Raw genomic sequence first — 132,039 nt, 5'->3', positions numbered from 1 at the left:
GCAACTTACTGAGGCCCTAACCTCTCTCAAAATAAAAAACAGAAATGGCTGGTGATGTAGTTCAGTGGTAAAGCGCCCCTGGGTTCAATTACCACTACGAAAAATCAAAACAGTAGTGCTTCACCAACACTGTTTTTAACCGAGACTTGGGTGGTTCATGGCCAATCTTCACCACTGGGGGCAGCAGCGAGTTCTGGCGGAGCTCTGGTAAATGCGCCGGGTCAAATGGGGTGAGGCAGTTACCAGACGCCACATGCCTCCCTGGCAGTCACAGCCACCGCCTCCCGCGGCTCCAGCCCACGCCACGGCCACGTGAGCGCCAAGTTCTGGTGCACAAGGAGTACTCCGAGTTCTTTGCTATTTGCTCCTCCCTTCCAGAAACACCTTCCCTCTCCCTCTTCCACGTGCTAAAGCAGTGCCTGCCTGCACATCTAAATGCCTCCTGGCTTTACTCCACAATGTTGTCAGGAAGTTAGGAAGGGGAAGGTACCATGTGGGGGTAGGGAGCTGGGAGGAAAGCCAGAGATTCAGAGATTCTTTCCCAAGGTCTATGGAGACCTTTCCCTAATTTCTCAGGCAGGCCAATCATGGTGAGGAGTCCCAACTCCCAAGTTTAAAGACAGCTTCCCAAGAGGTCCCCTACTTCCTTTCACACATTATTTTAATTAATTTACTTATTTTTTTGTAGTTCTGGGAATTGAACTCAGGCTTGTGCATGCTAGGCAAGCACTCTACCATAAGGTATATCTGCAGCTCTTTTTATTTTGAGATGGAGTCCTACCTCAGCCTCTGGAGTAGTTGGGATTACAGGCATGCACCACTACCCCTGGTGTAGCACTCTCTTGTTAAAAATTTAAAAATATTTAGAAAATATATAGCCATAGTTAAAAAAAAATAATAATCAGTATACACACATACACTCACACCCCTCTCCCAGCACTTCTTGCCTGAGATAAATAATTATCTTCTCCCCGGTTTCTCTGCCTTTGGTCTCACCAACCCCCCACATTCACATTCATTGTCTAAGGAGCAGAGACTCAGAGTCCACAGTTAAAATCCTTCAGTGTTCCTCAGGACAGCTGCAGACTTCTTATCCTTCCTGAGCTTCTGGTCAGCCCACTCAACCTTCTCATGTTCTACTGTGGTTCCAGTCATATCCTCAGGTCATCCAGGCTGTTCCTCTATCCGGCTACATCTTTTCTGCTTTCGCTCCCTTCCCTAGCCAAATCCTACTCAAGCTGAACCTATACCAATGTCACAGTTCTTACCTGGTGCTCTCATCCCCCCATGCCCCCCCCCCACTGCCCCAGGCTATCCTGACAGCAGACTACACCAGAATTGTCTTCCTCTTCAGGGTAGAGGAAGGTCTTTTTATTTGATTCATTACCCAGTCTTTCCTGACATAGAAAATCACCCAGTCAGGATGACTTGCACTCACTATAGGCAGGAATATTATTAATACACAACACTTGTACAGTGCTAATTCCATACCTGGCATTATTCTAGGCACTTTACGTTTATAAATTGAAGTAATCCACACAACAACCCCAGGATTAATAATCCTTTATTTATGTATTGGGGATTGAACCAAGGGGCACTTTACCACGAAACTACACCACTAGTCTTTTTTATTTTTAAATTTTGAGAAGGGGTCTCACTAAGTTACTTAGGGCTGCTCTAAATTGCTGAGGCTGGCCTCGAATTTGCGATCCTCCTACTTTAGCTTCCACAGTCACCCCGCTTGAATAATACATCCTCATTTTACCAATACCAAAATTAAAGCACCCAGCAGTTAACTAACCTGTTTCAAGTATTAGAGGGCAGAGCTGGGGTTCGAATCACGGTTTACTTTCCCATGAATGAGTCGAAAGCTGAAAAGTGAAGGATAAGACCTCAGGGAAGCCGGTAGGGTTTAATCTGTATGCTTTACATCTAAGAATCTTTCCTTATTAGCGTTTTGCTCCCAAGTATCCCCCCCACATCTTTTTTTTTTTTTTGTACCAGGGTTGAACTCAGGGGGCACTTGGCCACTGAGTCACATCCCTAACCGTATTTTGTATTTTATTTAGAGACAGGGTCTCACTGAGTTGCTTAGCGCCTCACCATTGCTGAGGCTGGCTTTGAACTCGCGATCCTCCTGTCTCAGCCCCCTGAGCCGCTGGGATTACAGGCGTGCGCCACCGCGCCGGGCCCAGGGAGCCCATTTTATTTTATTTTATTTTTTAATATATATATTTTTGTTGCAGATGGACACAATACTTTTATTTTTTTTATGTGGTGCTGAGGATCGAACCCAGGGCCTCGCCCGCGCTAGGCGAGCGCTTTACCGCTGAGCCACAACTCCAGCCCCGAGGGAGCCCATTTTATAAAGCAGAAAATAGAGTCCACAGGCCACAGGTAATTTCGGGAGGGAGCTCCATTTATCAAGTGGTCCGGAAACCGGGATGTAGCCAGAATGGACTGGAGCCCCCGCTGTGAGTCCTCAGCAGCAAACTACAACTCCCAGGAGGCATCGGGCGCCCACAGCCCACGCGACGTCGCAGCGGCAGAGGGCGCAGGCGGCTTGGGTAGCCGCGTAGGTCTACAGGGCGGTTCCGTTCGGACCCGGGCCCTGGCTCTTGCCCCGCGGTAAGTGGAATATTTGCATAGACCCTGCGGGCAAAGGCTGCGCAGCACGCGTCCACAGCCGCCACCATTTGCGCTGGAGTGCGCATGGGCGAGGGGCTGCCATCTACCATATGGGGGGAACCCGGGCGGAACCAAGAAACCTCGCTGAGGGGTAAACTCAGATGGGGACTCCGGGTCCGTAGCCTCTACGCAGCTGGCTCTCTGGCTCACAGTGCTGTGTCGCACGTACTCAGGCCTGGCTCCTGGAGCTCGGGTCTGACCGCGCTGAGTAGGGGTCAGCCCCGCCCCCTGTACCTAAGGAAGCCAGGGAGAGGTTTTGGGCTGGATGGGTTTGAGTTCTTCGCCTGACTCCCCAGACCATCAGGTAGAGCCTCAGATTGAATAGGACCTCCGGAAAGCAAGATTGACTAGGCTTAACTTGTGTTTGGGGAGGTGACTGAAGGGCTGGCTAGAGATTGCTTAGGTTTGAGGATACCGGTGCTCATGTGGAGAAGTGGTGCAGGTCTTCTGAATTCGGATCCTTACAAGTCCACTTTACCCTGCTCTGGTAGATGGGAGCTACTCTCCCGGGGCTGAGCTGGTCAGCATCCTCGACAGATCCTCACCCTTGAAGTCAAAGAAAGACCTCTGTCCACCCACACTATTTGCCCCGTTTTGGGGTCGCCTCCATCTATTGGGTGCTCAGGCCTAGTTACAGACTAGTCCGACAAAAGAGCAAGACGATGATACTGGCGTCGGTGCTTGGGAGCAGCCCTCGGGCTGGGCCTTCACTTCGGCCTCTCTTGGGGCTGTCACTCTCCATACGGGCCCATTCTACATCCGCCACGGATACACACCATGTGGAGATGGCACGGGAGCGCTCCAAGACGGTCACTTCCTTCTACAATCAATCAGCCATCGATGTGGCAGCGGAGAAGGTGCGCAGTGCTGATGGTTAGCAGGGGTCAAGTGCTGGAGTAGGTGTTCAGGGAACGAGGAGCTATGTGGTGGGGAAGGGATATTGGAGGTCCAGTGCTCAAGGTCCATCTATCTTCAGCCCTCAGTCCGCCTCACTCCGACCATGATGCTCTATTCTGGCCGCTCCCAGGATGGCAGTCACCTTCTGGTAAGATTCCTGATCCCAGTTTCCCCTTTGACTCCTGGAGCTCAGGGCAGCCACTCAGGTCTTGGCCTTGTCTGCCCTCTTTTTCTTATAGAAAAGTGGCCGGTACCTGCAGCAGGAGCTACCTGTGAGGATTGCTCACCGCATCAAGGGCTTCCGCAGCCTTCCTTTTATCATTGGCTGCAACCCCACCATACTGCATGTGGTAAGGTAGAAAGGATCTTTGATCAGTGTGCATACCACCCAAGGGTTCAGTAGGGAGCCTGGGGCCCAGAATGGCAGACTTGCCTGCTGTGTCTGGGCCACACAGGCCCTGGACTCCAAGCCTTTGAAGGTAGAGCTACATATTGATATAGTTTGGAAAGGTCACAGTGGGGGTTGGAACTATTTGAAGTGGGTTGGGTGGTGATCCAGATGGGCACACATGGATGGCTGTTCTCTACCCAGTGCCGGTAGCAGCCCTGTGAATTCCCATACTTCTTCCTTGCAGCATGAGCTGTATATCCGTGCTTTCCAGAAGCTGACAGACTTCCCTCCGGTGAGGCTGGGCAGAGCAGGGCGGTAAGGGACTAAGACACCAGGGTTGGACCACCTGTGCTTATGAATCTGTGACCTGCAGATCAAAGACCAGGCAGATGAGGCCCAATACTGCCAGCTTGTGCGACAGCTGCTAGATGACCACAAAGATGTAGTGACCCTGTTAGCTGAAGGCCTGCGTGAGAGCCGAAAGCACATAGAGGTCAGTGGCAGCAAAGTGTGGGCCTAGCAAAATAAAGGCGCTGGGAAAGAGCATGAGGTTTCAGAAGCCATGCTTTTTACAGGATGAAAAGCTCGTCCGCTACTTCTTGGACAAGACACTGACTTCAAGGCTTGGGATCCGCATGTTGGCTACTCATCATCTGGCGCTACATGAGGATAAGGTGGGGCTTTGGAACCTAAGACCTGCCTGGGAAGGTCAAGTGAGGAGAGGAAAATGAGCCAGGTTCCCCCTTGGGCTGGGAATCTAAGCCAAAGTCATGGGGGAGAGGCTTTGGGGCAGCTTTGGCATCCCAGAGTTGCAGGCATTTGGCCACCAAGGTGGGGTTGGAGGTGTTGCTAGTCCTGACCTTCTTTCTCCTGCCAGCCCGACTTTGTTGGCATCATCTGTACTCGTCTCTCACCAAAGAAGATTATTGAAAAGTGGGTGGACTTTGCCAGGTGAGGCTAGAATGGCTGAAGGGATGGGTGTCTTGGGGCAGGGAACTCTTGGTTCTGAGCCCTTGCCTGGGGCATCATCTAGGTTAGGGTTCTCAACCTTGGCACTGTTGACATTTTAAACTAGATAATTCTTTGTAGTGGGAGCTGTCCTATGCATGTTAAGATGTTTAGGAGGAACCCTTGCTTCTACTGACTTGATACCCCTGATTTTGTGAGGAGCAAAATTCTCTCCCCAGACTTGCATAGGTCCCTTGGGAGCAGACTAGTTTCCAGTTGAGAACCACTACTTTATGGGCTCCTATCTGAACCCTTTTCCTATCCACAGACGCCTGTGTGAGCATAAGTATGGCAATGCACCCCGAGTTCGCATCAATGGACATGTGGCTGCCCGTTTCCCCTTCATTCCTATGCCGTTAGACTATATTCTGCCCGAGCTGCTCAAGAATGCCATGAGGTGGGCAGGCTGGATTGACTGGGTGGGGCCAGATAGGAACTGTGGTGCCACTTCCTACTAATCTTTCCTTCCTGCATAGAGCCACAATGGAAAGCCACCTAGACACTCCCTACAATGTTCCAGATGTGGTCATCACCATTGCCAACAATGATATTGATCTCATCATCAGGTTTGTCCTGAGTGGGGTTGGGCTGGGTGGATGGGGGTTCCAGGCAGTTTACAGTTTTGCTGTAGAACCTTGAGCCAGTACCTGCCCCTCTTTGGGATTTGGACCCTGGTCATAAAAGATATTATTTGGTTCTCAGATTGCCATGAACTGGATATTAATGGATCTACAGCCAGCTATGGTTCCCAGGACCTTGCCTCTATCAGTAACTGAGGGCCCTAGAATGGGGAAACCAGTCTTTGAGGCTGGGCTAAGAATAAATACCAAATCCCTTGAGAAGGTATAAGCAGGCAGTGGCCCAGGCAAAGGTGAGGATGGAGAAAAGTTGGTTAAACAAACAAGGCCCAAGGGTCAAGGTGGACCACATTCCATATTGGGGTGGAAGGAACAGGAAATCAAATTTAGCACTCTTTCCTTGGGTGGTAGAGTAAGACCCTATCAAACCTGGGCTGAGCCAATGTTGTTGAAACCCTGCCAGAATTTCAGACCGGGGTGGAGGCATTGCTCACAAAGACTTGGATAGGGTCATGGACTACCACTTCACTACAGCTGAGGCCAGCACCCAGGACCCCCGAATCAGCCCACTCTTCGGCCACCTGGACATGCACAGTGGTGGCCAGTCAGGACCCATGCATGGGTGAGGCTCCCCCACCCGCCTGCACAACTGGGGATGGGGAACAACCCAAGGGAACTCAGGCCTCTGAAGCTCCCTATTCTATTTCCCTGCCTACCCCCAGCTTTGGCTTCGGGTTGCCCACATCACGGGCCTACGCCGAGTACCTCGGTGGTTCCCTGCAGCTGCAGTCCCTGCAGGGCATTGGCACAGATGTCTACCTGCGGCTCCGCCACATCGACGGCCGGGAGGAAAGCTTCCGAATCTGACTGTACAACCTTTGGCCTGCTTGCCCGCCCAAGCTGGGCCACACTCCTTGCCAGGACCTTGGGTCAGGCAGGGTGACACTCTGCTCCACATACTGCTGCACCTTGGGTCTTAGGGCCCCAGACAAGACAGATGGACTTACATGAACTGGGTGCCACTCCTTCTCAAGAGAGCTCACTACTTCCTTGCCCCCAGCCTTGAAGGGGAGGAAACAGGGACCTCTGAGGCCTCTAACAACAGCTCTGTCATTCTTGTTCCTGGGGAACCCCTACTTTGACATGTTATTTGTTATTAAAGTTCACATTTTGAATGCCTTCTTGGGCCCTGTATATGGGGAGGGTGGGCAAACTTTCATTTCTGTCCCCTTTCAGATTCCCTGAGTTCTTGGGTTTAACTAGTTCATGTCCCAGTTTCTAACTGTTCTGAAACCTGGTAGACAGGAGTACAATTGGCCCCAAGTCTCCTGGTTTGATTTAGCAGGAGTGAGGGCAGCTTAACCAAAGATCTTTCATTCATCTCATTTAACAAGTGTTTCTGGGTCCCAGCCAATTTTGAAGGCCTAGGTAAACGCAGAGTTCTGACTCTTCCCTTCATGGAAGTCACAGATTTTAGAAGTGAAGGTCACTAGACTGGGCAATCCCCAGAGCCACCTGATTCCTGTGCCTGAGTAAGGTTAAAAATACCACCTGCCAGCTGCATCTGTGGCTGCCAAGAAAGGAACACAAGGTTGTGTCCTGGCAGGCCTCAGCAGAGACTTGGTGCCCCACTACAGAGGAAGGTGGGGCCCTAGTAGCAAGAGTTAGGGACTTGGGAAAAAGGAAAGGACTCCAGATAATAAGAGGGCTCAGTGTTAGACTTGAGGCAGAACTTCCTGTGAGAAGAGTAACTCTAGTGAAGACTCAGTTGGGAGCATCCTACCTCCTTTGTCAGGGAAGAAAGGCCGGAGAGGCTGCCTGGTGGGACTGGGGAAAAGAGTTGGACCTCTTTCTCTTGCCTTCACATTTGAGCCCTGACAGCTAACTTCCTGAGGCTGTAGGCCTATATCATCTCCTACCCCACAGGGTGATGGAGGTGGGAGACTGAGGGGAGACAGCAAGTGGCAGATGGTGGGAAACCACAATGCCTTGGTATGCTGAAATTCCTGCTGGCTGCAGAGCAAAAGGTGGAACTGGAGAGAGAGGCAGCAACCAAAAGGTGTAGGGCCTTGAAGCATAGGCTTTAACCTGGAGGCAGTAGGGATCCATTGGTGGGTTTTATGCTAGGAAGGGATGTTTTACTTTGGATTCCCTAAAAGCAGACCCTGAGAGGAGGATTTATGTCCAAGTGATTTGTAAAGAAAGTGTCTTCCAAAAGGGAGTAGGAGAGGCAGGAAAGAAGGGGAGAAACCAAGCAAGGATGTGATCTTGGGCTAAAGTCCAGGGCCAGTAAATTATGCCTTACGGTAAAAGTAAGAGAGTTAAGCTCCACTCATTAATTCCTACACTTGATAGTTAATGGTTAAAGTCTGTGTTGGGAAGTCGGGGTAGGAAAGAATTTAAACTTGGGTTGAAAATTGTTTTCAGCTTTTTCAGGCAAGACCTCAGACAGTTGTCAAAGAGCCTCAGGTGTTAGCCTTTGGAAGGACAGTGCAAGTAATCTGGACATACAGAAATTAAAAAAATCTCAGGATCTGGGCTGGGTGCAGTGGCACATGCCTATAATCCCAGTGACTTGAGGAGGCTGAGGCAAGAGGATCACAAGTTTAAGGCCTTTTTAAAAAACAAAACAAACAACAAAAAAAAAACAACAGGAATTGAACTTAGGGGCACTCAACCCCTGAGCCACATCCCCAGCCCTTTTTGTTTTTTATTTTGAGATAGGGTCTTCTAAGTTGCTTAGGGCCTTGCTAAATTGCTGAGGCTGGCTTTGAACTCACAATCCTCCTGCCTCGGTCTCTTGAGCCGCTGGGATTACAGGCATGCGATGGTGTAAGGCCAGTCCTAACAATATTATGAGACCTGTCTCAAAAAATTAAAAGGGCTGGAGATGTAGCACAGTGGCAAAGAGGCCCTGGATTCAATCCCCAGTAACAAAACACATAAACAAATTGCAGCCCTACAAAGCTCCAGAAGGAACAGTCAGATTTGCATCATTAATTGCCATTGGATTGGAGGAAGCATGGTGAAAAGGCTGATACAGTGACCTTGATCAGAGATTTATAAAGCTTAGGCTAATCATTAACTAGAAAGAACATCATCTATACCTGAAGATGTCAGGTGAAGTATTAAGTGAGGCATCAGTGAGGTAACAATTCTAAAGATAGGTTGGAATGGGAGAGAGCATTACAACTTGGTTCTTCCCCAACCTGACCCTTATTTTTTATTTTGAGGCAGGGTCTCACTAAGTGGCTGAGGCTGGCTTTGAACTTGTGATCCTCCTGTCTCAGCCATCCAGGATTACATTGGGATTACAGGTGTGCATCACTGCACCTAGCAACTCCTTCCTGACTCATTTTTCTGTTTATGCTGCCAGACACTGAACTCTTACTACACCCTCAACTCCTTCATTTATTTCACAAAGGCTAAGTTAAAGCCATTCCCACTTCTGACCCTACAGACACCTCTTAGATTTTGCTTGTGCTGTAATCTCTGAGCCCCATCCTCAGGCCCCAAGAATTCTACTCTTCTAAGAATTGTTTTGAAGTCCAGTAACTAAATTTTGTATCCAGGAACTTTCAAAGGATGGCTAAAGAGAATGTTCACTGAGTACCTACTCTGCCTAGCACTATACATTGTTATATGAGCTACCTCACACAGGTTTAGTCTGCTTGCCTCATGACAGAAGCCAATTAGTTGAGAGAAAATACCATTGTAAAGAACTTTTTTTCTAATAAGTTAGCTGACTAGAAGATGATAGAGATTCTTATCCCTAAAGAGACATCTTGCCAGGAAGCCAATTTAGAGGCAGTTCATATAGGAGATGGGTGATCACATATTGGTAGGCACCTTTTCACAGGTGTAGGTTTATGGCCAAATCACCTAGTGTTTCTTAGTTCTGCAAATCTCAACAAACATCAGTAGCCGGTTGCAGTGGCACATGCCTGTAATCCCAGCAGCTTGGGAGGCAGAGACAGGAGGAATGTGAGTTCAAAGCCAGCCTCAGCAACTTAGTGGGGACCTCAAGCAAATCAGCAAGACTCTTGTCTCTAAATAAAATACAAAACAGGGCTAGGGATGTGGCTCAGTGGTCGAATGCCCCCTGATACTAAACAAAACAAGACAAAAGATCATTTTTTTCCCTAAGGCTATTGTTATTTATTCATTTGCCCACATGTAGTTCCTGCCTATTATACAACGATCAGGCTAGAGAGAGTAGCCCTTCTGCGGATCACCACTGGGATAACAGTAGAAAAAATACTTAAATTAATTACTGTGGAAGATCAGGGTCATGTGATGCTAAATAAGCAGTCTGGCGCCAGATTAATGTTCGGCTTCATATACAGACAAGATGTTATGGTTTATACAGTTCTGTATAGCTTAACCATACAGAGATATACAAGCATGTATGTGTATATATCTATGTACACACATACACACATCGGTTTAAGTTTGCCGATTCTCAGTGCATCTACATACTTGTCATATTACCCGAGGAGGTGCCAAACTCAAAAGATTCCTTAACTCATAGCCAAGACGTTCTTCATTGTATCCGCTGCCTTTATTTTGAAGCTACTTACTAACCCCGGAAACCCGTTCTTTCTCCACCTCAACTGTATCTTTTTCCCACCTTGAACAGAGAAGCAGTCTCTTCAATCTTCAAATATGAGGTGGCCGGTACTAAGCCTGCGCAATTGAGCCGCGCAGTGGGGGACTGCTAATTCCAGACTTAATCCCGAAGCTCCGCAACCGAGGAGACCGTTCTGGCTTCGTCCCATTAGTGAGGACAGCACCCCTGAAAACTGACACATTTTGGCAGCATTAGAGCCTTTTAAAAAATAACTGAGTCATCACATTAGGAAAAACTGTCACCTCACAGAAAATCAGGAACTCAGGCCCACCCTCACCACGGGCCTACGGACAGCAGCAGCGCAGCAGAGCAGGCCGCAGGAACCAATTAGTTTCTGCCACATCACAGACCCCACCTCCAGACGCGAGGCTCCGCCCCCACGCACGGCTGACCCGGAGCTAAAAATCCTACGCGGCGCTACACTCTGGGGTCACTTCCGCCACCGCCATGGCGGCACAGGGAGCTGCTGCAGCGGTTGCAGCAGCGACTTCGGGGGTCGTAGGGGAGAGCGAGCCCGGGCCCGGGGAGAATGCAGCGGTCGAGGGGACTGCCCCATCCCCGGGCCGCGTCTCTCCGCCGACGCCTGCGCGCGGCGAACCAGAAGTCACAGTGGAGATCGGAGAAACGTACCTGTGCCGGCGTCCAGATAGCACCTGGCGTGAGGGCGGGGCCCAGGGGCGGGCTGTGTGGTGGGCGTGACTTGAGAGCTTACCCTCCTTAAAGCCTAGAGCCTGGGGGTTTTAGCTGTGGGGGGCGGGGCGGGGGCGGGGCTTTGAACTTCTAGGTAAGAACTCGGAGTTGCCTGGGTTGAGAAACCAGCCCAGTAATGGAGGCTGTCATTCTCTCATTAAGCGTGTGCCTCCTACAAAGCCACCCGTAAGGGTATATCGAAGATCTTAGTATATACAGAACTCCTGTTCCACTTACTTGCTAAATATTAACCTTCATTTTCTTTTCTTGCGAACTCTGCTTCCACTGGTCTCTTTTGCCTCTGACTTTCCCTTCTGTCTTCCCCTGTAGTAAAGAGGACCTTCCAGAACACCTTTTCCTTTGTGGTCTATAATCTTCTGTCATCTTCAAAATAAACTTCAACTTATTATTAGAGTGGCATTTATTTCTGTGTCCTCTCTGGTCTCTAGCCACCCCCAAAAAGGCCATTGCTAGACCAGAACATGCTATTGGCTCCGAAAAACCATGTGCCTTTTAACACCCTGCTCTCTGTTTGGAATGTCTTCCCTTTCTCCTGTCATTCTTTTAGCTTGTATCTTTTGTGATGCCATTCTTAACTGCCTTCAGGCAAAGTGAGTTGTTCCCATCTGTATGTTCCTTCTACATTCTTTTCATACTTCAGTCATGGAATAGGTAACATAATGTTGTAATCCTCTGTTTGTGGAATCCTCCCGCATCAAACTGGGAACTTCTGGAGGGCAAGATCTCTTGTGATTCAGTGTTGTGTCCAGCAAAAATACAGTGTAGGACCAAACACACAGTGGTTTCTTTATTAATTGAATGTATACTATTTGTGGGGCACTGTGCTAAAAATTTTGGAGGCATTAACTCTGAGGTGGGCACTATTATTCCTATTTCCATGTGAAGAAACTGAGGCTCAGGAAGTCAAGACAACTTGCTCAGTTATACTTAGCTAGGAAATGGGGAGCAAGAATTATAAAACTCAGGTTGTGTTAATGCTGTGCCAGCCCTCATGTCCCCCAAACAAATGAATTACTGAGTGTACACAGTAAAATGAACATTGAAATTTGGAGTCAGAGCTAAACTCAGTTAAGTATCAGTTCTTATCACTTTTCAAATCTATGACCCTGAGTAAGCCTCATTGTTTTTCCTCATCTGTAAAATAGGAATAACAGCTCCAACCTGGCTCACCTCAGGATTGTGAAGGGTATAAATGCAATGTTGGATGTGGACAGATGAATCTGGAAACTGCTAAAAACCTGAAAACTGCTCCACAATGTATCGGATCCCTCTTGTTTTAACATTTCCTGATGATCCTAGCCTTTTTTCTTTATAGATTCTGCAGAAGTGATCCAGTCTCGAGTGAATGACCAGGAGGGCCGAGAGGAATTCTATGTACACTATGTGGGCTGTGAGTGCTTTGGGGCCTCTCGGCTTGGGTGGGAGGAGGAAGTGGCAGGACAATACCTTCATGGCCTATCCTAACAGTTAACAGGCGACTGGACGAATGGGTAGATAAGAACCGGCTGGCATTGACCAAGACAGTGAAGGATGCTGTACAGAAGAACTCGGAGAAGTACCTGAGTGAACTGGCTGAGCAGCCTGAGCGCAAGATAACTCGAAACCAAAAACGCAAGCATGATGAGATCAACCACGTACAGAAGGTCCGGGCCCTTCCCCTTCCCCAGGACTCCAGTGGCCCAGCTGCTTCTGCCAGCTCCCTTGGGCCTCTTGAGTTCCAGTGCCAAAACCACAGCTACTCTCATTTCTTAAGTTCTTATAGTGAGTGTATCAGGAACTTCATCTGTCTAATTTACTCTTTATGTAGAAAACTGAGGCTCAGAAAGTGAAAGGGCTTGATTCCCACCTGACAGCAAGGAACTGGCAGAGTTGGGCCTGGAAGTCAGACTTCCTGCTCCCTCTTTCGAGGCCTCCTGTGGCTGTGTCATATTAGACAGAACAACTTGATGTCTAAAGGGAAGTAGGAGAATGAATCATATTGGACACCTGCCTATGGCCAAGCACCATTCTAAATACATGTTCAAGCTCATCAAATTCTTCCTGACAATTTACCACCACAGGAATAATTAATTCTTTCTGTAGATGAGGAAGCAGGCTCAGAGAGGTTAAGTAACATGCTCAAGGTCACACAGCTAGTAAAAAAGGGGCTGGAATTAGAATAATTATGCCATACATTGTTCTTTGAGCCAGAGTATTAGGTTTAAATATTTTAGTACATGATCTCACTGTTGTTTCACATTAACCCTTTGAGGTAAGCATTATTATTATACCCAGTGTACAGAAGAGGCACAGTTTAGAAACCCAGTTAGAAATTAAATCTGCTAACTAGATTATCCTGCTTCAGAGCTCAAGTCCTTAACCATGGTTTGATACATACTAGAAACCCAGGTCATTTTCCTCCCAAACTTGGGTTTTTCTGGGACTTTTTATTTTTCCCCACCAAGCTAGACTTGTCCCTGGGGGTTACTTTCCTTCCAGTTCGAGGCTCAGTTTGTGTGTGTCTTTCTCCGTGTGTGTGTGTGTGTGTGTGTATGTGTTGTTGTAGTGGTGGTGGTAGTAGTAGTAGTAGTAGTAGTAGTAGTACTGGGGATTTAACATGGGGCACTTTACCTCTGAGCTACATTCTTAGTCCTTTTTATTTTTTTATTTTGAGCCACGGTCTCCCTAAGTTGCCCAGGCTGACCTCAAACTTGTGATCCTCCTGCCTCAGCCTCCCATGTTGCTAGCATTACAGGCGTGTGCCACCGTGCCTGGCTGAGCCTCAGTTTCTTGACTTAAAAAATGACTACAAACAAGAGCAGGATTCATCAAGGTCTGATCAAGCAGTCGTTAGTTTCAACCTTCAGTTTCATCTTTCTGAGCACTTATGTGCTTTGCAGTGATGTTTTTCAAACTGGAGGTCAATCTAGTAGTAGATTGTAAACTCAATTCAGTAGGTGTGGCTAGCATTAAATTTTTTTAAATGGAAGAAAGAAGTAGGCTAAGAGGAAAATATCAGAGTTCATTGCGTGCTATTAAGGATGAGTATTGTTTCGAGAAGCTTTTGTTTCACATGTATATGTTCATATACAAAAACATGTTGACAGGTTTATAGTGCCAACTACACCTCCTAGTATGGATTTGATGAAATTTAAAGTGCAGCCAGACCTGGTGGTACATGCATTTGAGTAGACTGAGGCAGGAAGATCGTAAGTTCAAAGCCAGTTTCAGCAATTTAACGAAGCCCTAAGCAGCTTAGTGAGATCCTGTCTCAGAAAATAAAAAGGACTGGGTATGTAGCTCAGTGGTTAAGTGCCCCTGAGTTAAATCCCTGATGCTTCCCCCACCCCACCCCCCAAAAAAAATTGAAGTTCCCTAACCTAGAAAACTCCTCCAGTTTAGGGTAGCACTATCCAATTGATTTCCTTTTATAATAGAAATATTCTACAGCTGTGCTCTTCAGTACAGGAGCTACCTTAGCTACATGTGGCTGTTGAATACTTAAAATATATTAGTATGACTAGGAGTTTTTTTTGTGTGGTACTGGGGAATCAAACCCAAGGCCTTGTACATGGTAGGCCATGTGCTCAAACCTACCTCCCCAGCCCTTTTTAATTTATATATTTGTACTGGGGATATTATACCAAGGGCCTCTACCACTGAGCAATATATCTAGCCCTTTTTATTTTTTGGTACCAGGGATTGAACCCAGGGTTGCTTAACCACTGAGCCATATCCCTAGCCCTTTTTAAAATTTTTTAAAATTTTGAGTCTCACTAAGTTGCTGAGGCTGGCTTTGAACTTGGGATCCTCCCTAGGATTATAGCCTGAATTTAAATATAAATAGTATATGTAGTGACTAGTGGCTACTCTATTGGACAGCACAGGTCTAAGATCCTATTATTTCCCCAACTAATTTGCACTGGACAGAGATATATCTCTAAGCTGGCAATCATTAGGGTGATAGTGGGCCAAGCTCTAGTGATAGTGGTTAATAAACCTCAGCACCCTAGCAAGGCACTAAGCAGGTTAGCAAGACCCTGTCTCAAAAATAAAAGGGCTGGGGATGTGGCTCAGTGGTTAAGTGACCCTGGGTTCAATTGCCAGTAATCCCCACCCTCCACCCTCCACCCCCACAAAAAAGGATGGGGTAATAAAATAATCAGCAAGTTAACAATTAGCAAGGTTCTTCAGAGCCTAATTAATGTTTAATTCTAAATAAATTGTAGCATTTAAGAAAAATAGTGTTTTTGTAGTCCTTTAATGCTATTGTAGAGATTATGCTTTGTGAAAGTCGGGGAAATACATTTTAAAGAAACATGAGAAGGAATATCTTCCTTCAGTTTTGCAGTTGTCAGGCTTGAAATTGAACCAGAAACTTGGGCCCAACTCTGCTGAGTACTAATTTTGTGACCTTGGGCAAGTGACCTTGCCTCTTTGTGCCTCAGTTTCTTCTTTTGTATAATGAGGCTAGTAAACATTCTTGTTTCAAAGCCTCATTGGGAAGATTAAATGAAATAATGTTCATGGAGTATTTGACACTTAGAATGAATAGCAGCTAGTTAGTCTCCAAGGGTAAGTGACCTCACCTCTCCCTGCCTGTTTACGACTCTGTGAAATTGGAAAAAGAATACTCCATCAAAAGGCTGATTGAGTCCATATTGGCAAAATGCTTTGTAGAGGAGCATTCTAGGTAAAACAATGGCTACTTTCTCAACTATGGAGCAGATTTACTCTGTTATAGGCCATAGGCCTTCAAGGGTCTCCCTTGTCAAGCTGTGCTTGGTTTGTCCTTCAGAGTCAGGCCTAGGAACAGGATATGCTGTGTGACATAACTTTTAGTCTCTGCTTTCTTTTTATTGGGGGGATCAAAAACATATTGATCATATCTCTGTTCATCTGGTGAGACTGGGCTGCAGTGGGGGGAGATTTGTGGCAGGGCGCTTGGGATTGAACTCTGGAGTGCTTTACCACAAGCTACATCCCCAGCCATTTTTTTATTTTGAGACAGCATCTCACTAAATTGCTGAGGCCGGTCTCAAAGATCTCAAAACTTGAGATCCTCCTGCTGCAACCCCTATAGTCGCTGGATTACAGAGGTGCACCACCACACCTGGCTAGTTTTTGCTTTCTGGGGACTTAGAAAATAGGGAAAAACAAGGCAGGGAGAAGTTGGGGGACTTGTGTTGACCACGTCTGACCTGGGAAGGAGGGGGTGTTACAATATAGAAAAATCTAGTCAAAATAAATAAATAAATCAAAGCCACATAAAAAAGAAAAAGAAAAATCTAGTCAAGCTTCCTGGAGGGGATGGGAAGGATGTTGGGCCTTGAAGGAGAAGGAAAAAAGAAAACACTGTAAAAACAATTACACATGATAGCCCACAAAGCCGTGCTCTGTCATGCACTCACCTGACTCAGGCCCTGCCAGATTGAGGAAGTGCTTTCTGGCAGCTTGAAGACGAGGAAGGGCATCCTCAAGGAAGTAATCTTGTGCAAAAGCATGAAGGCCAGAAAAAGGGCTGTTGATATCTGTAGGTTTGAGGGGCTGAAATAGGCAAGGAATCTAAGGAGAGCTAGTTAATTGTTCAGACCTGAAATGGTGGCAGTGACTGTTTGGAGTGAGACAGGGAGGAGAATTCCAGAGAAGACCAATTCCAGAGATGTCAAGGAGGTAGAGTTAGCATCCACCCTATTAGGAATTGATCACCAATTGAATGCTAGACTTAAAAGGAGGGAGGAGTCCTAAGATCAGGCCCAGTTATTGTCTTGAACAGTTGGGCCAAGGGTGATGTTCCCAGTGGAAGGGAGATCTAGAAGGAGGAACACATTTGCTGAGAGGAATACTGAGGTTCTTTCTAGGCATCTGTGGGGAGGACCTTTGGGAACAGTCCCATGGACAGGAAGCTACTTGGGTCTGATGTTTAGGAAAGATGTCCAAGTATATTGAGGAATCTGTGACAGTTCTTTTTTTCTACTTGGAAGATGAGATCCATTATTTCATCTGAATCATAACTTTGGGATAGTTGGGTTGTCTCATTATACAACTTTCAGTCCTTTCAACTCAAGGACTGAAACCAGGCCTCCTGATCCTATCCCTGTTCATCTGCAAAAGTTCCAAACTCAGGTATCAGTGTCATCTGAGATGTGTGGGTAGGTGGGTAGCTAGGAGAGGAGGAGCTTAGACCACCCAGCTACAGAACCAAGTAAAAAAGCTGGTATCATGGTTATTATTGTCATTTAGGAGATGAGTCTTGAAGACGATAGGGAAGCATTGTGGGTTCTGGGACAGGGCAGGGACAGCCTGACCATCACCTCTATCCACCGTTGTCCACTTTTCTTTCCTTGCCCAGACTTATGCAGAGATGGACCCCACAACAGCAGCCTTGGAGAAGGAGCATGAGGCGGTAAGCAGGGTCAGGACTCCTAACTGGGCACTCCCTGTCTTTGCTTCCTTGTCCTTGCTGAGCCACCTAGTGCCCCTATTCCCACCTTCTTTGCAGATCACCAAGGTGAAGTATGTGGACAAGATCCACATTGGGAACTATGAAATTGATGCCTGGTACTTCTCACCATTCCCTGAGGACTATGGGAAACAGCCCAAGCTCTGGCTCTGCGAGTATTGCCTCAAGTACATGAAATATGAGAAGAGTTACCGCTTCCATCTGGTGAGGCTGGGCTGCAGTGGGCAAAGAGGCAGGTGGGCATCAAGGCTAGGGGCAGTGAACTGAGCCTGCAGCATCAGGGAAGACAGGTCCAGAGGAGTCAAGTACAAGGAGGGGTTGCCTGAAGGGACCTGGATTCCAGGCCTGGCTTTGATGTTGCTGACATAGTGTGACCTTGGCCAGTTTTCTTTCTGTTGAATGTGAATAATAGTCTCTCAGATTCTTTGCCCTTTATTATGTTTACCAAGGCCAGCTCAGTACCAGGCTGCTCAGTGTAAAGGAGGAAACAGTCTGAGCAATTAAACGTTGGGGTGTGGACAGGTGGGAAGAAGGGGCCATACTAAAAGTGGGACACTGTCATTACCAGCGTGGTGGAGTGTTTCCCAGAGCATGAAGCCTGAGGCAAATATATGTGGCTTAGGAAAACTTTGATAAATGGATGAATGACCTCTAGAACCAGGCCAAGAGAAGCTTAAAAGCAGATATTTGAGTGAAACTTGAGCAAGCTGTTAGTCTCTCTTTGCCTCAGTTTCTTCATCTGTGAAATAGGGTCTATCTCTAAGGTTGCTGGGGAGGATACAGCTAGAGTATTAAGCAGAGGGTTTACAAATGGGGAAACAAAGTTTAGAGCCACACAGGTGGTGGGGTGGGAAGCACCTAGCAGAGAATTTATGGGTCTCAAGTCTGTGTTCCTTCATCTCTGTCCCCAGGGCCAATGTCAGTGGCGGCAGCCGCCAGGGAAGGAGATTTATCGAAAGAACAACATTTCTGTGTATGAAGTAGATGGCAAAGATCATAAGGTGAGCTGGTGGCTCAGAGCCAGTGGGGAGGTAGGGAAAGCTCGGGACACAGCCTAGATGATTCTCACTGCCACTGCCAGGTCCGTGGCTAGCCTCAAGGTGCGTGTCCATTGGGAATAGGACTGTGAAGTCTTACTTGGCCTGGCACCTGGCCTGTGGTTGGTGTGCAGTAAAACACATGTTTCCATGATGCCAGCCTTGGGCCCATCTCCTTTCTGTCCCTGAGGATCTCTTTGATGGGGGTAGTTCAGGTTTGGGTAGTTCTGGAGCCCAGATTGGAGATTGTCTTGCCTGAGGCTGCTCTTAGACAGCTTTCTCTTTTGGTCTAAAGGAAAGGTGTTTGTTTTTGCCTGGGAGGGGACAGCTTTGTTTTGAGATTTCCTCCCTGAGAGCTCTGTGGCTAATGTTGGCTGTGTTCCTTGTTCTTAGCAGAATGACTTCAGTGAGGCAGGGAGTGGCCTTTAGGGCCTGCTCTCCATTGTTAAGAACATGGCCTTGGGGCTGGGGTTGAAGCTCAGTGGTAGAGCTTTTGCCTAGCATGTGTGAGGCCTTGAGTTCTATTGTCAGCACCTCATATAAATAAACAAACCAACAAATAAATAACAACTTTAAAAAAAAAAAAAAAAGAACCCAGGGGATGGGATTGCCTTGCACGTGTGAGGCACTGGGTTCAATCCTCAGTACCACATAAAAATAAATAAAGGTATTGTGTCCATCTACAACTAAAAAATTATTAAAAAAAAAAAAAAACCCTGGTCTTTGGCAGGGCATAGTGACACACAGCTGCTCAGAGGAGGTTGAGGTAGGAGGATCACAAGTTCAAGGCCAGCCTGAGCATCTTAGAAATCTGTACTTCAAAATAAAACACATAAAGAGCTGGGGATATTGCTCAGTGGTCAACCAGGAAAAGTTTCTTCAAATGTCCCGGTTTCCCTTGGAAGGACACTATATATGAGATGAAGAAGGCATGCTTCAAATTGCCCTGTCACTTCCTGGTTGACCTTAGACAAGTTACTTAACTTTGTTTTGTTCCCGTTTCCTCATCCATAAGACAAGAGTCATAATTATTTGCCTAATCAGCTTGTTAGTGGAATGAATGAGACCACAAATGTCAAGTATGTAGCGCAGTGCCTGGCATGTAGTTAGTAGATGCTTAGTAAACATGGGCCTTTGTTATTGTTGAGTAGTTGGGGAATACCTACACTGAGCCTGGCCCTGGCCTGCCTTGCTGAGCATTCATGGGTACAATGACAGAAAGAGCTCCCACTGGAGGTGTGGTATACTTTCCAGCTCTACCCTCTGCCAACTTTGAGGCCTCACACAAATGCTTCCCTTCCCAGAGCTTCCCTTTTCTCCTAAGACAAGTGGGACTAGCAAGGCTGGCTCACACAATCATTAGGTCAAATGAAAGAGCGGATTTGAAGAGGTGTCATAAACCAGAGAGTCCACTTAGGCCATGGCATGAAGCCAAACCTCAAGGTCCCATTGTCCCTCCTGATGCTGGCCTGCGTGGGTCTTTGGGTCTGTGCCAAGGAGTCTAGTCAGGTGAGGAGAGTGAGTGTGGACAGGCTGAGCTCGGCTTTATGGTCAAGTGCAGGGGCCCTCCACTTGGCAGATAGTTACCAGCATCATGTTTAGATAGGTGCTGGGGGCCCAGCTATGAACAAGACAGAACTCGCATACCAGGCAAATTCCTGTCCTGGCACTCACCAGCCATGGAACCATAGGCTAGCCTCAGTTTCCTATTCTGAAACAAGTTAATATCTATAAAGATTGAGCCAGATTATACATGTAAAACACCTGGCCTATATTTAGCACTCAAAAGTGGTGAGTTAATGATTAATCCAGCTCTGCCATTAACTTGTTGAGTGCTAATGACTGACTTCTCAGTTTCCTTATTTATTAGAAATTGACTCTAAGACTCCTTCCAGTTGTTTTTTTATTTGTTTGTTTTTGGGTTTTTTTTTGTACTGGGGATTTAACCCAGGGCCCTTTACCACTGAGCTACATCTCCAGGCTGTTTCTATTTGAGACAAGTCTCATATGTTTAGGGCCTCGATAAATTGCTGAAGCTGTCCTCGAACTTGGGATCCTTCTGCCTCAGCCTCTGGAGTTCCTTGGATTACAGGACTGCACCACCATGCCTGGGCTCTTTCCAGGTTTTTTTTTTTTTTTGTATCAGAGATTGAACCCAGGGGCACTTAACCACTAAGCCACATCCCTAGCCCTTATTTATTTATTTTTAATTTTTTTAGTCATAGTTGGACACAACACCTTTATTTATTTATTTATTTTTATGTGGTGCTGAGGCTTGAACCCAGAAGCTTGCACGTGCTAGGCGAGTGCTCTGTTGCTGAACCACAACCCTCGTCCCTCTAGCCCTTTTTATTTATTATCTTGAGATAGGGTCTCGCTAAGTTTCCGAGGCTGGTTTTGAACTTGGTATCCTCTTGCCTCAGCCTTCTGAGCTGCTAGGATTACACTATGCCTAGCTCTCCTTCCAGTTCTAAATACTACTCTTCTGGCCAGGTGCACACTTGTTGGGGAGGAGGCTGAATCAGGAGGATTGCAAGTTCAAGTCAGCCTCAGCCTACCAAATATGAGATTACAAGCATGCACCACTGCACCTGGCTACTGACTTGCCCTTTGGAACCTGGCATGTACAGAACAACAAAGTGGCTGCTCATGCCCTTGCTGGTTGGGGGAATTGTACTTGCTCTCTGAACCTGTTTCCCCTCCCCAACCCCTCAGATTTATTGTCAGAACCTGTGTCTACTGGCCAAGCTTTTCCTGGACCATAAGACATTGTACTTCGATGTGGAGCCTTTCGTCTTTTACATCTTGACTGAGGTGGACAGGCAAGGGGCCCACATTGTCGGCTACTTCTCTAAGGTGCTGAATGACTAAACTCAGGTTGGGGGAGGGTGGGAAGTATAAACTGGAGCAGGGGCTGAGTTTCTCCAAAGATCCTGAGCACCCATCCTCTGCAGGAGAAGGAGTCTCCAGATGGAAACAATGTGGCCTGCATCCTGACCCTGCCCCCCTACCAGCGCCGTGGCTATGGGAAGTTTCTCATTGCTTTCAGTGAGTGGCTCCTGTGGTGGTGGGGACAGAGAGGGGTTGCTAGGGTGGGCTGGATCCTCAGGATTCTTCTTCTCTTGTTATCAGGTTATGAGCTCTCCAAGCTAGAAAGCACAGTAGGATCCCCAGAGAAGCCACTCTCCGATTTGGGCAAACTGAGCTATCGCAGCTATTGGTCATGGGTCCTGCTAGAAATTCTGCGAGATTTCCGGGGCACACTGTCCATCAAGGACCTTAGGTGAGAGCCCTGGTCCCCAACCATGTTCAAGGCATGCTGCTGTCCACTGAGGACCTTGTAAGCAAGGCATCCTGGCATCCTCAAGGGAAAAGATTAGCCATAGATCCTGTCTCCTTGTCCCTTTTGCTATCCTAGGCAGACCCCATAAGACTTATCTCCATCATCTTCTCTAATGCTTTTCTGCAGTCAGATGACCAGTATCACCCAGAATGACATCATCAGTACTCTACAGTCCCTCAACATGGTCAAGTACTGGAAGGGCCAGCACGTGATCTGTGTCACACCCAAGCTGGTAGAGGAACACCTCAAAAGTGCCCAGTATAAGAAACCACCCATCACAGGTGTGTGGGTGGGGGCTTGCATGTGTGTGTGTGTGTGTGTGTTTGTGTGTGTGTGTGTGTGTGTGTGTGGTGGGGGTAGGTATAAGGACTGCTAGAAACCAATTCCTCCTTTCTGTTGTCACAAGATCCCAAACCAGTCAAACCAGCTTCCAGGACAGAAGCCTGGGGCGGGCTACTCATTCCTGGGTTTCCCTGCCCCCTCCCCAAAACTCAGGATGCCCTTTTGTTCTCTCCTGGAGGAGGTGAAACCTGGCTTGGGCCCAGAGCGGGAGCAGCCGGGTGTGAGCAGGCCTGGCCCAGAGGCCCTGCTTCTCATGCCTCTTCTCCCCACAGTGGACTCTGTCTGCCTCAAATGGGCCCCCCCAAAGCACAAGCAAGTCAAACTCTCCAAGAAGTGAGCAGCCAGTGCCCTTGCTGCTGGATCTGTGCCTCCTTGCCCCTAGCCTGTAAATATGTACAGACCTGTTTCGTCCATTTTTAATAAAGTAAATTCTGCTGGTGGCTTTGGACTTTGGAAGTAGAAGAGAGAGACCAAGAGTTGACATTCCTTATTTCACTTCATTCACAGCTATTTGTGCTCAAAACATTTTACTCCTTCTTGCTCCTTTTAATCCCCATCCCTGATCCCAAAGCCCCAGCCAGTTCCGGTGGGGGCTCAGTCCTCCGGAGTCCAGGATTCAGAGCTCAAGGGCAGCTTGGCAGCCAATGGGGAAAGATTGGGGCCTTTCCTGTCTCAAAGGCAAGCATGCCAGAAGACAGGAAGATGGCAAAGCAATGGGCTCATCAGGCAGGGAAGGTGGAGCACTAAAGCCTGAAATTCAGTGGCGGTCAGCTGGGTAGCTGCCCAGTCTTCCCAAAACAGGTGGGAGTCAGGGCTCATTTTCATAGCTAAAGGTTCTTGGGAACTCCACAGGAGCCCAATCAATAAGCTGTGGATAGCCAGTGGAGGCAGCCAAAGGTTTTGACCACTACTACAGACTGTAAAACCTTTGATCATGGGTTTTAGTCCCAAAGAGCAAATCCAGAAGAATGGGTTCAAAGATCAGGATGGTACCCTGGTCTCACACAGTCTTGGGAGGAATGTGTGACCAAGCCAGACTCCAGGCCCAAAGGTCACAAGGGGCCAGGTTCTCTCCTGGGAACAGGCATATGTTCTTGGTGTATTGTGTCAGTCCTGCAAGCAGGGTCAGCTTCCAGAGTGGGTAGCTTAGAGCTCATGCCAAGAGCAGAAGAGGCCCAGGATCAAGCCCAATGGCAGCAGGCGAATAAGACCTAGCAAATTCTGTGCTGGGGCAGAATTGAAGGCTAGACTTTGGTTGCAGAGGTTGCCATCCGGCTGGGACTCTTGGATTTGGGGTACCACATGAGGCTGGAGTTCTGGCACTTTGGAGTGGATCCAGGAGGCATAGCTAGAAGTCAGAGTATACACACCAGGCCTGTTGGGGGCTCCACAGGCATCACCCCAGCTCACAATGCCGGCTAGGTACCAGAGGCCCTCCACAGGGCAGGAGAGTGGGCCTCCAGAATCACCCTGAGGAGAAAAACATACAACAGTTGTCAGGACCAGACTCTAGGCCTCCAGTCATCCATGCCAGCCCATCCAAACTTCACCTCCCAAGAGGCATTTGTCTCATCGCTTCTTCTGGGATCCCTTCACTTACTTGGCAGGCATCCTTGCCCCCATTCACATAGCCAGCACACAGCATGTCCTGCTGGATAAAGTGAGGCTCTTCAGGCTTGGCATCAATGTTGTATAGGCAATTACATGTCTCACGACTGATCAGCGGCACTTCAAGTTGCTGCAGTGGCCTGGGGACCTGGAGACTCACTGTGAGGCAAAAGATGTTTACCTATGGGCTCCTACCCTGAGTCAGGCTCCCCTCCATACCTCTAGGCATATAGTGCCCCCACCTTACCTGAGGGAGCCACATGGCCCCATCCAGTGACTGTACAATGGAGGCCATTAGGGAAGGAAGCATTGGCTGCAGGGAGGCAGATGGGCCGGATATTGCGGGAGAATGTGATGGGTTCTTTGAGGCGGAGCAGTGCAATGTCGCCCTCTGAGCCCTCCTGTTGGTAGGTGGGGTAGGTGATGATCTCTTCCACTCTGCGGACCACCGTATCAGGGCTGTAGGAGTCAAGCTGGTGGGCCCCCAGCTTTATCTCATAATCAGTGAGATAGTGTTCCCTGCATGCAGAGGAACAAAGTCTTGGGACCCTGATCACTGTTGTCTTAATGGGATCCTAACCCAGAATCTGGTCCCAGACAGCATTTTTAAAGCCCAATTTGTCCTGTGACCTCCAAACCTCCCTTTACCTCTCACTGGTCTTTCAGACTTTGTTGATACCCAAGTACCCTAACCTCTGACCTGGACTGACCCGCTTACTTTGACATCCAGACCATTTTCTATTCCCCACCCTGCCCCATCCAAGTAGTACCTAGGGAAGCAGTGAGCAGCTGACAGCACCCACTGCTCAGACACAAGAGACCCGCCACACACATGGACGCCATCATAGTTGATGCTGACCTGCCAGGGCCACTGACCAGGAGTTGCGCTGCTACCACCTGTAATGCGTGCTTGAACAACTACACCACAGGGGACTGCCAGGGAGAAAGGGAAAGGGAGGTCAGGACCTTCTAGGGCCCCCATGCCAGGTCCTTAGCCCTGCCATCCCAGGAGATCTGGTTTAGAGTTTGGGAAGTGGTTAAGTCCATGGTCAGCCACCACTTTGTCCCCGTGGTGGCTCTCCAGGTACTATTCCTTGCTATCGACTACCTGTTACCCAATTCAGGTCTCGTGGCGATCTCCTTCCTCAAGCCTGCCTTCCTGCTTTCCATCTGTTCAACCCCTTAAAAATCTGAAGATCTGGGGCTGGGGATGTGGCTCAAGCGGTAGCGCGCTCGCCTGGCATGCGTGCGGCCCGGGTTCGATCCTCAGCACCACATACCAACAAAGATGTTGTGTCCGCCAAGAACTAAAAAATAAATATTAAAAATTCTCTCTCTCTCTCTCTCTCTCCTCTCTCACTCTCTCTTTAAAAAAAAAAAAAAATCTGAAGATCTTTATAAAGCACAAATCTGGCCAAGTCACTCGGGTTTCCAAAACCTTTTCATGGCTTAAGATACATTCCAGACCCTCCATGGCACTACCCTCCTCTCCAGCCATCCTGCACATTTCAGTCACTTGTTTTCTGGATCTCTGCTGAAACCCCGGGAGCTGTCTATCATCTACCTACCCAGGCTGGGAAGACATTCACAGTTGATAGCCTTTCCCCTCCTTGCTCTGCTTGGCTGTGGAGATCATTCAAAGGGCAGCCTCTCTGTCACCTGTGCTGACCCTGCCAGCTGAGTCAGGCATTGCCTCTATGCTTTTAGCTCTTAGGCCCCTGCCCAGGCTCAGTTGTTCTGGTGTCTATGATTCTTTCAATCACAGCAACCTGGGCATTCCTTAGGGACATTTCTATGTCCCTAATACTCAGCACAGTCCTAAGCACACAGTGAATATGGTCGAACAAATGAACAGAACTGGGGTCCCATGACGTGAACAGCTAGTGTCTGGGAACAGACCAGCCCTTCCCAAACTAAGGCCCCAGTATGGAGTTGGGCCCAGCTGCCCTTCACAGTCACTAGGAGCAGAGAAAACTGCCAGCCAGACTCCTCTGCTCCTTCATAATCATGACAATAGCTAGTACTTAGGGAGTGTTCCAGAAGGCCCAGATGGGGCTTGCATTTCCTTTATCACCTAGAAAGCTCACTACAGCCCCTGGATATGGAGATAGCTCCATTTTAGAGGTAAAGGAATGTGGCCAGTAGATATGAAGCTGGGGCTGAAAACCTGTCTGACTCAAAGCCAGTGTGTGTGCCTTCAAAAGACCCTGGATTTGTGTCCCTCAAAATGACCTTAAGTGCCCCACTTTTGGAGTCTGACATGGGTTTCAATAGAGTTCTACAACTTGCTGGCTGTATACCCTTAAACAAGTCACTGCTTCTCTGTATCTCAGATTTTTTAATCCATAAAGTGAAGGCTATATGCGCCACTCACAGAGCTATTGGGAGATTTAAGATAACGTGGTGAGACAGTCCAGCAGAGGGTCAGGCCCTCCTCAGACCCACTGGGGAATATGAAGCCATGTCCCTTTCCTTCCCCCTCTTCTATTTCCCAGAAAGCCTTACCTTCAGTCCGGTCAGCTCCTGGAGAAAAAAAGAAAGAGGGAGGGGTAAGAAGGAAAATCAGAGATCCAAGACCCATTAGCACCTGCCACTTCTATGGAGGACTGGCCCCTTTCCTAGGAGAGCCAATACCAAAAGGAGAGGGAAGCCAGCTCCAGAGAGGCCTGGGATTCTCAAGCCCAGGATAAGGACTATTCACCTGAGAAGGATTACGTTTGCTCCCTCTTAGGCATGATCCCTTCCCATGCCCCACTCACATGTACTTACCCATCCCCCTTTGGAATAATCCAAGAAAAAGCAAAAAGGCCATAGCTTCCAGTTGCCCAGGTCCTGGGCCTGCCCTCTGGCCCATGGCCCAGGATGACAGCCCCTGGGGGAAACACCAGGCACGAAAAGAAAGGAACGTAGGGCTGGTTTTGGCAGGATCTAAAACCAGGCTCAGAAGTAAGGAATCCCAGAATCCAGGTTGGGGAGGTGGATCAGGTGTCCAAGTCTGGCTTTTGAAACAGGGAACAGCCAAAGTTGTGAGACGCCTGGGATTTCCGCAGCTACCAACGTGGTGGATGTGTCTCCGTCACAGCCTGGTCATGCAGAGACCGCTTCAGGGAGGTGCCTCCTTAGGGCAAGGCACCTGCCTGCTGGCCCCTCCCTTAGCCCCGCCTTCTTGATTTAGCTCTGCTGGCTGTATTTGCCTCGGAGATCTGGAGTCTTTTCAGATATCTAGGCTGTGTGAGGGTTAGGGTAAGGCTCCCTAGCTCAAGGGCAGCCCCAGGCAAGGCCTGCAATCCCAATGGCTGGCCAGCTATCCCCAGGATTCTCAGTCCTTCAGACCAGATATGCTCCCCAGGCCTAAGGAGGGAGGAGCCTCCCTCCTTCCTTAGGCCTGGTATTTTAACCTAGGACACTGGGGTCTGCCCTGGGCCAGGGCCATTCCAGGCCTTTTCTCTAAACCCTCAGACTTCCTGCCCGTGGTGACTATGACTGGCCTTGCAATCATCCCACAAGTATTTACTAACTACCTACTGTGTAATGGACAAAAATGGGGACTGGCGTGAGTGCCCAGTAGCTGGAAAGGTCCTTCTTGGAAATGCCTTGAGAACTGAGACCTATGGGGGTTAAGCAAAGTGGGTTTTTTTTGTTTTTTTTTTAAATATTTATGTTTTAGTTTTAGGTGGACACCATATCTTTATTTTTACATTTATGTGGTGCTGAGGATCGAACCCAGTGCCTCCTGCATGCTAGGCAAGCAGTCTACCACAACCCCAGCCCCTAAGCAAATTTGTTAACAAGGCAAGTATGGAAAAATTTCTCAAGTGGGGCATGCAGGTGGCTGAGGTTCAGGGAAAGAAGACTGGTGTGACTGGAGTGGGGGTCAGGCACATCCTCTGTGAGTGTGAATCTATAGCACTTGGAATATAGGTTGGACTCATGACCGAGGAAAAGCAGACCCTCATGGGGTGTGGTAATGCATGCCTATAATCCTGTCGACTCTAGAGGCTGAGACAGGAGGATTGTGAATTCGAGGCCAGCCTCAGAAACTTAGAGAGGTCCTAAGCAATTTAGCAAGGCCCTATCTCAAAAAATAAAAAGCAAGGTGTGGTGGTGCACACCTTTAAATCCCAGTGGCTGAGGCAGGAGGATTGCAAGTTCAAAACCAGTCTCAGCAAATTTAGCGAGACCCTGTCTCAAAATAAAATAGTCCTTTTTAGACTAGTAGTGTGGTTCAATGGTGAAGCACTCCTGGGTTCAATCCCTAGTACCTGAATAAATAAATAAATAGGGCTAGGGATGTAGCTCAGTGGTAAAGTATACATCCCTTGGTTCGATCCATAGTACCAAAAGAAAAATAGACCCTACTTCTTCCCAACCCTCTTTCCAGAAGACTGAATGCCCAGGCTGGTGGTCAGAGAATTCCTGGAGTGGGTGAGCGTGTGTGGGGGGGGGCGGGGGGGAGGCACTGGATTGGGAAGAGGTCAAAACTGGGGAGGAGAGGGTAAGACACTGGGAGTTGTGGGAGGCTTTAAGTAGAGGATGGGCATGTTCAGTGTTTCTGGGGGTGGCATGTGGGTAGCTGACTGAGTTTGAAGAACAGATGGGAATGTACTTCCCTGTAGAGGACCTGGGGAATATTTTATGTTATATCTAGCAGCTAAGAATAAGCCCAGTCCTTTAAGAACCTTTGCCCTTCTCAAGCTCCCAGAGAGAATCTCCACCTTTCCTCTGAGTCCTGCCAACCCCCCTTTTTCTTGTGGTGTGTGTGTGGGGGACTGGGGATTAAATTTAGGTACACTCAACTGAGCCACATTCCCAGCCCTTTTTTTTTTTTTTAATTTAGAGACAGGGTCTGCACTGAGTTGCTTAGCACTTCATTTTCATTTCTTTGGTACCGAGGATTGAACTCAGGGGTACTTGACCATTGAGCCACACTCCCAGCCCTATTTTGCATTGTGTTTAGAGACAGGGTCTCCCTGAGTTGCTTAGCACCTCACTGCTGCTGAGGCTGGCTTTGAACTCACAATTCTCTTGTCTCAGCCTCCCAAGCTGCTGGGAGTACAGGTGTGCACCACTGTGCCCACTCTGCCAACCCCTCTTGCATTATCTGCCTATTCAACTAGAGTTTTTGTGGCCCTAGTTCCAGGAGTGACCCCTCTGCCACCCACATCAGCTGACTTCTCCTCAGGTCCCTATTTTCCCATTTTCTATGCTCATAGCTCTCTTTCTTTATAACCCTCTCCTGATCCTCAGCCAGGGGTGTTTCCCACTCGACTGTGAACATACATGGACACCAATTGCACCATGACTTGGTAGTTAGCAGGGAATATGGTTGAATTAATTCAGGGATGTACATTAGTCAGGGATGAGGTGGTAGAATTTACATAAAAGGGGCCCAAATCCTAGGGGCACTGAGCATGGATATACAAGTGGTGGACCCTGTATAAGGGTTGTCTGTGTGCTGGAGTCGTCTGTGTGCTGGGGTCGTCTGTATGCTGGGGACTGGAGATGAATGCTTTGAGGCATCATTCATCAGTGTATGTATTAGGGGCTGGCTCTCCTACCCTAAGTCTGTCCAACTCAAGCAGGAGGGGCCTCAGGGCACTGTCTAGGGCCAAAATATGCTGCAGGTGCTAGGGACACTAATTCCACTGGGGAGGTGACACACAATCAGCTGGCCATCTAAACTCCCCCGCCCTGGGAAAGGAATGAGGGAACAGCTGCCACGTTATCAGGGACACATTTCCTGGGCGCCCGAGACCTGACTCAACTGATGCCCGTAGAGGGAGGAGCCCTATTCCTGTGTTTCCCTCTTAGCCCAGTTGCTCTCAGCCCCTCAGCCTGCCCCTAGTGATGTCACAGGCCACATGTCTGTGTTTACACCTTTATTGTCTGCTCCTTTGCCACCCCCAAGGATTCCTGGGCCCAAAATAGCACTGAGGCCCAATTATCCAAAGCTGCTGCAGTCTAGATAGATAGGCCCTCTCCAGGCCTGGGAGAGCTTTAGCAGGTTAGACTACATTCCAGGCATGCTGAGTGGTGGGAAGAGAAGGGGAAGTGGCTCATGAAGCAAGGTCCTCTCAATCCTGGATCAGGGGAATCAGTAACAGCAGGATCAAAGCAGCAGCCTTAGGGGAGCTTGAGGCCCCTGCCAAGTCTGGGGGACAGAGGTCACTGCCTGTAGCGGGCCAATATGGGGAGCCACTAGAGGGTAGGAAGTGGGCCTCCGCCACTGTTTGGGAGATCCAGGTTTCTTCAGGGCCAATGGCTGCAAACAGCTCCTGACTCCCTCGGACAGCCATGCCCATGAGAACCCAAGAGCCTCCCTCAGTCTGGCATAGGAGGGGAGGTGCTGAGGTCACCTGCAGAGTTGAAGCCAAGAACAAATGGATCTGTTATCCTTCCTCCTGGTCCACTGCACCTTCCCTTGGGTCCAGCCACAAAGCACTATTGATCTCTATCCTTAGGAATCCTGGCCTCTGGTCTCTCCAAGGTCCAGCTAGGAAGTACTGCTTCTTCCCATTTGGGGTCCAACACCCAATAATTCTAATCCTGGTCTCTCCAGGTTCCAGCATCCCAATACTCCTTCCCCTGACCAGGATGCCCAGGTCCCTGTACCTCACACCTGTCTTCTTGCCCTTCTGCATATAGGACACAGAAAGTCCCAGGGGGCAGAATGCCCTGATAGAGGCAGTGACAGAGCCGTGGTGTCAAGATGGAGACAGCAGTAGCTATAGGGACTAGAGAGAAGAAAGAGGGTTGTCCCAGGGTTCTGGCCTCCAGTCACACCTCATTCCCATGATCCAGGGCTCTCACCTCGGTCCTGGGGATCCTTCCAGCCCAGCACCCAGCAGCTGGCCCCTGGGGGGACACCCCCTTGGTGAAGGCAGATGGGCAGGGCTGAAGGGGAAGGCTCTACCCGGGAGCTCAGCTCCAGGAGGGCCAGAGGGGGCCCAAGTCCCAAGTGCCGGGGCAGGTGAATGCTGATGACCATTCGGGATACCTGGCGGCCGTGTGGAAGGGGACTGGCCCCTGCCCTGCCCAGATACACTTCAATGTGGGGCACTATTGTAGAGCCTAGCCTGTTGGAAGAAGGACTAGTGTCACCTTCTGGTTCCTCTCATTGCTGGTAAAGTCCTTTCCAGCCCAGGGGTAAGGGAAGAATGGTTATGTCACTAACTCCTTCATTATTCCTCTTTCCAAATCTCTCTTCTATCTTAAAACATCTCACACAAAAAATCCAAACCCAACCAAACTGACAATAAAAATCTCTCAAAGTAGCTTCCCTGTGCTGTAAGAGCCCAAAAAGGAAAACATCCCGCTATTGTAAAAATCCTTTGGATCATCTCCCATTTTTTCCCTCCAGCCTCTTACCTAGAGATGAGGGAGACCCACCTAAGGACACAGTGAGTGGCTGCCAGGACCCAGCCTGGGGCCACAAGGATCCCAGTGCAGACTCGATCCCCAGCCACATGCACCTCTGCCAGCCAGGGCCATAGCATTCCCTTCTGAGCTGCCTCAGGTCGCAAGCCACAGGCTAGGGAGAAGAAGTGGCCACCTACGTATGAGTTCCACAGGTGGTCTCTGAAGCCTCTCTCATAGATATAAGCACCTCCCGGAACTCCAAAGCCCCAAGGGTCCCCTGCTCACCACCATGCTCTGTGTGTGGGGGACAGGTCTGGGTCTCAGTCTCCTCCCCATCAGGGCCCCAGTCCCAGGCTAGCTGTTCCTCCAGGTAGGCTCCCCGAGTTACATGGCTGATCCATGGGCTATGGGTCTGCAGTGGGGAGAAGGCTCGGGGACGGAGACAGGTACTGGAGAAGTCTCCAATTCCAGCCAGGAACCAGGTCCCCTCCTCCCGACACATAAGGCTCCAATGAGAGTCATTCTGCAGTAAGAGTAAGGTGTGTTAATAGCATACATGTTTTGATCCTGTAGAGAACATCAGCATTCTGGGGGCTTTCCGGAACCCCAGATTCTCCATACGGAAACATAACAAGTCCCACCTCTTCCAAACTAGATTCTAGTACTAATTTGTGTAAGAATTCAGCCCTCACTTTAGGATTCTCCTTAAACTTTGGGGTAGACAGAAACCCCAACACCTGCTCAGAGTCCGCCCCAACCCCGTCCCTACTCCAGGATCCGGCTCTGCCCCCACTTGGATCCCATTCCCCTCTTAGCCAGGCTTCCTGTGCCTGTGCCAGATCCCTCGGCCCCTCCCTGGGTCCACAGACCCCGCCCTTGTCGCTCACCCAGCAGCGGCCCGGCTCCTCCTCCTCCTGGTAGGAGGGGCAGAGTTGGTGAGGTGACTGTCCCGGCAGCGGCACGGACGCCCCCTTGTGGCCATACAGACAGTGACACCACCAGCCACCTAACAACTCGGCCTCAAACTGTGCGCTGGGGCCAAGCGCCGGTTCTGGGAGGGGAAAAAGCAGGGATCTCGTGCTGTGGCCGAGTCTGTCCCCGCTCTGCCCCGCCCCAACCAGCGCCAGACTCCTGCGCACCCCCGCGGCCCCAGCGAGCCAGGCGGCAGCGGCTCCCAGGCAGGAAGTAGTGTTCCGGGTAGGGTAAGCACACGGCGCGCGGGCCTGAGCTCAGGTTCACGGGCGCGTCCAGCTGCAGCAGCGCCAGGTCTGAGGCGTTGTCCCACGTAGCGTTCTCGTGCGGTACGAAGCGCGACACCCGCTCCGAGCGCGGACGTGAGGGCAGCAGTACCCGCCAGGAGTCGAGGTCGCGGGGTGGGTTATCAGAGGTGATCGAGCTGCGGGATGGAGACGCTGGGGACGTGCGCATATCCCTCACATACGGCTGGAAACCGCGCACCCCAGAGTTTGATTTTATCTCCAGGCTAGAATCCCTCTTCCAAACAGGAACCATAGCACCACCCCAGTTCGAAACGTGTTCTCAGACTCCCTCATGCTGGATCGGACGTACACTACCCTCTACCCCTCCCAGCTAGATTAGGACCCCTCTTTATGAGCTGAATCCTACACCGTGGAATCTGATCCCGCGCTCCAGTTTGCAGCCCCACCACCCTCCACCCTCCACACCCGGCACAAAGGGCTGAACCAACTAGATGGAGTCTCATGCGGATGGATGGAGAGGCAAGAATCTCCCTGTGCTGTGGATTCTCACTCACTCCAGAAAGCAGCTGGCAGGTGCCAAGACCCAGCTTTCTGACACTAGCGTTCCATGGCAGGGTCTGGATCCTGGCACTATAACTTGGGCCTCCCAGGGCCAGACCCCTGGTCGCCGAGCCTTGCCGCACTCTGAGGAGTGAGAGACCAGGGTTAGGGAGGCTTCAGAGCCTTACTTAACTCCAGCAGTCTTCACCCCAACTCAAATCTCCCCGGTCTCCAACTCCCATCCAGGGCTCCTGCCCCCTCACCTGGCAGAGCAATGGTGCAGTTCTCCTCCCTGGATTCCCAGGGGCCTGTCTGGGATTCCTGGGGCTGGTTGGGAAAAGCAGGCCCAGGCTCCAAACCCATCACCTGTTCCCGGATCCATGTTTCATAGGGAGCCACAGCAGTGAAGACTCCAGGGCGGTTCCTCCTTCCACAGCCAAAGCCAAAGCTAGTGATTCCTGCCTGGAACCAGCGGCCGCCTTCCTCACAGACCAAGGGTCCCCCAGAGTCACCCTAATAATAGGTGATTTGTGTCGGGGGACCAGCTCAAGGATGCACTGGCTTTTTCTGGCTGGTGGCAAAGGTTCTCCACCTTTTATTGGCCTTACTCAGCCCCTTCTAGAAATTCTCCAGTGGCTGTCCCTTGTTCTCTGTATTCCCTACACCTCTAAAGAAAAGAAAGCCTTGTAAAACAAAGACTGAGCAGCGACAGCCCAGAGCACTAAATTAACCCATTAAAGACCACACAAGAACAGGGGCAGTGGTGCAAGCCTGTAATCCCAGTGGTGGCAGCAGGCTGGCAGAAGGATCTTGAGTTCAAAGCCAGCTTCAGCAAAAGTGAGACATTAAACAACTCAGCCAGACCCTGTCTCTACATAAAATACAAAATAGGACTGGGGATGTGGCTCAGTGGTCAAGTGCTCCTGAGTTCAATCCGCGGTACCCCCACCCACACCCCAAAAAAACCCACACAAGAGAACCCTGAAGATCTCATTCAGAGTCGAATGATTCTTGTCTAACAAATAATCCAAATAAACCCTTGTCTTTGATTTCTAAGTTCACTCAATTTTTGTCTTTGCTCTTTGTTTCTTTGTGGTGCTGGGGCTAGAACTCAGGGCCTAAAAAATGCTAAGCATTCACTCTGCCACTGAGCCCCCACCCAATTGTTAAAAAAGTAAATAAAAAATACCAGCATTAAGGAGGAAGATGCTGTTAGAAACAGGCAATCTGTCTATTCAGTAAAATGGGACAGATGGAAAGCAAAAAGGATGAAGAATTACAATGAGCAGACACTGGGGTCATTGGATGCTGGAGCATTGCCCCTAATGTATCTCTGTAACCCAGGTCAGAGTCAGCATCTCTGTGGCCTAAGGATATTTGTTTGTTTTTGGTGCTGGGATTTTTGTTTTTGGTGTTCTACCACTGAGGTACAACCCCATCCTATTCTATTTTTCATTATTAGAGTCTTGCTAAATTGCTGGGCCTAAAACTTGTGTTCCTCCTGCCTCAGCCTCCCAAGTGCTGGGAATCTTTTTATTTATTTATTTTTTTAGGGACTAACCCTAACCCTAACCCTGAGCTACTGGGATTACTGGCTGTACCACTGTGCCTGGCAAAAAAAAATTTTTTTTTTTTTTTTGGAAGTACTGGGGATTGAATGCAGGGCGTTGTACCTGCTAGGCATGTGCTCTATCACTGAACTATACCTCCACCCCAATTCCATAAGCAATCTTGCCCGCTTTTTGCAGAAGAGACTCAGAGAAATATTTGTCTATTGCTTAGCTGCTTCCTACAGGTTAGGGATCTGGTTCTGCCAGGTAGGTGCAGGGTCCTTTCCTCACCTGGCAGGTGTCCCTCCGTCCCTCTGGGTAGCCAGCACACAGCATCCCTGGCAATAGCTGGAAAGTGAGGTTGAAGGGGCCAGGCTGGCTGTAGAGACACTGACAGGCGGCCTCTCCCAGAAGCCTTAGCTCCACTTCCTGTAGCACCCAGGGGAGAGGCAGAGGGTCTGGGGGCAGAAGCAGAGAGCAGATACTGTGAGGTAGGTATAGAGCACCCAGTTTCCCAGGGCTGTTTTGTCTCCTCCAGTTACCTCCTGGTCATCAAGATCCCCATGGCACCCTGGCCTACCACATTCACCACATCTTATCATGCTTCTCTTCCCATGTTCTCAGGCATAGCCTCAGCAAGCATCCAGTGAAAATTGTCATGTGCAGGTTGTACACTGAACAAAGGTCCCATCCAACAAAGTATACATGTAGGGGCTAAAATCATTAAGCTCTGATCCCTGACATGGAGTTTTGTTGGTCCAGAAAGTGTATCCTTTGAACAAAGATGTCCTATAGACTACATGTGGTTCTATATTGAGTTGCAAAGCATGGAATCTGGCTGTCATCTCTAATCCCTTTCTCAAGTTGTCTTTTCTCAGTCAATTCCCAAGTCATTTGTGACTTCTCAGCATTCTTACAGCAACTGCCCTAGTCCAGGCAGCATAATCTTGGACCTGGATGATTGACCTAGCCTCCTGACTGATCTGTTCCCTAATCCACTCAGCACTTGTTACAACCAGAGGAATGTTTCTCAGGTTAGCCCTGATCTTACCAAGAATAATAGATGGATCCTGTGGTCTAGACATGGACCCTCAGCTATCCTGCTTTTGATGAAAACAAGGTTTTGGGATACCGAAAGGGACAAGGAAAGGCATGGACAGAACTCATTCCCTACCCAGCCGGAGTTCTGAGAAGTCAGGGGATGTCTGAGGTTTGGGGGTTGTCCTAGGGATCCCTGGAGCTGGAGGGCTACTCTGTCCCTCAGTCTGACCTGAAGGCCTTTATTGCCTCAGCACCCTTCACTGTAGCATGATGTCCTGGCCTTTCCAGGGTCCCAAGGGAAGATGGCCATCATCTTCCCCTATCTTCCTGAAATACATGCTCTCTGCATAAAACTTTCCTAGAAAGCCCCTGCTCTGGGGTCCCATTGTCTGGTAGCTTGGTCATGTCCATGCAGACTTTCTAGGTGCTCGTCAGGACTTCCCTGTTGCCTCCTGCCCTGATGGGGCCCATGCAAATAGAGATTGCAGCATCTCCTCCTGCAGCACCCTCCCAAATACTCCAGAACTGGCACAATCTGATCATAGCAGATATAGGGGGCTTTCTAGCATAGAAAGGTCACAATGAGTGATGGAGATGACAGAGAATGGAAAAGTAGTGCATCCCCTCACACCTTCCATCACAGTGTTTGCTTGTTTACTGGATTTACTTTTTTATCTACTTACTAGAATGCAAGCTCTGAGAAAGCAGGTCTTTTTTTAAAATTTTTTTTGTGTGTGTTTACTGGTACACACACACACACACACACACACACACACACACATTTGTACTGGGGATTAAACCCAGGGGTGCTTTACCACTGAACTGCATCCTCTCGGTCCTTTTATTTATTTATTTAATTTTGGGACAGGGCCTTGCTAAGTTTCTTAGGGTCTTTCTAAATTGCTGAGGCTGGCCTCGAACTTGAGAACCTCTTGCCTCAGTCCTGAGTCTCTGCAATTATAGGTGTGTGCCACCGCACCCAGCTTCACTGGTATAACTTTAATGCCTAAAACAATGCCTGGTACATAGGAATATCTTAATCAACAGAATGATTGAATGAATGAGGGTGGGTAGGAGGAAGTCAGGAGGTGAGGAGTTGGAAGATGAGTGAGGAGGAAGAAGGATGGGAGGAAAAGAGAGCAAAAACATTTTCTGCGCGCCTACTATATGCCAGGTGTTATGCTTTGGTGCTTTAACGCGGATTATGTAATGCAAAAATATCTAAAATGAATTAATTATAGCCATGCAGCTTTTCGCGCATTTTCCCATTTAATCCACACAATTACCCCATGAAGTGAACACTACTATTTGCCTTTTTTTTTTTTTTTACAGGAGAGAAAATGTACTGGGAGAAATGCTTTGTCTGAACTAGCAGAGTCAGAGCGGGAACCTTGGTTGGACCTAAATCCAGAAAAGGAAAACCTGGAAAGAAGGTGAGGCGGAAACGGGGTGTGTAGGCGATTCAGTGGTCTTAGTTTGAGAATTCCCGGGGAAGAAGAGATGGAGAGAGGTGCAAATTTTCCAGCTGTCTAGCAGAAACCTAGCCCCTTGGGGCGTCTCTGGAGGGCTCTCTCGAGTCCCGCCCTCGGGCCCCGCCCACTTGAGAGAGCTAACTTTTAAGACACGCCCCCGCTGTTCCTCTGAAGAGCTTAAGGTAGGCTCAGACCCTCCGACGTCGACGTCTCCCGCCCGGCCCCGCCCCACTCACCTGCCTCCTGCACGTCCCCCCAGCCGGTGGCCCAGCAGGCGGTGCCGTGAACAAAGCGGTGCGAGGCTCGCGGCAGGCAGATGGGCCGCACGGTGGGGCCCAGCTTGGCGGGCGAAGCTAGGCGCAGCAGGGCCAAATCGGAGCCAAGTTCCACTTTGCTGTAGTTGTCAGGCACCAGGATAGCGGCCACGGAGCGGACATGTGTACCTTCCAGGGGCCCGTCCTGGGAGTGCACGCCCAGCAGCACCGACCACTCGGACGCGGGCTCCAAGGTCCCGTTCCTGCGTAGAGGCCATGAGGGGGTGGTGGTGGGGGTCGGGATTAGGTTAACCCCATGAAAGGGGTTGACCCGCTTGTGGATGAGGGTTCAGAGCTAGAGAAGGTGGTGAGGTCCCCAGGTGGGACGGAGTTCAGATTCAGATTTGGGGCTGAGAGGTTGAGACAGATTTCTAAAAGAGGAGGGGTGAGGCTGATTTAGAAGTGGTGACTGGGGATTTTGTAAAAGTGAGATTCAGTCTCAGTGATATTTAGCGGAGTGGTGGGATGAGTCTGGTGACAATGGCCTCCCTTATCCAGCATCTCCCTTACCCAGAACCTCGCAGAGCACCTAGTTTGGGGGACTAGAGAGAGAGGACTTGAGAGAGGAAGCTGGAGCAGCTCCGCTCTAAATTAGCCGTAATAAGGGGGAACAGGGTGAGGGATAAAGCTGTGGGGTGGGGTTGGCCTTTGAAGGACAGGGACTGAGTGGGCAATACTCACGTCACGAAACAGTGAGCAGCAGAGAGAACCCAAGAGGGGGCGATGAGGGAGCCTCCGCAGATGTGGCCCCTGCCTTGATGCAGGCTTACTTGCCAAGGCCAGGTTCCTGGCTGAGCGTCTGAGCCCCCCATGATGCGGGCAGAGGGCTCAGGGTGCCCACAGTCTGCAATAGGGAACCCTGGGAGGTCAAAACCCACCTAATGATCCCCTACTGCAGAGGCCCAGGTAACTCAGGACAGAGCCCAGTACTCCACCCAGCTTCTGTTTGCCCATCTGAACCAAGAACCTGGAGAACCTAGGTACTTCTGAATTTCCAGGCACTTCCACCTCCCTCAGAGTGGAAATGATGGGTCAAGCCAGCCATAAGGTCTTTTTAGATCAGAAGACACCCGGGCTTCCTTTTCTTTACCCAGATCTTCAGGTTCTTCTGTAGGACTGAGAGCTGGAAACCAGAAGGTAAAAAGAGGTAGATAACTGGTGACTTCCAGCACCTCTCACTGCCCAGGCCCGATCTTCCTCTTCTCCACCCAACTCCTACCTTCCCAATTCCCTGTCCTTTCAGCCCCACTGCCAGCACCTACGCTACCCAGCCTAACTTTCCTGCTTCTGCACATGACTTTCCCCCAGTTCAGCTGCCTTACCTGAGTCCTGGAAGGCTCTTGGGATGGGATTGATGGCTGGGAAGACAGGAGGCAAGAAGAAGCCGGAGAGCTGCACTTAGTAGGTGTCCTCCCTGACTCCCTCCTCCGTTTCACAGCTGCTCTTTGCCCTTGGCATCTGGGCCTCCTTTCTCCCTCCTATGATACACTGTTCCTCTCCCTTCTGATACCTCCCTTCCCTCTTCTGTCATCCCCTTTTCCTTTCTCCTCTGACATGGCATCCCCCCCCCCGCCCCCCGTCTTCTGACCTCTCACTCTCTAAACAGAACCTGGGAATCCTGCTTCTCAGTCTGCCAGGTGCTAGCATCCCAAACCCCTTGCCACTGTCCCCTATCTCCTGAGATTACCGAAGATCACAAGTGGGAGAAACAGGTGCTGGGACATGGCACACTAGAGTCAGCTGGAGGTACAGAGATGGGTGAAGATCTGCTTCCTGCCACAGCTCTGTCACTGCCTTGGCATCCTGTGACTCCTAATAGTCCCAAGAGCAGTCCCACCCTCCCTGGCTGGAGCCCATCTCTGGGAATCTGAGAGGATCTGGGGCTGGAAGGAGGAAATGGGGAGCCTGAAGTCCCCACCCAGAGCTCTGAGAACATCTCACATCTCTGGAGTCCTAGGTTAGGGGTGGGGGAAGGAACCCTAGCTCCAGGACACTTGTTGTGGGGGAGGGAGGATTGGAGAAAACTATAAGCAGAGGTCAAAGAAGAGGACAGCTGGGAGTTGGGAGCCTGTGTACTAGGTCCTTGGTGAAGCAGGGCTTCGGTGAGCAGTGACCCTTGGGACAGGGGAAGAGGCCCCTCATTGGCATTACTCACCAGAGACCTCACCTCTCTTTGGGGTGTGGCTGCCCCAATGGCTTGGCCTTTTCTTCTCACACAGCTCTGGTTACTGGTGTTGCTGGCCAGGTCTGAGACAAGAGCTCAGGGGAATTCAATCCTATCCCAACAAAAGGATCACAGATTTCAGCAGGTCAGGCAAGGCATCAGGGTTCCAAGAGGGGGCTGGGCAGGCTGGCAAGGCCAAAAAAGACTCTACCTTTCTCTGTGTTAGCATGGGGACTCTCAGGTGATCTGTCACTTACCCTTTGTATGACCTTAGGAAAGTCACTCAACTTCTCTGTACTGTATATCATTAAAAGCCCGTTTGAGAAACATGACTCCTCAAAGAGGAATTGAGGAGAGTTTAGTGAAGGAACTATTTACAGAGGAATCCGCAGGATTAAGGGAAACCATCAAAGGATGGTGCAGCACCTGGGGCTAGTAGTAATGAAGAGCCCTTGATACCTGGTGGCCCAAAGAGGTGAAGAGAGGGAGCCGTTTCTGGCACTTAGAATTGCAGCTGTAGGGAACAGCCTGCCAGTAGGAGCTGTGGCCTTCAGTAGAGAAATGCAGCTTTTCTCAGTCTGACCCAGCAGGGATGGAGCTTGGAAAGAAAAATTTCCATCTCACTCTTTCCATCCTCTGATCACCTACCAGCTCCTCTCATTGTCTGATACCTACCAGAAGCCAGAGTGCTGGGGAGCCTATCTTAGAATAACAAAGTACCGCAGATTGGATAATCTATAAAGAAATTTATTCTTCACAGTTCTGGAAGCTTAGAAGCCCAATACCAAGGTGCCAGCATCTGGCAAGGGCCTTCTTGCTGTATTACTCCACAGTGGAAGGCAAAAAGACATAGAGAGAGAGAGAGAGAGAGAGAGAGAGAGAGAGAGAATATTAAACTGTAGGCCTCAAGTTCTTTTATAAGCAGCATTAATCCATTCATGAGGGTGGCACCGTCATGGCCTAATCACTTCTCAAAGGTCCCACCTCTTCTGCCTTATTGCCATTGACTTGAGGTTTTGCTCTGATGCTCAGACTATAAGATTCGTGGGCTCAAGTGATTCTCCTGCCTCAGCCTCAATAGCCGGGACTACAGGTGTGCACCACCACATTGGCCTAGGTCCCACCTCTTAACCCTATTCCATTGAGGATTAAGTTTTCCACACATGAACTTTAGGGGGTATGTTCAAATTACAGAAAAGCTCATGATCTGGTCCATGTTCTCTGGAAGGAACAAATCAAGATGGAAGAGGCTTAGAGAGTGGAAATGATGGGTCAATGAGAAATACCCACACAACATGTATATCTATTTTTTCACCAATAATATAAACTAATAATAATATTACTCTACTAGTCTAATTTGCCTAGAAAACAGGCCTAGGCAGAGCCTGCATGCTTGAACTTTTTTTTTTAATATTTATTTTTTAGTTGTAGTTGGATACAATACCTTTATTTTGTTTACTTATTTTTATGTGGTGCTGAGAATCAAATCCAGGGCCTCACATGTGCTAGGTGAGTGTACTATCACTAAGCCACAACCTTAGCCCTTGAACTTTCTTTTTTTTTTTTTTTTTTTTGTGGTCTTGGGGATTGAACTCATGCCCTTGTGCTTACAAAGCAGGCACTCTATCAACTGAGCTAAATCCTCCACCCTGCATGCTTGAACTTTATTGAGAGGTACAATCCCAGGGCAGCAGCCAGAGTGAGGAAAATGGGAAGTGAGAAAGGAAGGAGGAAATAAAGACAGCAATTAACTGGATTCAATTGCTAATCTTTTGTGTGTGTGTATGTGAGAGAGAGAGAGATTGAACTCAGGGGCATTTAACCACAGAACCACATCTCCAGCCCCCTTTTTATTTTGGAAGAATATTAAACTGTAGGCCTCAAGTTCTTTCACAAGCAGATTTAATCCATTCATGAGAGTGGCACCCTCATGGCCTAATAACTTCTCAAAGGTCCCCCTTCTTTTGTCCTTATTGCTATTGAGTTGAGGTTTCACTCTGTTGCTCAAACTATCAGATTTGTGGGCTCAATTGATTCTCCTGCCACAGCTTCAGCAGCTGTGGGGATTGAACCCAGGGACGCTTAACCACCATACCACATCCCCAGCCCTTTTTCATATTTTAGAGGCGGAGTTTTGCTGAGTTGCCTAGGGCCTTGCTAACTTGCTAAGTCTCGATTTGAACTCATGATCCTTCTGCCTCAGCATCCTGAGGATTACAGGTGTGCAGGGGATTTAGCTCAGTTGGTAGAGTGCCTGCCTTGCATGCCTGTCTCAGTTGCTACTCTTGGTATCCTAGGATGGTCTACAGCAAATGGTGGTAACAGTTTCAGACTTGTCAACACTATTCAGGGGTTTCTACGTCTCCTTAGGCACTCAGTCAACTTGCTGCTTGTGTTAGTCAACTTTTTCATTGCTGTGACCAAAAAACCTGATAAGAACAGTGTAAAGAAGGAAAAGTTCATTTGAAACTCACTGTTTCAGAGGTCTCAGTCCATATATGACCTATTCCATTGCTCTGGGCCTGAAGTGAGGTAGCACATCATGAGGGCATGGCAGAATAAAGAAGCTCAGAGCATGGCACCAGGAAGCAGAGAGAGTTCCACTCACCAGGGACAATATATAACCCTCAAAGGCACTCCCCCAGTGACCTATATCCTCCAGCCACACTCTACCTGCCTTCAGTTACCATCCAGTTAAACCCTAGCAGGGGATTAATCCACAAATTGGGTTATAATGCTCATCTAATTGTTTCATTTGTGAACCTCGTTATATTGTCTCACATGTTAGCTTTTGGGGGACAACTCCTATATAAACCATAATACTGCTTCTGTGGGTATCTGTCCCCCCCCAAGGACATAGAAGTCATTCATAAAAAGAGGTAATGGGCAAACCAAGGTAGGAAAGAAAAGTGGGTGTGCTTGTTGCAAAACACACATTCCATGATTAGTCCTACCTTCAAACTGCTTGGCAACCTCAGCAACTTAGGTAGACCTTGTTTCAAAATTAAAAAAAATATATATAAAGGGATGGGGATGAGCTCAGTGGCAGTGTATCCCTGGGTTCAATCCCCAGCACTGCGAAACACAAACCAACCAACAAGAACAACAACAAAAACAAAAACACAAAGCAATGGATTTTGTTGGAAGGAGGAGAACGCTTCCCTCTGGGGAAATAAATTGGAATATCTCGGGTTTGCAAGTGTAGTTTGCAAAACCTGCCTTGATGATTCTGATAGTTCTACGACCTAAGATGCCATTGTTTGAGATTAACAGCTCTAAGCTTCCTAGGAGCCAGTGCGAAGAGGGAAACCCAAACTGGAGTCTCTCTCTTCCATATACAAAGACCGCAAATAAATTCCTCCTCTGTCATGGAGGGTACACTATTGTAAATGAACCCTTCCTCAATGGCATCATTATGGCAAAAGCCACAAAGAGTTTCATAGTACTGCTTAATATCAGCCAATGATACCATAATCAAGCCACAATAAATATAATAGATGTATGGGAAGCACCTTTGGGTAAAAGAATTAATATATATCAGTTCTCTGCTGCTCTGATTAGCTGCAGGGGACATTATAGATCAGCTAGCGTATGTGTTTCTGATGCTGATGTAACAAATTACCTAGTGGCTTAAAATAATGCAAATCTTGGGCTGGGGATGTGGCTCAAGCGGTAGCGTGCTCGCCTGGCATGCGTGCGGCCCAGGTTCGATCCTCAGCACCACATACCAACAAAGATGTTGTGTCCGCCGAGAACTAAAAAATAAATATTAAAAAAAATTATCTCTCTCTATCTCTCTCTCTCCTCTCTCACTCTCTCTAAAAAAAAATAATGCAAATCTATTATCTCACAATTTTGAGAATTAAAAGTCTGACACAGGGGCTGGGGTTGTAGCTCAGTGGTAGAGCACTTGCCTAGCATGTGTGAGGCACTGGGTTCTATTCTCAGCACCACATATATATATAAAAAGGTTCATTCACAACTAAAAAAAAGATTAACATTAAAAAAAGTCTGATAAGGGTCTCACTGGGCTAAAATCAAGGTGTTGACAGGGCTGTATTCCTTCCTGGAGGCCCTAGGGTACAGAATACGTTTTTGCCATTTCCAGCTTCTGAGGTTGATCTTATTCATTGGTTCCTGGTCCCATTTCTCCAACTTCTGAGCCATTAGCAAGCATTGTTTCTCCCTCACCCTTCTGATTCTGTTTTTTCTCCTCTTCCTCCTCCTCTTCCTCCTTTTTCTTCTTCTTTTGGTACCAGGGATTGAACCCAGGGATGCTTAACCACTGAGTGACATCACCAGTCCTTTTTATGTTTATTTTGAGTCAAGATCTCTCTGGTTGCTCAGGCCTCACTAAATTGCTGAGACTGGCTTTGAACTGGCGATCCTCCTGCCTCAGCCTCTGAGCTGCTGGGATTACAGGTGTGCACCATTGCATTTGGCTTTCTCTGACGATTCTTTTGTGTTTACACCTTTTTCTCTGCCTAAAACTAGGAAATAGTCTCTGATTTTAAGGATGCTGGGGCTAAAAACCTCTGGCAATTTGCCTTCTCCATGTAATCTCAAAGTCTCTTCTGTCTGTGCACTCCATGTAATCTCAAAGTCTCTTCACTCCACACAGTCTGTCTGGCAGAGCAGCTGGAATTCATGTCTTCCTAAGGCTCAGGCCTGGTAGTAGCACAGAGTCACTTCTGAAGCAGTCTTTTTGGTAAAGCAACTCACAACGCAGTTTAGATTCAATTAGAGGGGGAGGCTATAAAGGGCAGGAGTACTAGGAGGCATGATTCAGTTGGGGTCATCTATGGAGATGAGCTACTACTGACTGTAAAAGGTATGTCACAAAAAGAGGATACCTGGGCTGTGGGTGTGTCTCAATAGTATAAAGAGAGGATAACCAGACTGCCAATATGCATATAAAAATATCACCTGAGAAAATGCATCCCAAGCCTGTTTCATTTTTTTAGTTTGACACAGTGTCTTACTAAATTGCTGAGGCTGGCCTCAAAGTTGTGATCCTCTTGCCTCAACTTCCTGAATCACTGGGATTACAGGAGTATGCCACCATGCCTTGCAGAAAAGGCAAATTTAAACTACCACACACCTACTAGAATGGATAAAATTAAAAAGGCTAGGGATGGTGCTGTAGCTTGGAAGTAGAGCACTTGCCTAGCATGAGCAATCTCCAGCACTGCAAAAAGTGAATAAATAAGAAACAAATAAAAATACTGGGGGAAAGAAAAGCCTGACAGCATCAAATATCAGTAAGGACAGAAAGCAACTGAAATTCTCACACAATGCTAGGAGGTGGGGAGGGCTGTAAATTGGCAGAAGAGAGGCAATTTGGCAGAAGAGATTAGAACTAAACATATACATATATTATGACCAAAAAATCAGACTCCTAGCTGTAGACTCAAAAAAATTAGCACATCAAAAGAGATATGTGACAGGGTGCAATCACATGCCCATAATCCCAAGTACTTGGGAAGCTGAGGCAGAAGAATGGCAAGTTTGAGGCCAGCCTGGACAATATAGCAAGATCCTGTATCACAATTTTTTAAAAAAGACTGGGGATGTAGCTGAGTGGTAAAGTGCCCCTGGGATCAGGTCCCCAGTTATCACACACATAAAAGATATGTGCATAGCATAGTGTCATCGCTGCTTTATTTAGAAGAGCCAAAACCCAGAGTTTAAGTGTCCAGCAACAGGAAAATTGATAAATTGTGGTATATTTGAACAATGGAATAACGTAGCTGGGGATGTGATTCAGTGCCCCCAAGTTCAATCCCTGGTACCAAAATACAAAAAAATAAATTATAGCTGGGCATGGTAGCACACACCTGTAACCCCAGCAACAAGGGAGGACAAGGTGGGAGGACAATTTGAGCCCAGGAGTCTGTGGTGAGCCTTGGCAACATAGCAAGACCTAACACACACACACACACACACACACACACACACACAATTACTGATACATGCAACAACATGGATGAAAAAATCACAGAAGTTATGTTCAATGAATATGAATATTAAGTGTCATGCATTATGATTCTAATTACATGCAATTTAGGAATAAGCAAAACTAATCAATGGTGGTCAAAGTCACAGGAGGAAAAGTGACTAGAAGGAACATGGAGGAACTTTCTGTATCTTGTCTAGTTAGTAGTTAAGCACATAGATATGGCACAAAATTTCATTGAGCTGTACCCTTAAGATCAGTATACTCTATGCACAGTACAGTATAGCTATTCCACCTGAATAAGAAAAGACAAAATACACTTTGCAACTAAATTAATTCTAGGTCAGTTAAGGAAAACCCAAATGATTCAGTTCCAAAAATGTTTTCTTCTTTTCTGAAGAGTATATGACCCTGCCAAAAAATGTTGGTAAAGGGTAAGTCATTACGTCAGATAGCTCCGGGCATGTATGTTATGTAGTTTCTAAAAATTCAGCCAAAAGAATGAAGCTGTTTGGCATTTGGGAAAGCAAGCATGCTTAATCTAAATTGTTGGTATTGTATTTCCTGATAAAAGAGATAGTTTTTTTTTAATCTGGTAACATTACTTTTTCTGAATTGTCCTTTTCACTAAAAAGATTATCACTGACCTAGGGAAAAAAAAAAAAAAAGATTTTCTTAGCTAGGTGTGGTGACAAATGCCTGTAATTCCAGCAGCTCTGGAGGCTGAAGCAAGAGGATCACAGGTTCAAGGCCAGCCTGGGCGATTCAGTGAGACCCTGTCTCCCAGTGTAAAAAAATAAAATGGGGGTGGGAATATAGCTCAATGGTAAAGCATCCCTGGGTTTTTCAGTACTGCAGAAAAAGGGAAAGACAGAAAGGGGAATGTAGCTCAGTGATAAAAGTGCTTGCCTAGCATGTGCTAAGGCCCTGGGTTTAATCCACAGTGCTGCAAAAAAGAAGAAAGGAAGGAAGGAAGGAAGGAAGGAAGGAAGGAAGGAAGGAAGGAAGGAAGGAAAGAAGGGAGGGAAATTTAAAAAGATATTTTTTTCAGATAATCCTTAAAGATTTTTGTTTCCAGCCTGGGGTATAGCTCAGTGGTAGAGTGTACTGTTAACATGCTCTAGGCCCTGGTTTTGTTCCCTAATACTGAAAAAAAAAATGTCTTTCAGCGAAGTGATCAAATGGTGCTGAACAGAGGGAGTGGGAAACCATGTCAGGGGGCTAAGGGCAAAGGTGTATATGCTCAGCCAGGCTGCTGCAATCCCTTGTAAAAGGAGCATTCCCAGAAAATGGGAGTCACCCACTCTGGTCAGGGCTGTTGTGTGGTAGATCTTTTTGGCAGGGTCATATATCTCTTCAGAAAAGAAGCTGGGTATCTGCTGTATTGCATACAAGAATAGTTGCCATCATGGAAAGTCACATTTTAGTTTGTAAGATTGTTAAACATCTGGGTGTAGTGGCACATGCCTGTAATCCCAGCGATTTGGGAGGCCGAAGCAGGAGGATTGATTTCAAACCCAGCCTCAGCAATTTAGCAACTCAGTGAGAACCTTTCTCTCTCTCTTTCTCTGGGATGGGGATGTGGCTCAGTGGTTAAGCATCCCTGGGTTCAATCCCTGGTACAAACAAACAAACAAAAAACCAAAACTGTTAAACAGGTGTAACCTCTTCTAGATAAAATAGGGGATGCTTAGTTAAATATGAATCGGGAATGAGTAATTTTTATATAACTATGTTCCATGAAATAATTTGGACATGTGGTAACAATCATTTGTGTTTTCCAGGCTCAGTGGCACACACCTGTAATCCCAAAGATTTGGGAGGCTGAGGCTGGAGGATTGGCCAACGTGGGCAATTTAATGAGACCCTGTCTCAAAAAAAAAGAAAACAAGAAAGGCTGGAGATGTAGTTCAGTGGTAAAGTATCCCAGGTTCAATGCCCAATACTGAAAAAAACCTTATTTTTGTTTGTCTCAAATAGTTTTATTTACTAAATTTGGTCACTCTAATCCCTTTGCCATAACATTCAGCCTCTCTGATTTAGTAGAATGAGACTGTCTGGTGTGTTCCAAAATAACTTAGGCTGAGAGTTTAGCATGCACATGCTACTCCATGGGACAAGGCTCTGAATATTTGAGAGTCTTGATGGAAGTTGGGAAAATCCTGACTCCAACCTTTTTTTTAAATAATTACTTTTTAGTTGGACACAATACCTTTACTTTATTCATTTTTACCTGGTGCTGAGGATGGAACCCAGGGGCCTCTCACATGCTAGGCAAGCGCTGTACTGCTGAGCAATAACACTAGCCCCCTGACTCCGCTCTGGAGTGGTATGGTCAAAACATACCCTTGGAGCTCCCCCTCCTGGCAGGAAGAGTAACTGCGCATCCTTTTATTTTACTCTGCCAGATGGGCTCACCCCACTCACCCATCCCTACTGGTAGCGCTTGGTCTCCAGGAGCCAGACACGCACCAGGTCACCAATGGACTTTCCCCTAGTACATCCCCTAAACAGTTGCAACCTACTGGAGCCAGAAATTGCCTCAGGACTCATCAGTTTGATCTCAAAAATGAATTGCCCTACCACCAGAGCACCTCACTTTAAGTGAGATGTATTGTACATTGTATGGCATTTGGAGGGTGGTTCCTGACAGACAGAGGGAAGGATCTGGGTTGGAGTCTAAAGAGATGCTAGCTTACTGTTGGGAGAGAGACCCTCTGCCTCTGAAGAAAGAAGCTGCTCTGAAGAAAGAAGTTACAGAGTGCTCCTGAGTTCAATCCCTGGTACCAAAACCAAACAAAAACAAAAACAAAAACAAAATGAATGGGTCTGGTGCAGGCTTTGGGTGGTGAGCGGGGTCAGAAGAGAATGAGAGTGAGAAGCAACAAGGTTTATGGCTTTGACTTAGAGGCATAGAACAATTTCTGGATGTCTTTGGTAGACACGGGGCACAAGGCACTGTGGGCCCTGGTATTCATGCACTAGTAGATATTTCTCTTCTTGATTGTTTGTCTCAAATATTTTTGTTTGTCTCAAATATTTTTATTTGCTAAATAAATTTCTGAAATATATAGATATATGTTTTTTTTTTTGAGGTGCTGGATATGGAACTCAGTGCCTCATGTATGCTAGACAAGCACTCTACCACTAAGCTTTTTCAGTCCAGCTTTTCTCCTTCTCTTCCTCCTCCTCCTCTTCACCCTCTTCCTTCTCCTCTTCCTCCTCTTCTTCTCCTTTTTTTTTTTTTTTTGGTACCAGGGATTGAACTCAGGGGCACTTGGCCACTGACCCACATCCCCAGCCCTATTTTGTATTTTACGTAGAGACAGGGTCTCACTGAGTTGCTTAGCACCTCATTTTTGCTGAGGCTAGCTTTGAACTCTCTATCCTCCTGTCTCAGCCTCTGAGCTGCTGAGATTACAGATGTGCTCCACCACACCAGGCCAGACCCATTCGTTTTGTAGGGGAGCACCCTGCAACTTCTTTCTTCAGAACAGCTTCTTTCTTCTTGTTTTAGATGTTTAAAATTCAAACAAGAATGTGTACGAGGAGGGAAATTGTAGATAACAGAAAGCCATTTGGATTAGTTTAATCAAAAAACAGAGGGACAACCAGGTGTGGTGGTACACAACTGTAATCCCAGCAACTTGTGATGCTGTGAGGCAGGAGGATCAAAAATTTGAGGCCAGTTTCAGCAACTTAATGAGAACCTGTCTCAAAATAAAAATTAAAAGGGCTGGGGATGTAGCTCAGTGGTAAAGCCCCTCTGGGTTCAATTCCTGGTACCAAAAAACCCAAACAGAACAAAAAAGAGTACTAAAAACCAAAAAGAAAACAACAGATAGCTGGGCATGGTGGCATATGCCTCTAATCCCAGTGACTCCAGAGGCTGGGAGGATCTCAAGATTGAGGCCAGGGGGCTGGGGATGTGGCTCAGGCGGTAGCGCGCTCGCCTGGCATGCGTGCAGCCCGGGTTTGATCCTCAGCACCACATACAAACGAAGATGTTGTATCTGCCGAAAACTAAAAAATAAATATTAAAAAAATACAAATACTTAAAAAAAAAAAAAAAGATTGAGGCCAGCCTCAGCAACTGAGCAAGGCCTGTCTCATAATAAAAAATAAAAAGGGATGGGGGTGTAGCTCTGTGGCCCAAGTGTCCCTGGGTTCAATATCTGATAAAAACAAACAAACAAACAAACAAAAAATGAAACAATAACAGACATTATTATTAGGGAGGTACTGGGGATTTAACCCAGGGGTGCTTTACCACTGAGTCACTTCCCCAGGCCTTTTTATTTTTTATTTTGAGACAGGGTCTCACTAAATTCCTGAGTCTGGCCTTGAACTTGCAAAATCCTGCCTCAGACTCCTGAGTTCCTGGGATTACAGGAATATGCCACTGCACCTGGCAGCAAAGGGATACTATTATAAGGACATTGAGAGTTTCTTATTAAGTCTCAAGAGCTCCCAAGGAACTGAAGGAACTGGAGCTGCATGTGCTGGACTTCTAGACCTATTCTGTCCATTACAGTGGTCACTGGCCACATGTGGCTATTTAAATAAAATTAATTAAGTTAAACGGATTTTAAATTAACTAGAATTTTAAATGAACTAGAATTTAGTCACACTTATCACAATTCAAAAGCTCAGTAGTCACCATGGCTGGTGGTCACCACATTGGGTAACATAGTTAGAGAACATTCCTATTGTTTTAGCAGGTCCAGTTGGGCAGCATTGCTCTGGATTATTTGTCCAGCTTATGATAATCTTTTCTTCTATCTAATCCCCAGGAGTAGAGCCTTAGCTTCTGTCAAATCAAATTTAAAAATTGTTTGTCCCTTTCCCAGGTACAGTGGTGCATGCCTGGAATCCCAATGACTCAGGAAATTGAGGCAGGAGGATCACAAGTTTGAGGCCAGCCTCAGCAACTTAGTAAGACCCTGTCGTAAAATTAAAATAATAAAAAGGGCTTAGTATATAGCTCAGTGGTAAAGTGCCCCTGTTTTCAGTCTGTAGTACCAGAAAAAAAAATTGTTTGCCCCACTTAAAAGTCTTCTATGAGGGGCTAGGATTGTGGCTCAGAGGTAGAGTGCTCACCAAACATGTGTGAGGATCTGGGTTTGATCCTCAGCACCACATAAAAGTAAAAAATAAAGATATTGTGCCCACCTATAACTAAAAAATAAATATTTTAAAAAGTCTGTGGTTTCTCATATTATAATAGGGGTTCACTTGATGCTTTGACTATTTCCCTTGTGGGGGGATGTAGTCCCCCACAACTTTTTTCTCCCTGATCATCTTCCCCCTTCTTCTTTCCCCCTGATCTTCTCCTTTCTGATCTCTCCTCCCTAATTTCATTTTCTCTGAATCACCTCTATAAAAGCCCCCTATTCCTGCTGATGGGCAGAATCTCAGCTCTTGGGGCAAGAGTCCCCTGTGTTTCTCCTTTGCTAGTAAAGCAATAAACTTTTTTCCTTTTTTTTTTTTTTTTCAAAACTGTGTCCTCCTTATTGGATTGGTATTGGGACAAGGACTGAGCTTTTGGCAACAATATGATAAACCTAAATCCCTCAGTATGGTCTATATGCTCTGCACAAACAAGTTTCTGATTGCTTTTTTTCAATCTCATACTCTTGGCCACATTGAAAGACACAATCTCACCCTTCTGGCTGGTTCTTGGACCATGATAGCTGACACAAGTTGAGCCAGAGTCTTAGGAGGGTCTGCTGGTAACCTTGATTGGTCCTCCCCTGATGGATTGCTATTTGTTATAGTCCTCTACAGAGTGGCATCCATGTTGGATCTTAGCTTTAAAATTGAGTTTGCTCAATTTTAAATTTTGCTCCCTCCATAGTTGATCTTTCCTTATAAATGATCTTGAATGTTTTGCTATTTAAGTACCACTACCTTGGTTAGGTTAGTAGATAAACTAATCTAGGCCATGACTGGCCAACTTGCACAATCAGAGCCCCAATCAGTTGGTAGAGGAAACCATGTGGCTTCCTGGTTCTTATTTGCTAGGGACCATTCTGTAGATGGCTATATTTTAGCAGATTTGGTTACAGTTAGAGATCTTCAACTTAATTTTTACTCTGCTTTCAGATTGCTGTGTGATGTGAGGTGGATACTGAGAATTGAACCCAAGGCCTCCTGCTCTATCAGAGAGTGATTACATCCCCAGCTCTTTAAAACTTTGTTTTCAAATTTTTATTTTGAGGTAGGATTCCACTAAAGTTGCTGAGGTTGGTCTTGAACTTGCAATCCCTCTTACGTCAGGTTCCTGGGTAGCTGGAATTATAGGTGTGTGCCACCATGTGGGCTCTAGACTGATTTTTCTAATAGGTCATAGTGTTGTAGCTTTAATTCTAGTTTATGAGTTGGCTTTGTGTTTCTGGACCTCTGGCCAAGTCCAGACCACAGCTTGTTTTTGTAAACGAAGTTTTATTAGAACACAAACACTTCTGTTCATTTACATATGATCTATAGCTGCTTTTGTACTGCAAAGACAGAGTCCAATAGTTTCAACAAAGACCAATACAAATCCTTAAACAGCTGGGCATGGTGACACATGCCTGTAATCCCAGCAGCTGGGGAGGCCAAGGAAGGAGGATCAAAGTTTGAGGCCAGATTTGCAGGTAAATGGATGGAGTTGGAGAATATAATGCTAAGTGAGGTTAGCCAATCCCATAAAACCAAATGCCGAATTTTTCTTCTGATATAAGGAGGCTGATTTACAATACGGTTGGGAGCAGGAGCATAGGAGGATTAGATGAACTCTAGACAGGGGAGAGGGGTGGGAAGGAGCGGGCATGGGGGTAAAAAGGAGGGTGGAATGAGATGGGTTCAATCTTCAGTACCAAAAAAAAAAAAAAAAAAGGGCTGGGGATCAGTGGTAGAGTCGGTGCTTAGCATTATGAGGTTCAGGGTTTGATGCCTGGCACCAAAACAAACAAACAACACCCCCCCAAAAAAAAAAACCCAACCAAAAACCAAACAAACAAACAACAAAAAAAAAAAAAAAAAAAAAAAAAAAAGCTAATTTATTTGACAAAGGGAAGAAGAGATTTCACTGGGTCAGGTGAAGTAGCCCATGCCCATAATCACAGTAACTTGTGGCTGAGGCAGTAGAATCTTTTTTTTTTTTTGTAATGGAGATTTAATCCAAGGGTGCTTTACCACTGAATCACATCCCCAACCCTTTTTGTGTTTTGTTTTATTTTGAGACAGGGTCTCACTAAATTACTTAGAGCCTTGCTGAGTTGCAGAGGCTGATCTTGAACATTGCAATCCTCCTGTCAGCCTCCTAAACTGCTGGGATTATAGGTATGCACCACCACATCTGGCCAGGAGAATCTTTTGAGCCCAGGAGCTAGAGGTCAGCTTGGGCCATGTAGAAAAATTGTGTCTCAAAACAAAAAACAGAACAAAATAAAACAAAAATCAAAGAAAACAAAAATCTAAAACAAAGCCAGGCACTGTGGTACATACCTGTAATCTGAGGCTGAGGCAGGAGGATCCCAAATTCAAGGGCAGCCTGGTCAATTTAGAGAGACCCTATTTCAAAATAAAAAATCAAAAGGTTTGAGGATATAGCTTTGTGGTACAGCACTCCTGAGTTCAATCCCCAGTACAGGAAACAAAACAAAACACCTAAGAGACCATAAAAGTAAAAACTAAGAAGAGACTCACCAAAAAAATTTGCTGAGAGGGAGAAACTGAAACCCTGAGGGGGAGAGGCTTTATTGCTTGTTGTGTTCCAATAAAACTGGGGAGACAGGTTGGCAAGTAAACAGGTTGACTCAAAGCTGGTTTTGAGAAAGTTAAAGGAGAGCTTTATTCTTTATCAAATTTCCACCTTTGGGGACTCAGCAGCATGGAAAGCCATCCTAAGAGGAGAGGAGGCACAGTGGAAGAAGACGCAGATTTAGCTAGGGGAAATATGTCAGTCTTTAATTTCCTTGGCATCTGTTCTCAACAGGAGGAAGTTTTAATTCTCAGCAGGAGGAAATTCAAGAGCTATTTCAAAATCAAGGGAGTTTTGAGCATTAGGAAAGGGTTTTCATGATAATATGCTAATAATTAAGAATTAAAACTGGGGCTGGGGATGTGGCTCAAGCGGTAGCGCGCTCCCCTGGCATGGGTGCGGCCCAGGTTCGATCCTCAGCAGCACATACAAACAAAGATGTTGTGTCTGCCGAAAACTAAAATGTAAATAAAATATTAAAAAAAAAAAAAAAAGAATTAAAACTGAACACTTTAGCTGGGCCCGGTGGCCTATGCCTATAATCCCAGTGGCTCGGAGGCCAAAGCAGGAAGATCATGAGTTCAAAGCCAGCCTCAGCAATTTAGCAAGGCCCTAAGCAACTTAGTGAGACCATGTCTCTTAACAAAAAATATAAAACTGGCTGGGGATGAAGCTCAGTGGTTAAGCCCCCCTGCATTTGATCTTCAGTACAAAAGGAAAAAAAAATTGAACACTTTGTACAGAATGAATTCAGAGATCTGACTCGATTGGTTAAAAAAAATCCCAAAGATACTGGCTGGGAAGGAGTCTTCAGTTAGGTCTGCTGAGAGTCTGACATTCAGAGATCACTTAAAGTCCATATTTGTTCACTGGCTTCAGCTGGCTGGCATCAGTTGTGATTAAATAAAATTTTCTTTCTTTCTTTTTTTTTTTTTTTTTTTGTGTGTGTGTGGTGCTGGGGATCAAACCCAGGGCCTTGTGTGTGGATGGCAAGCACTCTACCAACTGAGCTATATCCCCAGCCTTTGTTTATTTTCAATTTTCTGTTTGACATCTCCTTGGCAAGTCACATCTTAAATGGAAATCTTTTCCTTACCTATTATTTTTATATTCTATTTGTGATTGGTATTATGAAAACAGACCAAGGTTATAACAAACTTGGCTCTCCTTTCTTTTCTTTATTTTTTTTTTTTTTGCACTGGAGATTGAACCCAGGGGCACTTTACCACTGAGAAAAAACCAGCCTCAACAACTTAGTGAGGCCCTAAGAAACTCAATGAGAACCTGTCTCTAGATATCTCTGGGCTGGGGATATAGCTAAGTGGTTGTGTACATGCTTAAAACCCTGAGGCCGGAGTTCAATCCCCAGTACCAAACAAGTAAATAAACTCTTCCAGGAGAAAGGATCATTGTCACCTGCCTGCTTCTTCCTGTCTGGAATGCAGTTGTGTGACATGTGATCTTTGGAGTTACATCAAATATCTAGTTCAGTTAGGTGGCAAGCTCAAGGATGAACCACACCTCCTTCCTATTGTTGAGCTTCTGCATTATCCATGGAACCTCCAGATTTCTAATTGGAGACAAATAACTCTTTTTTTTTTTTTTTTGAATTGGAGATTGAACCCAGGGATGCTTAACCACTGAGTCACATCCCCAGCCCCCTGTAAAAAATTTATCTAGAGAAGGGTCTCATTGAGTTTCTTAAGGCCTCACTAAGTTGCTGAGACTGGCTTTAACTCGAGATCCTCCTGCCTCAGACTCCTGAGCCACTGGGATTATAGGAGTGTGCCATCGTACCTGGCTACAAATAACTTTTTATTGTGTAAGCCTTAAGCACATGTTATATGTTGCGTGAGAATTCTGTTGTATATAGCTAAATATCATAATTTACACAAATAGCTGTATTGTTTTGGGTCGATTTGATAAAATATTAGAATTTATATTATAAACAAATAGAATTTATATTATATCTCACTACATATTTATGTATAATTTTTTTTATATTTATTTTTTAGTTTTCGGCAGACATAACATCTTTGTTGGTATGTGGTGCTGAGGATTGAACCCGGGCCGCACGCATGCCAGGCGAGCGCGCTACCGCTTGAGCCACATCCCCAGCCCTTATGTATAATTTGTAAAAGCTTCTTTTGGTAGTCTTATTATACTTGTAAAAATATATATACATTTTTATATATAAACATGTGTATATATGTATGTATTTATGTATCTATTAGGACTCTACACCAAGTATTTCTCCCCAAGTATTCTACATCAAGTTTTCACCCCTTCTGGACTCATGGCAGGATGGTACTTCCTGCCCCCTTGTGGTTGGTGACAGCCATGTGACTAGTTCTGGCCATAGAGCTATGACTGGGAATGACATGTCCCCCATAGATTTGGTTTATAACACATCTTATCACACAAAAGTTCATGTACAAATTACAGTGCTTTCTTGAGATTTGTATCTTGTTAGGGGAGCATCCCTGCTCATCCCATTTTGAGCTTAGATATTCTCATATAATTTATAGAGCAGATGGCAGGTGCATTTCCTGAAGCAGGGTAGAAGTTCTGCTTTGCCATTCTGTTCTTGTTCCTTTTCCCCCTCTCTGATTTTCACAGGTCAAGCAATCAGAAAAAAAAGATTCTGCAGCATTCATGTCCCAGCAGGGTTCCAGCCAGCATATCAGTCATTTATGGACATAGGTCTTCAGCATCAACTGGAACCCCTGCTGTAGAAACCTATTTTTTTCCATCATCCCACTTATGAAATCATAGAATCTCTCTGTGACAGGAAGCTTCTTTCTCTACATTGAGGGGGAACAATTTATATCATTGTATTTTATTTTACCATTTCTATGTAAAAATTCTCTGGGTTTCATCCAGAATGACAACCGAACATGGTATGTCTTTAAGCCTGTACCCATTTGCTCTTTGGTTTCCTTTTGTAAGACAGAGTGGTTTTCTAGAGACTGAGATTAAAAATTGAAAATCTTATTCCTCAGAAATGTCTGAAGCTAAAAAAAAAAAAAAAGAAAGAAAAACAAACAGAAACAAAGCTGAGTGTGATGGTGCACACCTGTACTCCCAGTGACTCAGGAGGCTGAGGCAGGAGGATTGCAAGTTAGAGGCCAGCCTCAGCAATTCAAAGAAACTCTAAAAATAAAAAATATAAAGTTCTGGGGATATAACTCAGTGATTAAGCACCCCTGGGGTCAATCTCCAGTATCCAAAACAAAATCAAAACCAAAACAGAATCAAAAAATAAACAAGCAAAAAAGGATATATTAGAGGCTAAAGTTAAAAAAAACCCTGAATTATAGAGAATTATTAGGTAAAGCAGGTTCTTCACATCTTTTTGCTTTTGGAAATAATTAAATAGCTGAGACCCAAGACAGAGCAAAATTTCCCTAGATCCTGAAGTTTCTCTGATATATTCTAATTACTCTGTGATCCTTTGGAATATTTAAATGATAAATATGGATCTCAGATAAAACCATTGAGAAGAGTTATAGAAATGAGTTCAAGAGCTGGGCCCAGTGGCACATACCTGTAATCCCAGTGATTCTGGAGGTTGAGGCAGGAGGAATGCAAGTTCAAAGCCAGCCTCAGCAATTTAGCAAGACCCTGTCTCAAAAAAGTAAAAAAGGCTGGGGATGTGGCTTAGTGTGCTCCTGGGTTCAATCCTAGATTAAAAAAAAAAAAAAGAAAAGAAAAAGAGAAAAGTTAAAGAAATGTCGTCAAGATTACACAGGACAGACAGGACAGGTCTCTCAGGTCTCAGTGATAGAGCACTTGCTCAGCATGTATGAGGCCTTGGGTTCCATCCCCAGCACTAGAGTTTATTTGAATCATTTCAGTATCAACATGACTTCTTGTCATAGACCCCAAACAGGAAGTCTTGAACTACAAAAACTTTTAGTGAGGGTGAGCTAAATTTGCTACATTTAGAAATATTTTGATATGATTATCAGAACATTTCCACACAATTTTGGGACTGGCCCATACACATGGTTTTGTCTATCACTGACTACAGGAAAACTAGCAGGTTACAATTTTCGTATGCAGAGCCACATCATTTTCCCCTGTGGACTAAAACAAACATGACTCTATCTCCATTTTACACTCTATTGGTCAGGTTTTTAGTTGATGTGGTAGATGTTTCTTTTTCCACCACAGAGAGGAAAAAAATCATCTAAAAACCACTGAAGCTAAATTTACCAATAAAAAATCTTTTCATTTCTTTTTTTTTTTTTTTTTTTTTTTTTTTTTTTTTTTTTTTTTTTTTTAAAGAGAGAGTGAGAGAGAGGGGGACAGAGAGAGAGAGAGAATTTTAACATTTATTTATTCTTAGTTCTTGGCGGACACAACATCTTTGTTGGTATGTGGTGCTGCTGAGGATCGAACCCGGGCCGCACGCATGCTAGGCGAGCGCGCTACCGCTTGAGCCACATCCCCAGCCCCAAAATCTTTTCATTTCAATAAGCATGATTAGGTAAGAAAACTCCTGAAATGAGAAGCAAATCCTTCAGTTTTATTATGTCACAGTTTCCCAGTCTTTTTCTTTCCTAAGGCAAATCTTCCAAAATTATTTCATATGAAGCTTTCGCTAAAGAAAGGAAACAGTTGTTAATTTCTCTTTTTTTAATCACCTAAAAGCTTTAGGATAGAATTCTTAACACTCACACACACAAACTTTTTTGTTGCCATTCTTTCCCTGCGTGCAGCCTGGCCAGGTCATCTTGGTGATATACCAGACTTTGAAGATTTAGTGTTTAAGCAAAGCAAAACAAAATAAATTTAAGCCAGTCATAGAGGTTCACACTTATAATCTCTGTGACTCTGGAGACTGACCCAGGAACACCTCGAGGTCAAGGCTAGCCTGTGCAACATAGGAAGTACTCAGTGATTCATTTTATATTTCAAAAAATGTGGTATTGGGAATTGAACCAAGGGGCCCTCTACTTCTGAACCCCATCCCTTATTTGTTTTTCTTTTAATTTTGTGAGAGTCTCACTAAATTGCCTAGGATGGCCTCAAACCTGCAATCCTACCCTCCTGAGTAGATGGGATTCAAGTGTGTGCCACCATGCCCTACTCATGCACATCCACAGAAAATTAATTTAAAAAATAACTTTGTGGGGGCGCTGGGGTTGTGGCTCATTAGTAGAGCGCTCGCCTCACAAGTGCGAGGCCCTGGGTTCGATCCTCAGCACCACATATAAAATAAATAAAATAAAGATAAAAAAATAACTGTGGGTAAATGGCAGAAAGATCAATATCAGGAAGGAAACAGCAGTGGGTAGAGGGAAGGGGAAGGAGAGGTACTGGGGTATGAATTAGAGCAAGATATATTCTGTGCTTGTATAATTATGTCAAAATGGATTATACTATCATGTATAACTAAAAAGAACCAATAAAGAAAATATTGGTTTGAGGGATCAGTTGGTAGAGTGCTAGCCTTGCATGCATATAAGCCCTGGGTTCAATCCCCAGCACCACCACACACCCACACCCACACACACACACACACACAAAAAAAAAAGTGTAATTTTCATTTTGCTTGCCCCCCACGAGAAAGGAGAACTCTCTCCTTGGTAGTTTCACATGAATCTGTCAAATTTGCAAATGAATCTGAAAATAAAGTGTGTGTATGTATATAAATATATACTTGTCATGTTTGTGTTGAAACATCTACTTGCAGAGTCAAGCATCTGACAAGTTTCTTCAGATTCATTTGCATGTGTCAGGAAGCCCCTGAACTTGGTGCCCTTTCTCAGCCTTTCTTCCTTCTCTCACTTTCTTTTCTATTTTGAATTTAGGGGCACTTTACCACGGAGATACACCCTCAGTTCTTTTTTTTTTTTAATTTTGAGACAATGACTCCCTAAGTTGTTAGGGTCTCACTAAATTGTGATTGTCCTGTTTCAGCCTGTGGAGTTGCTGGGGTTACAGGTGTGCACCATGGTACCCAGCTTCTTCAGAGCTAGAGACCTTAAAAAAGGCAAAAATGTTGGAAACACCCACAGAGTCTTTCCCTTACATTTTTATAAATCAGGTACTGGTGTTTTGGGGATGTCCAGTTTGTCCCTGAGACCTCTAACCTGTTTGGAAGTTGTTTTTTTTTTTAATATTTATTTTTTCATTTTCGGCAGACACAACATCTTTGTTTGTATGTGGTGCTGAGGATCGAACCCGGGCCGCACCCATGCCAGGCGAGCACGCTACCGCTTGAGCCACATCCCCAGCCCCTGTTTGGAAGTTTACCTGTCACAAGAATGGGACAATTTCTCACCTTCACCATGACCACCAAACTCCTTGCTCAGCACTCTTTTTCCTGTTTCCTGGCCCTGCCTCCAGGGAGGCTTTCTGTGGCTCTAGCTCAGATGCAATGAACTGTGTTGCCCTTTTCTAACTGGTTTGAGCAGGTCTTTTCATAGCGCAGGCCAATTATCTGCCTGGCATTTACTTTCCCAGTTGTGTTTACCATGACAACCTTTGCAAGACACACAAGACCTGAGTGGGCCTCAAGCAGGCAGGAAAACTTCCTGTCCTGGGCCTGCCCAAGGAAATAATAAAGCAATTATTTCTTGCTTGAAGCTGTACATCTCGAAGGAAGAATGAGAGAGCAAAGGATGTTTATTCATACCTACTATATTCTAGGCCCAGATAAGAGTGATTTACAGATGGAAATAATCATTGATATTCACAGCAGAACCACCATGCTTCCTTTAACTCTTCTTTTGAGTGATATAAAATAGCACAGTTGTTGTAAAGCACAGGGCCTCTGAGGGGCTACTCAGGGCTGAATGAAATCCAGCCCCTGCCTCTTTTCCAAGCCTAGGACTCTGCAAGAGCTGAGTCTGCCTTGAAGAAGGGATGTCTTTGATATGCTGCAGGCTAGAAGGGGTCTGGGTCTGGCCCAAATCCTGTACTCTCACCATTCTTCCACATTCTTCCTCTGGTCAGTGAAGGATCCTGAGAAGAGGGACATTACCTGTTCTTCCTGCCCTTCTACAAGGACCAGATAAATAACTGGTCACAATGGGCTCTCTGTCAAACTTGTCCCTCTCCCCCCTCCTTTGGTAGTAGGGATTGAACCTAGGGGTGCTCTACCACTGAACTACATTTGCAGCCTTTTTTTTTTTTTTTTTTTGGAGAGAGAGAGAGAGAGAGAGAGAGAGAGAGAGAGAATTTTAATATTTACTTATTTATGTTTTTAGTTTTCGGCAGACACAACATCTTTGTTTGTATGGGGTGCTGAGGATTGAACCCATGCCAGGTGAGCGCGCTACTGCTTGAGCCACATCCCCAGCCCTGCAACCTTTTTCTAAATTTTTAAAATAAAAATAATTTGAGACAAGGTTTTGTTAAGTTGCTTAGGGCCTTGGTAAGTTATTGAGGCTAACCTCGACTTGTGATCCTCCTGCCTCAGGCTCCTGAGTTGCTGGGATTACAGATGTGTACTTGCCTCTGTTGATACCATTCTTGGTATGAACATAAATGTTGAGAAATGCTCATCTACCTTGTAAACTCACAGTTGAAATGTCAACTCAGGGAAAAACGGGCCCATCTCACTCTACTTACTGCAAAATGAATTACCCCTTCTCTGTGGTCTCACCCTGTAATATCCTGTTATTGCCTGCCATGACTTTGTTAAGGTTGATTTCCTTTTTGAATTAGTAAAGATACCTTATGCATAAATAAATATGTTAGCAACTCTCCTCCCCCTTTAAAAAAAAACCCCAAAAGAGTCAAGTGAAGTGGTGCATGCCTGTAATCCCAGTTACTGGGGAGACTGAGGTAGAAGGACTACAAGTTTGAGGCCAGCCTAGGTAATTTAGTGAGATGCTGTCTCAAAAAAGGGCTGGGAATATAGTTCAGTGATAAAGTGCTCCTTGGTTCAATCCTTAATACCAAAGTCAAACCTAAAGTAGTATCATACCTTGTTCAGCACCTTGTTCCCCTTCTTCCCATTATAGAGCTTGGGTGGTATTCCTAGTTATGTGCTTTGATCTACTTATTTTATTTTTAAAAATCTCATGGTAAACTGGGTGCAGTGGTACACACCTATAATCTAGCAGCTTTGGAGGCCAAGGCAGGAGGATCACAGGTTCAAAGCTAGCCTAAGCAAATTAGTAAGCCCCTGAGCAATTTATCAAGACCCTGTCTCTAAATAAAATATAAATGGGCTGGGGATGTGGTTCAGTGGTTAAGTGTCCTGGGTACAATCTCTAGTACCCCCCCCCAAAATATATATATATATATCTCCAATGGGAAAGCTATTGTTACAGTGGTTCTCAACCTGGGGTGATTTTGCTCTGACCCAGAGACATTTGGCGATGCCTAGAAGCAATTTTGGTCATCATGCCTAGGAATAGGTTTTTTTTTTTTTTTTTTTTTTTAACCCCAGTGCTGGGCATGAACTGGAGCCGTTGTGTAAGTTGAATAAGCACTCTACTTCTGAGCTACACCTTCATCTTCCCCTATACTGCAACCCCCACCAGGGATTGAACCTGGGGTGCTTAACTACTGAGTCACATTCCTAGCCCTTTTAAAATTTTATTTAGTAATAGGGTCTCACTAAGTTGCCTAGAGCCCCCATAAATTGCTGAGGCTGGCTTTGAACTGGTGATCAACCCACCTCAGCTTCAGGAGTGGATGGAATTTCAGGTGTAGACATCCTCCCACCCCACCCCTGCCTTTTTGAGATAGGGTTTAGGGTCTAGCTTAGTTGCCCAGAATGGCCTGAGAATTTGTACTTCTCCTGCCTCAGCCTCCTGAGTAGCTCACGTACACTACCTCAACTGGTTACTTACCATCTCTCTTTAGTGTTCCGCAATTGTCCACCTGATTAATGGACTTATTCCCCTGGAGGGATTTTCAAAATCTTTTATTCCATATTCCAGGCAATTACATTTGACGTCAGCACACTTTGTTGGTTATGTACCTTCCTCACATCTTACTCCCTGGCTATAAGGGTTGGTATGTACTAGTCAGTGCTCAAAGTGATGTTTGATGAAGTGTGATGGTTAGGAATAAGAATAGGAAGTATGTTAAGCCACCTGGGTTGGGAAACAATTTCTGTTTTTTTTGGTACCAGGGGATTGAACCCGGGGCAATTTACCCTGAGCTACATCCCCAGACCTTTTTATTTTTTATTTTGAGACAAGGTCTCACCAAGTTGCTTAGAGCCTCCCTAAATTGCTTAGGCTGGCTTTGAACTTGTGATTCTCCTGCCTCGGTCTACCAAGCTGCTGGGATTACAGGAATGAGTCACTCTGTTGCCTTGGGCACAGTTTTGGATCTTTCTTTGCCTAGTTCGTCATCTGTAAAATGTACTATATCAACATTTTATTGTGAAAAATAAAATTAAACAAGTTATATACTCAGGGCTGGGGGTGTTGCTCAGTGGTAGAGCATTTGCCAAAAATACATGGGTCCCTGGAAAAGAAGAAAATAAAACAAAAACAAAAACAAGTTATACTCCAAACACTCAGAGGTGCCTGCCACTTAGTTAATCTTATCAACATGTGAGCTATTATATAGTCTATAAAAATATATATTGCCAGGCTTTATGATTCATGCCTGTAATCCCAGTGACTTGGGAGTCTGAAGCAAGAGGATTGTAAGTTGAGGCTAGCCTCAGCAATTTAGTAAGACCATGCCTCAAAACAAAAAATAAAAAGAACTGGGGATGTAGATTAGTGGTAAAGCACCTCTGGGTTCAATCCCTGTACCAAAAGTTAATACAAATTAAAAAATATTATAATAATGTGTTATTAAATTCTAACTTTGTTATTGTCAGTTTCATCTATTTTGAACACTGATGCAACCCCAGTGCCCTGAACTGTGCGTGGAACATAGTAGGTACTTGGTAAATATTTGTTGACTTCATGAATAAGAGCTTTTCTATTGCACAAGTTGGAAGTTAATTTGAATTTCATATTTTGTCCTTGTTTTCACAGGAAGCACACAGGGTTTCAAGCATTCTAAGGCCTCCATGTAACCAACAAAAGGAGTGTCTTGCTGTTACACAAACCTGGATTTCAATCAGGAGTTGCTTTAGTCAGTTTTTTTTTAAATTATTTTTTTAGTTGTAGGTGGACACAATACCTTTATTTTATTTGTTCATTTTTTTTATGTGGTGCTGGGGATGAACCCAGTGCCTCATGCATGCTAGGCAAACAGTCTGCCACTGAGCCACAACCCCAGCCCCTTTAGTCAGCTTTTAAAATGCTGTGACCAAAAGATCTGACAAGAACAATTTTAAGTTGTAAAAGTTTATTTTGGGGCTCACAGTTCCAGAGGTCTCAGTTCATAGACAGCCGACTTCATCCTTAAAGATGAGGCATAACATCAAAACAGAAGTTTGTGGTGGAGGAAAACAGCAGGGAACAAGGGACAACAGGGCTCCACTCAACAAGGGCAAAACCTGTACCCCAAAGGTGTGCCTCCAGGGTACTTTTCAGCCACACCCTACTTGCCTAGATACCACCCAGTTAATCCCTATCAAAGATTAATGCACTGATTAGGTTAAAAGTCTCATAACCCAATCATTTCATCTCCAAACTTAATTGCATTGTCGCACACATAGCTTTTGGGGGACATTTCACACCTGAACCGGTACCTTAAGTCCTGACCCTTAGCTGCACTATAATCACAGATTGTTCTTGGTCTTATCTATAAAATGGAAATCTTTTTTACTTTAACAAGATTGTGATGGGAAAGACATCAATGGTACATTTTGAAACCATTGATTAAGCCTTATACAGATTCCTGGGATCTGCACACTGGCTCCTTGGTAGTGCTTCAGAAAAATAAAAAGTAGATCCTTCCAGTAAAAGGCTGGGGACCCCAAATCTAACGTCAATGGTTCTTGAAGCGGAAGGAGGGCCTGCTGGGCTTTCCCTATGGACGGCTAAGTGGAAAGGGTCTTGCTTAAAAATCTAAAACCCAGGAAACCAGGCTAACGTCCATGCTTTCTTTCAGGTCAAACGTCACAATCTACAAATCCTGGTAAAGACTAAAGAAAAGGCTCCTGAAACCGTTTTGTGAAAAAGCAGGCACACGGAGAGAGGGTGGGTAGTGAGGAAACGTTAGAACCAGAGAGGTTAGTGGTCGGACTGGACGAGGCGTCTGATACAGTGGAAGGGCAACGGAGGACAGAAACACACCACGGAGAGTGAAAGTGAGGCCAGCGAAAGGGGCCACCCAGAGAAATTTCAGTTCCCACACTAGGACTCCAGGCCGTGACTACAGTTCCGCCCTCAACGGCCTGGGCCCTCTCGCCCCGCCCCCAGTAGGCAGCTAGACCATACCATTGTGTACATATAGGGGTTGACGTGAGTTGGGGGCTAGTCCTTCAAAATAAACAGGACTTATTCGTCAAAAAATTATAATATACATTAGGATATCAATTTATAGCTGTTATTCCTTTTTTGTCCGTTTGGACTCATTTATTCCTGGGAAAATGTTGGGAATACGATCCTTCTTCCCCTTTCCTTTTCCATATTTGGTACATTCCGCCGCGGTACGTAGGCGGGGAGGCGTACATAAACCTCGACGCAGGAGGCGGGGTTGCTCAGTCGTCGAGGCGGCGGTGCTCAGTGGTGTCGGAATTTTGTTGCTTGGCGGCCTGTGCGCGCGTGCGCGGACATGGCCTCAAACGGTATGTAAGGGCGCGAGGCGGCTGTGGTGCGCCTAGTCAGGGCTTCGTTCTTTCCCACCTGGGCTTTTGATTTTCGGTGGGCCTGGGGAGGCGTTCGTGTGTAAGGTCTCGCACCCTTGTGGCGGGAGGTGGCGGAGAAAGTAGAAGGGGCAGGTCGGTGTCGCCATTTTGTTTCGCTCCTCTGGCGACTCTCGCGGGATTGAAAGTCTTGGTTTTGCAGTGCGTTTATATGAGGTGAGTGTTGGGAGGGAGGCGACTTGAAGCATAAAGGGAGGTTGGAAATGCCAAGTCTCTCTAGCATAGGCCCCCTCCCCCACCCCAACCCCGCGCTCTGGTCCGCTTTGTCGCAGTGCTGCATCCGGGCATTTGGTGCGCGCACGCGCTCTGCTGGCCCCTCCCCCTTTCTCGCCGCGCGTATCCCACTTCTCCGCCTCGTGTTGGTCCGACTTTTTGTCGCGAGACCCTCAGGAGACTCCGCCGCGCGCGTCCGGTGTGGGCCTTGCCCCTGGGGTCCTTAGGGAATGGGCGGGACTGCTCGGTTCCCGCCCAGATTGCCACGCGGCCGGGGCGGAGGCTCGGGATCGGGGCTTCGCGCCCGCTTAACGGTTGGGGACGGCCAGGGAAATTGATCAACGGACTGGGGGACAGGGTCACTACGGTTTCCCGCCTAAATTTTCCTTTTTCTGAGGTGAGAACCGAAAAGAACGGCCCCCGAGGCCACGCCCTCTCGCTGTCGGTTTGCCTTTTCCTGCGGGGGAAGTGCTTCATTTCCTGTACAGAAGAGATGACCCGATCTTGCCTAGTGCGTTTTTAATATAGCATTTTGAAAGTGTTTTCTGCTTTTAGCTTGATGAATCTCTTCATCTCTGTGGAAAACAGTAATCTGAAGCCACAGGCTTGGGGATTTGAGGATCAGGTGACTTTGCCTCCTGAGGACATCACTTTTGTCTTTGACATTTTGGGTCAAAGGTCTTTGTTGTCTTGGTTCTGTTCCTCTGTGCTAAAACACCACTTTGGCTTTTTCCAAGGTTGGTCAAAGGGGTGAAGAACGGCTTTTTTTGAGAGACAAATCTTATTCTTTGGTCTTACTGAGGGTGCCACATTGTGAACACCATTGTCTTGGACTTGAATTCAAACCTGTGCTCTTTTATACTGAATCTTAACTAATATAATAGCTTTCTCCTAAAACAGATGTGAAAATGAAATATATGTAAATTTAGAGCAGCTTGTGGCATTGAGTTTGCAGAACATAATAGCTGTCCACCAAGATCTTTGAACTTGCTCAGATTCTTTGAAGAAATTTGTATTGTTTTTCTTTATTGTAAGAAAACTTGTATTGCCATCTTGTCTACAAATTAGTATCTCGTGGGGGGTTTATGCCTTTTCTTGCAATAAAATTTTGTTGGCTTTTCTTAATCTGGGGCCCTAGCACTTAAGTTGAGGAATTTACTTCTGTGATTAGAAGATAATGTGATTGTGTTTTTGTTTTGCAGACTATACTCAACAAGCAACCCAAAGGTGAGTGCCATTTTTGGGCTTCCAGAGTTTGTAAAGGGCAAGGGTGGTCAAGGTAATTCTCCCTTTTGTATTTTTTTGTTTTTCATTTTTTCTTTTCCAAGGTAATTTTTCCTCAGTGCAGCTTTTTCTTTTTTTCTAGCTATGGGGCCTACCCCACCCAGCCTGGGCAGGGCTACTCCCAGCAGAGCAATCAGCCCTATGGACAGCAGAGTTACAGTGGTTATGGCCAGTCAGCAGACACTTCAGGCTATGGCCAGAGCAGCTATGGTTCTTCTTATGGACAGACCCAAAACAGTTGAGTCCCTCTTACTCTGGGTTACTTCTGTTCTTTCTGAATGCTGCTTTTCTAAAACCTGAATAGTGCTGAAATGTTGAAACTGGTTCCTATATTTTCTTTTCAATCTCATAACTTTTAAAATTCCTTGGAGACTTAATCCTTTCAAACCAAAAGTGCTATGGATTGTAATTATTTCCTTTTTTTCTTAAATTGAGACTTTTCTGTATATGTTGACCTTTTCCTGTTTCCTTTATTGACATGAAAAGGAGAGGAGTCTTAGGCTGATTCTTACATGGAGGAAATAGTTGGCTTGGAAATGATTTAAGTCAGATTACCATACATCATGTGGTATACAAGGAGGTTAAATTTGCTTGAATGTTGGACTGGTAAATAATGTGGATTGGGGGCTGGGGATGTGGCTCAAGCGGTAGCGCGCTCGCCTGGCATGCGTGCGGCCCGGGTTCGATCCTCAGCAGCACCACATACCAACAAAGATGTTGTGTCCGCCGAGAACTAAGAAAAAATAAATAAAATGTTAAAATTCTCTCTCTCTCTCTCTCTCTCTCTCTCTCTGTGCCCCCCTCTCTCTCACTCTCTCTGAGAAAAAAAAAATAATGTGGATTGTCTGGTATATGTTGTTTACATACCAGCATGTTAAAATGAAGCTAACACATACGGATCTTTTGGTTTTGGTGGGATAGGTAAGGGAATTGGAACTGGAACTATCTTAAAGAGTGAAATTGGAGCATTAATTAAGATTTTATAATTTTTTGGTAACTTGGATTGAACCCACAAGTGGATTACCAACTGAGTCATATCCTCTGCTCTTTTATATGTTTTACTTAGAGATAGGGCCTGTCTGAGTTGCTGAGGCTGGCTTTGAACTCTAAATCCTCCTGTCTCAGCCTCCAGAGCTGCTGGGATTTCAGGCATTTGCCACCACACTCGGCTAATTTTAGGATTTAAAAGAGGGTAACTTGATCAGTTGAGATACTAGCATTTTCTAAGCTGACTTTTCAAGTAAAGTGATATATAATGTTTAACCCATTTCCTGCCTTTTTTTGTTTGTTTTAAATTTCCTCATAGCTTTTACGACTCCCTTTCTCTTTTCGTTGTAGCAGGCTATGGCACTCAGTCAGCTCCCCAGGGATATGGCTCCACTGGTGGCTATGGCAGTGGCCAGAGTTCCCAATCATCTTATGGGCAGCAGTCGTCCTATCCTGGCTACGGCCAGCAACCAGCTCCCAGTAGCACCTCTGGAAGGTAAGGTGGTAGTGGGGGATGGATGACACAAAAGATGAGGGTGAATTGTTAGTGATGGGTAAAGAGAATGGGGTAGGATGAAAGTGAAAGGGAATAATGGATATGCCAAGATTATGATGTTTTTTTCTCCCACATAGTTATGGTAGCAGTTCTCAGAGCAGCAGCTATGGGCAACCCCCAAGTGGAGGCTATGGCCAACAGTCTGGCTATGGTGGACAGCAGCAAAGCTATGGACAGCAGCAAAGCTCCTATAATCCCCCCCAGGGCTATGGACAACAGAATCAGTACAACAGTAGCAGTGGAGGAGGTGGAGGTGGTGGTGGAGGTAAGAAGGGGTCTTCAGCTGCGTCTCCTACTTATTTTCTGTATTCTATTGTTTAGCCCTTATCAAAGTTTTTTTTTAAGTTCTTTTTATTTTTATCTCATTCTTTTATTTCTATTATCTCTTATTGTTTGGGACTGTTGGTCCTTTTACTAATGTTTCATTTCTCTTACCCCCTTTTTTTTTGGTACCTGGGAATGAACCCAGGGATGCTTAACCACTGAGCCACATTCTCAGTGCTTTTTATTTGAGACAGGGTCTTGCTAAGTTGCTGAGGGCCTCTCTGAATTGCTGAAGTTGACCTTGAACTTCAAATCCTCCTGCCACGCCCTCCCATGCCTTTGAGCTTAAAGGCATGCATCACTACGCCTGGCCTGGCTTCCTCCCCTGACTCTGGGGATTGAACCCAGGTCTTATCCATGCTGAGCACTCACACACTACTACTAAGCTACATCTCCAGCCTGGTTTTGCTCCCACAAAAAAAGTATCTTTTCTTCTCCCACAGGCAGCTATGGCCAAGATCAGTCCTCCATGAGTGGTGGAGGCGGTGGTTATGGCAATCAGGACCAGAGTGGTGGTGGCGGCGGTGGCTACGGGGGAGGCCAACAGGACCGAGGGGGCCGTGGCAGGGGCGGTGGCGGTGGTTATAACCGCAGCAGTGGTGGCTATGAACCCAGAGGTCGTGGAGGTGGCCGTGGAGGCAGAGGCGGCATGGGGTAGGTGTCTTGTGAGTCAGGGTGTATCTTTGGGGAGTATGGAGGGTGCATGAATCTCCCTTGAAACCAGTCCCTAGTGCATGGTTAGTATTCTTATTCTCTGGGGATCTGTGAGGGCTTTGATTTTGGGGCAGTGACTTTCTTTGTACTTTCCCATTTTATTTTTATGAGAACTTGGGAGCCTAAATTCCTATCTACACCTGTGAGTAGATGTTTGAGTATGATGCTTTTATTTCCAAAGAAAAAGAAAAAGTACATAGCTGTGTATGGATTGGAGTCATTGATATCCTAGGCAAGAAACATGGAAGTAAAGACTTCTTAACTCTGCAAGGGAAACCGATGATCCCACTCCTGGGAAATAGGGAAACTTGGCATGTGCATTCCCATGTGTTCTCCAGGGGAGTTGGTAATGGATAACCTGACTTCAGCTTCCAGGAATTGGCTACTTATTCTTCCCGTATTCTGTAGTCACTTGAATCCAAGAACGTGATTTGCACTAATTTGACTGACTGATTTTGTGTGTGACTTGGTTTATGGGGTCATCTGACTGAAGTGTGCAGACCTTTGGGGCAAGATAATGCTTGACAGTGGAATCCCACCTATTTATTCCACTGTCCGTCTTCCCCTGGTTGGTTAAAAGCATCAGCTTGTCCAATTGGATCTTCTTTCCTTCCCTTCTGCTGAAGTAGAACCTTAGATTTGATGTTAAAACATTTGTCAAATCTGTTGGATATATAGGATTTGAAGAATCCTACTGTCTCCTTGAAAAGGGGAGGAATGTCAGTGTTACTTTTTTTGGAAAAAATAGGTTTTTTAAAATGAGTTTGTATATGGTAAGTATTCAGAGGTGGGTGGGGGCAATCTCAAAAGTGTGCAAAATAAGGAAAACTCTGTTGTGTGCGTGTGTTTATTGCAAAACTTTAAAAAGAAAAACAACTGTTATGTGACTGTTAACTTGCTCTGCATTTTATGTGCCACAGGTATGAAAGGTGACATTGCAAAATACTCCGCTCTTCTCACAGTGTAGAAGGGGTGACCCCGGGGGTGGAGGGTGATCAAAAACAGCTCAGTAGTTAGGATAGGGCTTAGCTAAGTCTGTCTTGCTTTAAGGGGAAATTGCCTTTGGTTTTGACTTTTTATGGAATGGGTCTGCTTGCTGCTTTCAAAGCAAAATCCACAAAAATGTGTTGAGGGCTACCCCAGCCTGGTGTGAAATGTCTTCTGGGTACATTGGGGGTAGGGTTTTTAAACCAACTACTGGGTTGTCAACATTCACGACGAGGAAAAAAACATCTGCTACGTCGGAAGAACAACCAAGGAAAATGGGTCATTTTTTTTTTCCAGAGGAAATAGATATATAATCTTTTGAAGCAAAATTCTTAACTGTGTCTGAGAAATTGCACACGTGTGTGTGACATGCTCACAGGTCAGACAAGGGTTGGTCAGGAAGGGATGTATTTTAGTAGCCACTTGTATCTTTTTCCCAAAACACCTACCCATGTTTGGGGAATGTTAAAATCAAAAACACCCTTTTGTAGCCGTTGGAAGCTTCATGTCCTTTCTTCTAACTTGTCTTCTCCAGCGGAAGTGACCGTGGTGGCTTCAATAAATTTGGTGGTAAGTGAACAGAGTTTCCAAAATTCCCAACTCCCAGCAATGCTTTGTCTGATTGTTCATTTGCAGATGTCTTAGCGTGTTAATTTAAGTGTCAAAGGTTTTGAAGTGTCCATAACCACCTCCAGAAAGTGGTGGGGTAGAATGCCACCCTGCTGCCAGATGTGTGCTAACCTGAAGGCAGGCAGGGGTAAGACTCAGCAGTCGTCTGGTATCAAATTGGTTTGACCCAGGTTAATAGAGGTATCTAGTAGGCCTCTTGATAGGGGTGTTGCCATACCTGGCATTTAGTGACCACCATTTTGAGAAACTGGAGGGAGTGTGCTGGAACACGTGGTGCCAACTTGGCTTTAGGATCCTTTTGATCAGTATGTGTCCAAGGCTAGTGTGTGTGTATGTGTGTGTGTAACAACCTCCAAATGTTTTAATTCTATGAGGACATGAAATATTGCCCTGCCTGAGGACGGTGAAGTTGGTATATACTTTATATTAAGTACCGAGTGGTGTCAATGCAATTCTACATAATGTACTTAGATGGGCAAATAGAAACTAGCTCTGGGAAGGAAGGTGTGGACTACTTCAAGAAAGATTTGGGAGCATGTGTGGCTCATGGGAAATAACCAGGTCTTAAACAGCACAAACTGAATTCATGGAAAAATGGCAAATTTGAGAAGTCTCCCAGTAAGCTGGAACTTTTCTGGTTTGGTTAACAAAAGGTTTCTTGATTTGTCTCAACATTAAAGCCAAAGGCGTGGGTTCATGACTTAGGTGTCATTGCGTATGGGTACAATATTTGCATATGATGAATTCAGATAAACATTGGTCAAAGATGGTCTCTGGAAAAAAAAAAAGAGGCTGCATTATGGAAATAAGATTTCTGGTCTGTTCCCTGGGACATGCTTTAAAAATACAATAGCTATCATGTATGTTAATTTTCATGTGGTTTTGGGGAAACTTAACATGGTCTTAAGAATGGTTTCTAAAGATGAAATTAAAAATTGTTCCACAATTGATAAGTGTTTTTGGTGTTTGGAGAAACTGGATGGATGCACATCACATTGCTGGTGGTGAGCCCATGTCTCTCTGGGGTGAGAGAAAAAGGGCCAAGCTATGAGTTGGTTTGTTAACTTTAATGGGTAATTCCCCTCACCCCCCCAAATCTGCGCTGAGGACATTTCCCAGCCTGAGCTGGGGGAGGCAGCATTTTCTGAAGTGTGGCGTTGTCCCTGTGGGGACTCAGGTTACAGATCTTAAGAAATGGGCCTGTGTCTCCCCCAGACCTGCCGATGATATTCTCCTCTGGGCAGGCCCAGGACAGGGTTTGGAGTGAGGCTGTGAGCACTTAACTGATACTTTGCAAGAATATGAATTTGGTATTAATTTTTTTCCTTGTCTGTCTTTCCTGTTGACTAACAGCTGCTCTTTTCCTTGTTTTTGTTTTCTTTCTTTTTTTTCTTTTTTTTTCTTTTTTGTTTTTGTTTTTTTGGTGTCACTTAAGGCCCTCGGGATCAAGGATCACGCCATGATTCTGGTGAGTTCACTGGTGGTGGCATGAAAAAGTTGTTAAAGTAGTATCTAGATTTCACCTAGATGTTTTTTGAAATTTATAAAACAAAAAACTGAAAAAGCAGTGATAGAGAAGGGAAGAGTGTTTTAGATATACTTAACAATTCATAAATGAGTATATCAGAAATGTTAGGTAAATGAATAATTCTTCAGCAATTTAGAGGGTCTGTAATGAGCCTGAGGATCTGTAACAATTCACAGGTGATGCCAATTCATCTGTGGACCATACTCCAGAAATGGACAGCATTTAAAAAAATCTTTACTTCTTTTTTTCATGTAAATTGTCTTGGTGATCTTCAGTTGAAAGTTGATAAGCGCTGATGAATTTTGTGATCTTGGGCAGTGAACACCTGAGTCCTGGTTTCTGTACAGTGTTATAAAATGTTCTAATGGATAGTTGTAAAACTGAACCCATATGGATATTCAAATGTGAGAATTGAAGGGCTGTTAATTTTTTAATATTTTAACTTGGTTTTTCCTTTTTAAATTTTTCGTGTTCCCCTGTGTTCAACAAGCAGAACAGGATAATTCAGACAACAACACCATCTTTGTACAAGGCCTGGGTGAGAATGTTACAATTGAGTCTGTGGCTGATTACTTCAAGCAGATTGGTATTATTAAGGTACTGTGGAACAGAGTATATAGTTTCTATTGGTTGGCAGGCATTTGGATTTGACACATTAGTAAAAATCAGTCATAGGGATTGCTAGCAGTAAAAATGGAAGTTCTTTTTTAGTTGTTGGTGGACCACTGAGCCACAACCGTAGCCACTAAAAATGGAAGTCTTTTTTTTTTAATATTCATTAGTTGTAGTTGGACACAATATCTATTTATTTTTATGTGATGCTGAGGATCAAACCCAGGGCCTCGCATGTGCTAGGCGAGTGCTCTACTGCTGAGCCACAATCCCAGCCCCAAAAATGGAAGTCTTAATGGTCATTGCCAGCTTAGTTTGGTGAGCAAAGAACAGTAGTTGTTGCCATTTTTTAGGAAATTGCACAAAAAGAATAAGTGATAAGAAAGGTCCCCCAAGACAGTGTAGACTGTGGTTTTAATTTAGAACCACAGGGGAGAGCTGTAGTTTGAGAAAGATAAAAGTTTCAGTTCGGGAAGAGGAAGATGGTGTGTTAGTCCTTGAATCAAGTGTCTTAAGATGCTGGGGGTAGAACCCAGGTCCTCATGTCCTAGGCAAGTATTCTATCACAGAGCTACATGCCTCACTTAAAACATTGCCATGCCAGAAGCTGTCTGGATCCAGTGGTTCTGCTTTGAGCCAAACTCAAAATTGAAAATATTTGGAAAAATAGATGTGTCTGAGCTGAACTTGTCCATACATTTTTTCTTATCAGTCGTAAACAAGAAGTATAACAATTACATAGCATTTACACTTAGGTATTAATAAATAATCAATGATTTTTATTTGTGGTGCTTGGGATCAAACTCTTGGGCTTCTGCATGCCAAGTAAGTGAGTAAGTGGTATACCGCTGAGCTACAGGCCTAGATCCTAGGAATTTAGGGTCTAGCTCAGTGTAGTGTCTAGGAGATATATTAAGATATAAGATATTAAGATATAAGTATATTCAGGAGCCAGGAGTGGTGGCGCATACCTGTAATCCCAGCAGCTCAGGAGGCTGAGACAGTAGAATCGCGAGTTCAAAGCCAGCCTTAGCAAAAGCGAGGTGCTAAGCAACTCAGGAGACCCTGTCTCTAAATAAAATACAAAATAGGGCTACGGATGTGGCTCAGTGGTTGAGTGCCCAAGTTCAATCCCCAGTATCCCTCCCCCTGCCCCCATCCCCTGGCCAATAAAAAGTATATATAGGAGCATGTGTGTTTGTTACCTGCAAATATTGGGTCCTTTTAAGTAATGGAATTGAATATATGGATAATGGGGGATTTTGGAAGATCCTAATCCCTCAAGGATACCAATGGAAAATTTCATTGTTATCCTCCAAAATTGATAATATTTTGCATTTTTCAGACGAATAAGAAAACTGGACAGCCTATGATTAATTTGTACACAGACAGGGAAACTGGCAAGCTGAAGGGAGAGGCAACGGTCTCATTTGATGACCCACCTTCTGCCAAAGCAGCTATTGACTGGTTTGATGGTATGTATGAGGAAACAGGTTGTGTGGGCATAGGTATGTGTCTAACCTTAGGAAGCATGTTACATTTTGAGGCTTCTTTTGAATCTTCTACCACTTAGTTTATAATTTCAGTGTAGTCTAATTTTTGCTCATGTTTTAGATTATAACCCTTTTTAGGAAGGTATACTCTTAGATTGTACCAAGTGTTTTTGAATCAAGTGTCTTTCTCAAGATGCTGCAGGTAGAACCCTCATATATCCTAGGCAGGTATTCTATCACAGAGCTACATGCCTCACTTAAAATATTTTTTTATACGTCCTTTATTTTCTTTAGGCAAAGAATTTTCCGGGAATCCTATCAAGGTGTCATTTGCTACTCGCCGAGCAGACTTCAATCGGGGTGGTGGCAATGGTCGTGGAGGCCGAGGGCGAGGAGGTGAGCTACTAGCTCCTGGTGGTGAATGTTGAAGATGGTAAACGCTTGCATGGAAAAGATGGTTAACCAAACTTGAAGGTGGAACAGACTTCTTATATCTACACCCAGGACCCATGGGCCGTGGAGGCTATGGAGGTGGTGGCAGTGGCGGCGGTGGCCGAGGAGGTTTCCCCAGTGGAGGTGGTGGTGGTGGAGGTCAGCAACGAGCTGGGGACTGGAAATGTCCTAATCCGTGAGTGAAAGTTTTTTTTTGTTTGTTTTTTTAAATTTTAGTGCTCTTATTATAGAATTGTTTGGATATATTTCTAAACTAAGAAATGAGAAAGTTGGGTTGCATGGTTGAGGGAGGATTCAATTGAGAGTGTGTTAGATAAGGTTGGTATATATTCTGCTGTTACCTGTGGGAGATAACTATCGATCCAAGATCCCTAAGTGGGTGCTGGAAATTAGAGTATCAAAATCCTGAATGCTTACTTGAAAACAAGCCCTGTGATATTGAGATAGTGGGTCTGATAGTTTAGATGACTATTAAGTGGGTGGGGTAAGGATATATACAGAATAAGTCTATTGGACAACTTGTGTGAATCTTGGTCAGGATGGTGTGGAATTAACGAGATTCCGTCATGCTGCAACTCAGAAAGCCTGCTATTAAAAAATTTGGAATTTTGTATGATTTTCAAACTGGTTGATCATAGGAAACAACTGCATGTGGGGGAATATTATATCAGGAAAGGTGATGGACTGAGGTTTAGTGGTTATTCTTGTCTTCTGTTCTTAAGTCTCGTTAATTCTAGTTGTTCCTCTACTTTTCCAAAATACTTGTCTTCTTTTTCTTAGTACGTGTGAGAACATGAACTTCTCTTGGAGAAATGAATGCAACCAGTGTAAGGCTCCTAAACCAGATGGCCCAGGAGGGGGACCAGGAGGCTCCCATATGGGTGGTAAGAGAGAGGATTTGGACAAAAAAATCCCTTAGTTTTTAGCAGGGAGGCTAGGGGAAGGTAGGAGGATAGAGATCTCATATATTTCTTTTGTCCTAGGGGGTAACTATGGAGATGATCGACGTGGCGGCAGAGGAGGCTATGATCGGGGCGGCTACCGGGGCCGTGGAGGGGACCGTGGGGGCTTCCGAGGGGGCCGGGGAGGTGGGGACAGAGGTGGCTTTGGCCCTGGCAAGATGGACTCCAGGTGAGTAAGAGTATAAAAAGGAAAATAAAGCAATTGAACACAGGACATGGGGTAATAAGATTGTGTTGAAAATGGTTTCTTTGTAAAGAGCTAAAAGTTGCACACAATGGCATATACCTTTAATACTGACAGTTGTGTTTGGAGGATCCCAATTTTGAGATCAGCCTGGACAAATTAATTGAGACTCTATTTAAAAATTTAAAAAGGGGGGGTTTGGGGTTGAGCCAGGCAGAGATAGGGATATCCACCTGTAATCCCAGGCTGAGGTATGAAGATTTCAAGTTCAAGACCAGCCTCAGTAACCTAGTGAGGCTTAGCAAGATTGCAGGGCAGCACTGAGTTCAGTCTCCTGATTGTCAAAAGAGCTGGGAAAGGTGAGGAGATGGGAGAAAGGAGGAAAATCAGGGGAACTACTCTTTAGATCCATTTTACTTACAGATAAGGCATTTGCTTGGTTGAGACTTAAGAGGGTCTGGTAGAATGTTTGGGGGTATGGAGTAGGTGGAGAAGTTGGTAATTCAAACCTAACAGACACTTTTTCTTTTTCCCTAGGGGTGAGCACAGACAGGATCGCAGGGAGAGGCCGTATTAGCCTGGCTCCTGAGGTTCTGGAACAGCTTTTCTTCCTGTACCCAGTGTTACCCCTTTTTTTTTTTTTTTTTTTGTAACCTTCCACCTCCTGAACACCCATGGATTTGTGTTGGACTACATGATTGTAGCCATACCTCTGGTTCCCATTAAAAACCATCGTTTTAGTTAAAATTTGTTACTCTTCCCCCTCTTCACTTTCCTGGAGGATTGATGTCCGTGACAGGAATGTGGAGAGTATGCCTCTGAGATCATGCTGTGTAGCAGGAATATAATGATTTGTTCCTGCCCAGCAGGAACTAGAAATAAAGTATTTGATACTTGATCTAGGGGAGAAAAGGACAAGTGGTATCCTTGAGAGTAGAGTTTAAATTTATGTCATGGCAAAATTGGGTGTGTAATGGGGTAAATGAAAATACAGGGTGTGATGAGTATTGATTGCTCCAGGTTTGCCTGTCTATGGGAGTTTTGCCACAATTTACATGATGGTTTTTTTTTTTTACCATTTGTAGCAGATTTACTCTTTAAGAATTCTTGGCTCTTGAGGTTCAAACAAATTAGATTTGTATTTGGAGCAGTATTAAATCTGACCATGATGGGCTGGATGTAGCTCAGTGGCAAAGCATTTGCCTCACATTTGAAAGCACTGGGTTCCATCCCCAGTTCCAAAAAAGAAAAACCAACAACAATAAACAACCACCAAACCAAACAAAAACCGCAAACAAAATCTGACTATGGGAGAGAAGCACATTACCAAGTTGGGAGAATAACTAGAGTGCCTACTTTCATTCCATTGTTTAGTGCCAATGGAGGTTCTACAGAGTTGTGACGCTAAACCCTAGAAAACCAGGCCATTTGCTTTATAAACTGAAAATGAGGGGCAGCAGTTATGTTGCTGTCTCAGAATCAGAGATTAGGAATCAGAATTGAGTTTACTCTTTTGATAGCATTTCTATTAGCATTTTAATACTGATACAATTGTGCAGGAGGTTTTGAAGGGGGCAAACTTCTGTCCCAAACTTGTTTGCTTAAATGCTTATAGGATGTTAAATTTTGAAGAGGTCTGGAGATGGTGTGTGAGGTGGGTAGAAGGCTGGGAAAGGAATGTAGAGGGTGGTCCCTTGTGTTTAAAGTAGATGAGAAAGTGGACTGCTACCTAGTTTTTGGGGAATTGGATCTTCAGTAGATAATCTGCTATAGGAAGGCTGGTCTAGTTAGATCACTTATACATTTTGCCTATGGTATTTTGAGGTTTTAGGCTTGAAGATTCATGATTGCAATGGGTGGGAAGTCTGGTGTGGGTAAGGGTATCGAGTTATATAACACTGACTCCCAACCGCTTAGCATATGACCTTGCAGGCCTTTAGAGACTCATTTTTCTTGGACTTGGGGGTGGGTGGGTCAGTGGTTAAGTGCCTGAGTTCAATTCTTGGCACAAAAAAATTTTTTTCTATTCAATCTGTGAAATTGAATTAAGTAAACTTGTCTATGCCTGCCAGCCAGTTGGTGAACATGAACTTTGGTGAACAGAAGTTAAGTAGCCAACAGCAAACGCAGTTTTTTTTGGTGATGCTAGAGATCATATCCAGGGTCTGGCACATACTGAGACCCATTGTTGGAAGTATTTTCTTATGAAAGTCCCCCTTCCCTTGCTTCTGGAGATTGAACCCAGATCCTTTATTTTCTAGGTACTTGCTATATTATTGGAGTCATGTCACTTACTGCCTCGCTTGAAGCTATGCTGACGTACATTCTCTGTTCAAATATGTGTTCTAGAAAAGTTATTTCATCTCTGGTGTTGGCTTTTTATAAAAGGTTATCAGCTGCTTAATCTTCCTGCAGGAAAGGGGTTGCTCTTAACCAAGAGTGGGTTGGGAGTGGCGTTAGGTCTCCAGGCCATGTTATGGCTTGGCTTATTGAACTTGGAACATGTGAGAAGAACCTTTGGATTTAGAGCCAAGGATAACTTTGATTTTGATTTATTTGGTTTGAGTAGCCTGCTTGAGGTCTCATTTACTTTTGTTGCTTCCTGTGTTAGGTTTTTTTTTTTAACCCTCCCCCCATAGTTTTATTGAGGTAAAATTTAAGTACAATAAAATGTACCTATTTGAAGTATGTAATTTGGCCAGTTTTGACATGTATATAACCAATACAATCATTCCATTAGTTTTTTTTAATATTTTTTTTGTTGTTGTAGTTGGACATAATACCTTTATTTCCTTTATTTCTATGTGGTGCTGGGGATTGAACCCAGGGTCTCGTATGTGCGAGGTGAGCACTCTACTGCTGAACCACAACCCCAACCCCTCTGTTAATTTAAAAAAAAAAAGTTTTTTAGTTGTTGGAGCTTTATTTAATTATGTGTGGTGCATGGTATATTAGAATAATCAGTCACCTTAAGATATGTAGAACCCCACCCCCACATGTCAACTATTTCAAAATTAAACGACACATTTATTTATAGGTCAAGGAAAAAACACAAGTAGATGGGAACATTCATAAAGAAACTTAATTATTTTAAAATTGTGGTAGAATAACAAAATATATGAAATAGAGAAGAAATAATACAGCTAAAATTTGATAAAAATAATGAGAAAGGCACATAATGGGAAGGAGTTACCAAAATAACCCTATAGATACTAAAAATATGTTAAGGTAATAATACAATTGTATGCCAACTGTAATATGGTCTATATTAGGGAAGGATCCATGTTTCTGAGAAGAAAGTTTATTCAGTCATTGATGGATGAAACATTCTATACATATTGTCTAAATTATCACTTGCGGTTTTTATTTCTGTAGCTGCTTTATCTAGTTTTTGGAGGATCTATCTAGTGGTGACAGGCATATTACCCAGTATTGTGTTGTGGCATGTTTGATTGATGGATATAGATGTTCCATTATTTGGGACATAAATATTTACAATTGTTATGTTTTATTGATGTATAATTCCCTTCAGTGGCCTTCTTTGTCTCTTCTGATTAACTTTGGCTTAAAGCCTACTTTATCTGATATGAGAGTAGAAACCCCTGCTTATTTACATGATCCATGTTAGTGGCATGTTTTTTTTAACCATCCTTTCACCTTTAGTCTGGATGTCTTACGCTTGTGCTGGGGTTTAATATTAGAATTTGGCCTAGGTCCCTGATTCCTTCTCTTAAAATTCAAGGAGTTTGAAGCTCGTGAGTGGATTGCTGACACGATATCAAGTTTTGATGTCTTTGGTACTGGAGATTGAACCCAGGGATGCTTTAAAACCGAACCAAGACCTCATCCCCCCTCCCCTTTTGGGGGGTAGTACTGGGGATTGAATTCAGAGGTACTCACTGAGTTGCTTAGCACCTTGCTTTTCCTGACACTGGCTTTGAACTTGGGATCCTCCTGCCTCAGCCTCCAGAGCTGCTGGGATTACAGGCATGCGCCACTGCTCCTGGCATGTTCCCAGCCCTTTTAATGTTTTATTTTGAAATGGGATCATGCTAAGTTGCTGAGGTTGGCCTCAAATTTCTGCCCCAGCCTGCTCTAGTGGCTGGGATTACAAGTATGTTACACTGCCCTGGTTTGATTCTTTCAAATGGTTTAGGTGCTTCAAGCTCAGCAAATGGGGAGGTTGAGATGGGAGGATTGTTGTTTGAGGCCACCCTGAGCAATTGAGTGAAACCCTGTTTCAAAAAATAAATGGGCCAGGTGTGGTGCTAGGGGCATGACTAGAAAAGCAGCTTGGGAGGCTGAGGTAGGAGGATCACAAGTTTTAAAGCCAGCATCAGTGATTTTGTTAGACCCTGTCCAAAAAAAAAAAAAAGACAAGGCTGGGATTGTGGTTCTTTGGGTTTAATCCCTGGTAGCAAAGGGTGGGGGTGGGGGCACTGGCACTGGAGATGTGTGGCTTGATTGGCAGTACTGCTCCCTCTCCAATAAAAGGCTTTTTAATGATTGGCCTTGCCCTTAAAATGAAGTAGGGTCACAGGTGACTAATTTTGGGTAGATATAGCTTGTGGGTAGTGGGGAAACTTCCACAATGATGAAGACAAGAAATAACAGTGGAGAGAATTTAAAGGGAACAGGAGCTGATTTCCAGGTAGAATCCCTTCTGTAAACACTTTACCTAGGGGTGGCAGTATTGCACAATTGCAGGTTTTGTAGCTGTTTGGTACAGTATCGTTAGGGCTTTTCTTCAGTCCGCTCAGAATAGGGGCCTTACTTGAAATGTTCTAGGATAATAAGACTTCTCCCTCCATACTGCACCCACCCCTAGAGTTTGAAGGGAAGCTGGCCCATCCTGTTTACAGTATCCCTGAATAAAAGGCAGATCCCAGTTCTTGTGGAGAGGCTTATGTAAACCTGTCAGTTTGAGATTGCTAGAACTAAATACTTTGCAAGTTGAATGTATAATTAACTAGCATGTCTTTTCTAAAATGCTTGGGACCAGAAGTGTTTTGGATTTCAGATGTTTTCAAGTTTTTTTTTTAAAGATTCAGGTTTTGGAATGTTTACACATAGTAAGGTATCTTGGGGATGGGATGCTAAACATAGTTCACTTATGGTTAATATTACTTTTTGGGGGGGTGTTACTAGTAGGCATTGAATCTTGGTTCAGTACTTAAACACTGAGCTGTATACCTAGCTTTTTTTTTTTTTTTTTTTTTTTTTAAATAGTGGTAGTAGCTCTCTTATTAGTTGCTGTAGGGCCTTGCTAATTTATGGAGGCTGGTTTTGAATTTGCCATCCTCCTACCTCAGCCTCCTGAGCTGCTGGGATTAGAGGTGTGTGCCACCATGCCCTTTTTTATTTTTGAGACAGTGTTTTACTAAGTGGGCCACGCTGGCCTCTAACTTTTGATGCTCCCTGCCTCAACCTCCTGAGAATTGGAATTACAGTCATGCCCCATAGTGTCCAGCTAAGGTGTGCATTTCTAATACATGCTCAGGGTAATAAGCTCTGGGTGCTTTTTAAATTAATTTTTTCGTTCATGTCATTAACTCAAAACAATTGTATGGTTTGTTGAAGCAGAAAGACAACACTTGCCACAGTAATGTTTGTCAGAGCGGTTGAGCAGAAAAACTCAAGCACCACAATCATCTTGGCATTCCGATGAAGGAGATTAATTTTGCCATTTTTATAGCCAGATATTTTCGCTTGTTCTTGGGAGTGGTTATGAGATGACTTCCTTTTCTTGGCACCACCACAGAACCTCAGCACAACATGAAGGGTGGACTCTTTGACACTTGTATGTCCATCTTCTGATAGTTGAGGCTAATCAGGAGGAATTTCTTCCTTTTTCTGTATGGTGGCCTTTATATTTTCTCTAGCATCTGAGGTTTCAACCTTGTAATGGTTTTTAAGAAAATCTTTGTGGTTCCAGTGCAGATGGTGGATTGGAAGGCAGCAGCCTACTTAAGAGTAATGCTTTAAAAAAAAAAAAAGAGTTGGGCAGAGTCTCAATTCTTGCTCATTCCCCCTACTCCCCCATGAAGGGGGAACTTGACTATGCAAACAGTGAGTGCTACAGTACTGTCTATGAGCTAAGAAAAAAAAGGTGTGAGTCCTGCATATGAGTTCTAGATTTAATTAGCACAGGCATAGTCAGCCTTGGCTTGTTTCTGAATCTTCTGAATATTCAGTGTAAGGGTTTTTTTTTTTGGTACTGGGGATTGAGCTCAGGACCACATGACCACTGAGCCACATTCCCAGCTCTATTTTGTATTTTATATTAGAGACCGGTCTCACTGAGGCTGTCTTTGAACGCTACGATCCTCCTGTCTCAGCCTCCTGAGCTGCTGGGATTTTAGTGTGCTTACACTGCATGGTGGGCTGAATATAAAGTTTGAGGAAGAAATGTTTTACAGCTCTTTTATTTCCCTTTGGGTTTTAATTTTTGCTCGAGGTCCTGGGCATCATGGAGGGATGGGGCTGGAATTTGGAAATTTTTAGTGTGGCTCCCAATGAGGATGGGGATAGAGTGCCAGTATATAGAGAAAGTTTCTTTGAGTTGCTCTTTTGTTGAATGTCTCAAAACCAATCCTAGGGTCTGGGGATATATAGCTCAGATGGTAGAATGCTTGCCTTGCATGCACAAGACCCTGGGTTTGATCCCTAGCATCAAAAACAAAGCAACAAGAACAACAGAAAAAACAACAACCCAATTCTGAGTCTTTGCAGGAATTTCTCTACTTGATGTGGTCAATTGCTATTTACTTCTACACTTCCAGGGTATTTCCAGACTCTTGACTTACCTGGGATGTGCTTCAGTATGCTAAAGATGTGTGGGACTATCTGAACTGGGGCTAGACCTTCCAAAGCTCTCCACCTGATCTGGGACTGGCAGGATGAGCCAGATGGTGGGGCTAGAGGTGCACTCTGAACTGCTCTTGGGACAGTAGATGGCTCAGATGCTATTCTGAGGCATTGGGGAGCTAGGAACAAAAACCATCCAGCAGAGAGTTGCTAACAAGTATGTTTTCTGTGGAAGAATTTGCTATGAGATGATGAACTTTGTCCTGTTCCCACTTTGCATAGGGGCTTCTGAGGCACCAACTATCCCATAGCTTGTGACACATGTAGAGCTAGAATTTGAATTCCTGTCCTTAGTAAAACTGCCCTTAACATTGTATGCCTGCTCTTAACCACTATTGTATGCTGAACAGTGTGAGGAGACTTTAGGTGGAATGAAGTCCTCCTTTTTGCCTCACCAAAGGAAAAGGAAGCCACCTCCCTGAAGATTTTATTATTTTAGGGAAGCTGTTTCTTGGGGTCCACTTCACTTTAGGACTGATATATATATATATATATATATATTTTTTGCACCTACCTTAAGGAAATTTGTTATTCCTAGGTGGAGTTTTGTTAAAAAGTGTTAGATACTAGAAATACATAGTAACTACAATTTGTTGATTAATTGTACCAGGGATTCAACCCAAGGGCTGCTTAACCATTAAGGCACAACCCTAGCCCTTTTTCATATTTTATTTAGAGACAGGGTCTCAATGAGTTGCTTAGGGCCTTGCTAGATTGCTGAGGCTGGCTTTGCAACCTTTTCCCCCCCTTTTTGGTGGTGTTGGGCTTTGAACCCAGGGCCTTGTGCATGCAGTGCAAGCCCTCCACCAACTAAGGCTAAGCCTGTCTTTGAATTTGCAATTCTCTTGCTTCTTGCTTCAGCCTCCTAAGCTGCTGGGATTACAGGTGTGTGCCAGTGCACCCGGTTTAACATGGCATTTATATGGGGCTTGAGAAGATGTCTCGTATGGAATTTAGTGTACATCACATAAGACTCCTTCATTGAAAAGTGGTTTGCTGTGACCCAAAGTTCCTCTGGAGCCAGAGAAAAGTTTGGTTTTGGGCATGTAGGGACAGGCAGAAGATTTCAGGGTTGTTGAGCTAAGGGATATAGGTGCTTAATGTATGATGCCGATTGTTGAACAAAATCGTGTTGCTGAGATGGTGGTGGGGTATATGAAAGGATGGGAGAGGTTAGATAGGCTAGGCTTGAAGGAAGTTATGTAAGTGAAGTTTTTTTGGGGGGACTTTACCACTTAGTTATATCCCAGCCTTACTTTTTTGAAACTTTAAAAAAAAATATGTAGTTTTTAGGTGGACACAATATTTTCCATTTATGTGGTGTTGAGGATCAAACCCAGTGCCTGGTGCACGTTAGGTGAGTGCTCTACCACTGAGCCACAACCCCAGCCCTATTTTTTTTGGAAACTTTGAGACCGGTTCTTGCTAAGTTGTAGGGCTTCAATAAGTTGTTGAGGCTGGCCTTAAACTTCATCCTCCTGCCTCAGCCTCTTGAGCTGTTGAGATTACAGGCATGTGCCACTGTGCCCAGCTCTTGTCACCATTAGTTTTATTTATTTTTTGGTACTGGGGATTGACTCCAAGGATTTTAACCTCTGAGCCACATCCTTAGTCCCCCTCCCTGCTTTTTGGGTAGTGGCCATTGAATTCAGTGGCATCTGCCCACTGAGTCCCAAGAAACAGCTTCCCTAAAATAATAAATTATTGTTTTTAGAGGCAGAGATGTCTCACTAAATTGCTTAGTGCCTGACTTATGCTGAGGCTGGCTTTGAACTTGGCGATCCTCCTGCCTCAGCCTCCCACGCCGCTGGATTACAGGCATGCACTACCAGCCCTTTACATATTTAGAGACAGGGTCTTAGTTACTTAGGGCCTCAATAAGTTGTTGAGGCTTGCTTTAAACTCACTATCCTGCCTCAGCCTCTGGAGCCACTGGGATTACAGGCATGTGCCACCATGCCTGGCTCACTATGTCTTAAGTTTATTTAATTTTTATGTTTCTTTGTATAGGACACAATACCTTTGTTTTATTTGTTTATGTGGTGCTGAGGCTCAAACCCACTGCCTCACATGTGCTAGGCAAATGCTCTACCATGGTGCTAAAAATTCCTAGCTCTCACCATCAGTTTTGGTGACAGCCACTAGGAGGTAGACTAGAGAGGAGGCCTGTTGCAGGTATACCTGGTGCAGCAATGGAGTAGGAAAGTGGTTGAAGATTCTAGTTCCAGAATAGGATTTGGATCTTTCGGGTATTTGCTGTTTGCAAATTTCTCCCTTCAAGGTCAGGAAGCGTTGAGTATGAAATGTACTCATTTGCCCTAAGTTCCCTAAGCAGCCTCTGGAAAGGCTCTGTAATGCTTTTCCTTGGAAAATAATATTTCTCTTTGGAGGCAAAAATGACATCAAGAGAAAAAGGAGCCACCAGAACTCATTTCCTGAAAGTTTGCTTTTATGGTTGGCATATTCTCTGTGTAAGTCCGGGATGGAGTTTACCAGAGAAAGGCTACTTATTCAGTGCCCAAAGGAATTCCAGAATTAATGTGTGGCTTGTGCTCTTCTGTGTTTAGATAAGTGAAAGATGTAGAGAAGCTATGTAGGCTAGTCTTGTTTCTAAATGCCTTGGACAAATCTGGTCCCCAATGGCTCTAGATCCTTTATACTTGCCTCTCTTTGTGATCTTGGCCATGGGCTTTTTGTGTATAATCACAAGAGCAGACTTGGGTAGCGCAGGAAGAACCACAAAATGGTGAACTAGGAAGCAGTTGGTGAGCTTGATGCCCTTTGAATATGAACAGTCAAATGAACTTAAGCCTGTGGATTTATTCTAGGGCTTTGTATATATAAAGCACAGGCTTTATATATACACCCTCAGCCTGTATGGCTTCAGGAACTCTAGCATGGCTCTGCACATCATGTTTAGAGCTGGAGGAAGGAAAAAAAAAACCCACACAACTATAATTTTTTTTTTTTTTGTATATTGTGTATCAAAAATTAAGAAATTTGGGATGACTTGGCGGGAGCTGGAGCTGCAGTGGGTTGATGAGAAAGATGCCTCAGCTCTGCTCCAAGTCTGTCACCAGGTAGGGCTGGGTATCCCTCAGGGCCTGAAGGAGTAGATCCTTGCATGTCAGGTTCCAGGCTGGAGCAAAGCTGAAAAGCTTCCTCATCTTTGTTGGGTTGGTGGTCTCTGCCCGCACTGCCTGGTATTGTTCCTCAGTCAGGACCTTGCCATACAGGGCGTCCAGCACCCCATCGACGTTTGTAACCCGATTGATGAGTGCTGTTCGGTGTTGGTCCACAAAGTGTGCTGTAATGGGGGAAGAGAACAGATGAGCCAGCACCCAGGGTAGGTGCTTGAGCCTGTCCCTCTGGAACACTGTTCCTTTCAAAAACACTCTTCAAAAATACCCGGCAGGCAACTCATCAGGGCTCCAGATGGAGTGAGATAGACCAAGCTCCCTCCCAGAGGTGTGTGTAGCGGGTGGGGCGGGTTTGCCCAGTCAGGTTCTGGCAGAGGGACAACAAAGGGCGGGGGGAGTGATGGGGTAGAGCTATTGATTCCTGCCCCCCCCCCCCAAATAGGGTGTGGAAGCCTCACCTGCCTTAGCTGCCACCTGAGGAGGGCCCTTGATTCCAGCTGGCACAGATCCAGAACCTGTGGAAAAAAATGAACTTCCATTTCCACCCTATCTGGGAATCTAAGGGCCCCCTGGGTCAGAATGCCAAGTTCCACACTAAATGGGAAGGTCCCTTTCTAGCATAGGACAATTTATTTTGTAATGGAGGGGGAACAGAAAGCAGAAGAGTGGGAAGGGCAAAACATGTTTGGCTGGGTGGAGGAAATTGGTAGATGAAGGGGCTGGGCATACTTACCCTTGGGCATGGCCTCCTGCAGCTGCTCTGCCATCTCCTGCATGCCCATGTCACGAAGCACAGCCGCCGTGAGCTCTGTGCCATATGCTTCCAGATAGAAGCTAACGAGCTTGTCAGTGAGGTCCACTGCATCCATGGGCATCAGCGTCCCCCTTGGTATGCGCCCATACCCGTCACGCAGTGGGACTGATAGCAGCTTCAACTTGAACTTCTTGAGCTCATCGGCAGTCAGGTTCTCCAGTGCGTCCAGGATGGCGTCCCTCCCGCGCCCCATGGCTCTGGGGTTCCTGGCTGCCGCAGCTGCCTCTCACCCTGCCTGCCTCCTGCAAACCAGGAAGTCTGCTGAGGGGCAGGACCTGGGACTTGCACCTCCCACTCCCATCACTTCCCCTGCTGGTTGGCTTTGGGCAAGAACCATTTGTGGCTGTTGGTTCCTGCCCAGTGAATCCTCTACTCCATGGGGGATGCAGGATATTATCTTCTAGTTGGTCAGTGAGGTGAGGCCTGGAAGATGAGCTGCTGAGGTGCTCATTGAATGATATTCTCCAGGCTTGCACCAGCTGCTACAGAACAGGAACTGTTCATACTGCATTTACTGTAGTACAGAGGTTTAGAATCTTGGATTTCTAGAACCCTGAAATCTCCATGTTTCCCTGAACTTTAGGATCCTGACTCACATGTCATTATCTTTACTTTCTTTGAGACAGTCTCATATTGGCCACGCTGTTCTCTAACTGGTGATCCTCCTGCTTCAGCCTTCTTCAGAGCTAGGATTATAGGTGTGGGCCACCTAACTGGTACGTGTCAGAATAATAGCAGCTAGAATTCCAAAACCCCCAAATTTAACATTTTAGGGAGAAACGTATGAAAGAAAATGATAGTTGTGTAACTTTTATCTCAGTTGAATTTCATAATCTGTAAAATGGAGATAATGACACTCAGGTATGTACTAGCTTGGGCTGTCTGATGTTTCCTGAACTTTTGTTTCCTAGGGGAGCCAGAATTTCCTCCCGGAAGTTAAATTTCCTGGGAAATGATTAGAGCTACTGGTTGAGGGAATTATGGGTAAAGAACCAGCCACTTTGGACCCCTAGGACTTGACCCAGAAGAGCAGGTGAAAGATTGGGATGGCTTTGGAGCTTTTGCTACATTTGGAACCTTTAATTATTTCTTCTTCTCCCCCTCTTCCTTCTCCCCCTTCTCCCTCCCTCCTCCCTCCTCCCTCCTCCCCCCCTCCTCCTCCTCCTCCTCCTCCTCCTCCTCCTCCTCCTCCTCCTCCTTCTCCTTCCTTCTTCTTCGAGGCATTTCACCTCTGAACCACATCCCCAGCCCTTTATTTTGAGACAGGGTCTAGCTAAATTGCTCAGAACCTCACTTGGTGGCTGATGCTGGCCTTGAACTTGCAATCCTGCCTCAGTCACCTGAGTAGCTGGGATTACAGGTGTGCTCCACCATGCCTGGCTAGTTCACATTTTCTTAAAAATATGGAGCACTTCATGAATTTGCATGTCATCCTTCGTGCAGGAGACATGATAATCTTCTCTCTATTGTTCCAATTCCAGTGTATGCAAAGCACCCAGCTAATTTATTTTTTTAAAAAATATTTTTAATTGTAGATGGGCACAATACCTTGAACCCAGTGCCTCACACTTGAGAGGCAGGTGTTCCACTATTAGTAGAGCCACAACCCCATCCCCCAGCTAATTTTACTCTTTAAAAATTTTTTTTAACTGTAGATGGACATAATACCTTTATTTATTTTTAATGTGCTGAGAATTGAACCCAGTGCTTCATATGCACTAGGCGAGTACTACCACTGAACTACAACCCCAGCCTTAATTTACTTTTTTAAAAAAATACATATTTAGTTGTTGACAAACATTTATTTATTTATTTTTATGTGGTTCTGAGAATTGAACCCAGTGCCTCACATATGCCAGGCAAATGCTCTACCACTGAGCCACATCCCCAGCCCTATTTACTCTCTTTTTCAGGTGGTGTACTGGGGATTGAATTTGGGGGCACTCAACCACTGAGCCACATTCCCAGCCTTATTTTGTATTAGAGAGAGTCTCATTGAGTTGCTTAGCACCTTGCCGTTGCTGAGGCTGGCTTTGAACTCAAGATCCTCTGTCTCAGCCTCCGAAGCTGCTGGGATTACAGGAGTGTGCCACTGTGCCTGGGCTAATTTACCCTTAACATGACTAGTAAAGGTCCTGTTGGTCTGGACCCTGTGAACCTGTCTAATGTGTCTTAGCCAATTTTTCCCTCCCATCTCCAAGCTGCAGTCTCTCAGTTCTTCAAATGTGCCAGGATCCTTTGCCTCTCTGTCTTTGCAAGTGCTGTTCCCTCAACCTTGAAATCTCTGCCTGACGAATGCTTGGATCTTTAGTCCTCAAGTGAAAAGTTACTTTCTATGGGATACCAGGCTTAGAGTCCTTCCTACTCTTGTTCATAACACTTGTTTGTAGCTCTCAGCAATTATGTTTGTGTATGTTGCTGGGGAGAAAAACCCAGGGTCTCCTGCGTGCTATACATGCTCTACCACTGCTTAATCACCTTAAAGTTTCCACTGTTGAAATTTCCAACACATGATCTATAGCAATGGATATTGGGAATCCTTAATTTTTCCATTTTCGGTGGGTTAGAAGAATAATTATTTTTAGTGAAATGACCTGACATTATGCATTTATTCATTTGTTGAATATTCATCTCATTAGAAGGTTGACTCTGGTTCAGGGATTTAAAAAAAAATTTTTGTTGGGGGTGTTTGCTGATGTTTATTGGAGGTGCCTTTTCAGGACAAGAAGACAGGGCAACAGTGGCTGCTATGGGGAGTCTAGAGTAATGCACACTTTTTTGGGAGGGTACTGGCAATTGAACCCAAGGATACTTTACCACTCAGCTATATCCTTAACTCAATTTTATTTTGAGCCAGGTGGGTGATGCATGCCTGTAATCCCAGCGACACAGGAGGCCGAGGCAGGAGGATTACAAGTTCAAAGCCTCATTTTAGAGCTTATCTTAAAGAATAAAAAGGGCTGAAGATATGGCTCATTCATTAAGTGGATTAATCCCTGATATCAAAAATAAGAATAATAAAAGTAAAATATAAATAAAATTTAAAAAAGGACTAAGGATGTACTTCAGTGGTAAAGCACCCTTGGGTTCAATCCTCAGTACCAAAAAAATTTTGAGACAGGGTATTGCTAAATGGCTAAGTCTTGAATTTGTGATCCTCCAGCCTCAGCCTCCTAAGTCTGCCACTGCTGGGCATCGATCAATTATTATTTTTTTTTGGAGCAGTAGTAAGAGATGGGAATTAGAGCTTTTAAAAGTAGCAAAAGGTATTGTTGGTCCTCTTTTCATTTTGTAGAAATTGGGGAGAAAAGTTTGGTTCTTTGAAAAGTTCTTAGTTTCAGTTCCCTTTCTTTCAGATTCAGTGCAGGTTCAGTGATCTGTCTTCTCATTGCAGAATCCCCTGCATCAAGACAGTATCCAGTACATAGTAGATTATCAGTAAAGACTGGCTGAATGAAGGAGTGAATGAAGCTGTAGTGTCCGAAGAATGTTATAGTCAAGAGATTCAAGCAGGGTGGCAGGGCGGCAGGGCCCTGCTTCCTATCCTTGTAGCATGTCCCTCACAGGCTGGGGTAAGCTATCCTTACCATGAGTGGCACTTGTGGTGTAACAGCCAATGTTCCTTGACATATGGCAGTTTATTATGGCTCCTCACTGGTATTTGTCCTTCTAGACTCTCCAACTCTTTTTTTTTATATACCCTGTGGCCAGAAGGATATATCTTTCTAACCCATGTATATGGCCCTGTCCCTTCTCTCTAGAGCTCTCAGAATCAAGGCCAAGCCACTTGTGTTGACCTTCAACAACCGTTGCTAATCTTCTCAGGCCTGTCTTCACCTTGCTGGCCTTTGGGCCACATGTACCACCTGGCGAGTTCCTGTGACATTTATCAGTAATCACCTTTTCTAAGAAAAAGTGCTCTTCTTTAGGATGTGATCTTTCACATGCATTTGTTTTTTTTTCTTTCTTTCCCTCCCTTCCTTTCTATTGCCCCACCCCTCTCTTTCTGTACAGGGATTGAAGCCAGGGGTGCTTTGCCATTAGCTGCATTTCCAACTCTTTATATTTTAAATTTTCAGACAAGTTGCTAAGTTGCTGAGTCTGACTTTGAACTTGCGGGACTCCTGCTTCAGTCTCCCAAACTGCTGGGATTACAGGTATAGGCCACTGCACTTGGCTGAACCTGTTTTCTCTTGAACCTGTGTTTGAATGGGGAGGACTTTCCTTCCAGTAAAACCAATGTAATGTGTTCAACTTAAACTTTGGTGCTGCAGGAACATGCACCGAGGGGAGTGTGAGAGGAAGTATGTATTATGTGTGTGATGCTTAGAACCATCAGTGGACTCCTCCTCATTGCCAACTTTCTGATGGTAAGGGAGGTGAGCATGTAGGTTATGGTGGGCTGATACTATGTCCCTTTCTTTTGTTTCTGGGTAACACTATCCAGGACCACTCCTGTTGAGCCCATGTGGCATCCAACCAGTGTTATCCTAGTTACACACATATTCAGACTAAGCCCCTCAATCTACTGGCTGCTATTGTTAACTGACGTCCTCTCAGAGTGTTAGCACTTTGGTTAGGGACATAAGAGACAAGGGAAATGCAGTGATTCAGAGCTGGAATCCTCATTCCTACGAGCGGTTTTTGTCTGAAGCTCAGTGAATACAAGTGACACCTTGGGCAGGTTAATGAGCATACTGCCAATTGTGAACTCAGAAGGAAACAAAGTTTATGAAAGAATCTTTATTCACTGTCTTATTGAACTTCCATGTCTTGACTATTACTATTTTATAGGCACTGTGCTAAGCACTTAACATGCATAATCTCATTTAGTTCTTAATCCCATGAGATATGTGTATTTATTCCTACTTTACTGTGGGGAAAACAGGTTTTCAGAAATTATTTTGGCAGCCTACCCTGCTAGTGAGTGATGAAATGATTAAACGCATGTCCTTCTATCTCCTAGTCCCAAATTGCAACCAACATTCCCAGAGTCCCATTCCTGCCTTCAAAAACTGACAAATTGCTTGCAGAGTTTATGTGTATAGGAAATAAGTCTGATTAACATTAATAGTAATGGTATAACTTTCTATTTAAAAATGCTCTAGAACTTACAAAACATTTAGAAAATAAGGAATAATGGGAAAAGCAGGAAGTTGAGGGATCTCAGATTTGAATCCCATATCCTCTGTCTCCTAGCTGTGTGACTTAGGAAAGTCAAGTCCCTTCTCTCTGGGGTTATGTCAATGATGTGTTCACCTCACCAACCCATAGGGGAAATCAGTGCTCTGAGAAGGGCAGTGACTTGCTTGTGTCCCCCAGGGAGATCAAGACAAAGCCTGCTGGTTTCTGAAGACTGCCACCATGGTTTCTACCTGGGAAGGTAGGAATGGGAGCATTTGACTTTCTGGGAATCCACATTATACCCTTCTCCTTTAATACCCACCCATCCACACCCCTTTATGAGCCTCAGAGGCTCAAGCCTCTGAGCTTTGACCCTAGGTAGGCAAGAATCTCCAGGTCTCAGCTCAGGTTTACCCTTGCTCCCCTGACAAGAGCCAGAATGATTGGTGGAGGTAAGATGCCTGGATGTGTTATCCTCACTCAACAAAGTAACTATTGAATTGCTGAAGTGAGACTATGCCTTTTGGGGCCAGATGGACCACAGATTGCCAGAACATGGGGCGAGCTACTTTATCTCTTTATTATGGCTTCTCTATAAGAGAAATAGTGATAGGGTTATGAAACTTAAATGAGTTAAGAATTGTGAAGTGGAGGCTGGGGTTGTGGCTCAATGGTAGAGGACTTGCCTATCATGTGTGAAGCACTAGGTTTGATTCTCAGCACCACATATAAATAAAGGTCCAGCAACAACTAATAAAAAAAAAAAAAAAAAAAGAATTGTGCCTGGGCCAGACCTCCCACAAAGTCTTTGAGCCAATATTTCCCTAGATATGGCTTCTTGTACCACTTTTGTCTTGCCACCTGCCTAAGATAGTCAAATGTCCCTTTCATGGGATAGAGGCCAGATCCATCTGCCGAGAAGGATTGAGTTGATGTCACTTCTCAGTCCTGGCTACCCATTTTTTTAAAAAATATATTTTTAGTTGTAGATGGACAGAATACCTTTGTTTTATTTATTTATTTCCTGTGTGGTGCTGAGGTTCGACTCTAAGGCTTCAAACGTGGCAGGCAAGTGCTCCACTGCTGAGCTACAACCCCAACCCTGGATACCCACTCTTATGGATGAGAGGGTCAAGTGACCAGAATCTTCAATCCTACTTGGAACTGATGGAAATTTCAAATGTAATCTAAATTCTGGATGGTGGATTTTGAGCCTAAGTGAAGTGACTTGTAGTTTCAGAGATCACCTCCAAATACATCACAGTCCCCACACCCTTCCTGTTACTCAAGGCCATGTCTGAGCTGTCAGAAATGGCAGAGAAGGGGCTGGGGATGTGGCTTAAGCGGTAGCGTGCTTGCCTGGCATGCGTGTGGCCCAGGTTCGATCCTCAGCACCACATGCAAACAAAGATGTTGTGTCCGCCGAAAACTAAAAAATAAATATTAAAATTTTCTCTCTGTCTCTCTCATTCTTTCTTAAAAAAAAAAAGAAAAGAAACGGCAGAGAAGAAATCAGAGACTCAGAGACAAAAAGAACTGGGGAAATAAGACTTACCTCTATTTCTCAATATCCCAGTAAAGAATACTACTCTTCCTGAGACTTCCCTGCTAACAGAATTAGATCTATAGTTATTTGTATAGGTAATTGCTCTTTTTTAAGTTAATATTTTTTTTTTAGTTGTAGGTTGGCACAATACTTTATATTTATGTGGTGCTGAGGATTGAACCTAGTACCTCATGCATGTTAGGCGAGTGCTCTATCTCTGAGCCACAATCCCAGCCTTAGGTATTTGCTCTTTATGCAAAAGAATAAAGTTTTTTCCTTCCTGAGAAGACCAAATGGTTACAGCCTGAGCAATGTCTCTAGGTTCAGCCTCCAAGGTGCCAAGAAGCCAAGTGTAGCTATTTTTTAAAGCAGGTCAGTGTGAGCTTGTACTGTCAGCATGGAGCATGCAAAAGGAATGAATTCTCAAACTTGGAGACAAGTCCTGGGACTAGTCATAAAAGCTAAAACATGCAAGGGGCTATCTGATTCCTGGTGAGATTTTATGTACCTACTGAAGACTTGGAGTAGGGGGGAAATATTCAAGCAGAGGAGGGTGGCAACTGCTTCCTCCTCTTCCCCCCCACCCCAGACATTGAGTCCAGGGGTGCTTAACTTCTGAGCCACATCCTCAGCCCTTTTTATTTTTTAGAGACAGGGTCTCACTAAGTTGCTTAGGGTCTTGCTAAATTGCTGAGACTGGCTTTGAACTCATGATCCTCTTACCTCAGCCTCCTGAGCTGCTTGGGTTACAGGGGTGCACACTGTGCCTGCTTCCTTCCCCTTTTTAAGCAAGGAAAATAGTGTTTTCTTGTTGCTTACCAATGGGGAATCTGGTTACTTACATAGGTTAAATGACCTGGCTTTTATCACATCATCCTAGGGCCAAGGTGGTCCAGAGCATTTACTGTGAGTTATTTAATAAAAATCTGATGATTGATTCAGAATATCTCATGTGCACATTTAAGGTACTGAATATTAAAAACCCAAGAGAGAGGCAAAGAGAGAGTCCAAAGGGGAGAGATTAAGAGACTGAAACAGAAACTCAGACTGAGAGGGACAGAGAGAGTTCAAGGTAGGAATGAGCAAAACTGGGTAAAGGCTGAGCAAAGCTGAGACTGAGGCCAGATGAGAGGGACTGAGTCTGAGTCTGTGTTTATTACATTCTTTGAGTATTCATTGAGCCACTATGGTGGGACACATCATTTTTAGTTGGAGTCAAGCATTGAACAAAATTTATATTCTGGTAGGAGAAGACAGACAATAAACCAATGAACAAGTAAAATGCATTGCATGTCAGATGGAGATAAATGCTATGGAGAAAAATAAGCAGGAGAGGTGTTGGGGAGATAAGAGTTATAAAATCAGGGAGTTGCTGGGTGTGGTAGTATGGTACTATGTCCTATAGTTCAAGCTACTTGGGAGGTTGAGGCAGGAGGATACTGAGTTTGAGCTCAGCCTAGCCTACGTAGTGTGATGCTGTCTTTAAAAAAAATGGTCTCAAGGAAAATGTGACATTGAGTACAGATCTGAGAGGAAAAGGAAGAAGTCTTGTAATATCTGGGTTTAAGAGTCTTCCAGTCAAGAAGTGGCAAGTGCAAAGTCCCTGAAGAATAAGGGGGAGGGAGAGTTGAGAAACAGATCAGAGCAATGAAAGGGGTCAAAGGGGTAGGGTAGGCCTCAGGAGGACTTTGGTTTTTTATTCTGAATGAAATTTAAACTGAAACTTGAAAGATAAGCTTACAGGAAGGCCTGAGGCTCCCAAGGAAGAATTGAGTTGTGGGCTTCAGGCTCTGGATTCAGTCCATTCATTTATTCATCTGTTTAACTTCCAATCTCCAAGCATTTAGGGGAGCCCACTTTGTTTCAGGGCTTGTGCTGGCATTAGGGAAGAAATCCTTTTCCTTTAGCTCAGAAGAAACTGTTTCAGGGTTTCAAGCCCTCCTGCAAGATAATAACATCATTGTGACTTGATGAGCAGTAAACTTGGGAAATGAGTGTGTGGCAAACTGGGGAGGGGTTATAGGCAAGGAGGAAGGAATCCATAGGGTGTGGAGGTGGACGTGAAGAAGGGGAGAGCTCTCCCAGTTTTCTGGCTTTTCTGTGGTGTAGAAGGCTCTGTCTCCAGTCTGGGCTGGGAAGAGAGCAGCTGATGGGCCAGGACAGGTGGCCCTGATATGAGATGCCTGCCTGCTGACTACTCAACCCTCACTTTTAGAACAGTTTCCAGAAGTGATGGGAGGGGATGGGCAGGACAGCTAAATATAGTCCTGGGGCCACGGCTTAATCTGGGAGGGTCTGACTTCTGTTCACTATGTGCCCATCATCTGTGGTGTCCACTGCCAGCTGCCCCTGTAAGATCCCTGTCCTTGCTTTGAGTCTGCCTGTTGTGTATCTGACTCTCCTACGGTAGGGTTGATCCTTACTTGTCCTCCTGGGAGTCTCTTTTGTTCTAAGATCTCCAACCAGACCTGTGGGCCTGGAGATATGGGGGAGGGGTGGGCTGGGGATCCAAGAAATGAGTGAGAGGAGGGTAAGGGGTGAATTTCTAGAGGATTTGGGGCTGGGGGTTGACCAGGCCTGAGTTAGAGGCTGATGCCTAGGGCAAGGATGGGCAAGAATAGTGGGCAAGACTGTTTGCAGCCTGACTTTGTGTTTAGGAACTGGGTTGTTAAGGGTACTGATATGTGAGTGAGTGTGTGTGTTTAATATTTTAAAAAATGTGTTATTTTTAGATATACCTGACAACAGAGTATATTTTGACATATTATACATACATGGATGGCAGATATATTTTTTAATGAAGAAATGTTTGAATTTGCCTTTGTGACTGAAATTGAGTTCTCTTTCCCCTTGGCCCAAACCAGAGTCCCTTCCAGTATGGGATGTGACGTCTTTTTAGGCTGCAACTCCTTCCTTTGAACACAGACTAGGATTCAGCCAAGGCCCTTGGGCCTCCCTGACCCACCTTTTCTCCTCCCAGGTTCCCCATGTCTGCTGCACCAGGTCTCCTGCACCAGGAGCTGTCCTGCCCATTGTGCCTGCAGCTGTTCGACGCTCCTGTGACCGCTGAGTGCGGCCATAGTTTCTGCCGCGCCTGCCTGGGCCGTGTGGCAGGGGAGCCAGCAGCGGATGGCACAGTGCTTTGTCCCTGTTGTCAGGCACCCACACGGCCGCAGGCGCTTAACACCAACCTGCAGCTGGCTCGCCTGGTGGAAGGTCTGGCACAGGTGCCACAAGGCCACTGCGAGGAACACTTGGATCCTCTGAGCATCTACTGTGAGCAGGACAGAGCACTGGTGTGCGGTGTTTGTGCCTCTCTTGGTTCACACCGCGGCCACCGCCTGCTGCCTGCGGCCGAGGCCCATGCACGCCTCAAGGTGCTGGACCCTGCAGGGTTCAGGGTGGGATGGATTTGTTGGATAGCATGGGGCCTGAAGGATCAGGAAGTTGCTGCATTGATTTGAATCTGACTTCAGAGGTCCCTGGGCTCCTGGAATTGCTAGGGGAAGCAGATGGGGCAAGGTGGCCAGTGTAGGGGGGCGGGCTGGGAGCAGTGCTGCTCAACTAGATTTCCCAGTGGCAGTCCCAGGAGTAACGTAGAATTGTGGGGGCAAAGTCTGCTGAACTGAGGGCTAAGCCTGATGGCCCATGTGCCATTGGATGACCCGGGTGGTCCTGTCAGGCTGGCAAGTAAGTGTGGCGTGGGATCCCATAAGAGTAGAGGATTGAGATTTGAGGCATGGCCAGGAGGCGGGGCACATGCTCTCTTGTAGTGCACAGCTGCTTGGCTGAGGCCCATGCACCCAACACAAACTTAAGCTGCCAAACTCACATGCCTGAGAGTCACCACATGGGGCTTAACAGAAAGGGAGAAAGGGAGGCAGGAAGGACAAGGCATGCCTAGGCCTGCACCTCAGTACGCAGGCCTAGGGTGGCATCCAAGAGCATAGTCCAGGTTGCTTTTCTGGAGGAGCTATAAGTCCTTAATACCTCCACAACTCACGCACAGTTGTATGTGTCCCAAGTTTTGCAAACCTCATGGGCACCCAGGAAAGATACAAACATTGACGAATGGAGACAATGGCACACATTAGCTTGCGCATATTATACGAATGCAAATCACATGCATGTAGCTGCCAAAAGATCCAAAGGGTCCAGGAAGGTCTGTTTTGAAGTATTTATTGGGTTATAAACGACAGGTGCAGGTTTGGGGGAAGTGGAGTCTGGAGGCAAGGGTGGATTCCTAGATTGATCTCTGCTGAGGGGACGAAGTCATTGTCTTCCCCTACTGTTGTGTATGCTGGGCCAGGGTGGAGGTGGGTGCTTCATCAGCATTTTGTTGCTCCTCTTCTTAGCCCCCAGTCTCCTAGAGAGGGTAGATAACCGTTTTTATGCTGGTATTTGAGGCCTCTAGACTTCCCGAGGGGAGTAGCCTAACAGCCCCTCCCACTTCTGCTTTTCTGCAGTCAGTCCAGTCCTGGTTGGTGGTCTCCTAGCCCATGGCAGGAGCCTCCTCCCAGGGGCCTGCCCAGTCCATGCTCTCACCTCTGCTGATGACTCCAGAACTCCCAAACTCGCCCATCTTTTATCTGTGAAGATAGAACAAAACCCATTAAATGGAACAGGGTGTTAGGCGACCCAGGAACCTCAAAGGGCTCCAGGGACCCAATCATCCAGGATCCACATCAGCCCAGCGCTAAACTACAGGGAGGGGTTGGCCAGAGGTCTGAAGGGGAGCTTAAGAGGGAACCTGAAGGAGGAGGGGTCAGGAAGACTCTGGGGCAGAACTGGACACCTGGAGCCCTGAGAGCAAGAGGGGTTGGGTCCCGTGCCCCCGTACCAGACTCATACAGAATAAATGGAATCCTCCGTGCTGGAGACTCATGCAACCCCCTTAAGTCTCGTCGCCTCTTCCTGCATGCCCATGTCCAACAGCACGGCTGCGGTGAGTTCTGCTGCGTAGTCCTCACGGTAGAAGGCCACCAGCTTGTCGGTGAGGTCCACTGCGTCGAGTGGCAGGAGCGCCCCCCGCGGGATGTTCCGGCAGCCCTCGCGCAGCTGCACCGCCCCCACTTTCAGCTTGAACTTCTTGAGCTCATCCGTGGTCAGGTTTTCCAATGCCTCCAGGATGGCGTCGCGTTTCTTCCCCATGGCTCAGCTCTGCAACCTCTGAACTTCCGAAAGCCAGCTCCTTGAGCCTCCAGACCTGTCTGTCCCGCACCAGTTGGGGAGGACGTCTTAGGGAGGAGACTGATCTGGCAGCCGGCCCAGGAGGAGGCTGGCTCCTGCTGGGCGGGGACTCCGCAAACACCTAATGGGCCCCTAGGTTCCCCCTGAGAGAATAGAAAGTTCCAATTTGTTGAGGTAGGCATGGCTGCTCCCATTCTGCAGAGGAAAAAATCGAGGTTGGAAGCCATCTAGGCAGTAAGGCATGGGTGATTCTAGGACCTTGCAGCAAGAAGTGGCTTTGGCAGGAGCAATTAGGAGTTTCCCTATACTCTCATTTCACAAACTAACAGGTCTTGGGTAGGATCCAGCTGTGTTTACTTGGTCCGTGCAGGGATCATATGTATTAAATTGCCTGCTCCCAGAGCCCAGGGTGTGCAGGAAGCCTGGCTGGAAATTAGACTGATGTTCTGCTTTTAAGTAAGGTGTGAAGTCAGGAATAGGGAGAGATTACATTTCTTCTTTTCCACATCCTTTATTCACCCTGAAAGCCAATTGTGTGCCAAGTACTGTACTTCCCTGTCTGGGGGTAGAAAGGGGGAGTCCAAACAGCATGAGGGTAGGATCAGTGGAAGGTAAGGCCAGAGAGGAGTTAACAAAATTGAATGTCCAGGGCCTTAAGGCATGCAAATGTGTTTGGGGTTGAGGATGTGGCTGGAAGTAGAGCTGGCTTTGAGGTTGAGCTACAGAGGATGAGATTAGGGGGAAGGTGTGGGTTTGGAGTGGGCAGCACAAATTCCCTCTTTTGCCCTGCTTCCCAGACACAACTCCCACAGCAGAAGCTGCAGCTGCAGGAGGCCTGTATGCGCAAGGAGAAGAGTGTGGCTGTGCTGGAGCATCAGTTGATGGAAGTGGAGGTGAGGGGCTAGCATGGCAGAGCCTGCTGGTGGTCCAGGCTGGGAGTTCCCAGCCAAATGCTTTTGCTTCTCTCCCATTTCCCCCAGGAGACAGTGCGTCAGTTCCGGAGTGCTGTTGGGGAGCAGCTGGGCAAGATGCGGGTGTTCCTGGCTGCGCTGGAGGGTTCTTTAGACCGTGAGGCAGAAAAAGTTCGGGGTGAGGCAGGAGTTGCTTTGCGTCGGGAGCTGGCAGGTTTGAACTCTTACCTGGAGCAGCTGCGGCAGATGGAGAAGGTGCTGGGGGAGGTAGCTGACAAGCCACAGACTGAATTTCTCATGGTGAGTATTGAATGACTTTCTCTCCCAAGTCCCCTGGCTCAGGCTTCATCCCATTGTCAAATGGGGACCCTGAGGCCCAGAGAGGGTCAGGGATGAACCCGGGTCACATATTCAGGGAGTAGGCTTCAGGACTGTAGTTTAGGCTGGACATTGCAGAAGAATACTATCTTTAAGTCGGTACCATCCATATCACAGACATTATAGGTTTGCATAATTAGTAGCACAATTTTCTTTCTTTTTTTTACTAAAAATAATAATTATTTATTTATTCATTATTAGTATAAATATTTAACAGGTAAATTCAAGTTTCTTGGTGAGGGGGCTTTTTTTTTTTAATTTACATAAAGGTAAAAGACTGGGATGGCCTTGAGCGTGTGTATCTTAACTTCTCTGATTTTTCCTGATCTTATAGTCAGCATTTGTGTTTGTCTATCCCATTCTCAGAAATCCCTAGAGTCCTTCCTGTGTGCTTTACTTCCATTATTTTTTTTTTTCTCTCTCTTTCCAGAAATACTGCCTGGTGACCAGCAGGTGAGATCAACTTGGCTCTACTCCTTTGCCCAACTTGTACTAGACTTCTAGGGTCACTAGCTGGCTTACCCTCTACTCACAATAAATCTGCAAACCCCTATTCACCCACTGCTGTGTCCCTGAACTTTGTATTGAACATAGACATGAACCAGACCTGGTCCTTATCCTTGAGGACTTTAGGGTAGACATGGGCAGGGACAGAGACATCATTGTGTGCTTGATGCTGCTGGAGAGGGAAAGGGGTGGCCAGTGGGGGACAGAGTGAAGAGCAAGTGCAAGAACTGAAAGGGATGACAGCTTGGACTTTGTTTCAACAGAAGGTCCCCTGCCCACATTGTGGTTGAATGTATATAACAAAAATTTGGCCATTTTAAATGCATAGTTTTTGTTCAGTGGCATTAAGTATATTCATGTTATGCAACAACTATCTCCATCCATTTCCCATTTCCAGGATTTTCTTTCTTTCTTTTTTTTTTTACATTCCCAAACTGAAACTCCAGTAGAAGAGTTTTAAGCAGGAGTGTGATGTGGGGAGATCCTGGAGCTTCCTCTCCCATAGCTTCTGTCTTTCTGTCCTTGGGTACTTTCTCTTACTCTTCTTGCACACAATCACTTCTCTCTCATCTCTCCACCTCCAGACTGCAGAAGATCCTGTCAGAGTCACCACCACCTGCACGTCTGGATATCCAACTGCCTGTGATCTCAGATGACTTCAAGTTTCAGGTGTGGAAGAAGATGTTCCGGGCTCTGATGCCAGGTACAGGGAGGGGCTGACTCAGGGTTTGTGTAATGGGGTGCAGGTGTTGATAGCAGACCCCAGCCACATGTAGAGAGGCCTGCCAACCCCAGCTTGGAAGGTGCCCATTGCCGTTTTACCTCTGCAGCCCTATAACTTGTACTTGGAGGAGGACCTTTAAGGGCATGGGGTTGACAGTGGGTTACTGACAAGGAAAGAATGCAGCTAATCTCGGGTTTTGCTGGTGCAGCAGATGGGAGGCTGGGGCCTGGGTTTGAACCATTGATTCCCTGTATGATCCTTGGCCAGTCCCAGCCCTTCTCTGGGTATGGAGTTGATGATTTCTGCTAATTGGGGGCTAAGGATCTGCAGAATTCTTGGAACCTTGAGGACTCTGGCCTAGGTGAGACACTGATATTAATGGCCTATATTTGGGGAGGTCCAAGAATTCAGCCTCCATTCCAATGAGCTAGAGCACCTCTGAGTGCTATAGGTTACAGAGCTCCATACAAACACTTATGCCTTGTGCCGCCCTTACTGCCTCTGAGGGTTGTGGTGGATTGGAGGTGCCCCCAGCATATTTAAGAGACAACTATGGCCCAGAGGATAGGTCAAGCTATGCTGCAGGCTGGACGGCGGGGCCCGCGTGAGCCTTGGCTCCGCTTCTGCCCGCTGCTGTTTTCACCTGCTGCCTTCCTGCTGGGCGCTTTCGCGGGTCGCTGTCAGTGCACGCCGGCTTGCGATGCTGCAATCCGGCTGAGCACAAAAACACAAGCCAGATGGAACTGAAACAAAGTTTTATTTTGTGAGAGGCCGTGTGCGTCCCCCTAACAAGCCGGTCCACACACCCACACACGTGTGTCCCTACCGGACCCGGGGGGCTCCACTTCCCCCGGAACACCCTCCTACCATCCTTCCCCAACCAATGGGAACTCTCCAGGAGTCTTGTAACTTGAGTCCCCAAATGGGCCTAAGTGAACAGTAGGAGCCCAATTTCCATATGAATGTAATACTTTGCAGTGGCTCCTAGCATCTGCCCCCTTCTGTTTAATTAAGCAATGGCAATGTGGCTAGGGACCGTGCCTGGTAGGTTGTCCAATTTAACATGTGGTTCTTACCCGTCATGGGAGAACTGACTTTTACACGTCAGTTTCCTGTCTTAGGTTGAATCCACTGTAATCAGATCAACCCGTCACTGACTACCGGTCTAGCATAGCCATGCTTGTGGATAGGCCTAAGCACCAGTGGGGGGGTGAGGTTCTTGCCTCACCTCTGTTGGCCCCCAAATTTAACTTTGGTGCCAGTGGGGGGGTGAGGTTCTTGCCTCACCTCTGTTGGCCCCCAAGTTTTAGACCATCACTAGTAGAAGGGAGGAAGATACAGAAATGCCACGACACCAAGCCAATTGACGGCTCCTTAGGAAGAACAGTAACACTGGTGACACAGCAGCTAAGATATTTCAGCACTACCATAATTCACTGTATCAACAAATAGAGCACAATGCATACAGGTGATACATAGTCCAGGCAAGTTGTGTAAGCAGTTCAAAGTGGAGGAGTCTATCAATATGTCCATTTCCTCCCAAAGTAAATTAAGTCCTTGATTGAGCAGTTCAAAGTGGAGGAGTCTGTCAATATGTCCATTTTCTCCCAAAGTAAATTAAGTCCTTGATTGAGGATACTTATTGAGTTATATTGATTGATGTATCAGTTTATATAGTTTACTGTGATAGCTATCATAGAAGTTGTAGTTTGGTTTTATCTTAGTCTTCACCGGCATTGGGATGGAGATGGGAATTCTGGCCATGGTGCTAAAGAGACATTATCTTGAACAGAATTGTTAAATATAATGAAAAGGAAAGGTGAAAGTAAACAAACAGATCTGTTAACCACCTTTAAAAGCAAAATTTATAACAGCTGTTTACCTAATTTAAATTAAACCATATAAGTCACGTGATTTTTTTTTTTTTTTTTTTTTTTTTTTTTTTTTTTTGGATCCATTTATATCTATTTATACATGAGCGCTCCTTATAAATGAAATATGGACATACACACATACAGACATACAACACAAAACAGTGCATACATAACATAGAACATATAGGACAATAGTAAATAAAGGCCTTGTAGCTATACCTAGGTGAAATCTCCATTGCAATGTTTAAAAACTTTACAGTTAAAAAAAAATAAAACACAGTCAAAAAATAAAACTGATCAGAAAAACATTAACCTAGGTTTGTATGAGCTCAAAAAGAAAGAGAAAATAAATAAATAAATAAAATAGAACCTTATGATGTGGGAAAAATGTAATAATAAAATAGATATTGAAAAAGGCACCGTGGTAAATCACTGTTGTAGATGTAAGAATAGCCAAGCTGGAGCTCTGGATATCAGCTGTTATGGATTTGAGTCAAATCATCTTCTTTTTCTGTAGAAATTGTTTTAGTTAATCTCTCTGGAATCCAAATTGGTTGCTGTTCCTCCTGTGGAAAAACACAGACGGAGCCCCGACTCCAGACTATTACTGGGTCCGGACCTTTCCATTGTCCTGTTAGAATATCTTTCCAAAGTACCTTAGGCTTATGTACATTTTTCGGATACATATGTCTTTCCGCAGCACTAAGTCCTGATGAATCCAAATTTAGAAAGTTTAGAGTAAAAAGGGTTATTTTAAGTTTATCTTTGGGGGATATATACCCTTTTCCAATTCCTTCCTTTTGTTTTAATAAGTACATTTTAATAGTTTGATGAGCTCTTTCAACTATGCCTTGACCCTGTGGATTGTATGGGATTCCTGTTATATGAGTAATGCCAAATGATGAGCAAAATTGTTTAAAAGAGTTAGACGTATAACCAGGAGCGTTATCAGTTTTTAACTGTTTAGGAACACCCACAGTGGCAAAATTTTGTAAGCAATGAGCTATAACATCTTTAGTTTTTTCTCCGGCATGAAGGGAGCCCATTAAAAATCCAGAAGAAGTATCAACTGTAACATGTAAATATTTTAATTTTCCAAATTCTGGCAAGTGTGTAACGTCCATCTGCCAAATATGGTTAGGTATCAGTCCTCTAGGATTGACTCCAAGATTAACTTGTGGTAAAAATGTCACACAATTTTGACATTGTTTTATTATATGTCTGGCTTGTTCCTTAGTTATTTTAAAACGTTTTTGTAAGGTATTAGCATTGACATGGAACCTTTTATGAAAATTTATAGCTTCTTCTATTGTGGAGAAAATATGTATGTCATGTGTAGATTTATCTGCTAGTTCATTACCCAAACTAAGGGCTCCAGGCAACCCTGTATGTGCCCTGATATGTCCAATAAAGAATGGATCTTTTCTGTCCCAGATTAGAGTTTGTATAGCAGAAAACAAAGAGAAAACAGTAGAGGAAGGAGAAATCCTACCAGCATCTTCAAGGGATGCTATAGCATTAACTACATACTGGCTATCAGAGAATAAATTAAATACAGAATCTTTGAACATCATAAAAGCTTGTAATACTGCATTGAGCTCTACCTTTTGAGCTGATTGTTTGGGTACTAAAAATGTAAAAGTTTGATCAGGGGTAACTACCGCTGCTGTACCATTGTTTGACCCATCAGTGAATATATTTGGAGCATTCATGATAGGGTTTTTTTTTGTCATTTTAGGAAAAACTACAGGATGCTTAGACCAAAAGGACAACAAGGGATTAGATGGCAAGTGATTATCAAATGAGACACTAGATTTACACATGATTATTGCCCAAGTATTTAACTCATTAGCTAACTCATCAATTTGATCCATAGTATATGGAGTAATAATTTTATTGGGAGAAATCCCAAACACTCCCTTCGCTGCTTTTATCCCTTTGAGTATTAATTGTCCTACAGCCTCAGGATATCTAGTAAGAATAGTATTAGGGGAATACGATAAATGTATCCACAATAATGGACCTTCTTGCCAAAATACTCCTGTAGGAATATTTTTTGTTGGTAGTACAATAAATAATAAAGGCAAACTTATATCAATTCTATCCAAATGCATATTTTCCATATATGTTTCAATGATTTTTAATGCCTTTCTTGCTTCAGGCGTTAACATGCGGGGTGAATTTGGATCTGATGGACCTTTTAGGATATCAAATAAGGGTCCTAATTCTCCTGTTGGTATGCCTAGGTAAGGCCTTATCCAGTTTATGTCTCCCAATAATTTTTGAAAGTCATTAAGTGATTTGAGTTGATCTACTCGTATTTGAATTTTTGGTGGACGGACCATGGTTGAGGATAATAAAACTCCTAAATAATTAATTGGAAAATTTAATTGTACTTTATCTATTGCTATGTCTAGATTATAATTTTTTAGTAAGTTTGTAAGTGTGGCATAACATTCTAGCAATGTGTTCTTATCTTTATGTGCTAATAACACATCATCCATATAGTGAAATATTTGTAGTTCAGGATTTTGATTTCTAAGTGGCTGGATTGCTTTATTAACATAAATTTGACACATAGTCGGGCTGTTCGCCATCCCCTGGGGTAAAACTTTCCACTCATATCTCTGATCAGGACCTTCATGATTTAGTGCAGGGATAGTAAATGCAAAATGTGGACTATCCTCGGGATGAATTGGAATTGAAAAGAAACAATCCTTAATATCTATAGTTAACACATGCCAGGTTTTTGGTAAAGCAGACAATTGGGGAATCCCTGATTGAGCAGGTCCCATAATAACCATCTCATTATTAATGGCTCTTAAATCTTGTAATAATCTCCATTTACCAGATTTCTTTTTAATGACAAAAATGGGAGTATTATGGGGAGATACGGAAGGTTGTAAATGTCCTTCCGCTAATTGTTGTTTGACCAGATCGTGGGCTACTTGTATCTTTTCTTTAGTCAGGGGCCACTGAGGAACCCACACTGGTCTTTCTGATTTCCATGTAATTTTGATTGTCTCAGTGGCCCTTTTTGAAAACCCAATCCATGTTTATTTATTTCTTGATCTATTTGAATTGGTGCTATCATATCTTGATCTTGTTTCCTTAATCCTTTTTCTTTTCTAAAGCCTTGTTTAGCCCTACTAGTGGGCGCGTTAGAATTGACGTTATTTGTTAATGTCAATCCTAATTGATCTAGGACATCCCGTCCCCATAAATTTATGGGAAGATGGTCCAATACATAAGGCTGTATAGTTCCTTCACATCCTTCAGGATCCCTCCAATCTAATACCATAGCACTTCTATGGGGGTTAGTTGCCACTCCTAGGCCTCGAAGCGTTTGAGTGGCTTGTTGCAATGGCCAGTGCTTTGGCCATTCCTGACGAGATATGATGCTGAGGTCAGCACCTGTGTCCAGCAGCCCATTAAAATCATGTCCTTGAATATTTAATTTTAGCATTGGGCGAGAATCTAAATTTAAAGAAAGCATAGCCCAATCTACACCTGTGGAGCCTAATCCCTTGGAACCTCTTTCTACATTACAACTGGAAAATTCATCATGTAGGCTGGGTATTATTAATAACTGTGCTATTCTATCTCCTGATGAAATTACGGATATACCTCTTGGAGAACTGGCTATAATTTTTATTTCACCCTCATAATCGGGATCAATTACCCCAGGACTTATCATAAGTCCTTTTAGTGTAGAAGAACTGCGTCCTAATAATAAGCCTACTGTTCCTTGGGGAAGAGGTCCTTTTATTCCTGTGGGAATGATTTGAACTCCCATCTCTGGAGTTAATACTGCTCTGGCAGAGGCACAGATGTCCAACCCTGCGCTCCCTCTAGTTTGTCTGATGAGGGATCTGATGGATAGTGCGTCCTGGGCACTACCTTGATGGTGCTGCTGGGTTCCTCCATTGCCCCGTATATTTGTGGCTTTGGGCCCCGGGGCATTGGGCCCTCCAATTCGTTTTTTGACAACGGGGCCTGATACCTTTCTCCACGATATTGTGGGTAGACACTTGGTCTTTGTCCATTTTTTGATAACGGAATACCCTCTATGGTGGTTTGAGAACGGCATTCATTAGCCCAATGTCTCCCTCTATGGCATCGTGGGCAAATACCCGGGATTCTACTCCTTTGATACCTAGCTTTGTTAAACCCTCCTCCTATGGGGCAATTTCTTTTAAAATGTCCTTTCTGATTGCAATTATAGCATGTTTTTGGTTTGGTATCTAAAGCCTGTTTTACTTCAGCTGCCATGACTTGTCCTTGTTCATCAATGTCGCTACATAATTTAATATATGTGTTTAAATCTCCATGTTTCCACGGTCTAATGACCTCTTTGCAGCAACGATTTGCTTGGTCATAAGCCAGTTGTTTTATAAATGGCATTGCCTGTTCTGTATTTTCAAATGTCTTAGAGGCTGTTTCAATAAGTCTAGCTACAAAGTCAGCGTAGGGCTCATTAACTCCTTGTGTTATCTTAGATAGTTGACCTTGTAAATCCCCTTGTCCCTTCAAAGTTTTCCATGCCTTAATTGCATTCATAGTGATCTGAGCGTATACGCCAGGATCATATCTAATCTGTTGCCTCTGACCCTCATAAGGTCCTTTCCCCAATAGCATTTGAGAATCTCTTTCAGGATAACCTGCTGCTGCATTTCGCCTAGCTGTCTCCCTGCAAAATTCCTCATTGGCAATTTTCCATAATAAATATTGTCCTCCATTTAGCACAGAGTGACACACGCTAGCCCAATCTTCTGGTGTTAAGTCCCAGCTGGTAATAGATTCGACCATTCTGACAGTAAAGGGAGCCGCAGGCCCGTAGGTTTGTACAGCTTCCTTTAATTGCTTTACTATTTTGAAATCTAAGGCACGGTAAACTCGTTCCCTTTCTTCTCCCCGCTCAACTACAGGGCATGCTAACTTTTGGGGTCCTGCCTCAGGATTCTGTTCATCACCTATGGAAACTGAGGGCTGCTCAGCTACAGGTGAAGCTGTTGGTTGAATTACGCCCTCTGGTGATGGAACGGAGTTAGTACTAGCCTCCCTATCTGAGGGTCGTTTTTTCCCTAAGCTTGCCTTCTTCAATTTTTCTTCTGTCTGACTAGCTTGAGGGACCTTTTGTTTTGCTTGACCTAATAAGTTTTCTGCCATAGCCTGGACCTCTAACAATTTACTTAACAGTCTTTCGGTTTGTTTTTTACTAGATTCTAATCTACTATAAAGGTAACGTAACCCAATAAGGTAGGATAGAAGAAAGCCAAAACAGAATGAAACAGAAACGGAGAGGAGAAAAATGATTATATCAATTTTTTCTTTCTCAGGGCCGAATAACTTAAAACCTTGAGCCAACCATTTTTCCCAATTCGCCTGAAAAAATTGTAAGGCTAGAGAGCCTGAAATAAAAGCAGAATAAATCAAAACAAAAATACCCATTCTGTCGCCTTTCCTTAGGGGCGAGCGATATCACTCACCTATAAATTTTGGGCGTTCCCCGTACAAGGGCCACCAAAATGCTGCAGGCTGGACGGCGGGGCCCGCGTGAGCCTTGGCTCCGCTTCTGCCCGCTGCTGTTTTCACCTGCTGCCTTCCTGCTGGGCGCTTTCGCGGGTCGCTGTCAGTGCACGCCGGCTTGCGATGCTGCAATCCGGCTGAGCACAAAAACACAAGCCAGATGGAACTGAAACAAAGTTTTATTTTGTGAGAGGCCGTGTGCGTCCCCCTAACAAGCCGGTCCACACACCCACACACGTGTGTCCCTACCGGACCCGGGGGGCTCCACTTCCCCCGGAACACCCTCCTACCATCCTTCCCCAACCAATGGGAACTCTCCAGGAGTCTTGTAACTTGAGTCCCCAAATGGGCCTAAGTGAACAGTAGGAGCCCAATTTCCATATGAATGTAATACTTTGCAGTGGCTCCTAGCAAAGCTAGAATATGAACTGTTCTATTTCTTGCTCTGTGACCCTGGGCCTCACTCAGACAGTCAGTGTATTCCTTATATCAACTTAGTCTTGCTCCCCACCACCTAGAGAGGTAATCACGGCCTCATTTTACACCTGAGCAAACTGAAGTTCAGTGGTGTGTTTTTGGCCCTAGCTAGAAAGCAGAGAGGGGCCCACATCCAGAGATATTGAGAGGATTAGAGGAAACAAGCTGGCCCTACGCTGGTAGAGAGGAGGCTCAAGGAGGCAAGGGCCTGACTACTGTCTCTCTGGCAGCGCTAGAGGAGCTGACTTTTGACCGAAGCTCAGCGCACCCCAGTCTGGTGGTGTCTCCCTCTGGCCGCCGTGTGGAATGCTCAGAGCAGAAAGCGCCGCCAGCGGGCGAGGATACTCGCCAGTTCGACAAGGCTGTGGCGGTGGTGGCGCACCAGCTGCTCTCTGATGGCGAGCACTACTGGGAGGTAGAGGTGGGCGACAAGCCTCGCTGGGCTCTCGGCGTGATGGCAGCGGATGCCACCCGACGTGGCCGACTGCATGCAGTACCCTCACAGGGCCTTTGGCTGCTGGGGCTGCGCGATGGCAAGATCCTGGAGGCACACGTGGAGGCCAAGGAGCCACGTGCTCTGCGAAACTCTGACAGGCGGCCTTCACGGGTGGGCCTCTACCTAAGCTTCTGTGATGGTGTCCTCTCTTTCTATGATGCTAGTAATTCCGACGCGCTCGAGCTGCTCTTCGCCTTCCACGAGCGCCTGCCTGGGCCGGTGTATCCCTTCTTTGACGTGTGCTGGCATGACAAGGGCAAGAACGCTCAGCCGCTACTGCTCGTGGGGCCTGATGGGGAGGAGGCCTGAGCCACCTGTCTGGGTGGGAGAGGGGTGCTGGGGTCCTGACCATAGGAGGCTTAGTCTCCTTTGTCAGGCCTGGAGGGACTTGGGTGGGGGGCGGGTGGCCAGGGCTGGAGACAGGGCAGAGGGGCTGGATACTGGGGTGTCTCCAAAAGTTCTGAAAAGTATGGGAGTTGGCATAAGCGGGAACAACTGAGAGGGATTAGGGTGTCCTTGTGAATGGGGCCCATAAGGAAGGGAGATCCAGAGTCAGGTCAGTTAGGTAATCTTTCTCTGGGGACCAAGAGGCCCAGAGTTCCAGGAAGAAACTGAGGTTGAGGGAGAAGAGGGAATGTGGGTTAGATTTGGTGAAGATTGAGGTGAGAAGTTTGAGAAATCTGTAGAAGGGGTGCCTGGAGCCTCACATCCCACTCCTCTGTAAGGCCCTGGGGCAGGAGCTCTAGACTCCCCAAACCTGAAGACCTTTTACTTAGTGCTTGTTTCAGATGGTCTTTTTCAAATCATGAAGTAGTGACTAGATAAAACATAGTTGATTTTCTGATGCAGTAGATCTGAGGCAACAAGAAATGATCACTTTTAATAAGTTCACTGGGGATCCTAATACTGCTGGTCACAGTGGGATCACACTTAGAAGCACACCCTGCCTCTTTAGCCAGCCATTAGTTAGATCAAGTCATAAGTCTAAAATATATTCCTCCATTCTACAGACATTTAAAAACTGCCAGAGCCTTGGTGGGTAAATAAGTCAAACTTCAACTTATTTCCCTTTGCTTCTGGAATGTCTTAGACACCGAGGAAATCCCCCAGGTTGCCCACCAAGAGAAAAAACCTGATGCTAAACCCTCTTTGGGCCCTGCTGCTTGTGGAAAATAAAAGATTCCCACTAGGGTTTACAGAATTGGCCTCTCACTACTTACTTCTTGGTTCACACCTTTAGTTTTATCTCAGAGGCTGCTCCAGAGTAACCATTAAGGCTCAAGGTAAGTTTGCTGGAGGGAGAGGCCTTTGGGGATTTGAGCAGGTAGGATTGGAGGCTGCTCTACCATTTATCCAAAGGGAAGGTGATGGCCCTGATCATTCACTCTCATAGGCTAGATCTCTCACTACTGCTATGTGACAGACAGAGCCTGGGGTCCCCTGGCTCCTGAATCTGTGTGGGGATTTTCTTGTTGGGGGCTGATTATGGGACTGAGAAGGTAAAAGGAGATTGTGGGTGGGATAAGAAAGACTTAAAGGGGGAATACATTTGAGTGTGTTTCTCAGAGGGAGGCCTGTAGACCTTGGCTTTGGGAGACATGGAGGATTAATTTAAGAAATTCTTTCATGCTAGAAAGTAAAGCAATAAAGTTAAAAGGATTACTTGGTTGTAGAATCCAGCACCATTAATAAAAACTATTATAATCGAGCTTCTTCATTAAATCTGTGTGAAGAGATAAATGACCTGTTTTTAGACAGTAGCCTTCGAATTGCCCTCTTTGCCTTTAGATGATCTTTCTAAAAAAAAAAAAAAAAAAAAGTTTCATCCCCAGCATTGGAAAATAAAAACAAAAACAAAAAATAAGCAAATGACTCCCACAACAACCTACAAATGTGGTCAGATGTTTTAGTTGCTCAAAACTTTCAACAACTCCCTGTTGCCTACAGGATCAAGCCCTAAGTCTTTGGCTCTGCATTTGAGGTGCCCAGTCATTCTCCTTGCTCACCCTCTATCACTGTCCCATGTATTTCTACACTTGGGCCCTATAGAATTCTTGGGGCCCCTACACTCCCTACATCTTGGAACTCTCTCTCTAGGAATGCCTTCAAGACACTCCAAACACTACAATTTATTTTCCTGTCTTGACTGTCTAAGCCTCCAGAGTTACTGTCCATTCTGGATCTCTCAAGCACCTTCTTCCTAATGTACATCCATGGCATTGAACTTTCTATATGGGTGGCTGAGGAGAGATGCTGGTATCCAAGAGTCCCTAGTCTCTTTCTCAGGAAGTGGGTACCTGAGAAGGAGATACCAAAATTAAATATTCAAGAACTTTATAAGGGCAGATACCTGTGTGAGAGAAAATGGGGAGGGCTATCAGATTGTGATGAAATCCTACCCTGAGTGAAGGAGAGAAGATTGGAAGGAGAGAAGCATCTTTGACTGTTTTGGGGACTCCTGCAGCCAAAGCCAACTATCCGAGGAGTCCTGTGTCTTCCAGGTACTATCCTTGTCTTTGTCTCTCTGCTATGTTTAGTCAAAGTCTGACCTCTGTCATTTATGTTCCCTTTGGTTGAAATTATGTCAGGGAACTTTCTTTTCACAGTGGCCACATGTTCTTGCTGCATAGAGTTGCCCAGACTTGAGCTGTGTGCATTGATGGGAATGATCCCATGTCTGCCATGGCTGACTGGGTGAGAGATGGAGTTTGTGGGCAACTCCTAGAGAGAGAGTTCCTTGTTGAGTGGTCTGACCCAGTCAATCTCCCTTGGGATGTAAGATGATGAAATGTAAACAAAGAAGTGGATCCTTTCAGCATTTGTGTCCTAGAGGACAGTATCTCCTCTTTTAGTACTATTATGGTGTGAATATCGTTTGTCCACACCAAAATTGACTCTTGTTTCCAGTGTAATGATGGTCTTTCTTTCTTTTAAATATTTATTTTTTAGTTTTTTTTGGGTGGACACAATATCTTTATTTTATTTTTATGTGGTGCTGAAGATTGAACCTAGTGCCTTGCGTATGCCAGGCGAGCGTGCTACCACTTGAGCCACAACTCCAGCCCCTCTTTTTTTTTTTTTTTTTGGTACCAGGGATTGAACCCAGGGACATTTAACCACTGAGCCACATCCCCAGCTTTTAGATTTTATTTTGAGACAGGGTCTCGCTAAGTTACTTAGGGCCTTATTAATTGCTGAGGCTGCCTTTGAACTCGTGATCCTCATGACAACCTCCTGAACTGCTGGGATTACAGGTGTGTGCCACCATACCTGGCCAGTATAATGACATTGAGAAACGGGAAAGCAGAGGTATTTTGAGTCATGCAAGATTTACCCCATGGGCTGGGATTGTGGCTCAGTGGTAGAGGGCTTGCCTAGCATGCATGATGCACCGGGTTCAATCCTTAGCACCACATAAAAATAAAGATATTGTGTCTACCTAAAAAAATAAAAAATATTTTTTAAAAAAAGATTTACCCTCATTAAGGTATTAAAGTAATTCCCTTGAGAGTAGGTGAGTTTTGGGGAGAGTGAGTTGTTATAAAGTGAGTTTGGCTTCTTTGGCTTTCTCTTACTTCTTCTCTTACCACATGATCCTGTCTTCTGCACACACCCAACTTTTGTTTTTCTCCTATACATGGAGCAGCATGTGACTTTTACCAGAAGCTGAACAGATGCTGGTGCCATGCTCTTGGACTTCCAGGACTGTGATGTAAAGAAACCTCTTTTTTTAAATTACTGCGTCTCAGGCATTTTATCATGGCCACAGTAAATGAACTAAGACAAATACTCCCCCATCTGCTTTGGGGGACCTGGGAACCTAGAGAAACTGCTAAGACATTTCTTGTGCCTTCTGATGTCCTCAGTGATTTGGTACTCCATATCTCATTTATCTTCACATCTCTAGGCCTTGCAACTACTAGAGCTCTGTGGCTCTTTACACTGCAGTTTTGGTATCCTGGGGTGCATGAAGATGTTACTGGCAGTAAAGGCAGGGAAATGCTTGTTTCCTGGCTATCCTAGCTTGATGGAATTGGTCACTTGCCCATAAGAAATAAGCAAATGATGTAAAAAAAAAAAAAGAATTTAAAGCAGTTTGATCATATTGGAGATAAGCAGTTAGGTTGTTTCTCTGCTGGAACTGTAGAAGCATTTAAAATTTATAGAGGGCTGGGGATGTGGCTCAAGCGGTAGCGCGCTCCCCTGGCATGCATGCGGCCTGGGTTCGATCCTCAGCACCACATACCAACAAAGATGTTGTGTCTGCCAAGAACTAAAAAATAAATATTAAAAATTCTCTCTCTCTCTCTCTCTCTCCTCTCTCACTCTCTTTAAAAAAAAAATAAAAAAATAAAATTTATAGAAACAGGGCTGGGGTTGTGGCTCAGTGGTAGAGTGCTTGCCTAGCATACTTGAGGCACTGGGTTTGATCTTTACCACCACATAAAAATAAATAAATAAAATAAAGGACCATTTACAACTAAAAAAATATTTTAAAAATTATAGAAATAAGCCTGGTACATTGGTGCATGCCTGTAATCCCAGTGACTTGGGGTGCTGAGGCAGGATGATCACGAGTTCAAAGCCAACCTCAACAAAAGCAAAGCACTAAGCAACTCAGTGAGACCCTGTCTCTAAATAAAATACAAAATAGGGCTGAAGGTGTGGCTCAGTGGTCCAGTGCCCCTGAGTTCAATCCTCAGTATGGCCCCCCCTAAAAAAATTATAGAAACAAAAGCCAGGAAATACACATATTTAGATTTAACTAGGCTGTGCTAATCAGAAAAAGTGTCATAGTTTCAACTTCCTTGGAAACTCCGGCTGTGGAAAACCAGTTATCAGGGAGTTTACTTTTAATATAAAAGTGGCTCTATTTCAGGATCACCTTGAAGGACTTGACTCTACAGGTGTATGGTGCATCTTGAAATATTCTCTTTTTTTTTTCTTTTTAAATTTTACAGTGGTGGGATTGAACTCAGGGCTTTAGAGCCAGGCAAAGAGCTCTACCACTGAGCCACACCCATAGCCCTTATTATTATTCTTGACAGTGATGGCAGTGAGAAGAGTGTGTAATCTAACCATAAGCACAAATTGAACATACTGTTTGTATTTAAATAAACATATTATAAAGTAGACTGCAGAGTTTGCATGAGTTTTCAAGATTAAACAAGAGATGTCTATGAAGTTTTGCACTGGTGCTGGTTATTTGTATTTTAGACTCCAGACTCTCAGCAATATAAGATTTAAAAATTATTTTAAACAATATAAATAATGAGGGAATGTAATTAATATCTTACACATAAGGATACAATTTTTGTCAACTACATCTTCCAATCCTGATTTTTTTTTTAATTGGTACCAGGGATTGGACCTAGGGACACTTACTTAATCACTGAGTCACATCCCCAGTTCTTTTTATATTCAGAGACAGAGTCTTAATAAGTTGTTAAGGCCTCACTAAGTTGCTGAGACTGGCTTTAAACTCTTGAGCCTCCTGCTTCAGCCTTCTGAGCCACTGGGATTACAGGCATGGGTCTCTACTCCTGATTTCTTCTTGTCCTTCCTCTTCCTCCTTTGTTGCCAATTTGGCCAGTAATATATATTTGATTTTTCATCCCATTTTTCTGGCATATAATTCCTAAAATCCTTGGAATTTCTAAAGTGATGTTATTTTGCTTGACTTGAGTTTACTGATGACTGGCAGCCCCTGGAGAGCTTCAGGTTAGGGACTGGTCACTGGAAAGGCTAAGGCAGAATTAGAGGGTTAGGACTTTCAGCCCCATCTGCCAAGTGTCCTCCAGGGAGAAGAGTGAGGCTGAAGGTTAATTGATCACTGAGGGCCAATGGTATAATCAATCACACCTACATTTAAGAAAATAAAACTTCCTTAAATCCCCAAAGGCCAGGGCTTGGAGAATTTTAGGGTAGCTGAACAGATTGAAGTTTCTGGAGGGTGGTATCCCTAGAGAGGGCAAAGAAGTTCTGCACTCCTTCCTACAGGCCTCGCCTTATGCATCTCTTTATCTGTGTCTTTTGTAATATCTTTTATAGTAAACCTGTAAATATAAGTAGGCATTTCCCTGAGTTCTGTAGGTCTCTTTAGTACATTAATGAAATTCAAGGAGGGGTCTTAGGAACCTGACACCTGATTTATAACTGGTTAGTCAAAAGCACAGGTGACCTGTAGTTGGCATCTGAATCAGGGCAGCAGGGCACTGATCCCTCAACTGTGGGATCTGATCCTTTCCCCAGGTAGATTTGAAGGCACCTAGCTGGTGTCTGTTGCTACAACATTACTTGCTTGATGTGTAGGAAACCCACCTCCCACCCCTGGCATCAGAAGCATGCTGAATATATAGTGGGAGAGACTGCATTTGGAATTGCTTTTTCTACTGTTGTTCCCCAGAACAATAGTGTGTGTGTATATAATATCCCATAGAAAATATATTGTGTTTTCTTTCTATATACATTGCTGAGGGCCATTGCCAAGTAGGAATGATGCATTGAAATCCTTGCCAGCGTACCCCATGTTAAATGGACTTGCCTTGGAAATTTGCTGTGACCTTGCATGTGTGTTTGAGAAAGGTGACCCTGCTCAATGACCAGGGTGGATCCAGGATTAGGGTGTATCCTGCAGGTTTGAGGAAGGGTTTAGGTCGTTCCAGTTTAAGACAATAGGAGTTTTAGGGAAGTTAGAGGTTGAAGATTATTCCTGCTGGGAGTAGCCCGTGCCTGAGTTCCTGCTGAGTTCTCCTGGAGAGAAAGAATATAGGACGTGAATTGTGCGGGAGATTTTAGATTGCCCCTGAACCTGTGTGGAGGCTGTGTGAGTTCGGGAATAAAGAATTGCTGTTTGAATCTACAAGTGTGTGGTGACTCATGATTCTGTGCCAAGCCAAGACCTTGGCAATACATGACACTCTACATGAGTATGACATTATTCTATGTGTAATTTTGTGCATGCTCTTTTCATTGAACCATACTGTCAGGAGATCTGTTCATGTTACTACACTGGGCTGAGGGTATGGTTCAGTGGTAGAGCACTTGACTAGCATGTGTGAGGTCCTGGGTTCAATTCCTACCAGCTGCCCCCACCAAGTATATTTTCTGCATAGTATTCCATTGTATGGATATGCCATTGCTTATTTTACTGTATCTCCATTAATTGGATTTTTTTCTAATTTTTTTTTCTATATCAGGATTAAATCCATGGGTCCTTCTACCACTGAGCTTGTAGCCCTTTGTATTTTTCATTTTGAGTCAGGGTCTTGTTAAGTTACCAAGGTTTGCCTTGAACTTCAGTCCCTCCTGAGTCTCTGGGATTACAAGCTGCACCACGGCACAGGGCTGTACTCTCTTCTTGATCCACAGCCTTCCCCAGAATCCTCCTTTCTATTGTTCTGCTGACTCTTTAAAAGTTAGGGTTGATATGAGGAAAAAGGGCAGGGTGACGCATGATTGGTATGCCTGTTGTCTGAGATCCTCCCCATGGGAGGTGTTGGGTTCCTCAAAGATGATATAGGAGGACACTCTGATTGATCCGGGCCTTTCTTTCTTCCCTTATTTATTTTTTTGCAGTGCTGTGTATTGAATCTAGATTGCACAAGCTAGGAAAGCACTCCTCCAAGCTAAATCCCCAGTCTTCTTTAACAACCCTTTTTTGCCCTGTTCCCACTCTTCCCTGGGTTGCATTTCCTGCATCCTCTCCCTTTGCCAAGACGGTCAGCTATCTTGGGAAGGGGCCTATCACAAAACTTCCAGCCTGCTACTTTTGTCAGCACTCACTTGATCTCTAGGGTATTTTACATATTTTTGCCCAGCCAAAAGGACATGCTCTTATTTCTTTCCTTATCTGACCACCTTGAGCTGCTCCCAGCTATATCTATCCCTCCTGTGGAATCTTCCAGGTTAGAAGCCAACACTAGGGCTGGGGATGTGGCTCAATCGGTAGCGCGCTGGCCTGGCATGCATGCGGCCCAGGTTCAATCCTCGGCACCACATACAAAGATGTTGTGTCTGCCGAGAACTAAAAAATAAATATTAAAAAAATTCTCTCCCTCTCTCTCTCTCTCTCTTAAAAAAATATATAAATATATATATATTAAAAAAAAAAGAAGCCAACACTAGTCTCTTTGCTCATTTAGGACTCCAAACCCTGAGGACAAGGAACAGGTGAGAGGCAAGGATCTGTGGTACTTTTTGTCTCCTGAATTCTGAGAATGAGATCCATAGACATGAAGGGTGAGAGCAAAGTAGCAGGAATTTATTAAAGTAATAGAGGGGCTTGGGTTGTGGCTCAGTGGTAGAGTGCTCGGCTTGCATGTGCAAGGCCCTGGGTTCAATCCTCAGTACCACATAAAAATAAATAAATAAAATAAAGTTATTTTATTGTAGTACAACTACAAAAAAATATTAAAAAAAAGGGTATTGTGTCCAATTAAAACTAAAAAATAACTATTTTTTAAAAAAATAATAGAAAGCAGAGCTTCTGCAGGGGGTGAGTTGCTCACAGATGTCTGTTGTCTATGGGTTTATATGAAAAGGTTAGAGGGGGGTAAGTTGGATTTGAAGACCATAGGCTAGAACTTTAAAAACAGTTCATCTTTGAGTCCACTAGGGCACCTGGTGTTCATGAGTCCCCTGTCCAATCGGTATGTTGATTGTGCGCTGCTTTGCCTCAGGGACTGGCTTAGGGTTCTGATGAAGAACTTCAGGCTTCAGTGGAGTTACTGGTCAAGAGCTGTCTACCCTATTTGTAAACTCCTGCATGGGATGGGGGGGACAGTCCTTAATCCTGTCTGACTAACACATTTCTGTCTCCTACTCTCATAAGTTTTCCTCAGAACTTAACCCAGCTTTATCCAGGCTGTCCAGTTCCTGCAGTCCAGGAGGGGTATCACTAGTCTCCACAAGGAGTTCTTTTGGAGCAACTTCCTTGCTTGCTTGGGTGTATGGGCATTCCCTGTAGGGATATGAGGGGAAAAGCTACAACTCTCTGTTTCATTGAGGAAGTTTACGAGAATAGAACCTTTGCAGGTCTGGACCTGCTTTTTCTCTAGGCAGGAAAATCTTGAAGGGTGTGTCTGTAACCCTATTTATTTATTTTAAAATATTTATTGTTTAATTATAGGTGGACACAATGTCTTTATTTTACTTTATGTGGTGTTAAGGATTGAACCCAGTGCCTCACGCATGCTAGGCGAGCACTCTACCTCTGAGCTACAACCCCAGCCCCACAACCCCAGCCCATGTAACCCTATTTAAATGTGGGGCTTTCAGCTTGGTGTGGTGGTTCATGCCAATAATCCCAGTGACTTGGGAGGCTGAAGCAGGAAGAGTAGAAGTTTGAGGACAGTCTAGACAACTTAGACCCTGTGTAAAAAAAAAAAAAAAAAAGGCTGTTTGGTGCTGGGGATCAAACCCAGAGCCTAATGCACGCTAGGCAAGTGATCTACCACTGAGCCACACCCCTGGCACAACTTAGGAGTTTTAAGAAAGATTCTATTAATTTACCCGCCAAACAACACCACATGAGAATAGTTTCTCCAAATCTTCTGCAGCACACTCAATATTATCAAATTCAAAGTTTATTTTTCTTTTTGCAGACATGATAGGAAATAAATAAATAAACAGATGGTATAACATGGTTTCAGTTTTAATTCAGACATTTCTCATTGCATGTATTTTTTTTTTAATGTGTGTGTGTGTGTGTGTGTGTAGTGCTAGGGAGCAAACCCAAGACCTCACCTGTGGTAGGCAAGTGCTCCACAACTGAACTATATGCTTCCAACTTCATGCATGCATTTTAAAAATTATATTTTTATTTTTAATTACTACATATAATTGTACATATTTATGGGGGTACAGTGTGACATCTCAACACATGTATACATTGTGTAATAATTAAAAAATTGGCTTCTCATTACCTCAAAATCATTGCATGCATTTATTGATCAGTTATAAATCCTCTTCTAAATATTGCTTGAAATATATATATATGAATAAATAAAGCTTGAAAAATATATATGTATACACATATACATATATATGTATACATATAAATTTTTTTTTTAAAGAGAGAGGAGAGAGAGAGAGAGAATTTTTAATATTTATTTTTTAGTTATCGGCAGACACAACATCTTTGTTGATATGTGGTGCTGAGGATCGAACCCGGGCCGCACGCATGCCAGGCGAGTGCGCTACCGCTTGAGCCACATCCCCAGCCCATATAAAATTATATATAAATATATTACTTGTTCATTTTTATTTTTCTTTTTTTGGTACCAGAGATTAAACTCAGGGGCACTTGACTACTGAGCCACATCCCCAGCTCTATTTTGTATTTTATTTAGAGACAGGGTCTCTGAGTTGCTTAAGGGCTTCACTTAGTTGCTGAGGCTAGCTTTGAACACATGATCCTCCTATCTCACTCAGCCTCCCAAGCTTCTGGGATTATAGGAGTGTACCACCGTGTCCGGCTTCTTTTCCTTTTTCTAGTACTAGGTATTGAACCCAGGGGCACACGCTCTATCACTTTGCTCCTTTTTCTTGATGAATTATAGTGGTTCTTTATATACTACATATAGTTATCCTTGTCTATTACACATGTGTGTTGTAAGTATTTTCTCCTAATTTGACACCTTGTCCTTTTTTATGGAGTTCTTTTCCTTGTGGTTTTGGAGAAAAAATTTGAAAAGTTCTGTCTTAAGTGCCATCTTCATGGGGTATTTTTGTGACCTCAAAGTGCTTGAGTGATGGCACATGCTTGTCTTTGCACTGTGAGCTCCTGCCAGTGGACCAGGACTTCTGAATCCTGAGCATGTGCTCTTTGTATTGATATCAGCACATTGTAGGAAAATTCATTGTTTCTAAGATATTTTTTCTTTCTCTTTTTCTTTTTGTGATACTGAGGATTAAACACTGGGCTCCCTGCATGCTAGGCAAGTGCTCTGCCAGTGAGCTATATCTCCAGTCCTTTTTATTTTGAGACAGGGTCTCACTAAGTTGCCAAAGTTGGCCTCTAACTTGTGGTACTCATGTCTCAGCTTCCTGAGTAGCTATGATTACAGGTGTGTGCTATCATACCTGGCTTGTTTCTAGACTATTTTAAACTGGAGCTTGAAACTTGAACCCTAACTCATAATATCCTAATTTCAATGCAATCACATTTTATGTAGGTATTGCTCTAGGATTTTATAGAATGTTTTCAAATTCATAAACTCATTTCAACCCTCTTGCAGAATGTGAGAATTACATCTCCATTCTTTTGGAGATAGCTGAGGCTTTCAGTAGTTCTCACTGGAGACTAAATGATGAAGTCAGTTTTTGGCAGCTCAAATCTTTTCCACACAGTTATTTAACCCCCGTCCTAAATTTGACAGGTATTCTGAGATCCTTCAAGGGGTGGCTTATGTTAGTAAAATTGGTGGTAATCATGGCCAATCTAAATTATTGATACTGTTTTCCAACTTTGGTCCCAGTATAGGTTAAGCAGAGAATTTAGCAAGACTGGGATGGAGGTGGGTGTATCAAGAAAGGACTCAACCGAGGAAACTCAATGAGGCTAGGAAACATACCCTGTTCAGTCCAGATGAATAGATAGAGACAGCTCTAACTGTGTAACCTTATTTTCCTTCAAACCGCCATGGAATGTTATGAACCAAATAGTATGAGATACAATGTCAAACAGTTTTTTTTTCCCCTGTACTGGAAATTGAACTAGGAGTTCTTAACCACTGAGCCACATCCCCAGTCCTTTTTATCTTTTATTTTGAGACAGGATCTTGCAAAGTTGCTGAGGCTGGCCTTGGACTTTGATCATTTTGCCTCAGCTTCCTGAGCTGCTGGGATTACAGGTGTGTGCCACCATGCCCAGCCAAACTATTTTTAATGAAATACTCATGTTATAAGAGAGTACAACAAACATTTCAAACTGTAAATCCACTATGGTTGCAGTTATGAAAATAAATTCTCTGGAAAAAAAAAGATAAAACAAATGCCAACATATGCCATCAATGGGATTTCTTTTTTATATTTCTCTGTGTCTCCTCATTTTTGGTAGGGAGTAAGTGCCATCTGAGTGTCCATGTGATGACAGAATGAGAGCTAGAGAGGGAGGGAGAGAGAGAGGTCTCATGGGACACATGCCTAGGAGTGCTGTAAATCAGAGATTATCAATGCTATTTTCTTTTTCAAGTCAGTGAGAATATTAATGCTTAACACAAGTAGGAAGTGGCAAAGCCAATTCTGACTCAGAGCTAGTTTACAGCTCAAGGCCGTCAGATGCAGTCTGTCTCTGGATGGGATGCACTACCGATGATAAGTTGATGGTTTTGTGGGACTCAGCCTTAGCAATTATCAGTGACATACTTAACAGAATGTTGTTCACTTTTCAGGACTCCCATAAGCTTGCTGATTCATATAGGGGGAAAGTCTCTGATGGGACTTTTAAATCCTCAGTACTATACACCAGTATTCATGTTTGCAACAGAGAAAGAACAAATCTCAGATCCAAATCTTTGTCAAGCTCATGTTCCTAGAAATTTTATTTTCCTTTATATTCATGTATTTATTTTTATTATTACCATCTATTCAAAAACAAGTGATTCTGGCTTTTACTTATGATTTTTGAATAACATTAACTTTTAAATACATTTATTAAATATATATAGTAAGAAATTATTTTGGGAAAGATATACAAGAAACTGGGAATATGGAACTGGGAGCCAGTGGTAGGAAAGGGAGGAAGACTTCGTTATGAACATTATTGAACCTTTTGAATTTTGAATCATATGAATATATTATCTATTGATATATAACTTTAAATTAACAAGAAAAAAAGATGCTTGAGGCACTAGCGCCCACCTGTAATCCCAACAACTTGGGAAGCTGAGTGAGGAGGAGGATTGTGAGTTTGATTTCAGTCTGGGCAATTTAATGGGACCCTGTCTCAAAATAAAAATAAGTAAATAAATAAAAAAGACTAAGGATATAGCTCAGTGGTAAAGTGCTCCTGGGTTCAATCCCTAGCACCCCCGAACCATAAATTTAATATAAAAAGTCTATTAAACTGTTTTAGCTAAATACTGTAGGTGAAATGTGGTTAGATATGAAAAATGTACATGGATCATGGGGAAAATTGGGGCTGTTGGTAGATTGCATGAAGAGTCTGGGAAACACTACTGAAAGAAGGCCACGTGGGCTATTTCATGGTGATGACCAGGTTTCAGAACGGACAGATATCTCTCTTCCCTGTGCCTCAGTTTCCTTATCTGGAGCAGGAAGCAGTTGGCCTACATATTCTCTGACATCACAGTGTAGTTGGATTCTCCCAGAAGCAGATCTTATGACAAAAATTCCAGTGAAAAAGGGCTTAGTGGCATGGTTCAAGAACCATGCATGGGGCCGGGCATGGGGCCAGGCATGGTAGCTCATGCCTGTAATCCCAGTGGCTCGGGAGGCTGAGGCAAGAGGATACCAAGTCAAAGCCACCCTTTTGAGATGCTGTTTCAAAGTAAAAAAATACAAAAAGGTGGTGGTGGTGGCGCTGGGGTTGTGGCTCAAGTGGTAGAGCACTTGCCTCACGCGTGTGAGGCACTGGGTTGATCCTCGGCATCATATAAAAATAAATAAATAAGCAAAATAAAGGTATTGTGTTCATCTACAACTAAAAAAATAATTAAAAAAAAGAGCTGGAGGATATGGCTCAGTGGTTAAGCACCCCTGGGTTCAATCCCTAGTCCTACCCCCCCCCCCCCGCCCCGCAAAAAAAAAATAAAAGAAACATTCATACATTCACGGAGAGTGGGGATGTGAGACAGGAGGTTAGTATTATGGGAGTTGGAACTTCATCCCACTGGGAAATGGTGAGAAAATACTTGTTTCATCCCACCTGAGACACTTACACACTGACCCCTGTCAGTCACTGGGAAGGGCTGCTTCAAGGGGTTCACTCCCCTGCATGTCTATCTTGCTCTTTACAAGGGTAGGGTCACTTTCTGAAGCTTGGAGAAAGCCTCTAGGCAGGAAGAAGCAACTACAGTGGTTGGAAGTCCCCAGAACACACGGAAGTGCAAAACCTGGGGGGGGGGGACGGACCCACGATGATGTCAGTCACATGTTCCAACTCTTGTTTGAAGTCTGAGTCTCAGCTTCCTGAGATCAGAGTGGATGTGACAGGAGGGCTTTCAGAGATCCTCAGCCACTGCACAGGGGCAGGACAAAAGGGGAGAGGCAGGGGAACAAATGGGATTGACTCGGGAGGGGCATGGCAGCAAAGCAGGCTCTGATGATGTCCTTAGCTGTGCTGAGTCACCTCTGCTGTGAGAATCAAGTTACACTCTCTGGACTGGAGTTGCTGAGACCTGGATCTGCCTACAAACTTTGTGTTCAGGAGCAACAATGCAGACATGGAGAAGGGAATGTGGTAGTTTCATGGACCTTTAGGTCTTAACACTAGATCTTCAGGGACCTAATCCAGGATAGATTTCCCGAGAATGTTTAGGGGCTGGGATCTCTGGATGTCTGAATGGGATGACAATTGGGAAAGAGGGGAGACCTTGGGTAGAGGTTAGGTCAGCACAGATTCTGCAAAAATAAGGTGGGGGCCAAATCCAGGGTACTGGAAGGAGAAATAGATAGGGATTGAGAGATGGGGCCCTGGGAGAGGATGGGATGAATGAGGAGCACAGGTGGGTTGGGGGCTAGGACTCCCAGCAATTGGGAGGGACTAGAGGGATTTTGCCAGAAACATCTATTGTGTATTGGTTGGTCAGGATTCAGTTGTCCTCCTTAAGAGGAGCTTCAGCAACTATTTGGCCAAAATGGCTCATTTTGTGGGTGAGGAAACTGAGCCAGCCCCAGGAATTAGTTTCCAGAGCAATATGGAAAGTTAAAGGCAGAATAAAGAGTACATTTGCTTCTTTTAGTTGTAAATGGACACAATACCTTTATTTTATTTGTTTATTTTTATGTGGTGCCAGGTATAGAACCCAGCCCAGCAAATGCAAGACATTGGACAACTCAGTGATATCCTGTCTCTAAATAAAATACAAAATAGGGCTGGGGATTTAGCTCAGTGGTTGAGTACCCCAGAGTTCAATCCCCAGTACCAAAACAAACAACAAAACAAATAAACAAACAGAAACCATCAAACCAACCAACAACAAATAAATAAATAAACAAAACCAAACCAAAAAATCAGATATATTGTGAAATAGAATTCCCAATGAAAGAAATATTAAGGTGGGTGACATTTTTAAGCTTATTATATTCCAGATTCACAAAGGATCCTGAATCAGATCTATTTTTCATATTCTAGATGGTCCTGGAGCCATTTAACTTTGTCTCTTATTATTCCCAGTTGGTTTACATAGAAATGGCACTCTTTCCTGACTGATTTTGCAGGATGACAGTTGCCAGAGAGTCCAATTGATTTTGTAAAGTCAATACAAATTGGTGATCTGTTGGATATCTGCAATGACCTGTGCTGACAATTTTTATAGTGAATAGAGGTTCCTGATCCTGCTGCTCCTATGCTAATCCTGGTGATGTTTTTAGTCCTATGCGTTAGGTAAAAATTAGGGGGCTTTCTTACATCAGAATTTGGAAGGGCATCAGGGCTGTGAGAATGACACAAGTGTACATCGTAAGTTCTATTTAGAAGAATGATTGCTTTCATTTTTAAATGCCAAGGTAGGGCTTATTTTGGTTATAACTGTTTTTGCTAGGTACTCAAGACCAAGCTAACCAAATTGACCTTGTTTCCATCTGCTAACAAGTCAGCTGAGTTCCCACTGGAGTCACTCTTCGGGAACTTGAGAGAAGCTTCTTAGCGCTTTTTAGTGCCATCTAAAAAGGTAGGGTCTCCTTGATGATGTGGCTTCCCTTGGAACATCAGGGATGTCTCCTTTGTTCAATGACCCTCCTCTTTGCAGCAGGTGTACCGATTGACTTTTAGTTCTCCAGCAGTCTCATTAATCTCCCTGATTGGGAAGTCCTGAGACCCAGAGTTGTAAAGCACCTTAGAGAAGTTCTCTTATTTTCTGGGTTTAGGAGGGCAGGAGCCAAATATTGTTTTCTTTTCTAAAAAAGCCTGAATCTTTAAACCTTGGCCTTAAACATTCAGCAAGCCAATCTCACCAGTCTTAAGGTAAGAGAACTGGGCTTTAACTTTAATGTCTATAAACTTATAGTCATTTACCGCTGTTATTTAATTAGGGTCTGTATTACTCCTAAAAGTTAGCTTTATATCCTGTCCTGTAGGTGATGGCTTATTATTATGTTTGTTCTGGAAGAAGTACTTCTGCAAAACATTTTTTTTTTGAATTTTTAATTTTAATTAAATATTTAAAAACTGGTATTTGACTCAATTATTGTAAAACATGCATATTTGGAACATGTCTATACATTTCACAATGATAATAATCCACTTTGTAAAAAAGTTCTTATTTGAGTATAGAAAAATATCATTTCTCACTTATTTGAATTGCCAACTTTGTTTTAAAGCCTGAGGCAATGATAATATAGCTATCTCCTCTCACTACCAGAGGAAGAGTATTCCATTTATACTTCAAGCCTAATTTAAGCTGTAAATTACATAACCTGTCTTTAAATAGCCTTCAATCACACATGATAAGCATCTTAACATCTATAAAATGACCACCTAAAGAAATACAATTGAATTCATCGAAAGATGTATTAAATCAAAAGTACATGCCAATACTACCAATATGGTTTTATTTTTGTCATTGTCAATATGTACAGCATTGGAATTGTATCATTTTGTTTTATTTCTTAAATATTACTGAAGTATGCATTAAAAAGATACTAATACATTTAAAGCAGCAGCAGTGACACACACCTAATCCCAACTACCTGGGAGGCTGAGGCAAGAAGATCACAAGTTCAAGGTCAGCCTGAACAATATCACCAGACCCAGTCTCAAATAAATACATATAAATAAAAAGGGTTGGGGATGTGATTTAGTGGAATGCATCAGGGTTCAATCCCCAGTATCACCAAAAAATATTTAAGAAATATGACATATAAGAAGGCCTCTGTAAACATAATCCTTTCTCAATATTTTTTCCTATTTTGCTTCATACGTAAATAACTTAATCTATATAATCAACTCTTGTGGCCTAGAACTGCATACACATTTTGGAGTTGAGAATTAATGTTCTCTTTGATTTATAAATAACATGCAGTATTTGTAGTGTTTAGTTTCATTCAAATGCTTGTCACAAATTCTTATTGTCTCCCAACTTGTTGTGCTAATAGACCTTTTCAGTTTACTGGTAAAGATGGCATGAATTAAAAGTCATAATGGTCAAATAAATAAATAAAAAAAAGTAGAGAAAGTGGCTACCTAAATATCACTAAATCTTATTAAAACCACTTCAGCTTGTATGAACAACAAAGAACATTAGTGAAGAATGAATACCAGGGCCTGGGGAGGTGGCTCAAGCGGTAGCCCGCTCGCCTGGCATGCGTGTGGCCCGGGTTCGATCCTCAGCACCACATACCAACAAAGATGTTGTGTCCACCCAGAACTAAAAAATAAATATTAAAAAAAATTCTCTCTCTCTCTCTCTCCTCTCTCACTCTCTCTTTAAAAAAAAAAAAGAATGAATACCATTCTAAAATTTAATCAACAATGAAATTAAATCCATATTAGCCTTGCAAAAAAATTCCACTGAGATTCTGTTACAGAAACAGAACCAATAACATCCTAAATTTTCTAAAATTTATTTTTGAATTATCATTTTGATGAGTTAAAACTTTAAGGGTAAATAATGACACACAAAATGATTTTAGAAAGGCAAACTTATAATTCCTGATACACATTTCATTAGTTTTTGTTTAATGACTAGAAATCCTTATTTCTTCAGAAAATATTACATATTCATTGAAACACACCACTTATCTAGTGATTTATTATATATCTACATCATATTTATTAGATAAGAATTCCAATTACTTTTATGTAATAAAAGTAAAAAGGAATTTTGCATGTTGGCTATGTTTCACTTTATACATTATTTTTAGGCCTTTATAGGATATAAAACTTAGAAAAACATTCAACTAATATTCTTATTTGATGTAAACGACTCAAACTACAAACAATACTAAGCTAAGCACTGTTATTACTTTTAAAATCTAAGTTTCCAGAAGTTTTATTTTTCAGTCAATACAAAATGATCTAGTTCACACTATTAACTGCCCAAAAACTGTTTAAAAAACTAAATATTCTTTGTTAAAGAGAAGATTACAAGAAATGTTTTCTATGTTCTCATTTTAAAAAACGAGATTCTGGTATACATGGGGAATTTAAATACAAATTCTTACATGGTGGCTAAAATCTTGTCAACTTTCAGCCTGATACAACATAAATCAACAGTTATTATGCATAAACAATTCAAAATTAAAGTTTATAATGGAAATGTCAACAAGTCATAACTACGACACATCATTACTGATGGGTTCCACTATACTTCCACCAGGCACAGCATATGTGCACATCTGATAGACTGCTTAGAAAATTTAAGCTATCAGAGCTATAAATAAGGAATACATAAATATAAACATAGCAATGCCAAAACATTAGGGCCATTAAAAAAAAAGATGCGATGCAAACACATTTGATTGTTCCCTCTGTAAGCCACTTTCCACTGATTTATAAAGCTATGGTTTTATAATTCTTTTTAAAAGGAAAATTTTTCTACACTGCTGCATGCAGTAATTTCACTGTACATTCTTGACTAAAATGCAATCTTCAAATCCTCTTGAGGAATTTGACATATCTCATCAGGATCTCTCCAGAAAGTCAGCTTGTCCTATTTTCAACAAAAAATACTTTAGTGCTTCAGTAGCCTTGCAGAGTTCCTTAATAACAGATGATAAAGCTTCTGGATTAATTCCTTGTTCACAAAGCCGTACACAAATAGACAGTGTTTCCTTATCTAAGCCAGTATTCAAAATTCTTGAAATCTCAAGCAGAACATCCATGGTCTCCCTCACCGCATTCAGATTCGCCGCCGCGGGCGCTGGGTCCCCGGCGGCGCCGCTGCCACTCGCCAAGGCGGAGGCTGAGGGAGGCTGGAGAAGGGCCTGACCCGGAACTGGAGCGCCTTCCTTCTCTGCAAAACATTAACAGGCAACAGCCATAGAATTATACAAAGAAAATACAAAATGAAATTAACAAGAGAAAAAAAAACACATTCAGCTTGTGTAATAGCTATCTTGAATTTTGCTGAGTTATGGATTATATGCCCCATTTAAGATCACGGTTGTTAGTTGGGGAGCATGCTGAACAAATGTTAGCTGTAAGGTGGGATGAACACTGGATCCTCACCCTCACCCGACTGGTTCCTTGTGGCTTGTTTGCCTCAAGTCATAACACCTGAACCAAAGATAGAGAGCTTTTAACTTTCTTTTTTGGGAAAAAGTGGCAGAATGCTTTCATGTTTTACAATGTTACCTTTAAACAGATCAGGTTCTCCTTAATACCTTTCAAAAATACATTGACATTCTAATTCCAGTGTGAAAAGTAACACAAACTTGGGGCTGTGGCTGTGGCTCAGAGGTCTAGCGCTTGCCTAGCATGTGTGAAGCACTGGGTTTGATCCTCAGCACCACGTAAAAATAAAATAAAAATATCGTGTCCACCTAAAACTAAAAAATAAATATTAAAAAAAAAAACTTAAAAAAAGAGTAACACAAACTTGTATATACAACTTATTGACAACAAGTTACTTTATCCAAATTTGTTATTTTTATACAAAGTGGAGAATTTTGTTATATATAATTTTAATTTAGAGAACAGCAACTTGGTAAAATGCTTTCCTGTTTCACATTTAACTAAGTTGAAATTTTAATGCACAATTTAGAATCCAGAATGTATGCAAACAATAATCATAGGTCTGCATGTATTAACAAAAATCAAAAGTTAGCCTTAAATCTCTTATACATTTAGGAAACGGTGTTAATCATCAGAAATTGACTTAACTGGGACGTGGTGCATGCCTGGAATCCCAGAGGTTTGGGAGGCTGAGACCAAAGCCAGCCTCAGCAACTGTGAGGCACAAAGCAACTCAGTGAGACCCTGTCTCTAAATAAAATACAAAACAGGGCTGGGGATGTAACTCAGTGGTCAAGTACCCCTGAGTTCAATCCATGGTACCAAAAAAAAAAAAAAAAAAAAAAAAAAAAAAAGAAAGAAAGAAAGAAAGAAATTGACTTAGAGCAAACAGATATGAGGCAGATGAGATGGGTCTTCAAATGAAGTGTGGCTTTTAAAAAAAATTTTTTTTTGAATTGTAGATGGACAGAATGCCTTTATTTAATTATATATTATGCTAAGGATAGAACCCAGTGCCTCATACATGCCAGGCAAGTGCTCTGCCACTGAGCCACACCCCAGCCCAGTGTGGCCCTTCTATGTCAGATACTATATATAAAAGAGAGCACTTATTGGTTAATTTGCCAGTAAATTTACATAAACTTTCATTTGATAAACTTTTATATAACACTGAGACAAGGCTTAAAAAGATACATATGTATACCTAGTTGCATATATTTAGGGTGTCAACAACATTGTTATAACCTAAATAAGAGTTATTTTTTTAAACCAGTTACAAAGTAATCATTGCATTTGAAAACAAGTGTAATCTCACTTCCCTTAAGACTTATTTTCCTCAAGTAGATAAGAGCAGATCAATGTTTTAGATTTTGCTTTATATCAGTACATTAAGGTTAAAGTAGCCTCATCTGACTGCTAATTGTAGCCAATTTAATCACAGACTTTTTGAGATTTACCTTCCATAAACCTGCAATCTACTTTGACATTCACAACTTCATATCTTTAGTTTTGTCCTCTTTCATTTCGGAATTTAGCCCAAGAATATTACTTTACCAGACAAAATACTTTCTCATCCGGAAACTTTTATAATTTTCCATCCTAAAACATTTAATTAGCTGGTGGGGCATGGTGGCACATTCCTGTAATCCCAGCAGTTTGGGAGGCTGAGGCAGGAGGACTGTGGAGTCAAGCCAGCCTCAGCAAAAGCAACATGCTAAGCAACTCAGTGAGACCTGCCTCTAAGTAAAATACAAAATAGGGCTGGGGCTGTTGGCTCAGTGGTCCAGTGTCCCTGAGTTCAATCACTGGTACCAAAACAAAAACTAAAAACCAAAACCATATTTAATTATTACAGTCAAGCAGCATGAGAGAATAAGAAGGGTGGGGGCGGACTGAAGTCAATTTTTTGTCTTGCAACCTGGGGAAAAGTTAAAAAGGACATACTTTTCTCCTCTCCTGCTCCTCCTCCTTTTTAGTCTTAGACTCCTTATTGAGACTGTTGTTGGCATTCCCATGTAAGCTTCAGTGCAGCCAATCTAGGGAAATCTCTGCCTAGAGCTTTTTAACCCTTTTTTCCCTGGTTGGTAATAATCAGGTTAGGTTTGGATGTATAAAATTATGAAACATTATTTCCCATAACTTTTAAAAATATTTTTTAGTTGTCAATGGACCTTTATTTAATTTATTTATATGCGATGCTGAGAATCGAACACAGCACCTCACACATACTAGCAAGCACTCTACCACTGAGCCAACCCCAATCCTTTCCCATTACTTTTGAGACTGAGGGTGTTAAGTATTTTTCCTCTCAGTGACAAACAGATTAAATTGTTGCTCCATAGGTAAATTGAGGGTAGGGGCTTAGAATGAGACTCCTGTTCATATGACTTTGGGTTGGGATCTCACTAAAAAATGAAGATACTAATTAACCTTTTGATAATTATTTTAAGTTAAGGGGAGACATTTACTAACTCGTTGTGCCCTTAAAATCTCTTTAGAAGGAGAATATTTGCCTGCTGCTTGGTCATTCATCATCCCTATAACTTGGGGTTCCTAAGATGTATTATCTTTTCTTTTTTTAAAAATATTTTTTAGTTTTCCATGGACACAATATCTTTATTTTGTTTATTTATTTTATGTGGTGCTGAGGATCCATTATGGCTGTGGGATTTGGTCCTCTCCCTCCAAAAGCTTAGTGTATGGGACCTGGGAAGGTGGCTGCAAGGAGAGGAGGAGTGTTTTGCCCTGGGGACAATTCTTCAGTCCAGTGTCACTTTTGTTTACACTTGGTTCAGGGCTTGGTGGGGGTCTCAGGTTACGCAGGCTTTTGCTCAAAGTTTCCACATTGAAACAGGGTGCAGGAGATTTATTAGAAGGTCTGGTGGGGCCATGAGCAGCAATGGCCTTTTTTAGGCCTATGGATGGCTGAGGCTAGGAGCTGATGCATTTCTTCTGTTTGGCCTTGTCTTCCCTATTATTAAAGGTCTTGAAAGCAGTATATAGAAGTTGCTTCTGGGAACTGTTTTAAGTTTTTATGGATATCAAGTGTAGAACCTATGAAAAATTGGATGGGGGAAAGAGAGTACCAGCAGGAGTATGAAGGTCTGGGGTGATATATTTGGTAATTGAGTGAAGGAGAAAAAAACTTGGAGGTAGAAAACCTCAGACAAACTTGCCGTTCTGTAAATTTTAGACAAATTTTCCAATCTATAATAGGTAATTTTTGAATTTTGGAGAATTTCTTGATCAAATATTTTATATTTGCACCATTGGTGCAAATTATCTAATTTGTTTTGTGGCCAAGTTTGAGTTATAAGGCTAATTAAGCATTAATTTTGAGGTCATTAGGAGTAGAGGGTCTTAAAATGGGTAGAGAGACAGCCTAGGGGGT

At 44.4% G+C, this 132,039-nt stretch overlaps 8 protein-coding genes, 1 long non-coding RNA gene, 1 other non-coding gene and 1 pseudogene across 19 annotated transcripts; 4 read left to right on the top strand and 7 right to left on the bottom strand.

The window, feature by feature from the left end:
* Positions 1 to 2,494: 2,494 nt before the first annotated feature.
* On the top strand, positions 2,495 to 6,741 carry Bckdk (branched chain keto acid dehydrogenase kinase). 2 transcript variants are annotated; one of them, XM_005323881.5, is made up of 12 exons: positions 2,495 to 2,628; positions 3,180 to 3,545; positions 3,665 to 3,733; positions 3,825 to 3,935; positions 4,221 to 4,268; positions 4,350 to 4,469; positions 4,552 to 4,650; positions 4,854 to 4,927; positions 5,253 to 5,381; positions 5,461 to 5,550; positions 6,026 to 6,184; positions 6,285 to 6,741. In XM_005323881.5, the coding sequence occupies exons 2-12, from the start codon at positions 3,351 to 3,353 to the stop codon at positions 6,427 to 6,429; spliced, it is 1,239 nt and encodes a 412-aa protein (XP_005323938.1). In that variant the 5' UTR covers positions 2,495 to 2,628; positions 3,180 to 3,350; the 3' UTR covers positions 6,430 to 6,741. The 2 variants fall into 2 exon arrangements, with proteins under 2 accessions (XP_005323938.1, XP_021581200.1); XM_021725525.3 differs by lacking the exon at positions 5,253 to 5,381.
* A 3,860-nt stretch (positions 6,742 to 10,601) lies between these two features.
* On the top strand, positions 10,602 to 22,507 carry Kat8 (lysine acetyltransferase 8). Of its 2 annotated transcripts, none has more exons than XM_005323882.4 (11): positions 10,602 to 10,850; positions 12,219 to 12,293; positions 12,371 to 12,546; positions 17,235 to 17,288; positions 17,385 to 17,549; positions 18,257 to 18,346; positions 21,098 to 21,238; positions 21,337 to 21,430; positions 21,515 to 21,665; positions 21,852 to 22,006; positions 22,340 to 22,507. In XM_005323882.4, the coding sequence occupies exons 1-11, from the start codon at positions 10,640 to 10,642 to the stop codon at positions 22,402 to 22,404; spliced, it is 1,377 nt and encodes a 458-aa protein (XP_005323939.1). In that variant the 5' UTR covers positions 10,602 to 10,639; the 3' UTR covers positions 22,405 to 22,507. The 2 variants fall into 2 exon arrangements, with proteins under 2 accessions (XP_005323939.1, XP_013213399.1); XM_013357945.4 differs by having other exon boundaries at positions 22,246 to 22,507.
* Positions 22,508 to 22,544: 37 nt separating this feature from the next.
* On the bottom strand, positions 22,545 to 26,793 carry Prss8 (serine protease 8). Its single transcript, XM_005323883.5, has 6 exons — positions 26,445 to 26,793; positions 26,181 to 26,198; positions 24,446 to 24,608; positions 23,923 to 24,194; positions 23,668 to 23,834; positions 22,545 to 23,537 (listed from the first exon to the last, which is right to left on the bottom strand). Exons 1-6 carry the CDS (start codon positions 26,527 to 26,529, stop codon positions 23,214 to 23,216), a joined length of 1,029 nt encoding a protein of 342 aa, XP_005323940.2. The 5' UTR covers positions 26,530 to 26,793; the 3' UTR covers positions 22,545 to 23,213.
* A 2,746-nt stretch (positions 26,794 to 29,539) lies between these two features.
* Positions 29,540 to 37,457, bottom strand: Prss36 (serine protease 36; the record flags this gene model as incomplete). Its single annotated transcript, XM_040276896.2, has 11 exons — positions 29,540 to 30,031; positions 30,288 to 30,409; positions 30,486 to 30,751; positions 31,065 to 31,206; positions 31,320 to 31,557; positions 31,922 to 32,085; positions 32,174 to 32,430; positions 32,809 to 32,938; positions 33,058 to 33,307; positions 34,636 to 34,802; positions 37,094 to 37,457. Coding segments are annotated over 11 exons (2,382 nt in total), but the record flags the coding sequence as incomplete, so codon positions are not given.
* A 1,308-nt stretch (positions 37,458 to 38,765) lies between these two features.
* Positions 38,766 to 59,493, bottom strand: LOC144367492 (uncharacterized). Its single transcript, XR_013426926.1, has 4 exons — positions 59,331 to 59,493; positions 56,586 to 56,721; positions 52,783 to 52,848; positions 38,766 to 39,447 (listed from the first exon to the last, which is right to left on the bottom strand). It is a non-coding gene; the product is annotated as an uncharacterized LOC144367492 (long non-coding RNA).
* Positions 59,494 to 64,571: 5,078 nt separating this feature from the next.
* On the top strand, positions 64,572 to 76,609 carry Fus (FUS RNA binding protein). Of its 6 annotated transcripts, none has more exons than XM_078024021.1 (15): positions 64,572 to 64,706; positions 66,200 to 66,224; positions 66,364 to 66,518; positions 67,623 to 67,764; positions 67,902 to 68,089; positions 68,592 to 68,802; positions 70,385 to 70,419; positions 71,915 to 71,947; positions 72,501 to 72,604; positions 73,965 to 74,094; positions 74,407 to 74,508; positions 74,617 to 74,740; positions 75,346 to 75,449; positions 75,549 to 75,696; positions 76,249 to 76,609. In XM_078024021.1, the coding sequence occupies exons 1-15, from the start codon at positions 64,694 to 64,696 to the stop codon at positions 76,286 to 76,288; spliced, it is 1,554 nt and encodes a 517-aa protein (XP_077880147.1). In that variant the 5' UTR covers positions 64,572 to 64,693; the 3' UTR covers positions 76,289 to 76,609. The 6 variants fall into 6 exon arrangements, with proteins under 6 accessions (XP_077880147.1, XP_077880146.1, XP_077880145.1 ...); XM_078024020.1 differs by having other exon boundaries at positions 72,498 to 72,604; XM_078024019.1 differs by having other exon boundaries at positions 67,620 to 67,764.
* An 8,916-nt stretch (positions 76,610 to 85,525) lies between these two features.
* On the bottom strand, positions 85,526 to 86,794 carry Pycard (PYD and CARD domain containing). The gene is made up of 3 exons (XM_005323884.5): positions 86,452 to 86,794; positions 86,177 to 86,233; positions 85,526 to 85,885 (listed from the first exon to the last, which is right to left on the bottom strand). Exons 1-3 carry the CDS (start codon positions 86,723 to 86,725, stop codon positions 85,632 to 85,634), a joined length of 585 nt encoding a protein of 194 aa, XP_005323941.1. The 5' UTR covers positions 86,726 to 86,794; the 3' UTR covers positions 85,526 to 85,631.
* Positions 86,795 to 87,734: 940 nt separating this feature from the next.
* On the top strand, positions 87,735 to 110,996 carry Trim72 (tripartite motif containing 72). The gene is made up of 6 exons (XM_013357991.4): positions 87,735 to 96,579; positions 99,190 to 99,285; positions 99,373 to 99,603; positions 100,112 to 100,134; positions 100,773 to 100,891; positions 109,023 to 110,996. Exons 1-6 carry the CDS (start codon positions 96,190 to 96,192, stop codon positions 109,595 to 109,597), a joined length of 1,434 nt encoding a protein of 477 aa, XP_013213445.2. The 5' UTR covers positions 87,735 to 96,189; the 3' UTR covers positions 109,598 to 110,996.
* On the bottom strand, positions 87,930 to 88,032 carry LOC144367682 (U6 spliceosomal RNA). The gene has a single exon (XR_013427216.1). It is a non-coding gene; the product is annotated as a U6 spliceosomal RNA (small nuclear RNA).
* Positions 97,366 to 98,469, bottom strand: Pydc1 (pyrin domain containing 1). 3 transcript variants are annotated; one of them, XR_013426922.1, is made up of 3 exons: positions 98,043 to 98,469; positions 97,748 to 97,791; positions 97,366 to 97,568 (listed from the first exon to the last, which is right to left on the bottom strand). XR_013426922.1 is itself a non-coding variant. In XM_078024017.1 (2 exons), the coding sequence occupies exon 1, from the start codon at positions 98,351 to 98,353 to the stop codon at positions 98,084 to 98,086; it is 270 nt and encodes an 89-aa protein (XP_077880143.1). In that variant the 5' UTR covers positions 98,354 to 98,469; the 3' UTR covers positions 97,366 to 97,791; positions 98,054 to 98,083. The 3 variants fall into 3 exon arrangements, 1 of the variants encoding a protein (XP_077880143.1); XR_013426921.1 differs by having other exon boundaries at positions 98,054 to 98,468; XM_078024017.1 differs by having other exon boundaries at positions 97,366 to 97,791; positions 98,054 to 98,469.
* A 16,024-nt stretch (positions 110,997 to 127,020) lies between the features above and the next one.
* Positions 127,021 to 132,039, bottom strand: part of LOC144367637 (mitotic-spindle organizing protein 1 pseudogene) — a 5,442-nt pseudogene continuing 423 nt past the window's right edge.

The sequence above is a fragment of the Ictidomys tridecemlineatus genome, chromosome 10, assembly GCF_052094955.1.
Source record: "Ictidomys tridecemlineatus isolate mIctTri1 chromosome 10, mIctTri1.hap1, whole genome shotgun sequence".
Lineage (NCBI taxonomy): Eukaryota > Metazoa > Chordata > Mammalia > Rodentia > Sciuridae > Ictidomys > Ictidomys tridecemlineatus.
This window is presented reverse-complemented; position numbering and strand designations above follow the sequence as displayed.

What these genes read in the sequence shown, in the direction of transcription:
- Kat8 (XM_013357945.4), top strand. Translation starts at nt 10,640, where the DNA reads ATGGCGGCACAGGGAGCTGCTGCAGCGGTTGCAGCAGCGACTTCGGGG. An exon ending in GCGTCCAGATAGCACCTGGC is followed by an intron (nt 10,851 to 12,218) that starts GTGAGGGCGGGG and finishes TTTTCTTTATAG; the next exon opens with ATTCTGCAGAAGTGATCCAG. An exon ending in TTGTCGGCTACTTCTCTAAG is followed by an intron (nt 21,239 to 21,336) that starts GTGCTGAATGAC and finishes CATCCTCTGCAG; the next exon opens with GAGAAGGAGTCTCCAGATGG.
- Trim72 (XM_013357991.4), top strand. Translation starts at nt 96,190, where the DNA reads ATGTCTGCTGCACCAGGTCTCCTGCACCAGGAGCTGTCCTGCCCATTG. An exon ending in CACAGACTGAATTTCTCATG is followed by an intron (nt 99,604 to 100,111) that starts GTGAGTATTGAA and finishes CTCTCTTTCCAG; the next exon opens with AAATACTGCCTGGTGACCAG. An exon ending in GTTCCGGGCTCTGATGCCAG is followed by an intron (nt 100,892 to 109,022) that starts GTACAGGGAGGG and finishes TCTCTCTGGCAG; the next exon opens with CGCTAGAGGAGCTGACTTTT.
- Bckdk (XM_005323881.5), top strand. Translation starts at nt 3,351, where the DNA reads ATGATACTGGCGTCGGTGCTTGGGAGCAGCCCTCGGGCTGGGCCTTCA. An exon ending in AGAGCCGAAAGCACATAGAG is followed by an intron (nt 4,470 to 4,551) that starts GTCAGTGGCAGC and finishes TGCTTTTTACAG; the next exon opens with GATGAAAAGCTCGTCCGCTA. An exon ending in CTGCTCAAGAATGCCATGAG is followed by an intron (nt 5,382 to 5,460) that starts GTGGGCAGGCTG and finishes CTTCCTGCATAG; the next exon opens with AGCCACAATGGAAAGCCACC.
- Pydc1 (XM_078024017.1), bottom strand. Translation starts at nt 98,353, where the DNA reads ATGGGGAAGAAACGCGACGCCATCCTGGAGGCATTGGAAAACCTGACC.
- Prss8 (XM_005323883.5), bottom strand. Translation starts at nt 26,529, where the DNA reads ATGGGCCAGAGGGCAGGCCCAGGACCTGGGCAACTGGAAGCTATGGCC. An exon ending in GCTGCTCACTGCTTCCCTAG is followed by an intron (nt 24,195 to 24,445) that starts GTACTACTTGGA and finishes CTCTGCATGCAG; the next exon opens with GGAACACTATCTCACTGATT. An exon ending in GGGCCATGTGGCTCCCTCAG is followed by an intron (nt 23,835 to 23,922) that starts GTAAGGTGGGGG and finishes TTTGCCTCACAG; the next exon opens with TGAGTCTCCAGGTCCCCAGG.
- Fus (XM_078024018.1), top strand. An exon ending in TTATGGACAGACCCAAAACA is followed by an intron (nt 66,519 to 67,619) that starts GTTGAGTCCCTC and finishes TTTTCGTTGTAG; the next exon opens with CAGGCTATGGCACTCAGTCA. An exon ending in GGAGGCAGAGGCGGCATGGG is followed by an intron (nt 68,803 to 70,384) that starts GTAGGTGTCTTG and finishes TGTCTTCTCCAG; the next exon opens with CGGAAGTGACCGTGGTGGCT.
- Pycard (XM_005323884.5), bottom strand. Translation starts at nt 86,725, where the DNA reads ATGGGGCGCGGGAGGGACGCCATCCTGGACGCACTGGAGAACCTGACT. An exon ending in GCAGGAGGCCATGCCCAAGG is followed by an intron (nt 86,234 to 86,451) that starts GTAAGTATGCCC and finishes TTTTTTCCACAG; the next exon opens with GTTCTGGATCTGTGCCAGCT. An exon ending in TCAGGTGGCAGCTAAGGCAG is followed by an intron (nt 85,886 to 86,176) that starts GTGAGGCTTCCA and finishes CCCCCATTACAG; the next exon opens with CACACTTTGTGGACCAACAC.